General features: G+C 39.7%; 4 protein-coding genes across 9 annotated transcripts; 3 read left to right on the forward strand and 1 right to left on the reverse strand.

Annotated features, from left to right (window-relative positions):
- Positions 1 to 4387: 4387 nt before the first annotated feature.
- Positions 4388 to 10503, reverse strand: LOC146621369 (gluconokinase-like). Its single transcript, XM_085368374.1, has 5 exons — positions 10466 to 10503; positions 10004 to 10034; positions 9770 to 9856; positions 5566 to 5609; positions 4388 to 4806 (listed from the first exon to the last, which is right to left on the reverse strand). The coding sequence occupies exons 1-5, from the start codon at positions 10501 to 10503 to the stop codon at positions 4437 to 4439; spliced, it is 570 nt and encodes a 189-aa protein (XP_085224500.1). The 3' UTR covers positions 4388 to 4436.
- Positions 10504 to 12918: 2415 nt separating this feature from the next.
- frmd3 (FERM domain containing 3) lies at positions 12919 to 75048 on the forward strand. Of its 4 annotated transcripts, XM_085368379.1 has the most exons (17): positions 12919 to 13023; positions 32361 to 32465; positions 34047 to 34089; positions 38766 to 38847; positions 48376 to 48473; positions 51382 to 51505; positions 53302 to 53389; positions 55297 to 55385; positions 56832 to 56895; positions 57289 to 57324; positions 59493 to 59501; positions 61317 to 61405; positions 62976 to 63050; positions 65357 to 65425; positions 65583 to 65707; positions 73983 to 74217; positions 74568 to 75048. In XM_085368379.1, exons 1-17 carry the CDS (start codon positions 12919 to 12921, stop codon positions 75046 to 75048), a joined length of 1917 nt encoding a protein of 638 aa, XP_085224505.1. The 4 variants fall into 4 exon arrangements, with proteins under 4 accessions (XP_085224505.1, XP_085224502.1, XP_085224503.1 ...); XM_085368376.1 differs by lacking the exon at positions 59493 to 59501 and having other exon boundaries at positions 57211 to 57324; XM_085368377.1 differs by lacking the exon at positions 59493 to 59501.
- An 11533-nt stretch (positions 75049 to 86581) lies between these two features.
- Positions 86582 to 90967, forward strand: LOC146621371 (F-box/LRR-repeat protein 4-like). Its single transcript, XM_085366999.1, has 9 exons — positions 86582 to 86614; positions 86970 to 87124; positions 87815 to 87892; positions 88652 to 88718; positions 88865 to 88984; positions 89089 to 89216; positions 89428 to 89544; positions 89707 to 89814; positions 90871 to 90967. The coding sequence occupies exons 1-9, from the start codon at positions 86582 to 86584 to the stop codon at positions 90965 to 90967; spliced, it is 903 nt and encodes a 300-aa protein (XP_085223125.1).
- A 2131-nt stretch (positions 90968 to 93098) lies between these two features.
- Positions 93099 to 117056, forward strand: rasef (RAS and EF-hand domain containing). 3 transcript variants are annotated; one of them, XM_085368380.1, is made up of 18 exons: positions 93099 to 93403; positions 95860 to 96189; positions 103543 to 103689; positions 104972 to 105062; positions 106322 to 106417; positions 107302 to 107379; positions 107483 to 107598; positions 109690 to 109758; positions 109899 to 109965; positions 110329 to 110417; positions 113337 to 113637; positions 114633 to 114755; positions 115144 to 115294; positions 115520 to 115601; positions 115720 to 115834; positions 116221 to 116328; positions 116492 to 116568; positions 116954 to 117056. In XM_085368380.1, the coding sequence occupies exons 1-18, from the start codon at positions 93099 to 93101 to the stop codon at positions 117054 to 117056; spliced, it is 2448 nt and encodes an 815-aa protein (XP_085224506.1). The 3 variants fall into 3 exon arrangements, with proteins under 3 accessions (XP_085224506.1, XP_085224507.1, XP_085224508.1); XM_085368381.1 differs by having other exon boundaries at positions 110332 to 110417; XM_085368382.1 differs by lacking the exon at positions 93099 to 93403 and having other exon boundaries at positions 95870 to 96189; positions 115150 to 115294.
- Positions 117057 to 132300: the final 15244 nt, after the last annotated feature.

The following is a 132300-nucleotide window of genomic DNA, read 5'->3' on the forward strand; positions in this document are numbered from 1 at the left end:
AAAAAAAAAAAAAAGTTCATTTCATATTTGATGGTATCATCCTTCCCAAAAAAGTTGGGTCAGGGCCATGTTTACCACTGCGTAACATCCCCCTCTTCTTTAATCAGTCTGTAAAAATCTGGGAACCGAGGAAACCAGCTGCTGGACTTCTGGGAGAGAAATGTTGTGTTTCTTTGTTGTATTTTTCACAATCCTCCAAATCTTTCCAGTTGGTGAAACATCTGAAAGGCAGGCCAGTTCAGTACCCAGACTCTTCTACTGAGTCGTGCTGTTGTAATAGATACAGTCTGCATTAGCACTGTGTTGCTGAAATAGAAAAGCTGTCATCTGGATGGAGCATACGTGTCTCTAGAACCTCTACATACCTTTCAGTGTTGATGGTGAATTTTTAGATTTGCAAACTTCCAATTCCTACACACCGATGCACTCAAGTATCATCAGTCATTATTGAACTGAACGGCGATAACAAGCCAGATAGTTTTAGACAGTTTTCAGCGTCCGTATTTTCCAGAATTTCAAATAAAGTTTTTGTCACCACAGAAGAAATTTCCACGTTGTCCATTTTAAACGAGCTTTGAGAAAATGGCATGGATCTGGATCACTGTTTACATGCGGTTTCTTTGTTGCATTTAACCTGCATGGTGAACTGCGTTCACAGACAATAATTACTGGAAGTTTTCCTGATCACATGCAGGGATTTCCAACACAGAATCATGTCTGTTTTTAATGCAGTCCAGATTTTTTAGAATTTTTTTTTGGATAATATTATGACAAAATATTCAAAATCTTCACATTTTTGCATTGTGGGAAAGTATCAGAATTATTCCACAAATTGTAAACTCACTTTTTTGGTGAATCACAGGCCACTTTTACTTCTGACAAACTCTGCCTCTCGAAGATGCTCTTTTTATACTCCATCACGTTACTGACCTGTTGTAGATGAACAAAATCAGGTGTAAAATGGGCATTCAATGTTTTGTATTTCTTTACTAAAATGTACTTTTCTGGTCTTCCGTTGCCCCGTCCCAACTCTTTTAAGATGTGTTGCTGCCATCAAATTCAAAATGAGCTCATATTTTTCCAGAAATAGTGTGCGTTTATGAGATTTGCGTATTATTACATTATCTACATTTTACACAACAGCCCAACTTTTTTGGAACCAGGGTTGTTATAGACTGTAGACATAAAACAATGCAAGTTTGCAGAAATATTCACATTATATTGTTATTATTATCAGAATCGGAATACTTTATTGATCCCTAGGGGAAGTTATTTAATCTCTCTGCTGCCACACTTTAAAGCTCAGGCCTCTTCATGTTGCCACCTGGACAGTCTAATGAAAGCTTTTAGCACCCTGAGACAGTCAGATGTCCTGGATGCACGCAGAAAATTTGCACTCTCATTCTCAGCCAACAGACTGAGCCAGGAGTGCAATATGTTCCGTGATGTTCCCACTCTGTCTAGCTGCTACTGCGGCTTCTGCACCACAGGCTCTAAAGACCGTAAATAATTACAAAGTTTGTCTTCGAACGTAGACTCAGTTTCAAAAGACGTTCAAAGAAAGAAGATGACTTCATGCAAAGTCCAAACCTGCTTGGATGTCAGTGTTTATCTTGAGGTTAGACACGTACAGAAAGTGAGGTTTGCACAGCCAAGAGAAAATCACATCAGCCATGAAATACCTGATGTGATGCTCTCCCTTAAGCTTGAGCTCTATGCTGCAGTATTTTTGCACCATAAGGAGCAGGCTCATTTATCTCCTTGTGGATTTCACGAGCAAACAACAGACTGAGCAACATCCTTTAGACGACTCGTGGCTCTGTTGTAAACAGAACTATTAAATGCTGTTATTTACTTTGAATTCAATTCTGTTGTTTCTCATTTATGTAAATACGTGCTATTTGTTGCTGAATTTATGAGGCTTTGTATAAGATGCGTTTCCTCCACGCCTCTGTGTTCAAATATAATGTTCTGCAGTTCTGCAGTAGGGTCAAACAGCAGCATTAGTTTAGCAGGATTTTCTGTGGCTACAAATTGTTCTTTTTGGGTAATAATGTATTAAGAATAAGTATGATTAAGTATTTAATCCACAAAATTGTAGAAATAACACTCCTCAAAGCTTTTCTTTCTAATATCTAAACTTGCACTACCCCACTAGAAACACTAGGTGGCATTTAGAGTCTTTTAGTATGGCTTGTATGAAAATCAATTTGAATCTGAGATGTAGCAAAGTAGGTCAAAGTTAACTCATTGTTATTCTCATGTTATTGCCTACAGTATTAAAATGTAAGCCAGAAATCCACATCTGCATGCTCACCTCTGCAAGATATACAAACTGGGTCAAATGTGTTATTCCACTTACTGAAACTGTACAGACCCGTGCACTGAACAACATTAAAAGATGTTCTTAAACTGAGAGCGTTCCTCTGCTTTCCATTCCTGCCTTTTGGGGGCTTACAGCTACCTGACACACGGGACACGTACTCTGTCATCAGATGGATGCGCTCTGCTTGACAACCTGCATGTGTTTGTCTGTTGCCGCCAGACTGGGGGGGGGGGGTTAATCTCCAGCAAAGTGTGTGTGCGGCTGAATGTGTGAGATATGAGAGTAGCCGGGAGGGGGGGTTTCTGGATTAGAAGCTCCAAAAATATTCGGGTTGAGGTTTGTAGATGAGTCACAACACTAGAACAGCTCCACAAGTGCAGGTGTGAGAGAGTGTGTCTGAGTGTTTGGTCTGAACCTCACAGAGGGGAGCAGTGAAGTGTTCAGGTTAAATCTCTTTAATGATTCGACTTTGTCGGTGTGAAGATTTCAATCTCAGAAGAAACTTGTTATCCTGAAAATGATAAAGAAACATTCTCAGCAGAGAAGACACTGTGCAGAGTTTTCTAGGGCTCTAAAACAAACAAAGATGCTTATGTGACCTGACTATCTTTGGGTTTGTTGAGGACAATCATCAGGACAAATAAAGAGCTTCCATGTGTTTATTCCAACTATTAAAAAGATCAGCATCACATCATTTATGATCAAACACTCGAAACGTCCAGAAGTCCAGGGTATGTGGAGAAGTAACAAAAAATGTCCAGACTGAAAAAGAAGGCAAAATTAGTAATGAAATACGTGTGTGTTTGTTTTTTTTAGTTAAAGGATTCAACTAAAGGAGATTCGTCACATGTTATCACTATGAAAAGAAGAGAAACACAGAAAAACCTAAAAGCTGGTCACTTAACAAAAAACAATTAGCACCATCTTCCACTCCACACAAATCTATCTGGCCTTAATTAAGCACTCTGGTCTTAGCAGTACAGCAGGGCGGTACCTAAGGCAGGACACACCCCCACAGGCAGAAATCACAGCAGGCTGTAAAAACCTTTTATCTTCACCATGGCATATTCTTAAAAGATACCATCCTTAAATACGCACAAACCGGTTCAGTTTCAAAGCTTACACACATACACACAATGCATTTATTAGAATGGCACCTAAATATTTAAATGTTTGCAACCAGCTAGAACTCTCGAAAATCACACATACTGTGTATTCCACTCTTCACTAAATAACTAGTGAGCTCGTCAAGCCTGCCACACTCTGTGGTTTTACATCAACACTGAAACAGTGATTTATTTCTCATCCTCACTACAAACCAGACATTAATTAGCTATTCAAAAGGGACTAGAACAACAGTAAAGGCCACACACTCTGTGTTGTTCTACTTAGGCAAACTGCTGGTGCTAAAATGTCACATGACAGTGTGATTACACTGATGTTCATCATCTTAGTCTGTCATGTTGACATGTTAATCATTTCTATCACAGCTTTGTAGGTATTTAGTTTTCAAGTATCTAAAAATATTAATTTTGTCCTAATAAAGGCATTAATCATACTTTTTATTACTCCCGAGGCCTTTAAATCTATTACAAAATTTACAGAGATGTTATATTTCTGTAAAATTATATAGATTTAAGTTTATATAAAAATGGGCTCCATGTTGTATTTAACTTATTCACCTTACATGCTAAAGATGCCCACAGGGACCCCAGAAGGAGACACCACACCAGCCTCGTGGAGTCACAACTTTCCAGTCTTTGTCCAAGCCTGGGTAACTAGGAGGGGAACATCAGGAAGTGCATCTGTGACAATATAATAATCGAACATGTGGATTCATCTACTGCTCAACTGTTTTCAAGATATTCAAGGGAAAGAGGGAAAAAAAGCAAACATCTGATGTCCACTGTCAAGCTCGTGTGCCAGTCCATCGAGTAGATGCTGGATGTTTTCAAATAAGTGGAAACTGTGACTTCCTGGTTGCTGTGGAGAGCCACACAGGGAATCACCAAAGTCATTCAAATGTAATCCTGCAGGATCCTGAATATTTGCTGGAATATCAATGTTACAGCTGCTAAGGATCCCATGTGGTCTGTTGTGGTGGTCAAGGCTACGCTGGTAGCCCTGACCTGTGGTCGATTAAGTGCCTTTCAACCTCCACAGCCATATCATCGATGCCCCTCTGGATGTCCAGTGTCAACACATTCTCCTCATCAGACGGAGCCTCTAAAGTATCAAACTGGGAACGCAGCATGTCGGCTTTCATATAGTGACCCCTCCGGGCCACCATCCTCTGGTAAATGAATTCATAGTCACCACGAAGGAAAAGAAAAAAGACATCAGGAGAAGCCGGAGGGAAGATTTCTTGGTCTGTCTCCGAAGGGGAAGTGAGGGCTTTGGAGCCATGGAGGAGGATCCGTCTGTACTGGTGCTTCAGTGCAGAGCACACCAGGAGAGCATCAGAGCCTGAACTCCTCTCTCTGTGACAGGAAGACATGAACATATGTACAAAGTTGCTGAGGGCAGGAATGAATAACTACTGAAGTTCAGACTGAAAAAAATAAGCTTAAAGTAAACTTTAGTCTCAACAACTAAAGAGAAAAAGATTGACGCAAGGACGAGCGGATGGAGAAAAATAAGTGCATCTGAGTGTGGAAGAGTTAAGCAGAAGGACTCTTTGATGTTGCCGCTGACGTTTTTAGAAAAAGACGACACACTTTTTGCTTCTCCCTCACCTCTTTTCCTCACGTAATCTGTCTTTACTCCCCAAACTGTTTTTCCTGGCTCTCTGGTTTTCATCTCAATTTTCACGACCATCGTTGACATTTTTTCTCTCTCGACAATTTCATGCCTGCACATTCTCACCTCGCTCCTCTGCTCTTCAGCTCTACCTCTAAACCCATCATCATCTCCTTTATGTCATAAAAAATACCTGTTTTCATGAAACGTGTGTGTGTGCAATTGGCTTACAGCAGATATTAGGGTAAATTGCCACAAAACACTGGCGGCCATCAGTTTTACCCCCTCAGTCACAAGATTTTTAGAAAACTTGACCTCTGACCTTGACTGTGAGGTCGAGGTCAAAATCCTGCCGCCTCGCCCTCCTTTTTGTAACCTTTGATGTGATGACAACACCCCCCACATCAACCTTTAAAAGGCTGATGGGTTAAAAAAAAGCCAATGTTGTGTCCTTTGAAATGATAGAACTTATGTATTTGTAGAGATTGGTTAGCGCTCACCTCTGAATGACTTCGTGTAGTTTGAGAAGCCACGGCAATCTGTCCTGCAGAGACAAAGAAATGCAAACACTAAACACAAAAACTGATTTTTGTTGTGCACAGCTTAGTTTAAGATTGTGTATTTAACTCCTTTAAATAGTTTTCCAGCTGGTGTGTATATATATATATATGGCTAAAAGAAAAGTCACCACATGGATTTAACTACACAAATAACTAAGAGCCTTCCCCTGGGTAATTACTGCGGTGAATATCGTGTTTCGGCTGGCAACAAATGATTTAACACAAACTAACGACGTGAGCAGCTCCTCATTTGTTAAAGAAACATTTTGAAAGACATTGTGGAAAAAAAGGGTCAAATTATTGACTTGTATCAAGCAAATTGTAAAATACTCGTGGCCTTAAGAAAACCATATATCAGTGACGCTAATTGGGGAAAAAAGAGCTCTGATATTCCTGGAGGCAAAACAAAAAGGTCATGTGGTCTGAGGAGTCCAGATCTACTCTGTAATGAGTGGAAAGAAAACGGTAAAGGGTAAGAAGAGAAGAGGATGAAGTGCTGCAGTCATTAACCCCACTCCCTACCACACGAGCCTGTTATGAAGTGGGGTTGCTACTAGAGATGGCACGATACCACTTTTTTATGTCCGATACCGATACCGATATCATAAATTTGGATATCTGCCGATACCGATATGAATCCGATATAGTGTTTTTTAATCAACAAAACTGTTTTTTAAATATCTTGCTGCATTTTGTATAAGTTCATACTCAAGTTTAAAACAACAACTACACTAAAGCTATTCTGTTATACCTGTATGCAAAAAAAAATATTTCATAGTTCAGCAATACTGATCAATCTAATAAACTTACAGTTTTTTACAGACGCTAGGACACATTTCCCAATACTTAGGTCACTTTTGCAAAACTCTTCACACAATCCTCCTAACTGACCGTCAGCTTGGCAAAGCAGTTCATTTCACATTCAAAATGCACTACAACTAACAAAACACTTCATTCAGGTCTCAAATAAACTCATTCTTCCAGAACACTAGCAAAGGTTGACAGCCGACAAACACACTTTGTCACCCACAAAACAATGACCTAAAAAACACTAACAACATGTAGCATTACACAGTGTTTTCTTGTGTAAAACAAGGACACATCTCTGTTTATAATTTCAATATATGTTACTGGAATGAATCAGACATCATGCAGAATTCGTTAATATTTGTTTATGTATTTTTATTTTTTTGCACTAAGTAATCCCAAAATACAAGAATTTGTATACACACCATCCACTGATACACATACAATAGTAATGCTAATCTACTCGGTCTTCTCCATTTGGCCACATCACATCTTATGTCATCTAGGGCAATGCACCTAGGAAAGAATCTTCTGGCATGCCAGAATTGAAGGAGTTGAAAAATTGAAGGAGTAACACCTGTGTAGATGTTCATCTACAATGAGAATAAGCTGTGGCTGGTTAAACTGCATTTTTAGATTTAAAATATGTTTCAATAAAATATTGCTGTTGGATTTTGCTGTCTTTTCAAGTTTTGCATTGTGTTATTGTTTTGGCCATAAGTTTAACAGTTTTGAAAACAGTATGTAAGCACATGCAAAATGTCCTGTACGTACAAAGATTTTTGGCAGTTGTTGTGTCTGAGTGAGAAGATGATTCATGAAATTTGAGAGATGTAGTCATTGAATGCATTTTGTGCCAAAACAATGATAACTGGTCCTCAGTTTAGCCCACATAGACTTCTGTTGTGCTCACTGTGTGAGGAGTTTTGCAAACGTGACCTAAGTATTGAGAAATGTGTCCTAGCGTCTGTAAAAAACTGTAAACCTGCACCATCCTCCCTATTCTGGTATTTTAAAGAGTACTTAGCGTAAATATTAAGCAACCTAACTAATAGGGTTCCAACTCCCAGCAACAAAAATAAATAAATAAAAAATAGGGAACCACCCCTCACACTCCACCTCATGATGCTTAATCGATGTAATCAACCTTAATTTGATGCAGTGTGAAAAAAAATGCACAGAAATCAATTATTTTTCAAGAAATATTAAATAGATTCAACATCTTTCTTCAACAAAATTGCAGACTGCACAGATGGTACCTTCCCAAAGGAAAAAGTACTATAGCTTACTAGGGTATATATATTATACTTAATAGTTACTATATACAGTAATGGACTTCTATTCATTTTGCATCAAATTAAAACTTTGGGTGTCAGATAATTATTTATTAAAAGCTCGACATTTTAAATGAGAATAAGAAAGAAAAGTATGTCTTTGTGCCCCCTTTTCCCTGTTAACGCCCTATCGGCCCCCCTGGCTAAACTTTGCTAGATCCGCCCCTGCACAGTTACAGCCGTCAGCTACGTAGAAAAAGATCCTGGAGTAGAAAGTAATATTAAATACATTCTAACAACAGCTGATCAAGCTTAAACGTGCTGCTGTTGTTCAGCCGCTGGTTTCCTCTTTCTGGTGCAAAGTGGGCCAAAAGCAAACTAGAGACACGGACTCCCGACAGAAAAGCCGATCAGCTGATCATTAAGCAGTTTCATGATTGAAGTAGCAGCAAGAAGAAGCAGTCGCTCCATATATCGCTTGTTAAGCTTAACGCAGGAATGCTTTACAAACATTCAGAGATGGACTTACACACTTGCTTTACTTCTCTCGGGATAACTTTGTCGGAGATGAAATGCCGGGTTGCTAGCGAAGCTCCAAATGCTATCCAGACCACCACAGGTCCCGCATGCCACAGCCGCTCTATCACGTGATGCATACTGCTCCGACGTGCTAACGTTCTGAGGTGAGTTACGGCGTGTGGCAAGTTTTGTGAGGTGCTTTCGTGATATTTAATGGATCGGATTACATTTTTTATTTTTCTCCGATATCCGATCCAGTAATTTAGGTCAGTATCGGACCGATACCGATACGTAATATCGGATCGGTCCATCTCTAGTTGCTACAGCTGGTCAGGTCTAAGGTTCAGCAACATTATGTGCCCAAAAATGAGGTCAGCTGACTACCTGAGCCTACTTAACGATCAGGTTTTTCCATTAATTAATATTTTCATCTCTATTGGCAGGGGCATATTCCAAGATGACAATAACAGGATTCATCGGGCTCAAATTATGAAAGTGACTATGGAAGCGTCAGACATCTTTTTAACTCTGTGACTGGACACCACAGGGTCCACCTTTAAAGCCCACTGAGAATCTTTGAATTATGCTGGAAAAGACTTGAAATCTTGTCTGTTTCCTTCAAAAAGACATTTGATGACCTTCCCTGTACTCTCATTTACAAGTTAGAATACTTTGGTATCCGTCAATGAAGATGTGATTTAATGACTATTACAATAACTTCTGGGTAACAGTTTTCAGCAGATTAAACCCAGAGAAGGTACTTCTCTCACTTTTGACAATCAAACATGTGGTTCAACCTATGCAAGCTCCTCAGGAACACAGAGGCTGCACAGATCTGACTCACTCCCTTGCATGCAGGTTTCTGAGCGCGCTCATGTCCTGTTTGGTCACGCCAACCTCAACCTGCCAACTCTAATAGTAGCATGAAAGACACATTTTGCCAGAGCCTGACAGTAATCCTGTATTTACATTTCTGCTCCACTCCTCGCACATCATTTATTCTCAAACTGCCAACTGTTGACAATTTTTAAAATATGCCAAAGGGTTGGACGGAGCACGTCCCTGGGTAATTCTCCTCGCTGTTCAAAGCAGACCTCTGAGTGGGAGGTTATCATCTGCCACCAAACACCGCTACCGGTGAACTGCTGCCAAATGCTGGCGGGGGCTCCTCTGCCTGTAAGCCTGTATACTCAACTTTGGCAGGAAGCCAGACAATTGTTTGGAGGGCTCCCTTTATTTAAAAAGTCAGCATGGATGGGGAGGAGATGAGCCCTGAACAAACAGATAATAAATGACTGAACTGAATTTCAGGACTGACGGTTGTTATGAAAAGTTCAGCATCGCTCCCTGCTGCTTTCACTGTCTGCACGACTGAAGCTCCCTCCGGCTACTTGTGGATTTTGTGCATTTCTGTAAGTCAAACAGAGTTATTTAGTCCTGACAGAAGAGAGACTGAACGCCATAAATGATTGACATGTAAGTGAAGCAGACAGAATGCACACTCACACTCAGACACACACACACACACACACACCTGGGCTGACCTGATCTGTAAGCGCTTCACCGCGAGACATCTTCTCGATGTTCTCCCGTGGGTGGAAGTCATCCCCTTCGTACAGGGGCCAACCCAGCTGATGGGTAAACACACATGGACAGAAGAGTATTAGGCACACAAGGAACCAAGAGGGAGGGGTGTGTGTGTGTGTGTGTGTGTGTGTGTGTGTGTGTGTGTGTGTGTGTGTGTAGGGAGGTTGTTGGTTAGAGTTGAGGCTACTTACCTTTTCAGATAGGAAGATCCCAAAGGTGCTTCTATATTTAAAATAAATAAATAAAGAGTATCAAGGACAAAACTGGTTTAGCAACATTTGAGAAATGTTGCAATAAAACAACTGTCAGCATCCTTTAATATCATAAAAATATGATATTATTATTAACTAATTTTGAAAATATTCACTTTTTTTGGACCTTCTCTTTTAGCTGTGAGAATTTTCTACTTCTTTTTTGTGCTGTTTTCACTGTCTTAAGACATTGTTTTTATGTCTTTATTTTGTGTGTTAACCACATTGAGTTTACATGTAATAAAACGTGTAATATAAATAAAATTGCCATTGTCTGTAAATATAATCTCTATTAAACAGGGTATCGTTATATACTGATGGTTATAATGGTACAGAAACAGCTCATTTACTTTTGTTTCACAAAACTTATGCATGAAATACATGAACATACTGTGTACATACTTTCCACAACCCGAGACTCCCATTATGATGTAGATCATCCTGGTTGTGGTTCTTCATGCACTATATTTAAAGCAGGCTTTTCCTGAAAAGGATTAAACAAGAAAAAGGAAATAAATATATCTGATTGTAAGATTTTAGAGCTTTAAAGTTTAAATCAATATTAATAAATTATTGTAAAAATACATCATTAGAAGTGAAAAGCACCCACTGAACATTTTACTTAAGTCAAATTAATAATGACAATCGTGAGAACTAACTGGCCATTTTATTAGGCACACGTGTTCAACTGCTTGTTTACACAAATATCTAATTAGCCAATAACACAGCAGCAACTAAGTACATCAGATGTGGTCAACCTGCCGAAGTTCAAACGGAGCATCACAAAGGGAGATGAAGGTGATTTGAATGATTTTGAATGTGGCATGCTAGTTGGTATCACGTGGGCTGGTCTGAGTTTTTCAGAAACTGCTGATCTGCTGGGATTTTCTCACACAGGCATCTCAAAGGTTTACAGAGACTGGTCTAAAAAAGAGAAAATATCTCATGAGCATCAGTTCTTTGGGATGGTACACAGTCAGAAATCTGGGTGTAAACAACATGAAATTCTTGATCTATCCTGTCTTATATCAGAGCTTTAGCTAGAGATGGAGTGGAAATGGTGTGGGGTATATTTCACTGGCACACTTTGGGCCCCTTGGTACCAACTGAGCTTCAAGTAAACACCACAGTCTACCAGAGAACTGTTGGTGACCACGTCCATCCCAATGACTGTTTTCTGGAGTCATTGGTCCATCCCTTTATAACCACAGTTTAACCATCTTCTGATGCATACTACAAAGCTCACAACAAGTCCTGCGTTGTAACAGCAGTACAGGCTGTTGCTGGTGGTGTAATGGTGTGGGGAATGGTTTTTTGGCACACTTTGGACCCCTTGAAACTGAATTGACCATCATTTAAACCCTTTATAACGACAGTGTTGCTATCATCTGATGGGTGCTTCCAGTAGGATGCCAAGCCACAAAGCTCAAATCATCTCACACTGGTTTCCTAAACATGACAATAAGTTCACAGTCGCCAGATCTGAATCCAGTAGAGCATCTTTGGGATCTGCACCTGATGCTATCATGTCAGTGTGGAGCAAAAACATCTGAGGAATGTTTCCAGCACTTTGTTGAATTCATGCCATGAAGAATTAAGGTAGTTTTGAAGGTGAAAGGTGGTCCAACGTGATACCTCATAAAGTGGCCGATGAGTGCATGCATAAATGTTTTCTACAGCTGATGATAGTTTCCTTAAGGACTAATCTGCTGGGTTGTTTTTTTTTTTTTTTTTTTGCTCTGTCCAGTTAACTGGACGTTTAAACTGTAACCGATGCCGCCGTTATAATGAACGGGTGGAGCTTCCGTAGCTATAAAAAGCGATCAGTTCTTAAACGCGGAAGTCCAGCTGAAGTGCAGCCTCCCACTAAAATTCAATTCAATCTTTACTGGCAGACTTTAGCACGTTTACAGTTGCTGTTCGTTAAAGAAAAACTAGCCTCGGTTTTACGTCACGAAAAAAAAATCAAGCCTTCCTGAAAAGCTGAAACAAACAGTAACAAAAATGTGAGACCTGCCTGCTAAACGTGACTCCGGCGCAGGAAAGAGGCGATAACATCCCGTGAACGAACGATTTGACCATGGCCTCTGGCTGTTTTGCTAAGGGACGTGATGACGCACTAAGCACGTCGCTTACGTTAACAATTAAAGGGACCGCGGTGTTGCGTTACAACGAAATTGACTCTGACGTCATTACCGATTAAATTAATTATTTAATCTCAGTTTGAGTGTCGTTACAATGAGGAAATATCAGTAACAATGCATATATATTATATGAGTTTTATTATTTATCGCTAACGCAAACATTTAAATACATATGGAAGGTAAAGATGCCGTTTTTGCAGCATCAGCAACCTCTGAAATAATACTTGTTATAATTGGTAAATAGTTATAATCAAAGGGTATCCACAGGGCAGGGCAATCTACGCTCGCCAGGTCTCCCGTGTCATTTGGACGTAATTGCAATGAGGAGCAATGAGAAGGGTCACAAGACACTTGTGAAGTGGGGTTGAGCCAGAGGGAGAGAGAGAGAGGAGGAGGAGGAGGAGTAGAGGGAAAACCATCCTCCGTCCTGTAGATCCATCAGTGGGCAGGCTGGAGACGGATGAAAGCTCTCCTCCCATCCTTCTCTGCTGCATCCATCCGCTCTCTTATCCATCCATCTAACCATCCACCACCCCATCCACCTATTCATCTCCAAGGGCGTCTCAAGGGGTGACAAGACCCGACTGAACGGCAATGTATACGCGGACGCGTGCGTGTGCGTGAGTCATCCGTGTGCGTGAGCCTCTGCGCGCGTCTGGTCTTGTCTGTGGAACCTCCGACATGAGGGGCTGAAACAGAACCGACAGAAGGATGAAAATGCTCCGGTTTCGCAGCCCCAGCCTCCGCTCCTTGGACCAGGAGATACTCTGTACGATCCGGTTACTGGACGACTCCGAGATCTCCTGCAGCATTCAGGTAGATTAAAGCCCTGCGCGTCTCATCTACCAGTCCATCTCGTAGTCTTTGATAATTGCGAATGTCACGTGGACGCAGTGGATCAATTTTACGCAGGCATGGAGAATTAAAACTAGGGGGCTGCAACAACCTCACGCTTATTATTATTATGATTATTATGATTATTATGATTATTATGATTATTATTATGATGATGATGATGATGATGATGATGATGATGATGATGATGATTATTATTATTATTATTATTATTATTATTATTATGACTCGTCGTTTAATAAGAGCTTTCTCCTTAATTTCCCTTCTGCTGTAAATTACTGGAAAGGTTGCTGCCTTGCTCAGACGATTCAGGCAGTGGAGAGAAAACAGCAAGCCCAGTAGCGATCCATGCATTTGCGTTGTGGTCACCGTGGCTAGATGTGACTGCCATAGAGTGAAGTCTCATGAACTTTGATTTATAGAAGATAAAACGATGGAGCGCCATGGGCGTGGTGGTGATGATGATAGTAGTGATAACATGGACGGAAACTGTTTGAGTTATTGATTGCAATTATGAGAGGCTGTGGCTGGCTGAGTGGAAGAGAGACGGAAACACTGATGTGCTTTACTTGTGTGGTCTCATTTCTGTTTGCCACAGAGATGATAATACATACCCTCTACCAGCAGCAGCAGCAAGTGTCTTTATCAGACAGTGAAGATAGTCACTGTAAAGCACTGAGTTCGTGATGCAGGTATTTATGCTGAGCTATCTCCATTGTGGAGAAACCGAGTCTATAACTATCACTTTCAATTGCTTTTTGCAGTTTGACCTAACATGAGCTGCTGAAAAGATCTGCAACTTACTTTCAGTTTTTTTTAATTTCTGTTAAAATAAATGTACCCACATATATACCAAGAAAAAAATAATTTTCATTACTTTAAAAATGGGCTTGTGAATAATATTAACAGGAAAAGATCAACTCTGTGCTTTAATATCTTTAATGTCACATAAAGGTGTGGCATAAGTCTTTCCAAAAGCATCCTTTGCTCTGCTATGTGTCATGTGTTTGTCAGAAGTCCTCTTATTTGAAAGAAGAAGAAGAAGACATTTTTTGCTACTCTCCTAGTGTAGTTGGTCCCACGTTTGTCCAAAAAGCAAAATATCGTTGGTTTGATTCTGAAAAGAGACACAAATCCCACCGGTGTATGTCAGAAAGGGCATGTGTTGTAAAAATAAAATAAAATAAAATCTGCCATACTGTCCAGTATGTGGTGATACTGTGTCTGATCAGTAATCTTTTTTTAATCTGAAATGAAAATTTCATCTTTAAGTGAAGACATTAGCTCAGGCAGACTGATAACCGAAGCACAAAATTAAAACCACAACAAAACTGAAATCCTGTCAAATCCAAATCAATGTGCTTTGTAAAACCCGATCCTTGGATCCAATCAATGAATCCTTTAACTATCCTCACCTGAGATCTAACGCTGGGACGTTTTAAGACTGCTTGAACAAAGGAAAGTATAGATTCCAGCTCAGCCCCTCCAGCCCTGAGCTGCAGCTGTTGCCAGAGAGATAAACATAAAATCCCGTCAGTCTTCCAGTTTATGATGCATTATTACACATAAAAATATATGAAATGCTGAACAGCAAATAAGTGCCAAGTCACAATATGACTGGATTCTATTGCACTGTGCTATGGTTTTTTTCACTTACATCTTCAGCACTGCACCAAATCCTCCACACAGCTGAAGCACCTTGTTGACAAGCCTGAGTTGTACGGGGCTGAGGGCGAAGTGAATGCTCAGAGCTCAGAGCGCCACCTCTTCTCGCCCTAAACCGCCTTCGGAGCGAGTTGTCCGCTGGTCTGCTGTTTAACCCGAAAGACTGAGAGCACTTGCTGCATGTCAGACTAGCTGTCTTGCTGGTTTCCTGCATGTACTCAATCAATGATTTAAAAAACATCTTCAGGTCCAGTGGAAGAGAAGGAGGAGAGCAGAGAGAGGAGAGACGAGATTGGCTCTGTTTTCTTTGTGTTTAGTGCTGATAATGCATGTACAGTTTCGTGCTTGCGTCTCTGAGAGCAGAAGAATGTGTTAAACTGTGTACATGAGTATTAAAGCTTTTACTTTTTTTTTTTCCAGGAGATGTGAAAGCGTGTGTGTGCTTTTATCCATGCGCGAGAGTATTTATGAACGATACGGAAATGGACGTTTATATTTCTAGCTGACTGCATTTTCCAGGGCTTTCTTTAATGGCTTTGTGTTCCGGTGCTGAGCTGCTCCTTCCTACATATTTCATGATGTTTCCTGTGCTCCTCATGCTACACTTCTGCTTCTCAACAACAACGCGTCTCCTCTTACCGCTGCTAGGAGACCTCCATCTCTTACTTTATCTGCTCTTTTTTTTTCCTCTTTGCATTTCTTATTTTGTCAGCTTTTCCCAATTGTCCTGCATATGTAGGTCAGAATAAAATGACAAACATATAATGAAAATAGGAAAATTGAAAGAACTGTGTGTTTGAATAGTTCCTAAAATGTACTTCTGAGCACAAACCACGACTGAATAGAGTGTAATGTCAGTCTGGGATGCCCTTGATTCCTTTAACTTTTCTCTAAGGCATCAGTTCAGTTGACTCTGGATTAAAGACACTGGTGCATTAGCTGCTCCCTTTGGGGACACAGTATTTGGCACTGCATAGATAATCCTGAAGACTTTAAAGTCTCGAAACACCCCACCCAGTATAATTACTTGTAAGGCAATATCCAGCGCAGTGCAGAAAACAAAGGGATGTTCAAGTGACTTGAACAATTCAAGTAACTTTGCAGTCGTTTTGCACTTTGCTAGGTACACCTATCCTATACCTTGTTGATGTCAGAGGAGAATGATGAGGCAGCTTTGAGCCGACAGGAAGGCAAAAGTAACTCAAATAACCATTTGTATGCAGAAGACCATTTCTGAACACACAACATCTCAAACCTTGAAGCAGGTGGGCTAAAGCTGCAGAAGACCACACTGGGTGCCGCTCCTGTCAGAATAAGAAAATTGAGGCTCACCAAAATTGGACAATAGAAGATTAGAAAAAGGTTGCATGATTGGATGAGTCTCAGATTATGCAGTGACATTTGGATGGTAGAGTCAGAATTGACCATAAACAGCATCCTGCTTTGTATCAAAGGTTCAGGTTGTTGTCGATGTATTGGTGTGGGGGATATTATCATCAATTAAGCATAATTTAAATGGTACTGCCTACCTGAGTGTTACTGCTACTTCATGATCACAGTGTAGCCACTTTCTCTGATTCTCATCATGGATGTGCAGCTGAAAAACAACTGCTGCTGCTGTTTGTTGCTGCCTGCTGCTAATTAAGACAGGTCTGAAGGCAAAAGGAGGTCCAACACACTAAAAGCAAAGTGCGACTAATAGAGTGACCGGTGAGTGTAGGTAGTAAACATGAATGATATAAAACAGGCTTAATATAAAGGACGCGATAAGGGATGATAAGTTTATTTTCTTTACAGTGAAAGTTATGAATAAATGGTCTTAAATTTAACCTCTTGCACTCTGGAGGTCTCCTTACATGTGGTGCATTTACTGTCTGCTTTAAATGTAACAAATATACGATTTCTGCTCATCACGTTTGGTGGAATTGCACTTTAGAATCTCCAAAAAGAGGCTCGATAACTAAGATAAATAAGAGGCGATACTGACTGATTTTTATAAGGCTGTTGTTTGAAGTTTTAATCAAGTAGAAGAAAAAAGTGTCAATATTTGCTAGAAGTTTTCAATCTCATTCTTCCCCGGTGATACAGATAACACTCGCATTGTATTTCTGTTGTTGGAAAGCTTGTAGGAGCCAATTAGGACTCAGTTCTATAAATAAGAACCAATTTTTATCCAGTCAAGAGAATGAAGCGCTACCAAACACTGAGGCAGTTTGAAGCTGGAGTTGCTCATGATTGTGTATGGTGCTGTTTATTACTGAAGTATGTTGGAGGTTAATTGGCAGTATAAAGAGAAAGCAAACTGACTGCTTAAGAAAGCTGGTGTCAGACTATAATTCGTCAGACACGGCTGATCAGTGTGTCATCCAGGTGCACCATCTCGTTTGTGGCTTCCTTAGTCTCTACAGAGCCCGAGGATTTTCACTTTGGCCTCGCAGTTGTGAAGCTGTTGCTGGTTACTGACTGATTTGGGAGATGGTTTTTCAGGTCGACAATAAAAATAGTCTGAACGATTAATTTATTTGAAAAAATGCGCCAACAGAATAAAGCGTTTGTTTTTCCGTCACATCTTTGTGTCCGTTAATGAAAATATCAGACTTTAACTCCAAGAGCTTGTGCTGAGCTTAAATTGATTAAATCAGATTTATGTAGGGAAAATGTGTTTGTTGCTGCTGTTATGCTGACCTTTACCTGACTATAGATCACCCTGATGCTTTTTTGTCATTGTTATTAGTTGATAAAAATATGGGGTTAGGTATGAATTCATCATTTATATTTTGGCTGCTCTCTTTAGGGGTCACCACAGCACATCATCTGCCTCCTGTTATCCCTTGCATACTCTTCTGTTAGAGCCTTTCCTCTCTAACTTTGTCTCAAAACACTCCATCTGAGCTGTCCTTCTGCTCTGCCTCCTCATTTTTGTTTTTTGTTAGTGCTATTGTCTCCACATCATACATCACAGCAGATCTCACAACCATCTTGCGATCCTTCCCTTTCACTTGTGCTACTATCCTTCTGTCACAAATCACCCCTGTCACTTTCTACTCACTCCACCTTGCCTGCACTCTCTTCTTCACCTCTCTCTCTCCATTGCTTTGAATTGTTCTTTTATTTTAAATGTATATTTATTTGTTGCCCTGGTTTCTAAATGCTGAATGCCAGAAACTGTTTGAGAAATCATCAGTTAAATGTAAACATTAGTGGATATGGTAAGGTGACTTTTATTTTTGTTTTTGCATTTCACAAACAGCAAAGAGCAAATGATTAAAAATTAAACTGGGTTTCAACTGTGTTGACATAATCAGGGCTGGACAAAACCTGAAAGTATACCAACCTAGTAAAACAATAGGTTAATTTAAAGCTCTAGTCATTTACAAACATGTGAAAAAGAAAGTTTTCACTGGACTCTGTCCAGTGGGGGAAAAAGTTCACAATTTTTATTTCCATTGGAATTAAAAAGGCTCGTAGCAGCCAGGTATACTCATGCAAGTGTAAACATCTCTATGGAGCACAATTTTTGGCAGTTTGCTGGTCTGGATCATTCAGTTTGGTGTTAAGACCATGCCATGATCGCCCCAGAAATTTCACCCCAACGTCTGACCTTACAATGCTCAGATAAATAATAAAAAAAAAACCAAGAGCTACATTTTAGAGTTCACAGGCCTCAGCATGATAAATGTCAAAGTTCATGATGCACAATTAAAAATGGACTGAAAAGGCGTGACTTTTTTAAGAGCCACAGAGCCACATTTGGAGAACATCAAACACAACAAATCAAGTATAAACACCTCATACCGAGCGCAACGGGACAACATTTTAGGCTTATTTTGTGCCACAGGACCGGGCACCTTGCAGGCTCTGAGTCGACCATGACTTTCTATGTATACCAAGTCCATTTGTTGGGCAGCTGGAGCTTGGCAGAAACTGGGTCATACAACAGGGCAATGATCCCGAGCACAGCAGCAAATCTACAACAGAAAGTCTGAAAAAGAAATGAATCAAAGTGTTGCAATGGCCCGGTCAAAGTGCAGACATCAAGCTGATTGAGTGGTGGGATGTTAAGAAAGCTGTGCATAAATGAAAGCCCACAAAGCTCAATGAACTGCAGCAAAGTTGTAATGAAAAGTGGGCCAAAAATCCTCCACAACAACGCGAGAGACTGATAAAGACACTGAGACACACCGTTGCTGCCAAAGGTGTTTCTGCAGGCTGTTGAATCAGGGGAAACACTTCGTTTTTTGTGTATGACTGTTATATGATTACGAGGAACACAGGACACATAACATCACTGTCATTTTTTCAATTTTCTTCACTGTAGTGCACAAATTTGTTAAAAAGGCTCATTTACAGCCTAAAACAAATCGTGTACTGTGTGGCATTCAAAGAAACCTGAAATCTAACTGTTGGGAGAACCTGCAACAGCAAATATGAAGTTGGAAAGACAAATTAAAGGGGACAAAAGCTTTTTAAAACCATGTTTAGAATAGAATAGAATTCAACTTTATTGTCATTGTCATGTCACAAGTACAAGGCTACGAAATGCATTTTGCATCCATCCAGAAAGTTCTTTAGCCATAATATAAATATATAGATATATTACAGAAATGGGTCTGTTATAAGTATGAGGGTACAAAATATGGGTCTATTATGGGTATGTTACAATGTACGCGGTATGAAGGTATGTTATGAATATGCTATAACTATAAGTATGTACAGGCTATGAACAGGATATAAATATGAAAACTATACAGAAATATGAAATATAAAACGATACAGTTTTGCCTCGTAGTCTTTAAACCTTTCAACTTTTTGTTTGTTTTTTCATCAGATTTGATCCAGTTTTAATGACCAGATTGATAATAAGTTCCCAGATAAGTGGCCATTTAGGAGACATTTTAAGATTGCTGCTGAGTGAGGAGACTTGCTTCTGAGAAAGACTTTTTATAATACATATAAATCTGACTCAGCAATATTGAGAGGTATATACGACGAGCACTTCTGTTCTAGTTATAGTAATATGGATTGGGATGCGGTTGTGTGTGTATCAGGAAGAACGACTGGATTTCTCTCTCTTAGCCTATGGTCTATGACTGGGAAAATATTGTCATACAGGACAGTGACAGCCTCCAGAAGAGTGTAATCATGTTTAGGAGAACATATTGACAGCAGTGTATAAGGCAGGCAGAGAGCGAGTGGGGATATGTGGCATGTGCCTGCAGCCTACATCCTGGAGGTTGGAGGTGAATGAGTCCAACCTGCTGCTCTCATGTTCAGTGGCAATGTTAAGTCCAACCAGCCGAAGGGGAGACGTCAAGATCAATACACGGTGGCGTCCTCTGATTTCCTTTCACTCGTTTTCCTCCCATCCTCTCTTCTGTCCTTCTCCTCTTTCTCTCTATCATCTCCCCCGGCATCTTAACTTTCCGCTCCTCCAACTCCCGCTCCCTCTTTCACCCCACTTATCCTCTGCTCCATTTTCAGCTTCGCATTTACCGCTCCGACCACCTTTTCTCACTTTCTATTTTTGCCTGCCTCTCATCAATATCTTCTTTCTGTCTCCTCGCCCCCCCCCCCCCCCATCTCCTCCACTCTCTTCTTTCTCTCCGTCCCTCTCCTCTGTGACAGATCATGTATAATTAAGGGAGATCACTGTGCTTCATGAGGCCAACATCAGTCAGCTGTCAGCGCTACACCATGCGGGTGTGTGCAAACGTGGATGTGTGTGTGCATTTGGAGGGACCATGAAAGATTTAAAAGTTGCCACCGAGCCAAAGTTCTGCAATTATGGACATTAATTTGCTACAGATAAGAGAAAGACTGATATGGCAGTGCAAAAGCATGATTACAGGGAACTTTTTGAAGTTTGTAATAAATGCGTTGTTTCTATTATAGTATAGGTCATCAATACGTCCCCAACACAGTCTATTTAAAGGAGCATATCAGCTATGGCATTGTTTTTCACTGTGTTTCCATTCCAGCTGGTCAAGGAGAGGTGTCTGTAGACATCTGTCTGTATGTGTTCAAATAAAGCTGAGGCAGTGCTCTTGTTTTGGCTAATAGGCATTCTTTGAAGAAGCTTATAAATAGCATCAGTTTTCTATTCTTATCCTTCCTGCCGGTGCCTCTTTGATGCTTTCCCGAAGATGAGTGAAGAGAAATAATCTTTTTTTTCTTTTTGCAGCTGAAAGACAGCAGTAAGAGATGAGACAGCAGGGGATAGAGAGGGAGGGACACATCAAAAGAACGGGGTGGATAGGAAACAAAAATGAGATGATAAACAAGAAAAAATATAGGATGACATGGTTGGGTGGAAACACGAGCCGTGAAAATGGCATCGAAAAATCAACAGGGTGTTGGAAGGAACGGGAAAGGAAATGAGCTGTGGAAAAAAAAAGATTAAGAAGATTAAAACATGAAACAGACTTGAAATGAGACTGGCAGAGCGAGCGGATTTTGGAAAAGGAAGACGGGGCAGAGAAAAGAGCGAGGGGTAAACCGGAACACGCGGCGGTATATAAACAGAAAAGAATTCACAAAAGGTGGAAAAATTGGGATTTTAAAATGGAAAAAGAGACAAAAAATAAGTAGGAGTGGAAAAAGTAGGTCACACAAAGCAGGCTGATGTTCAGTGTCGTGGTCTCGTTGGCTGTCACCACACTGGGAGTGAAAACCACTGCAAACACACTTAAACATTTTAATGCAACAGTTGTTTTTATTACCACACATGAACTCCAGACAATATTGGTCATTAGACTTTCTCACAGCAGGACATGGTCCCCTTCAGACGTGCTCTCACTACTGGAAATACTCTGTGGTTTCAATGGTGGTTAATGAATAATGTGTGCTGGAGGCAAGACACATGACATGACTTGCACTCCTCTCACGTGAGCTCAATCGCCCGTGAGTTTGTGCAAAAGAGATAGCAGGTTAATGACCATTCACGGTCAGACGTTTGCACTCCTACATACAGATCCAGTGGTGAATGTGTAGAGGAGTTAGAATTTTGACACAGAGACAAAATTTCCAATATCTAATCCGAGACATCATTTTGTGGTTCTTCCTATATAGTGGTGTGAAAAAGATACAGTGCTGTGACCGTTTTGATGATGCTCTGCAGTCCCAAAGCCTTTAAATGGCTGTGTAACTGTTTCCAGACTGATAGATGTGCATAACTTTGTTTCTCATCTGTTTTGAGTTTTTGAGTAGTAGATTGTGGCATAATGTGTTGCTATTTGAGATCTTTTAGCCTACTTCTCTTTTGAAGATGGTTTCTACTGGCTGTAGTTAATAGATGACCGTAGCTCAACAGGCAGAGCAGGTCATTCACTAATTTGAAGTGGTTGCTCCAGTCTGCATCCCTAAGTATCCTTGGGCAAGATACCGAATTCCAAGTTGTTCTCTGATGCATATGTTGGTGTATGAATGTGTGTTAAAGTTAGACAGAAAGCTCTTAGGTGTAGAAAACAAAGTGCTGGTGTGAATGTGTGAATGAAGCATGATGTTTAAAGCACTTTGAGTGCTCCAGTAGAGCAAAGAAAAAAACAACAACCCCTAAATGCTACATAATAACCTGTCCATGTAACTCTTATTTCAGTCATCAGGCCTGGGTGTGGCTCATGAAATTGAGCTCCGGTTTCCAAAAAATTTGATTAATCACGGTTAATTTGGGATTTAATGATAGGGAGTAATTACTTTGTAACACAGAGAGTTATCTTTCTTTTTCTTCATCTTTTTAAAAACGTATCTATGTATAGGAGATATGCAATACAAAAAGCATGCATAAGGAAAAGGACAGTGTTCTTATCTTCTGCTGCAATCACATCTGGTTTATTGAAGCTCTGTCTTAATAGATTCCCCCCTCACTTTTAAAAACATCTGGCAGATGTGGTTAAAGATGCTGACCATACTCTCAAACTGAGAGTTAGGATTTAGATTGATGGTTGCTCCTGTCTCCGTTTCTGTTGTCAATATTGTCCTTTTAAAGCAAGTTCACAGAAAGAACTTTCAAGCAGCTACATTCAATTTATTCGATTGCATGAAGATAATCATGTTATTATTAATGCTTCTTTCAGTGAGGCTGTGTACATAAACCCAACAACCGACATTTGTGCTTGTGTTTTCATGGTTTGTTGGTAACAGAATGAGCTTTCTGCCACATTTCTCTGAATATGCAAAGGCTGACAGAAGCAGACGACAGACTTCTGCATTTCCGAAACATCTTAAAAAGCATCGTTTCAACTGTTTCTGAATTTAGAAAAGGACTATAAATAGAAAAAAGAAAAACAGAGACATAGAGAACAAAACAGTCTGTGTGTTTTTTGTGACGGCATCAATGGCCTCATCGTGTGAATGTGCAAACATGGTGTATCAGCTCTTTTCCCTGGAGGAAATGCACACCCTTACGTATTGTACCATAAACAGAGGAGGATACGTATGATGGACTAATTTGTGCTTCAAACATGCAAATGAGCAAACAGTCAGTTTACAATAACTCACAGGTTTTCACACGCGGCTCCTCTTTTCTGTTCTCGTGGATTTCTCGATCGTTTGGCACAAATGTAAACATTCTGCGGTGCAGAGATAAGACAGCTGCGTCGGTGCTTCCTTTGTATTCATACCAGCAGTGTTGCATCTCCAGTCATGCCATTATCGTCACACCTCTTTTCTCCCGCAATCTGATGACAATCCATTACACAAGGAGCTGCTCTTGCTCCATATAGTGATCTTTTTTTTATTCTTATCACAAAGCGTAACAGACCGCGCCCCCAGCCGTGAGCTCGAGGTGTGCATCTAACATGTTTAAGATCACGTAGGGTAATTTGTGCATGCTTTTGAGCTCATGTACAATGTGTTCATGGGAATCTCTGGAGCACGGCACTGTAGGTGATCATAGGGTAATTATGTTTCCCTCCTGTCACACTGAGGCAAGGTCACAGTCATCATGAGCACTGCTCCAAATTGTACAAGTGTAAATATATTTAAAAATAATGATTTTGAGAGGAGGCACATTAACATTATATCGCAGGAAAACGGCATCTGTGTTCAGGCCCGTCCAATAACGTCGCTGCACCACCTCAGCTGAATTCTGCTTATACACTTTGTCTACAAGATGTGCTAATTCATGCAGTTTTGTAATGAAAAACTTAAACACCCTTGTCACTGCAGTGTGAGCTCAGTTTAATTATTTAGTTCACAGTAGTTTAATGCTTCTTTTGCAATCATAGTAACCAGCATGAACCAGGGGAAGCGCTCCTCATGTGTCTTTGAAAAGTGTTCTACAGAGGTTTGGCAGTCAGGGAAAAACATAATATTGTAATCATCACATCAAAACTATATAGATTTTTGCAAGTCCCTCATTTTTTAGTTTTCCATGTATACTTGTGACCCTGTGTGGATTACAAAAACAATCCAAAATAGATCAAAACCTGTGAGCCCAAAATTACTGTGACATCCATGATGAGCATCTGTAAACGTCTGACTATGAGTGCACAATGAGCTTAAAAGAAAAGCTGGTCTGTAGCTCCAGGCAAGAGTCCATCACTGTTGTGGGTCACTGGTTGAAGAGGTGAAATCAGCACCCTCTCTAATGCAGCGTTTGAGATCAATACTGAAGCTGTGTGAGTTTCATTCTGACACACGGCATGCTGCCTTTTCTCTTTACACTGCATCTTTCTGTGCCGCCTTTCAGTAAAAAAAAGCAAAACAAAGACAGCATAGGTCTCCTAATCAGAGATTTATGGGTAAATGGTGTGATGATAGGAGGCTAGAGAGATAATGATGCTGAGGTCAGACCAAAGATTTCTCTACTTATAAAGTGGATGTTGCATAACCCAGCTCCAGACAGGAAGTGTTTGATCCTCTGCTGCTTTCTTCCAATTATAGAAACTGCATTTCCCCAGTGGATAACTTATGCATTTTCACGCTGTCTATGGAGCTTACTTCAAAAATCTGTTTTAGACTCTGCCGACTATCTCCGTCTATCTTCTGGCGGTCTACAATCAAAATGGTCAAAGTAGCCATGAAGAATAAAAAATTGAATAGATCTCTGCAAATCAAATTAGTCATTTGGTGGAAAGGTAATGATGTATGGAGTACCATGAAATAGTCTTTGAGTGTTAACATTGTGTATTCAATTAAAAAAAGCAACAAATCAATGCTGAACATGCCATATATTCAGTTCAGTCACACAGTGGGGAAGGGACGAAAAAGGCAAAGTGTCGTGTTGCAAAATAACGAGGAGAGTTTAAACTCTGTTTTTATCTCCTAGTTGCGTGTGTTCCTTTCCCCACATCCCATGTCCCACACATTGATTTGTCTCTGCAGTATCCTCATCAAGCCTCTGGATTGATCCATTCATTAGCTGGGGGGGGGGGGGGGGGGGTTGGGTGGTAAACACAAACTGGCTTTAGAAATATTGGCACTGTGAATAATAGGACACATGCACAAAAGGAGGAATTAGGAGGAATTGGTCCACTTGTGACTTAAATTTCAATTTCCCTGAAGAGCAGCAGCAATGACAACAAAGAGAGAAAAGCCACAAATTAATGTATCATTTGTTTGAATGGCAGTTACTTGGCTTTTAAACTGGTTGGCGTGGAGGTAAAGAGGGCAAACCATTATTTTTCAATCCCCCACCACCCACCCAGAGGATGCAGATAGGAGTGAGAGTAGATTTCTTCACGGGGGCATCACAGGAATTTAACACTGATCTTCACATAGTGTTTCAACTCAGCCAATTAGGTATGCCGTGTCATGAAGCAATTGCGTCTCAGTTGATAAGGAGGAGTCATAATTGAGCTGGCATGCATGTTAATTAAACAACAAGCGCTGTTTAACTAGGCCAATGTACCCAGGGTCCTAGTGCAGAACTGGTAGTGGTCACAAAGTCATGATCAGAACAAATAAGATATCTGTGATGAACTTCAGCTACACTACATACTGTACAGTCAGAGTATCATCAGGGGTGGGGGAGTACCTTAATCACTATTGTCAGTACATACTGGTAATGTGACTTGCCACACATGCTTACCTCAAAAACTGACATGATGACGCTCCTTAAAGGAAGTTGGTCTCAGGTTTTTTTTTCTGGCACGTTGTACTTGAAACCCCCCACAAAGTTCACAAAATGTTCAAAAAGTTGTTTAAACGCTGCTTAAAGAGTCAGTCCCTAGACTGCTAGAGATCCTCATCACATGCTGCTATGACAATGCAAAGAACCTTATCCAGCGTAATTACACAGAGAGGAAGTGAGGTATAGACTTCTAAAAGTCAAGTCAATAAAAAGCTGGACTAAACTTGCATTACTGAAGCCCTGATTAAGGGGTAGAGCAGGCTATTTCTCCTGAGGAGAATCAGAATCTCGTCCGCCCCCATGTCTGAAATCCAATTTGTTCTGTGCATCTGTGAAAATGGCATCTCCCCGTCCTTACCTTTCATAGTAATTTTAACAATTTAGGGACAGATGGCGATAAAATCTAAACGTGTAAGTCAGGCTGCAGCTGTGGCCACACAGAGGCTTAAAAGTGAGACAATTACTGGAGTGAAAGACCACCAATGACTGTTTCTGGTGATTTCTCAAGGACAGAGTCCACCAAGGCTGTTGGTGAGTCGCGTTTACACAGGAAGCAACTATCAGCACATCCCTTAACACATCCCAGCCTGATTCTTCTCGGCTTCACTACAGCACCAGACACTTTAACACCCACTCGCACAATGTACACTTTCAGATTTTCAGTTTAAAAATTTCACGATTGTTTATTTTATTTTAATTCACTTAATGTACATAATTCAGTTACTTACTGCATATAATGTGGTCTGTTGGTGAGTTACGTCCTAACAGGAAGCAACTCATCAGTAATAGTCAATGATGTTCAATCGATGACAGGCAAACTGACAGCTGGCAACACAAAGTGGGTGATCCTGAGTTAACATTTTCTCAACTTTGAGGTGAGGAAATGCAGGTGAATGATGCCATTAATTGGCATATGACAGGTTGACAGGTACATTAGAAGGTTCCCTAGGCAACCTGAACCTGGAATATTGCAGAATGATGCGTGATGACATCAGCAACGTGATGGCCAGAGACAACAATTAATATACGACAATAAAAATGCAGATGATTGCGATATGACAGGGTGGTAAACACATCAGAAGGTTACCTAGAAAATTTGCATCACTTTGCCACTGATGGCTGATCAGACGTTCCAGGCTCTGGTTGTCATCCTGCCCTCTCATTGGTAGTTTCTTCAAGTACTTTGAGGATGAGTAAAGTTTGAGTCTGGACCCACGCATTTTATGCCGCCATTGCTTATTTCGCCTCTTGTCACAAAAAGGCGAGGATGGATGAGTGTCATTAACTTTCTTTAGTTGTTGGTCTCCACATTGCTGCTACTTGTTCCTTGTGTAGACACTTAAAAATGTTCATGCTGACTAGGCAAAATCATTCAAACATTCGAAAACTACAGTACTCAAATACTCAAATTAAAATAGAAGATTTGGGGGAAAACCCTGAAAACTACGTGTTTCCACACAACTTTTCAATTGGGCATTAATCCATGTGTTCCAAGTTCATTTCCCAAAATGTAATTAGCTTTGTAAATGAATAATAGACAGACACAATAAAACATCTGTGTCTTAATGGGTTTTTTTTGTTTTGTTTTGTTTATTTGGCCAGAATTTGGACTGGACTGGCTGTAAGGAGGTTAACCATGGTAGTGGATGGACACACACACTCGAGCACACATGTCAAAGTGCACTTTGCTTGTGCTAAACTGACTTCGCTCCACACTGAGGTTCTATTTGCAGAGTGTGTATGCATCTCTGTCTTTGAGCGGGGCTGAGAGAAGAGCACTTTGCCATCATTAGGTGAGATCATGTAGAGACAGGATGACTGGGTTAATCTTTAATGCCCAGCCTTTGGATATATAAAATATGTATTCAGGCCTTGTTGGACATGACATAGACTCTTTACATCTCTCTTCCTCTCTGCTTCACCAGTCAGTCTCTCTTTTTTATTCACTCGTTCTTTTAGCTCTATGTTAGCTGCTCTCAGCCTCTCAGTATGTTTGGCCCTGTTTCACTCTGTCTGGTTTGTTTCTCTTTATTCTCGCTTGGCGTCAGTCCAACACTCTTTGCTCCACGAGCGTCTGCCCGAGAACTAGACGGAGAAAAGGTGTCGTTTGATGATCTGGCTGGAATCAGCTCACAGCGTGGCTGTTTTTATTCCGTTTCGTCTATTTTTCTCCTCCCTCCATGGATCTCTCTCTGTTTTCTCTTCAGATTTAACATCTTCGTAGCACTGTTGTCAGGGATCAGCCAAAAAAATCCTAAAGAGATGTAGACAGATACACATCAAAATGCATGGATGCTGATGGAGAAGTGCAGCTTAAAGAGACAGAGAGTGATTTTTTTCTAGGTTATTTACATACAACCCACAGGTGAACATGGACACACTGAGAATCGCAGCTTGGACACATTTGACTAATGTTACTGGTGATATACTGGTAAACCTGGACCAGCCAGTAGGGACATGCAGCAAACAGGATTACTGACAGCCAATTGATGTTGTGGTGATATAACACAGGCCACAGGGGAAATCCACCTAAGACTGCTGTTGAAGATTTTTAATACAGTTTTGGCATCTTGTATTCAACCAAACACCCCTGCAAAGTCCTCCACGTCACATATTATATAAAAAATGGTTTAATTAAACTGGACAGGTTTCACCAAGGAAAAGGTGAACATATTTAATGATGGTGTGAAAATAGTTGCATAGTGGTGTCAGCAGCTCCGCTTATCTTTACGAGGATTTACAGTGAGTTACGGCTCATCATTGAACTGTCACAACTTTATTGTCTGAGTGCTGTTGTAGTGTTGTTACATGCTTGCAACAGGCCTCTTTATTGACTCAAAAATCTATAAAACAAAAATCTGCTGTATGCTCAGCACTAATCCACTTAGAATCAGACACAGTTAGCAACTAGCTGGCAAACAAATTTGAGCATTTTGTATCTCAGGACCTGGATTTATTCAAAGGATGTCAGATGTCCAGAACCACAATCCAATTTCCTTGCTGGTTGTGTCACAGATTGATCAAAATTTAATCTTAAGAGGTGGTGATGTGACTGTGATGACCGCAGCCCTGTCAGATGGATTCAAAAACCCTGATCATTTTACAGCTATAGCTAATAGCTATAGCAATTACTTCATTCATTATTGTGTTTAAGTCTTTCTTTTTTAATCTTACCTTTAGCAGTTTAACCATACTTTACAATTTCGCCTGGTTCATTAGCAGTTTCTCTGCTAATCACATGTTTAGTAAAATAATTTAAAGGTTTTATTTATCATTTCAGGTAACAAAGCTGTTTATCCACTATATTTAGTTTGTAATTTCAACTCATAAATAACACTATTAGCTAAGAAACATGGACTTTAAGAAGTTAAAATACATCCTGTGCTTTTAGCAAACTGTTTTAGGCATAGCATTAGCTAATAATTATGTTTGTAGTTGTGTACCTGGTTTTAGAGTCATTTGTGTATTTTAATCATGTATGCATTAACTGTTACCATTGAGGTAACAGTTAACTCCTCTGCCTGAAGCTGTTTAGGACCACTGAACAGGTTGAATATTAATAGGTTGAGCTCATCTTTACATGTATTCTCTGGCTAATGCAAAAGTACACTGACCAAAATAAGGCTACTTCAGAGGCAGCTCATGTTTCAAACCACCTGCAGATACCTGTGCAGGTATCAGACATTAACACAGTCGTCTTAATGTTAAGACACAGACGATTTATATTTTTGAACCTCTTTTTCTTAAATAGCAGTAATTTGGTACTCCCAGCACTGATAAACAATCTAGCTGATTCTCCTTTACTGTTGGTTGCACTGACCTGGAAATTCTGGCTGTTACAACAGTGTATCTTTGTGAATTGACTAAGGCTGTGTTTAATGTTTGCTTTGCTTTATTTGGTGCGTAACAAATACAGCCACGGTGTCCTGGACACATATAACTGTTGGTTTTTGAGTGGCTGCTGTGACATTTACAGCAAACATCTTATTTTCAGAGGCTGTTCTGTCAACACCTTGAGTCTAGTGGTACATATAACAGTGTGTTTGCTGAGTTGTTTACTGAGACATGCAGCATGACTCACTAAGAAATGTATTTAAAAGGTTGTCTTGGCAAAAACATTACAGTATTTACAGAATTCAACATATGAACAGGAATTAATATTTGTGTAAAACTGAGGATAAGTGAATGCAACGCCAGCAAATGAACTGATTTCACAGTTTGTGGCATGCTGCAGTGATGATAATGATGCTTTGATGTACTTAAAATAAAGGCTGTAGATGCTGTGTAACTTCTAGGCATATAGTATTAGTACAAAATATTTGCATGGGCTTTGTGCCTGGAAAGAAATTAATTTTTAATTGAGAAATGGTTTTGGGTTTTTTTGGGTTTTTTTTTGTCTACCTACAAGCAGAAAACACATATAATATAAAAAAAAAAGACACAATTGCCTTTAAGATTTACATTAGATCAGGAAGATTAAAGGCACAACCTTAGATTTCAGTAAAAAAAAGAAAAGATATTTATTTGTAACATTAGTGCACAAAGCAATTAGAAACTCCAAGCAGCTACATTACTGCACCGAAACTGATGAAATAGTTGAGAGCTGATGGAGCAACCAGATGGAAAATGGTCCATGCTACTTTTCTTTGCAGACTTTGCACTGTAGCTCCAACAATGTGGGAAAAAGAATAATGAGGAAAATCAGAGCAGGAAAAATTTCCTAAATAGTGCAAAAAAAAGAAAGCTCTGCTTTCTTAAAGATTAAAATCCGGTCAAATATATGGGACATCTGAGGCTCAGGGCCGTTAGTCTGACAAACAATCAGCCGTGCAAATGTGCTGAAAATGTGCTTCTGTTAAAGCCATTTAACAAAGTCAGCTGATGTCAGCCACTACACTGCATTTCACTTGCAAATCTCTGAAAATAGAAATAAAGAGCAAAGCTAACGACCTTACCTTGGCTGCTGATGAGGTGCTGTTCATACTGACCACTGCTGATGAAGCAGCCACTGGACAGAAAAGAGCACCATAAGGATATAGGATGCTCTTATAACCTTTGAAACAGATCATTCTCAATCCAGATGAACTTTATTTTTATCATCCTTTATTTATCCAGATAAAAGCCTCATCGAGATTAAAAACTATTTTTCAAGCGAGACCTGGTCAAGCCAGAGGGAGCGGGACTTTGTTAGTGCAGCTGAATAAATTTTAGAAGTAACTGACACACAGTCGTGCTTTTTAACGTGTGAGTGTGCTGCTTACTCAGTGCACAAAATGTAGCCGTCCTTAGCACATCCATCTGTGCAATCACGTGAAATATGTTAATGCATTTTTGCTTTTGTGCAATTTTTTTGCTATATTCAATAAGACTGTATAATATGTCCCTTAACTAAGAGTCTAATTCATTTAGAATTAAATGGAATTTCAATGTTTTTCACCTAAAATTCCAGCATAATTAAATTCACCTGGTAATAAAAATAATTCTAGGTAGTGCATAACTAGGAATGTTAAAGGAAGTGAGACACAAATTAGACTGAAAGTTATATTAGGAAGTGCTATAAAAATCCAAATTCCCAACTAAAGTTTCCTGATTAGGCGATGTGCTGACAGGCAGTTTTATTGATGAGATTTGGTCAGCTGTGGGTCTGACTGTATGTGATGACGCTGATGCTTCCCGGGTGATGAGTAAATTCCAGTCTCAAGGGCAAAGACATGATATCTGAGTGAATCAATCAGTTCTGCTAAACCAAGCACAGAATCCACCTCCTTCAGCAGGTTATAGAGCAGTTATAGGACACACACACACACACACACACACACACACACACACACACACACACACACACACACACACACACTCAGAGCTGGGATCTTTGATGCACATAATATTAGCTTTAGTCAAGAGGTTAAAGGTAAAAATTAAATGTGTACTTGTTTTGATATGTATTTCCTTAAATGAGCTAAAAAGCATAATTTTTTTTAAAACTGCTCATCCAACTGTCCCAGCTGACATTTGGTGTCAGGTGTGGTGTAATCTAGACGGTTTGGGCAAGTACAATATAATAACAACAAAAACACTGTCTATAAAATAGGCAGACAAAAAGCAAATCTTTAGACTTTAGATATATCCAAAGTTATAGAGAATGCTAAGACGTAGGCAGGTCAGTACACTCAGCAGGAAAATCATACTGAGCATCTGAATGAGTAGATACTGACTAAGCAGCTGGCATTAAATGCAGGGTGCTTATTGATTACACAGTGTTAGGTCCTGCAAATAGACTGTATTTATTGGCACATTAGGAGGCCGTGTCCAGAACACCATCATAACAGATATGTCAGCAGCAAGGGACCAAAAGGGTGCTGACATATTTCTTTCCATTAACATGTTTCACCGTGATGAAATTATGAGAGCATCAGAGGAGTATTACCCATGAGGGTTCATTGTGGGCACAATGCAGTCATGCAGCATCTATCAGACTGAGCTCAGAGGTTTATGGTTTTTATCAGCATAACTCAAAAGACGGGTCACGTGTCCTAAACCGATGCGCTTTATTTCTTTGCAGAGAGACACCAGAGGCCAGTTCCTGTTGGACCATGTGTGCAATCACTACAACCTGCTTGAGAAAGACTACTTTGGTATTCGATATGTAGATCCCGAGAAACAAAGGGTAACTATGATACACACACACACACACACCTGTCCGTGCACACTGCACACACCATAACCATGGTATCTGTTATCATTTTCATTACCAATTGAGACTAGTTTGTACAAAGGATCAGGAAAAGCCTGTCATTTATTCCCAGAGCCCAGATCTTTTGTTTGTCCAAGTGAAGCCAAACTGAGGTGGGGACATTAACTAGATGTGGATTTATCAAACCAAACATGCATTTTCCTTGTAAAACCTAAAATAAAAGTTGGAAACACTAATGGTAAAGCATAAAGGTGTTACCAGAGTTTTCTTCTTTACCAGAGGAGTGATCACAGGACCTACACAGCCGGTCAGAGCAACGCTTATATTTAGAGAAATGTATGTTTATGAAAAGTGCTTTCAAACCGCATTTTTCACTTTTTACTGAAGACTTCAGTCTATAAGTATGTGGTTAGTTTTCCAACAGCCACATCTTAGTAAAGTGGGGATTTATGATTCTGCTGAAAATCTGCTTCATAACCACAAAGCCCTCTGAAACACTATGCCTACCCTACCCCTACTGTTCAGCACCACTGATTGCTCATGTGCATTTCTGGCTACTTTTTTGTAATAGTTTTTGAATCTATCAGTGAGAGAATAACATTTATCATCTCAGTATTAAGGATAACAATATATATCAATATAACGACTCACAAATGTCAGCAGATACCTGGACGGAGAGTGCTATCGTAACTGACGTAGGAGAATGTGAAAGGAAGTGGAAAAACCAGACCCTGGGGGCACAAGCACAAGCATAAATGCCGGCAACGACGTCTGCCACGTCGTAAGGTTTAAAAATATACCAGCAGAAGTCTAAATCAGGCCTAAGGTGCAGCATCTTTTTCTCTGTAATCTTTGAGGAGTCTCCTTCCTCTAAATCTGGCTGCTCTTTTACCCCGGCTAACAAATTCTTCTCCTCAATTTAGAAATTCCACTTATACACAGCACTCAGCTCATTACGGCAGAATCACACCTACTAACAGGAAACAGTGGCAGTGAGTCAGCACAGGCAAAGTATGAATGTTGAATATCAGTCTGGAAGCAGCTGATACATTACATTACAAGTTCAAGTGCCAAATAATAACAAGATCAGTCTCCATATTTCAAACAGCCCACACAAAGAACAGACCAGACGCTTGATCGTAGCAGAAGCTCAGCTAGACTGTTTTTTTTTCTTAATGCAAAGCAAGGAAGGAAAAATAAGGGAAAATGTGTTTTAAGACAAACTGAACATGCAGTGTCATGCAGTCCAGAAACTGTAACATAATACTTTGAATTGTATGCTTTTGACAGTAAGATGGATCAAAAAGGTCAAATTTGGTTCTATTCAGGAATATAAGATCATCATGTCTCCCTAAATCTCTAAATCAGTCTCTTAAAGTAATAATGTAGTAATAATCTTTTTTATGACAGTTTAAAATACCAGAGATCTACCAATGATACAAATGAGATTTTCTAAGATAATTTTTGAATTAGCTCTCAATCCAGTCCTGTAGTTTCTTTAGTATAAATTTGATTATTTTAGGGTAACATTTTTGGTCTTTCTCTCTTTTTCAGCACTGGCTGGAGCCCAATAAACCCGTAGTGAGGCAGATGAAGTGTGAGTGCCCTTTCTGTTTCCATTTCTGTGTCAGCATGTGTGTATACAGATGCAAAGCATCATGCATGTGTCTGTGTATTTGCGAGTGTGAGTGTGTTTTCTTATGCCGTGCATTTGTCTCAGAGGGTCACTCTGGTGTGAGGGGTCAAGCATGGCAAACAAGCCGACACCACCACAGGGACTCTAACAAGGCCATAACATCGTACGCGCAACATTGTTAAAGTGACGGGATAGGAGTACAAAAAAATCAGTTTGTTATTAATTAAAAACAGATACATTTTATTTGTTTATGTAATAATAATTAAAAAAAAACATTTAGATCATCTAGGTTTAAGAGTTTTATCACCCACCCACCTGTGACAGAGTCAGGCAATGTTGGACATGAGTTTTTCCTCTGAAGTCCCGCAGGGAGACCAATGGAGACACAATGAAGACAGACAAAGTGACAAGAGAACTGTTTCTCAGAAACACAAAAAACTGCCAGAGGGACAAGTGGCCTAAAAAGGAAAAAAGTCACACGTTGCAAAGACGTTGCAGTGGAAGACAAGCTTATGAGAGTACAAAAACAAGTAAACAGCCTGCCTGCCTTATGTGCAGGCCTCATTCAAAGCTTCATAACAATCACCACAAACCGGAAAGATATTTTTACTTTCCATCTCCAGAAAAGGATGCAGATTTTATCTGATTACTTTATTTGTCTGTTTTGTTGTCCCATTTTTGACTATTCTGTTTGTTTAACAAGTCCTTAGGATAATGCGATGTAAGACAAAATTCATTTTCTGGATGTATCCATGTAAGGTTTACCGAAATGAAATATGCAGTGACATAGGTACACGTATACAACACCTCATTAATACAAATATCTAATGAACCAATCACATAGCAGCATTTAGGCATGTAGGCATGCTCAAGACAAGTTGCTGAAGTTAAAATCGAGCTCTAGCCTATTACACATAGAGACACTGAACCATCAACACTCACATTCACACCGATGGGCAATTTAGAATCACCAATTAACCAAACCCCACTAGCAGCAGTTCTCCGGGCAAAAATTCTTTGTTAATGTCAGATGCGACTAATTTGAGGTGATAGGAAGGGAACTCAAATAACCGCTAGTGAAACAATCTAAGCAGAAGAGCATCTCTGAGCACACAACATGTTTATCTTAGAAGCACATGGGCTACAGCAGCAGAAGATGCCTTTCCTTGACCCTTCCTATCTTCTGGAAACAGGACACTGAAGCTAAACTAAACTAAAACGACAAACTCAAAGAGAACTGGGGTTGTACCTGGTGTGGTCTGCTGCTGCTCTAGCACTGAATACTACTTCTGTCAGCTAAGATTAGGAAACTGGGGCTACAATTTGAACGAGCTCACCAAAATTGGGCAGTAGAAGATTGAAAAAATGTTGCCTGATCTGAAGGGTTTTAATTTCTGCTGCAACAACACTGACATGGTAGGGTAGAATCTGGAATAATAATATCTTTCATCATTGTGAGTTTTAAATCCAGTAGTGCAATATGGATGAAAGTTAATAAAATTGCATGAAAAATTAAGCATGTTTTGAAAACAGAAGGGTCCATCACAGTACCCAATAAAGTGCATGGGTGTGTTTCACCCTCAAAGAGAAAACAGATTCACTTAAGGAAACGAGAAGCGATGGAGACACAAACACACCAGATTTTTTTTATTTATTTATTTTTACCAGGAAACTGCAGCTCTAGTTGTGTCTGGGCTTCAGTTTAGCTCAATGTTTGTTCCATTTGATTAGGTTTCATGGCTAACCTTTCTATTTGGCTTTAGGGAAAGGTCAAGTTTTCACATTTTCAAGGTCACCAGAGTGGCATTTAATGTGTCCCTGGAGGCCACTTTTACGTTGTAATAAGAGTTACACAAACAGCCCGAGGGGTTGTTTTCAAGCTGAGCACAGCCTCCTTTCCCCTCTTGATGTTTGCCTCTGATAGATTTGGCCAATGTTTTTTCAGTATAACTATAATAACCTTGAGAATGTGACACATATAATCATACAATCTAAGTACCCTAAAAGAGGACACAATACAAAGGTGAATAAGAGAGTGGTACTTGTTTTCACCTTTGTTTTCCTTCGTTTCCACTTACTCTTTCACATCTTTACGTTTCTATCTTGTGTTGAAAGATTGCAGCGGCTTTCCTCCGACCCTCCTTTTCTTTCTGTGTCTCAGTCTGAAGTTCACTAACCCTTTTAATGACTGTCCTGTTCTTTCTGTCCTGTTATAAATTAATAAAAGAGCTATTAGCGAAGTATTCTGCTCCATCGGAACATGTGTGAGATGACAGAAGGGGGAGGCTGAGGATATCAGTGAAAACTGGAAGGGAGAGAGAGGGAACAAGGGGGGAAAAGTACTAAAAAGAGACAGTGATAGATAACGTAACTAAAGAAAGAAGAAAAATAGAGCGAAAAGAGGAGATTGGAGAGACGGTTTGAGATGAGAGAAGCTGACAGAGTGAAAGAAAGAAAACGAGATTAGAGGGGAGTTGTTGAATAGATCTGAGTTGCACTGACACATCAGTTCCCTGTGGCAGGATTTACTCCCAAATTAGGTTTCAATGTGTGCGTGCACTTGTGTTTTATTTCGTCTTTGTGCATCCCAGCTTACGTACGTTGGCAAACATCACATTTGCACGGCCATGTCTTTCGCGCACAATTCACTTTCTCTACAATGTTTTCCAAAAAAACCTCTTCGTCCCTTAAGCTTGAGAAATAATTATAAGCAGCTCAAGTTCTTTGGGAGCGGGTGGGAGGATTGGCTCTTTCAAATTGCTCAGCATGTATTATGTAGATGTGTGCTGTTTTTCATAGCTGGATAATACCGCAGAGGATCCTGCCATTAAAGGGAGAGTGGTGAGGGCACTCTGGATGATTTCTATCCCATGTGAAATGATACTTTCTTCCTCCTTGATGTTGACTTCAGAATGCCTATCAGATACTTTTGCATCTTTGTTTTAAGCGTCTCTTTGCCTCATCCTCTTTGAAATCTCTCCATGTGCACTCAAAATAACTCACATGTGCACGTGTGTAAACTTCGCCTGTGAGAACAGCAAAGACAAAACAACTCCTTCATTTTTCTAAGATTTGTAGCGTATGAAGCACAGGTGATTCAGCTGTTATGTTGGATTTATTTCTCGTGGTTTAAATGTCTTTCTGTAAACCATCCCTGCTGTTTTATAGCTGTTAATTATATAATAACATATATATTTTTTTTTCATCTGCTGACTTTTTAGTCTATAATCACCCAAAGAAGGTCAAAGTTTCCATTTCTTTTTTTTCATTCCCTTTTCCCAAGTTTCATTAATAGCCTTCAACACTTTGTCACTAGCAAAGGCCTGAACCCGGAGGCACATTTATGGATATGAACTTAAAAAACCCCAAACTTTCAAATATTAGCTTTCAACATTCATGTGTCAGAGAAGGCAAATTCGAGGCTACAGACCCTCTATAATGGATATGGACCCCGTGGCGTCTGTAACCATAATATTAGATTTTCTGACATAGTTCACAGGCTACAATTTTTTCCACTCTCAAAATTGGCAAAGAGTACCCTCAAAGCAAGCAAATGTAGAAAACCACAAAATTGGATTGATTGTGTCCATCAGAAAATTCAAATTGCAAAGCTGCCACACAGGAAGTGACATCAAATCTCCGCAATGCTTTGATCTACGCTTTGAACCAAACATGGAGTGAAAATTTTATATCGAGCAAACAAAATTCTGGCATTTGATCACTAGATCCTCAGACCAAAGCTATCAGTTAACTGTTTAACTGTAAGTAAGCGCCAAAGACACCAAATGGGAGTTGAGATGGGTAAAGGGTCCTTTAAGATGTTTTATTTCTTTAATAACCAAAATAAAATAAATTCAGACTTCAAAAAAAATCTTATCTGTGCTATTTTCACTTCAGGAAGTGTAAATTATTTATAATGCATTATATACAATTACTGTATATAATTAAATCTGTTGCTGTGTATGATGGTTTCCTCTCAGTGTTTCGGTGTTTTGGTGTTTGTATATCTTGTAAATGTTCTAACTTCACAGGGTAAACATTGAATATGTTTATAAGCAGATGAGCTGTGTGAGACTTCAGGAGGGAGTTGAAGCTATCGCTGTCATTTGATCCAAACCCTTCAGCCTGTTATTGAGTATATGTGTGTGTGTCTGTGACCGCTTATGTAACCTTGTGTATGTATGTTACGGTGCATATTTAAATACTATTCAAAGCACAAATCCTCTCCTAGAGATATGAAATGCTTTAGGACTCAGATCAAAGGAGAAGAAACAGACCCCAGTTCAAGTGAAGCACATGCCCATGTGTGTGTGTGTGTGTGAGAGTAATTACTGTAATTATGAGGTGACTAATCAGTATTGGAGACATGCTGTGGTTTCTGTTTTTGTCCCCAGCTTCTTCTTCTACATAATCTTCATGGCTCCTCTGTCCTCTCTTCCCCTCATTTATCTTTCCTCTTCTTTCCTCTTCTTATCTGTTTCTTAAAATCTTCTACTTTCCTTCTGATTCCCTTTATCATATCTGTCAAGCTTATCTCCTCTTTTTTCCTCCACGTTCTAACAGCCTTTTAACTTTCCTTACAGTTTCTGGTCTCTCTTAGTTTTTCCATCTCAACATCGTGTCTTTCTTGTCTCCAGCAGCTCAGCAGCCGTACACGATGTGCTTCCGGGTCAAGTTTTACCCGCATGAGCCAATGAAAATCAAGGAAGAACTCACCAGGTAAACAAGCACTGGCAATGGCGTATGAGTGACAGAGAAAGAAGGCAGGCTGAGAGAAAATGTAAAGTATTTCAGAGGATTTTCATGGACAAATATCTCTAGAGAGAGGAATTGAAAGAATTGAAAATATCCAGTGAGTTGAAGTCAATATGAAACAAAGCCTCTGAAAAATGTATTTGCCATGCAGAATTAAGGAAAGTCCAACTTGGTACTAGCAAGCTATACCTAATAAAAATATGTTAGTGACAGATGAAGACATTTGGCTAATTTTGTCTGACTGATTTGTCTAAAAACAGACTATTATATGACTTATAAAACTATTTCAGTATGCGTTATTAAATGTTCTCAAGTGATTGATTACTTAAAGTTGGGCATTGACTGAACACAGTGCAAACACACCGGTGTTATACACTGAGCCAGACGTGAAGGCTCTCAAAACTGTAGATGAGCCCATGAAGATACTATATAAGTAAACAAACTAAATAAAAGATTTGGAGAGAGTCTGCTCCACCACCAGCGCCACCTCTGCCAAAACAGAGCCAAACACACAAAGCTTCTCTCAGGCGCGGTGATAATTAGAGACACTCACCCAGCAGGGACTTGTGTTCTCTGCCCTACGTCTTACCAACTCTGCTTCTCTTTATCAGTCCTAATTTTCTCTTCAATTCCTCCATCCATTCACTTCCATCCTTTTTCCTCTCTGCCTTCGCTTGTTTTTTTTGTCTTTCCGCCCCCAGTGTCTCCTCCCTTCCTGCTGTCGATCGTTCTTCTTCCTCACTGTCATCTCCCCCTCCACCCTCAGGTGTCTCTTCACACCTTTCAAGTCACGTTTCCGCGTCTTTCTGTCCTATCCGGTTGTTCAGTGATGACGCGACGAATCCTACTTCCGGGTCTAAAGTAGTCTGCGTTTAATATGGCATTTGTGTTGTTAACATGTTTAATGTTATGTATTTTCTTCTATTTGATCTCAAAAAGCTCCTAAAACAGTCAGCGATCACTGTTGACCTCCCTCGGCTTTTATTACCGCTAATCATTTATTTAAGCTCAGTTTTTAAAACCTTAGGATGTAACTACAGCCCAGCCCATGCAGCAGTATATGAATGACTAACCTCGTATTGTGGATGGATTATCTCAGTTGTTCTCCTGGCTGAAGTTTGGTCTGTTTACAGCATCCTGCCATGCGATTACATTTGTTCCTGACCACCGAGAACACTCACGTTAACTTTTATCAAGTGGAAAAAAAGTTAGCTTGTTTATCTTATGCTAACATAGCTGTGTCGCTAGCGGTCACGTAGCACATCATTATATACCAGCTAGTCAAACTTCAGTAACCCTACAAACGTCACTGCTGTTTAGCTTTCTGTCTTCATTTATGTTGGAAGTGATAACAGAGCTGTACGTTTTAATTTGTTTCCAAAACCCCGCAGTCAGGACATGCTATATTGTATTTAGATAGAAGCTAGCGAGCTAACTCCCTGCTAACTTCTAACTCCGTTAAATGTCATAAATTCCGTTTTCATGGATGCCTGGATGTTAAACTCAATTGTTACACCTGGTAGAGCAGAACGCTGATCATTTTATTAAAGATGAAAGAATTTAGACAGTTTTTCAACTCTCAGTAATGCCATAGTGATCGTTTGATATATGGACCTGCAGCGGAGTTTAGACCCAGACACGGCTAGTGACGTCAGACTGAACAACCGGATATTTTTGTCTTGAGATATTTCTGGAACCTATCCCTCTTTTCTTGCCTAATTTCAACTTAGCTGAATTCTGCTTCAGTTTTTCTCCAGATGTATTATTTATTAGCTTTTCCTCCCTCTGAAAGAGCTGCGTGTCCATTTCTGTTCATTCACGTGTCCTAAAGAAACAAACAACCTCTTCTTAGAGTCCTAAGGAAAGGCATCACACTGGCACACTACTTATAAGTTTGAAGTGGAAGATGAAGTTGAGATGAGTCGGAAAAGTTCAGAAGGAAATGCAGTCAGTAATAAAATCCTGTCGAGTTCTCAATATGGAGTTATGTCTGGGAGCAATTTTTTTCCCATCATCAAAATCCCCAAACTTTTAATGGTAAAATGTGCCTGCTCCAGTTTGCAAGATGTAATTTTAACTCTTGTATATGAAGCACTACTGAAGATAGATGAAAAAGTTAACCCACTGTTCTATAGATCTGTAATTATTAGAGATGGACCGATCCGATATTACGTATCGGTATCGGTCCGATACTGACCTAAATTACTGGATCGGATATCGGAGAAAAATAAAAAATGTAATCCGATCCATTAAATATCACGAAAGCACCTCACAAAACTTGCAACACGCCGTAACTCACCTCAGAACGTTAGCACGTCGGAGCAGTATGCATCACGTGATAGAGCGGCTGTGGCATGCGGGACCTGTGGTGGTCTGGATAGCATTTGGAGCTTCGCTAGCAACCCGGCATTTCATCTCCGACAAAGTTATCCCCGAGAGAAGTAAAGCAAGTGTGTAAGTCCATCTCTGAATGTTTGTAAAGCATTCCTGCGTTAAGCTTAACAAGCGATATATGGAGCGACTGCTTCTTCTTGCTGCTACTTCAATCATGAAACTGCTTAATGATCAGCTGATCGGCTTTTCTGTCGGGAGTCCGTGTCTCTAGTTTGCTTTTGGCCCACTTCGCACCAGAAAGAGGAAACCAGCGGCTGAACAACAGCAGCACGTTTAAGCTTGATCAGCTGTTGTTAGAATGTATTTAATATTACTTTCTACTCCAGGATCTTTTTCTACGTAGCTGACGGCTGTAACTGTGCAGGGGCGGATCTAGCAAAGTTTAGCCAAGGGGGCCGACAGGGCATTAACAGGGAAAAGGGGGCACAAAGACATACTTTTCTTTCTTATTCTCATTTAAAATGTCTAGCTTTTAATAAATAATTATCTGACACCCAAAGTTTTAATTTGATGCAAAATGAATAGAAGTCCATTACTGTATATAGTAACTATTACAGTTTTTTCTGAATGCTTAAACCCTAACTGTGATTCCTGTAGCACAATCTCTAAAACTATTCAGACTTATAGCAAAACCACTCACTGAGTTTGCAAAACTAAAAGCACAAAAACTGCTTTGCACTCAGTTTGCAATTTTGTAACACACACTTTGCAAAACTGTAGGCACAATTCACTGCACAACACTCAATTACCAAATTTCCAACACACTCCTAGCAAAAGTATACACATGTATGGCTATCATTAACACTAATCTGCCAACTGTCTGGCACACTTTCACATGTCAAAACTTTTTTAGATAATTAGTTCACTTTGCAATCAGCCTAAGCACTATAATACAGGTAAGCTGTGTGTGCGGAGTACAATGGAGGGAGCAGAAAGAGTGAGAAGTAGAGGAGGCCGAGGAAGAGGACGTGGAGGTGAAGAAGTAGGATGAAGAGGACGACAAGGACAAGGAGGAGCAAGAGGAAGACGAGGAGGAGGGAGAGGAAGATGAGGAGGGGGGAGAGGAAGGGTAGGAAGAGTAAGAAATAGAATTGCTGATGACATCAGAGCTACAATAGTGGACCATGTAATCAACCGTGGAATGACCCTGAGGGTAGCTGGCCAACGGGTCCAGCCTAACTCGAGCCGCTACACTGTAGCAAGTACCATAAGGACATCTTGAAATGAGAATCGGTTAGTACAGTCACTTCGCACAAAGATTTGTAGCACTGCCATATGCCAATGAGAAACACACCAATACCATTGATGTAAAAATACTGAAATTGTTACTTTACAGAATTGCTAGATGACCAGATGCTGGGGGCAGAGGAAGCATGTTCACTGCAGACCAAGTAACCCATATAGTCATTATGGCGATTGCAAATAATCCTATACTTGGAAATAAACACTTGTGTTTGTTTTGATGTACTTGAAGTTTGGATCCCTCTATGCTTATGGATCTATGACAGAAGTATGAGCTCAAACTGACATAGCCTACCTTGTGCACAGAGAAAGCAAAAGCCAGATGTGTTTTGTATTCATACCATCAGTGTGCAGTTGGCGCATTGTGTGCTTAGTAGATGATGGCCTGTGTGTACTGTTTGATACGGAAACACCATTTTTACGAAGGTGTGAAGAGTTAATCTAGCTGTGTTTGCTTTTGCAAGAGAACTACAATGTTTTGATTATTGGGTGACAGGTTTTCTTATTTGTGTGAAGAGTTTTGCAAAATTAGCCAATAGTTACAAAAAATGTGCTTAAGCAATCAGAAAAAACTGTAAGTATAATATATATACCCTAGTAAGCTATAGTACTTTTTCCTTTGGGAAGGTATCATCTGTGCAGTCTGCAATTTTGTTGAAGAAAGATGTTGAATCTATTTAATATTTCTTGAAAAATAATTGATTTCTGTGCATTTTTTTTCACACTGCATCAAATTAAGGTTGATTACGTCGATTAAGCATCATGAGGTGGAGTGTGAGGGGTGGTTCCCCATTTTTTTATTTATTTATTTTTGTTGCTGGGAGTTGGAACCCTATTAGTTAGGTTGCTAAATATTTACGCTAGGTACTCTTTAAAATACCAGAATAGGGAGGATGGTGCAGGTTTACAGTTTTTTACAGACGCTAGGACACATTTCTCAATACTTAGGTCACGTTTGCAAAACTCCTCACACAGTGAGCACAACAGAAGTCTATGTGGGCTAAACTGAGGACCAGTTATCATTGTTTTGGCACAAAATGCATTCAATGACTACATCTCTCAAATTTCATGAATCATCTTCTCACTCAGACACAACAACTGCCAAAAATCTTTGTACGTACAGGACATTTTGCATGTGCTTACATACTGTTTTCAAAACTGTTACAGTTTTTTCTGATTGCTTAAGCACATTTTTTGTAACTATTGGCTAATTTTGCAAAACTCTTCACACAAATAAGAAAACCTGTCACCCAATCATCAAAACATTGTAGTTCTCTTGCAAAAGCAAACACAGCTAGATTAACTCTTCACACCTTCGTAAAAATGGTGTTTCCGTATCAAACAGTACACACAGGCCATCATCTACTAAGCACACAATGCGCCAACTGCACACTGATGGTATGAATACAAAACACATCTGGCTTTTGCTTTCTCTGTGCACAAGGTAGGCTATGTCAGTTTGAGCTCATACTTCTGTCATAGATCCATAAGCATAGAGGGATCCAAACTTCAAGTACATCAAAACAAACACAAGTGTTTATTTCCAAGTATAGGATTATTTGCAATCGCCATAATGACTATATGGGTTACTTGGTCTGCAGTGAACATGCTTCCTCTGCCCCCAGCATCTGGTCATCTAGCAATTCTGTAAAGTAACAATTTCAGTATTTTTACATCAATGGTATTGGTGTGTTTCTCATTGGCATATGGCAGTGCTACAAATCTTTGTGCGAAGTGACTGTACTAACCGATTCTCATTTCAAGATGTCCTTATGGTGCTTGCTACAGTGTAGCGGCTCGAGTTAGGCTGGACCCGTTGGGGGTCATTCCACGGTTGATTACATGGTCCACTATTGTAGCTCTGATGTCATCAGCAATTCTATTTCTTACTCTTCCTACCCTTCCTCTCCCCCCTCCTCATCTTCCTCTCCCCCCTCCTCGTCTTCCTCTTGCTCCTCCTTGTCCTTGTCGTCCTCTTCATCCTACTTCTTCACCTCCACGTCCTCTTCCTCGGCCTCCTCTACTTCTCACTCTTTCTGCTCCCTCCATTGTACTCCGCACACACAGCTTACCTGTATTATAGTGCTTAGGCTGATTGCAAAGTGAACTAATTATCTAAAAAAGTTTTGACATGTGAAAGTGTGCCAGACAGTTGGCAAGTTAGTGTTAATGATAGCCATACATGTGTATACTTTTGCTAGGAGTGTGTTGGAAATTTGGTAATTGAGTGTTGTGCAGTGAATTGTGCCTACAGTTTTGCAAAGTGTGTGTTACAAAATTGCAAACTGAGTGCAAAGCAGTTTTTGTGCTTTTAGTTTTGCAAACTCAGTGAGTGGTTTTGCTATAAGTCTGAATAGTTTTAGAGATAGTGCTACAGGAATCACAGTTAGGGTTTAAGCATTCAGAAAAAACTGTAAACTTATGGCCAAAACAATAACACAATGCAAAACTTGAAAAGACAGCAAAATCCAACAGCAATATTTTATTGAAACATATTTTAAATCTAAAAATGCAGTTTAACCAGCCACAGCTTATTCTCATTGTAGATGAACATCTACACAGGTGTTACTCCTTCAATTTTTCAACTCCTTCAATTCTGGCATGCCAGAAGATTCTTTCCTAGGTGTATTGCCCTAGATGACATAAGATGTGATGTGGCCAAATGGAGAAGACCGAGTAGATTAGCATTACTATTGTATGTGTATCAGTGGATGGTGTGTATACAAATTCTTGTATTTTGGGATTACTTAGTGCAAAAAAATAAAAATACATAAACAAATATTAACGAATTCTGCATGATGTCTGATTCATTCCAGTAACATATATTGAAATTATAAACAGAGATGTGTCCTTGTTTTACACAAGAAAACACTGTGTAATGCTACATGTTGTTAGTGTTTTTTAGGTCATTGTTTTGTGGGTGACAAAGTGTGTTTGTCGGCTGTCAACCTTTGCTAGTGTTCTGGAAGAATGAGTTTATTTGAGACCTGAATGAAGTCTTTTGTTAGTTGTAGTGCATTTTGAATGTGAAATGAACTGCTTTGCCAAGCTGACGGTCAGTTAGGAGGATTGTGTGAAGAGTTTTGCAAAAGTGACCTAAGTATTGGGAAATGTGTCCTAGCGTCTGTAAAAAACTGTAAGTTTATTAGATTGATCAGTATTGCTGAACTATGAAATATTTTTTTTTGCATACAGGTATAACAGAATAGCTTTAGTGTAGTTGTTGTTTTAAACTTGAGTATGAACTTATACAAAATGCAGCAAGATATTTAAAAAACAGTTTTGTTGATTAAAAAACACTATATCGGATTCATATCGGTATCGGCAGATATCCAAATTTATGATATCGGTATCGGTATCGGACATAAAAAAGTGGTATCGTGCCATCTCTAGTAATTATTGATTATGGTATTAGGTGTTTGGTACCTCACATTACAGATATTAATTGCTAACAGGTGTAATTTTTAGCACGGCAGAAAAGTGCATAGGGACTTCTTTTTTTTTTGTTTTTAATTAAATATGCAGTTCAGAGTTCACCAAATGCTGACTGTGTGTCTCTGTTCATTTTCATACACAAATATTTCACAGTGCTGGAATTACAGTTTTTTCTGAATGCTTAAACCCTAACTGTGATTCCTGTAGCACAATCTCTAAAACTATTCAGACTTATAGCAAAACCACTCACTGAGTTTGCAAAACTAAAAGCACAAAAACTGCTTTGCACTCAGTTTGCAATTTTGTAACACACACTTTGCAAAACTGTAGGCACAATTCACTGCACAACACTCAATTACCAAATTTCCAACACACTCCTAGCAAAAGTATACACATGTATGGCTATCATTAACACTAATCTGCCAACTGTCTGGCACACTTTCACATGTGAAAACTTTTTTAGATAATTAGTTCACTTTGCAATCAGCCTAAGCACTATAATACAGGTAAGCTGTGTGTGCGGAGTACAATGGAGGGAGCAGAAAGAGTGAGAAGTAGAGGAGGCCGAGGAAGAGGACGTGGAGGTGAAGAAATAGGATGAAGAGGACGACAAGGACAAGGAGGAGCAAGAGGAAGACGAGGAGGGGGGAGAGGAAGATGAGGAGGGGGGAGAGGAAGGGTAGGAAGAGTAAGAAATAGAATTGCTGATGACATCAGAGCTACAATAGTGGACCATGTAATCAACCGTGGAATGACCCTGAGGGTAGCTGGCCAACGGGTCCAGCCTAAACTGAGCCGCTACACTGTAGCAAGTACCATAAGGACATCTTGAAATGAGAATCGGTTAGTACAGTCACTTTGCACAAAGATTTGTAGCACTGCCATATGCCAATGAGAAACACACCAATACCATTGATGTAAAAATACTGAAATTGTTACTTTACAGAATTGCTAGATGACCAGATGCTGGGGGCAGAGGAAGCATGTTCACTGCAGACCAAGTAACCCATATAGTCATTATGGCGATTGCAAATAATCTTATACTTGGAAATAAACACTTGTGTTTGTTTTGATGTGTTTGAATAAACACCAGTACTTGAAGTTTGGATCCCTCTATGCTTATGGATCTATGACAGAAGTATGAGCTCAAACTGACATAGCCTACCTTGTGCACAGAGAAAGCAAAAGCCAGATGTGTTTTATATTCATACCATCAGTGTGCAGTTGGCGCATTGTGTGCTTAGTAGATGATGGCTTGTGTGTACTGTTTGATACGGAAACACCATTTTTACGAAGGTGTGAAGAGTTAATCTAGCTGTGTTTGCTTTTGCAAGAGAACTACAATGTTTTGATGATTGGGTGACAGGTTTTCTTATTTGTGTGAAGAGTTTTGCAAAATTAGCCAATAGTTACAAAAAATGTGCTTAAGCAATCAGAAAAAACTGTAATCGTTATCTAAGGATTTTACAGAGTCAGGCTGACTATATTACTTATCTAGCCAATATAACACACATGAGTAATTTTAACATTATTTGTGTAAAAGAATGCACTCACATGAAGAAGTTTGACATATTTTGTCAATTATTTATACTATATTGACATTATTCATTCATACTTGCAAACTGAAGTATATAAAGGTGCTCTTTTTGTAGAATTTAAATTTATCTCGGACATTTATCTTCATGCAGAATAACGACATAATTTCTGTGTTTAAGTGTGCACCAAATCTTAATCTGGATTTTTCTATGCTTAAGTCATTTAAGAAACCTGAAAAGCAAATCTGTGTACGCAGACATTCTGACTCAATGTCCTAAAATAAGAGGAAGCACAAAGAAAGAAAAATTATCTAAATGTAGATCATGGTGTTTATTTATAGAGTCAGCAGCACTCTGACTCTATAAATAAAACTATTTAGCTACAGCAGCAGGGTTTTCGCTCCATTCAATCTTTTATGCTTTGCCTCTCCTGTGTCTTTCCCTCAATGAAAAACAAGTTTGATGAGTCAGTTGACTCAGTGGTGACGTCCCAACTGGAAACTCATCTGTTCCCCACTTTTTTTTTGTCTTCACGCTAACACGAGACAAGTCTGCATGTCAGTAGCACTGAAGGTGTTTCCATAGTAGCTAAAGTACCACATTCTGCTGGTGAAGATGTATGTTGCCATAGTTATACTTTCCTTAACTACCATGGCAACAGTTTCAGATTGTTATTTTCTCATTGGGTGGTGAATTTTCATCCAAACTATTTGGAAATAGAAATTGTGAAAGCGGGGTATTGGTTCCCCTTCATAATGTGAGCAGTGGCTTTATATAGTATATTGTAATTAAACGTCTTTTATTTATTTGATTTATTTTAAATAAAAATCTGTATTTATGCTATAAGAATTTATTTCTGTAACTTTATGCATGCATGTGCATCCAGGTATCTCCTGTACCTTCAGTTGAAGAGAGACATCTATCATGGTCGTCTACTGTGTCCTTTTGCTGAAGCTGCATATCTGGGAGCCTGCATCATACAGGGTGAGGACTTACTCATAGTGGATGTATTAGAGATGTAGCCAATATTTCACAATTACATCCTTGGTGACATGTTGGAGTTTTAAATGAAAATCACACATATACATTTACACAATTTAATTTGTAAATTATAAGGGCTGCTATTACTGAAATGACTGAGCTGCTTGGGTTGTGGCTGTAATAAGAATAAGAATAAGGATAATATTTTCTAGCCTTTTCCAGAATGCACATTTGCAAAGTGCTTCATAATTTGAATAGAATGAACACATCAAATTAAGTTAAGAAACTGTAATTACAAATTTGAGTTACGGTGCCTGAGCTGTTGACTCTTGACAATGAAATCTGTAGTCTGTAGCCTCAAATCAAAAGTAATCAGCTGAAGTCCGAAAGCACAAGCTGTAAAATAACTACTAACAAATCACTGTTTGTGCCTGCAAATGCATTTATTTCCTTATTTAATCCATATTATTTAAATATTAAATAAATTAAATTAAATCAAAATTTGAATATAGTCCCAAATCACAACAACACTAAGATAATACCAAGAAAATAGAGAAAACCTCAACGATGATATGACCCAATATAAGCAAGGGCTTTGGCAACAGTGGGAAGGAAAAACTCCCTTTTAGCAGGAATAAACCTCAGTGAGAGTAGGCCATCTGACATTATCCGTGGGGGTGAGGTGGAGGAGATACTGTTTATTGATTGTAAATATCCAACTACCCACCAACACCACACTATCTAATGCTAGTTTGTCTATCTGATGTTTTTATCATCAGTGCTTTTTAATGTCATTTATAGAAAATCACTGACAAACACAATTTTAACATGTAAAATCAGATATATCAACTGTAGTCCACATGTTTGCAGGTTTATCATTTTCTTCATTAAGCTTGAATAAACAAGCTCATTGCAAAGAACAAACATTTAGGAAATTTAAAAATGATGCCAACTAAAAGTAAAATACCTCTTTTAGGTTACTGAAATAACTTTATAAGTCAAAGTGATGTTTTAAGTTTGTTTAATTCAAGATTTCTATTCTGAAATACCCATGTGCTTTTTTTTTTATTTACATTTTGCTGATTTATAAATACTTGTCTTATTCAAGCATTTAAAAAGTTCAGCTAACTGTCATTACTATGTATAGTTACGCAGTCTGTTAATCTAGCGTTACAGAATTATAGTTTTAAATTTGAGCATCCTCTTGCACTGTGTTGGGTAAAATTCAACACTCAGTTAATTTAATGTGCTTAACTGTGTATTTGAACCAAACAATGATCTTACCTAATTATATCAAATGTAACTGAACTTACATCCAACCTCTGTGTAACCACAGTCTAACCCCTGTTTGACTAAGTTTGTCCTCATTAACCGGCTGCATTTCACAGCATCACACTGTCATTATCCTACTTTTTTTTTTAAAAAGTAGATGTATGTGGACTACTGGGAAAAGGAATAGAAGAGATTTTTTTCTACAGTCAATTAAACGTAACCGTTTAATGCTGAATCACAGCGCAGAGCCACTTGCTTTAATATGGATTAAGAAAAGAATTAGCTGGGCTTTATCATATAAATGAACCCTTGTGGCTCATACACAAATCCTTGAACTGTGCTAACACCCTCTGATTGGCTCATATCCCCAGAGAAGAGAGTGTGACTGGTTCACTTATCTCAAAACAGAGCATGTCTGCAGTGTATCATTGGCTGCTCTGATTAACTACGACAGGTCTCTGTCCTACTTTGTCAGGGTGTTGATTATAGAGCTGGGGAATAGTTTGAGGATTATTGTTTAATTAAACTCCAGGCAAGTTTTTGATTAAACCTTTATAAAGATACTTAATTAAGATATCATTAAAAAAATAAATTAGTGGATTCAATGAGCACAACAATGATCTGTTATTTGAGTCAATTGCTCATAAGTATCTTATTCTGTGGAAATAAAAAAAATTAATACGGGAAAGATCTGTCTTTGGGCCTTTGTCTTAATTTGAGCAACCAGGAAATTTGCTGATGATACAAAGCTGTTTAATATTACAGCGGGCATTTTGTACTTGGTGCTATATGAGCTTTCTATTTTTCTGTGGGGGAAAACTGGAAGTTTTTTTAACCCTAACTGTTAATATGGTCGTAGCCAGAGCAATCGTGGCTCAAGAGTTGGCAGTTCGTCTTGTAATCGGAAGGTTGCTGGTTCGGACAGTCTCGGTCATTGTGTTCTTGGGCAAGACACTTCACCCGTTGCCTACTGGTGGTCAAAGGGCCCGGTGCTGCCAGTGTCCTGCAGCCTCGCCTCTGTCAGTGCGCCCCAGGGCAGCTGTGGCTACAATGTAGCTTGCCATCACCAGTGTGTGAATGGGTGAATGACTGAATGTAGTGTAAAGCGCTTTGGGGTCCTTAGGGACTGAGTAAAGCGCTATACAAATACAGGCCATTTACCATAGCCGTTAGTCCAGCCACCCGCTGCACTCATGGTGTCACAGCTATTCTAACACTTTACACACAAATACAAAACAGGCATGTGACCATGCCTAATAATAGCTTGCAGTCTATAACTGTTCTGACCCAGCCATTTGCAATCCTACAATATAAATATAGAAGCAGTTGCATGTAAATGGAATAAGTACTATAAAATTAAAGTTACAAATTATAAGCTTGCTTAATATGCAACGTTCAAGTTGAGTAAAGCTTATTTGCAAAATAAAACATCTTTCTTTATTTAATTTTGCTTTACAATGCAGTTTTTATGTTAACCTGAGCAACATGACTACTAATTGTAGCTTCATACTATATATGCAGTCAAGGTGTGTTAAATTAGTTCTTTCAATAAGTTAACAAACAATGTATACCCATTTCCTGATGTATTTGCCCTATTTTCAGATAATATTTTTACTGAAATCACCCTTTCTCTTTATAGCTGAGCTTGGGGACTATGACCCAGAGGAGCACCCATCAGACTACATCAGAGACTTCAAGCTGTTCCCTAAACAATCCCTCAAACTGGAGAGGAAGATAATGGAAATTCACAAGAATGAGCTCAGGTGAAAGACTAATATATATATTTTTTGTCTCGTGGTTTTGCTGTTTGTCTGGAGAAGGCTTTTTTGGTCTATTGTGGGCTTTTTGGGGGTATTGTTATCACCTCGCCAGGCAGACAGGCAGTGTGTACAGCCAAGTTTGTGAATGTGATAACTCGATGATAAGGCAATGTAGGATTTTTGAATTAATTGAGCTTTGGCGCAGCTACTTTTTTGAAGATCTTGAGAACACAATAACAAGGTGATGAAGGAGTTGCACATTTATACCATAGGTGCATCTACTAGGAGGCTGAGGGATAGCACTAGCGGCCGCCAGTACTTTTTTTATTGTTGTACCGTTTGATGTTGGTGGCAGGTGCTATGCTCACTCCTGTGATCTGTGTTTTAAAACAGGCTGCTGAGACAACTGTCTACACAGCAGACAATAAAATGCTGCCTTTCTTTCTGGTTAGACACAGAATTGTGTGATACCCAGAGATTTAAGCTTCATTGCACTGGAGAAGGTATTCTCAGTCGAGATTTGTTTGAAAGTAAATAAAAACATCCATTAGCTTAGAGGAATGAGCATGAATTATTTATTTCATGCTCCGTTTAGACACCTTGCTTGTTACTACTACAGAATTTAAATTTTGATGAAAATCACTCATCCCTGATAAATTTGATCGTCTTGTGTTCTTTTGCATATGAACAAAAGCTAGGCATTCTGGGTACCACAACTGTATCTTTGAACCCTTATTCGCCTCTTTTCAACCATGTGATTACCTTTCCTGAAGGGAAAATGGTTCTGCAATAAAGAATAGTTTGAGTAAAGAGTCATTAAAAAAGCATGTACTCAGTAGATTGACTATGTACTCTACAGGTACAGAATAAGTTTCTACATTACATGCAGTACTGTATACATAAATCCCCTCTCCTGGGTTGTTTGTGTGTTGCTGCAGCGATTAATAATGTCGTGACCGTCACACTTAACAGTGATTATAAAACATCAAAGACAAATCCTTCATTTCCCACAGCACAGAGGCAGATGATGCCAAGTGCCCTCTGTCTGGCCCGATGGGTACGACTGACAGGATTAACAGCATGTTGATCAGTACTGAGCTGTACAGAGACTTCAGGTGATTTTTGAATGGGAAGCACTCTGTCTGCAAGCTACATTTCCACAGGCATTCTGTAATGGTTTTTATGCTTTCCTTTATCTGCACAGACAGATCCAATATATGCGTGTGCAATTTTAAAGTTGATTTATATGTCTGGAGTCTTGAAGTGAACCAGTGTACCACACTCATTTTCCTAATTTGCAGCACTTAGACTAATGAGCAAGTAAAGCATTAATGCCCCGCCCCCCCCACAACCCCTTTGCCTGGTTTGTTATGACTGTTTCCTTTTATAATAATAAGAGATAAGTGTACTCACTTTAATTGGTTAAAAATTCTGTAATACTTTTATTTAAACTGATATTGTCTAAATACTGTAGACTTAGTACGACAAGCAACCTTGTCCTTGTAAAAGAAACTAGCCTAGCAGTGGAGGGTTAGTGCTGTTCTTTCTGGAGAAAAAATAGCAATCCTTAGAATAAAAAGTCAACGCAAATTTGTTCACAACCAAACTCCCTAGATATTGACCTTTAAATCTCAAAACTCTAATAAGATAATTGCATGTATTGATTTTCTATCTGGTTGTATCCGACATTTAAGTGAAATCCAATTGAAAGTAATCCAACATAGGAACACCTTAATAACATATTCTTCAGTCTGTCAGTGTATAAAGTTGGGTCTCTCCTTTCCTCTATTTTCTATCAGGGGCCAGTGTGCTGAACTAGCAGAGCTGAACATGCTCCAAAGGGCTCACAGTCTTGAAACATATGGAGTCGACCCTCACCCATGCAAGGTAACGTAACTGGAGAATATATACAGTACACAGTAGCTTTACACATAATGGGTTACGCACTGATTTCCACACAGATGGCTTCATGTGGGTGTTATACTTTCCATGCACACAAGCATGTGCGTATCCACTTGTGTTCGTGTGATTTCGTCATCATAGGGTGTTGCGTGTTCCATAGACTGTATATAAAAGATGGATGTAGCCACCGTGTCATATGTTGATTAGTGAGCTCCCGTTCTAAAGCTTTGAGGTGAGTATTTTTGCCATCTAAAAAGCTAGTGCTGGATATGACTGTGAAACCACACATTCATTGACTAATAATTTCAGATGTACAGCTCAACAGCCAGTGAGTATAGTTTTCCCATTTTAATAATGACCATAAGTTTTTAGAAAAGAAAGTAATATTTTATTAAGTACAAGCTTAAACTAAGGGTTGAGCTCATAAAGTCACGAGAAAAGGGTTTGCTGAGCTGACAGAGCAAGAGAGCCAAGGGCTGTTTTCCCAAAGACTTGTATACACCCAGAAGTGTTTTTGCACCAACATGAGGCGCCCCCTGCTGGCCATTAAAAACTATGCACGTTTTAAGGCAATTATGCATTGGATGAACTTTTCAGATGCAAAAGCTACATTCATCTCTTTTGCACACAGTCTATGGTTGGGCCTGTGCAATTTGTTGTGACCTTATAGACAGATGGTACATACTGTATTTTATGGACAATCACACCAGCTGTGCAGCTGGCAAAATTAACCAGCCCAGGACACAGATTAAGTAAGTGTCCAGATGAAAATATGGAGGTTTTGCAAGAAAATAATATTTTGCCGACAGCTGTCACCAATTAATAGCTCTCCACACTGGTAACCCACTGCTACTACTACTACACGAAAACACCGTTGCACACACGTGTTGCACCGACGCAAGCTAGCAATTCCGTAAACGTCTCTATTGCTCAAAAAAGAAACAGCTCCATCCAGTGGCGTGTCGCATTATAGCACCTGTCTACCTGGCCTCACATACTTGCTCCAAGCAGATTAGGAAATAATTTAAGGCCAAGAGCTTATGTGCAATTTACGCTATCACATCCAAGCCAGCTAGTTAATGTTCCCTCCTTGAAAACTAAATAAACTAGGTCCATAAAGAAGCCACTGTTCTGAGGACACAGTGACTTCACTGACTGATCAGAGACCACCATGGTTAGTCAGTGTCATTGATTTGTCTTTCAGCTTTAAATTGCTAAAACTAAACTGTACTATCAGATATGTTACACTTGCTATTCTGCTTCATTCTCCTGTTACTTGTTTCTTTGTTTCTTGTGCTATCCCAATAGATTGAACAGACTGCATCTGATAAAGAAAAACAATATTTTACAACTTGCTCATGGCTCGCTCTCATCCTTTCTGTTCATCTTCTGCCAAGCTGAAGTGTGAAATAGGGACATCCTCTTGTGAACAGACAAATCAAAGGATACAAAGCAGATTAACAAGATATTTAAATTCTGTCTAGTGGGAAGGATCCACTTTATCTGTTCCACTCTTGTCTGGCAGGCTTTTTTTAAATTAGTTTGCTGGAAATAGCTGTTACTGCAAGTACTGTACTATCATGCACATGCAGATCTATGGAGATAAAGTAAGTAAGCACTAAGATGTGGGAAGCACACAGGGGAAAGGGAGGGATTTACACAGATATATAAAGATGAATACAAATTTAGAGATTTACTGATGATTAATGATGTGGAAGTTATTATTTTGATTTTTCCTCACTACATCAGATTTAGTCCATCAGTCGGTATTTTAACTGCCTTGTTCTTGATTAATTAAAAAGTTTAATGACAAACATGGGATTTTGTGCATCAACCAATGAGGTCATAGATAGTCCACTTGCCTTACATGCTGTGATATGTGTTTTTTTCAGGACTTTACAGGCTCTACTGCCTTTCTTGGGTTCACAGCCACAGGTTTTGTGGTCTTCCAGGGAAACAAGAGGATTCACCTCCTCAAATGGTAAAAACATCAACCTGTAAAAAGCTTCTTTTGGCTGCTCCCTTAATCACAGGTTGTCAGCACAGCAGAAGGCTCCACATATTTGATTTGTTAGATTCTTACACCAGACGCCCTTCCCTTCACAGCATTTAACGGATTACCGTCTCCAGTCTCGAACTGGGAGTCTTTTGTATGCTGGGAAAAAAGCAAACCACTACAATGTGTAGCCACAATTGTCAATCATTAAACATAAATATTAAATGTCTAATCACTAACAAAGTTAACTGCAGAAAACTCTATATTTATGCTTTATCGCTGAAGTATTGCTAAACTTATAATTTTTATTAGAAGCAAATTAAAATAATCATCTCTAACTTTTCCTTGCAGGCAGAACCGTTTGTTTATTTAAACATGACATCTATAAGATTATCTTGCTACAGAGTGTTAAAATACACTTTCCTATAGCCATGCTTTCCTTAAGCAGCAGTTGTAGTACCTCCATATTCATAGTTTTAAACAAAAGTTCATAAGAATAAGGAGAAAAATGTAGTTTATCTATCAAAAGTAATAAGAATTGATAGTGTTATTTTAAACTATGCACCATTGGTAATTAAACTGATAAAAACACACAATATTTTTTGAAATGAGCTATGTGTGTAAAATTTTTTTTAAAAAGAATATGAACGCAGCCCAACAAATGGCAGTGCAATGAACTTTGCACTTTAATTTGCAAAGTCATCGCGTTTAAAATAGTTGCAGCTTTATAGGAACTCTGCTATCTTTTGCCAATGAATGGCATCACGTTGGCAATTACCTGCAATCTGTTTGTGATACTACAGCGAATAACTGTGATAAATGGCGATAGATGGCGATTTAATGGCAAAATGACGTAGGCGCTTAGCAACCTTAGTTTTATATAGAAATATAAAAAGAATACAACCAGCTGACAACCAGCTGAGTCAAGTCCTCTGTTGCTAAGAGATGCGTTGTAAGCAAGTTCTGCTCATCAGTGCAGACTTACGCAGATTGATTGCAATGTGTTGCCAATCTGTTCGGCTGCAGTTATTTGCAAATCCTACCAAACTTTCTGAGAGTGAGTGTAATCACTTCAGACTGTGATGCTGTTTGTTGGTCTTAAGGAGGTTGCCTACCTAAAGGTACTATTCTAAGTTGCTCTACTTGTACCTGGTTAACAGTTATAGGCCAACCATAGTACAAATATACATTTGCTCCTTTAATCAAAGTTTCTTTTAACCCAATATTTCTTTTAACTGGCATTTTTTCTCTATGACATCAGCAACTGGAACTTGTGTTGCTTGGGTGGCTTCTTGTGAAGACATCTTTACAATGACACAATCAATGACAGCAGAACTTTAAATGTACTTAAAGCTTTAAGTTTAGCATTTAGCCTATATTTAACTCTCATCTGCAGATATTTCAAAGTCTTAACTCTGTGTTTGTTTGCAGGGCTGACGTTAGCAAGCTGAAGTTTGAAGGAAAAACCTTTTACGTCATTGGCATTCAGAAAGAGGTGAGCGAGGTGTCTCTAAAAGGTTAAAAATGATGACTCAAGTGAGATGTGCAGTTTCCTCCATGTCCTGGTGATGAATTGTGCATTTTTGCACCAAAGTAATCAACATCCTGCTGACTTGTTAGATATAAACTTCTAACATGTGTTCATTACTTATTACAAAGGCAAATGTTGCACAGTCAGACTGCAGAATTTGAGATCAGTTGTGTGTTAGTGACTGTTTGCCAACCCTGAGCAAAACGGACGTCCTTCATTCTCTTTCCTCCTTCTCCCTCCCCTTTCCCCCTATCCTCATCTGTGTAATGGTTTTGTCAGATAAATGTGCTAAGTGACTGTACTGTTTGTTATCCTGTCCACCATCACACACACTGTATATGTGTGTCGCTGTTTCAGATCTCCTTAACAGGCAGGATTCACTGTAACAGGATGGTGGGTGTGTTACAACCTCCTAATTCACATTATGTGCTGACTGTGGCCCAAATATTAGACTCCTTCACTGCACCGCATCCCTAACAAAGATAAACTACAATATACAGTGGGGCAAAAAAGTATTTAGTCAGCCACCGATTGTGCAAGTTCCCCCACTTAAAATGATGACAGAGGTCAGTAATTTGCACCAGAGGTACACTTCAACTGTGAGAGACAGAATGTGAAAAAAAAATCCATGAATCCACATGGTAGGATTTGTAAAGAATTTATTCGTAAATTAGGGTGGAAAATAAGTATTTGGTCACCTCCAACAAGGAAAATCTCCGGCTCTCACAGACCTGTAACGTCTTCTGTAAGAAGCGTTTCTGTCCCCCACTCGTTACCTGTATGAATGGCACCTGTTTGAACTCATCATCTGTATAAAAGACACCTGTCCACAGCCTCAAACAGTCAGACTCCAAACTCCGCCATGGCCAAGACCAAAGAGCTTTCGAAGGACACCAGGAAAAGTATTGTAGACCTGCACCAGACTGGGAAGAGTGAATCTACAATAGGCAAGCAGCTTGGTGTGAAAAAATCAACTGTGGGAGCAATCATCAGGAAATGGAAGACATACAAGACCGCTGATAATCTCCCTCGATCTGGGGCTCCACGCAAGATCTCATCCCGTGGGGTCAAAATGATCATGAGAACGGTGAGCAAAGATCCCAGAACCACACGGGGGGACCTGGTGAATGACCTGCAGAGAGCTGGGACCAAAGTAACAAAGGTCACCATCAGTAACACACTACAACGGCAGGGAATCAAATCCCGCAGTGCCAGACGTGTTCCGCTGCTGAAGCCAGTGCATGTCCAGGCCCGTCTGAAGTTTGCCAGAGAGCACATGGATGATACAGCAGAGGATTGGGAGAATGTCATGTGGTCAGATGAAACCAAAGTAGAACTTTTTGGTATAAACTCAACTGGTCGTGTTTGGAGGAAGAAGAATACTGAGTTGCATCCCAAGAACACCATACCTACTGTGAAGCATGGGGGTGGAAACATCATGCTATGGGGCTGTTTTTCTGCCAAGGGGACAGGACGACTGATCCGTGTTAAGGACAGAATGAATGGGGCCATGTATCGTGAGATTTTGAGCCAAAACCTCCTTCCATCAGTGAGAACTTTGAAGATGAAACGAGGCTGGGTCTTCCAACATGACAATGATCCAAAACACACCGCCCGGGCAACAAAGGAGTGGCTCCGTAAGAAGCATTTGAAAGTCCTGGAGTGGCCTAGCCAGTCTCCAGACCTCAACCCCATAGAAAATCTGTGGCGGGAGTTGAAAGTCCGTGTTGCTCGGCGACAGCCCCAAAACATCACTGCTCTCGAGAAGATCTGCATGGAGGAATGGGCCAAAATACCAGCTACTGTGTGTGCAAACCTGGTAAAGACCTATAGTAAACGTTTGACCTCTGTTATTGCCAACAAAGGTTATGTTACAAAGTATTGAGTTGTATTTTTGTTATTGACCAAATACTTATTTTCCACCCTGATTTACGAATAAATTCTTTACAAATCCTACCATGTGGATTCATGGATTTTTTTTTCACATTCTGTCTCTCACAGTTGAAGTGTACCTCTGGTGCAAATTACTGACCTCTGTCATCATTTTAAGTGGGGGAACTTGCACAATCGGTGGCTGACTAAATACTTTTTTGCCCCACTGTATGACATGGTGTCTCCAAACTGAAACAGAAAGCAAGTACTAACTTTCAAACAGTGGATGTCTTGCATTTGGGACACATGCTTCATCTGGTTGCTTGATGTTTATCAACCAACAGAGCTGTGGTAGATTCTGAGCAGCAGTTTCAGTGCCTCGTCTATCTGCATACTTTATTTTTTCAGGATTTACAACCGATGTGCTCTTTACCTTCAGTCTGCCTGAAGCAGCTCAAAAACACCTGCAAATCCTTGCAGCTAAAGCCATTTTGCTCTTAAATCTACCAATCAGCCAATCGATGAGTGTCAAAGCTGTTGTCTTCATTACAGAAGCTCAGTTCCGCTCTTTCATCGCTGCTTAACTTGTCAGTCTGTCTGCCTTGTCTGTCTGTTCGGCTCCTCGTGAAAGGCTGAAGATGCACTATTATCTCTGTGTTTCTGTCTCTTCTCTCTGTGTGTAAACATAGTCATCTCTGGTGAGTAAATACAAGTAAAAACAGTAGCGCAAATCGTTGTTGTATTTAAGTCCTCAATTTGACACCTTTACCCGCAGCCCTGCCCTCGCCTCACTTTATGATTGGAAGAACCTTTTATCCATGTTTTATTTCTTTTTTCATGATATTGTCATTAAGTGTTGTTTGTTTGGTGTGTTATATAAAAGTTCTCTCTGCTCTCATTTCATATGATCGCAGTTCTTCTGTGGCTTCCGTCCCCGTCTTGTTCACCATGTAATCAAATTCACCCTCTGACTTCCAGTGAACTATAGATTAACATGCAATGTTTCGCTGCTTAATCTATAACTCTATCCATGCCTCATTCATCTCATTCAATTTTTTCATAACCGTTTCATCCTTTTGATTGTGTGGGTGTGTGTGTACTTTATTTATGTGAGGATTTGTGTGTTGATGCTTGTTTCCTGAATTTTCCACCATGTGGCAGGTCACTCCTCACTCTTCCCTCTCCTCTGATTACCCAAACCTACCTGTCCCACTTTGAGCTGATTGCAGGTTATATAGATGAAACACTTTTATGAGATCAAAGTCACAAATTCTTGGTCAGCTTCTTTTTGGCTGACTCAACAGTTAACTCCTAACACACAAGCATGGCTTACCCTGTGCATGGACCTCAGTTTCATAATCAGCTGTGATATGTAAAGAACAAAAAAGACTTACTTCAGTTTTCAAGGTTAGCTCAACTACTGTACATCAAATCCCATTTGATTCAATTTGTTTGGATGAGCAGTTCTAGAAAAACCTTTTTTCCCCAAACAAGCGTGTTTTTGAACAACCCATCTGCCACTCGATCAGGTGTCACAACGCACCGGTGAACGCACAGCAACGACCGCATAGGTTCTGCTGATGTAGGACGCCGCCCTGCTGTGCGTTCATGCATGTCTGAAAAGCATGTTGCAGAGAAGTGGTTGCAGCTGTAAAAGGCTGTATTTGAACCACGATCGTGATCTTTTAATAAACCTAATTGGTCCTTTACTGTAGGCACACAGAGTAAATAGCATCATCTTTATTGTAGTTAAATACATTTCTGACATCTGAGTTGATTTTTACGTTTTAGAATGTACAATTTCGGTCTCTTCCCCTCAGTGGATGATTTTTTTCAATTAACTCTTTTTTTTCCCCCAAAAAAATCCAAGTCAACGCTTTTGCACGTCAGCCAAAGTGGGACCAAAGGCAGATTAACACGCAGTCCTGGCGCCTTCACACACCTGTGAACACACACATGGCAACTGAAGCACATGTGTGTAAATCACACCTGCATACCTAATATAACTGATATGTGACAGTTTGGGGGCTGCGCAACATAGCTGATGAAGTGGGCACAGACTGGACCCTTTCACTGCTGTCAACTTAACAGTGAAGTGTTTTTTATTTTAACAGACACTTATAGCGGTATAATATCATATTCTGTTACAGTATCTCATTCTCATGTTATTGATTTCATTGCTTCGTCTCTGCCTCTATCCTCTTTGCTGAACAGTATTGATCTGGCGTCCCACGTTCCCAGACTTGCAGAGCCAGAGACTAGATGTTTCCGGGAATAAATCTCTCCTCTTAGTCCATAAAAACCCATGTTCTGCCTTTTAATGCTGAGCACTGTGACCGAATGACTTTATCTTGCCAAGCTTACAGCTTAGGGTCTGTGGGTCAGCATTTTGCACAGCTCCCTCACATTACGTTCAGCTCTTTTCTTGTCCTTATTCACAGTTTTTTCTTTTCCAGTAAGCTCATTTCTCATCCTCACTGTCACTCTTTCTGTCTTTGTCCTTTTCTGTGTAGAAGAAGCTGGTGTTGACATTTCACACCTCGACCCCTGCAGCGTGTAAGCACTTATGGAAGTGCGGGGTGGAGAACCAGGCCTTTTACAAGTACGTCTGCACACACACAAACACGCACACAAATTCATTTTTATTTTTATTGAGTTCTTCCTGTAACTGCTGAGACTGTGCAGGATCAGCTTACACCAAAACCCCGAATCCAGTAGGAACGTTTTGAGCTCTTATATCGAGCCAAGATTTTGCTTCACTTCAAAACCGACTTAATTTTAGCACATTATCTCCTTAATTTACTCCCAGTACTGCAAGGACATGTCGTCGTCCTTCACTGGGGAGCAGCTGATTGCTCCAAGGCCATTGATCTCATCTGCAAAGACTATTGACCCCACTGGCACGGAGGGAAGGGAAACAAGGTTCATGACAAGACAAGATGCTAACATCTATGTTCATTAATGTAATCGAGAATCAAATATAGTGGGCAAGCACAACAGATCTGCTCCTTTTTGTCAATCCCAGTTCAGTGAGAATATGAGGAGAGCAGACTGATGAATATAAAACAACCGAGATGGAAAAACACAAGAGGATGTCACATCTGCAATGTAAAATTTGCACAAAATAACAACCCAGGATCTTCAAGAGATCCTGAACCGTTCATCTTTTCCTATCAGCTTCACACTTATTCATCATTCCTCAACCAAGATGGCTATTCTTCATTTAAGGTTGTTCCTGAGCTTGATATTAGCAGTTGGATCTTTTGCTCATGTCTGAGAAGATGAGCCGTGTGAAAAGAAAAGGAAGAGGCACCAAACAGCAAAGTGCGTGTGGGCGTGGAGGGGGATAAGAAGGCTCAGCGGCTCTGAACAGCTGGTCTCATTTGATGGAGAGAGGTCAGGCTGGAGGAGATGAGATTTTCCAAAGGTTTGACGCAAGAACTGGAGGCTGCTTTGTGACGGATTTCTCTACGGTGGCCTTCCTCCTCCACACTGTCAGTCAATCTGAAGGTCTCCCGCTCTCTCTTAACTGCAGGCATTCTTCACTTTTCACATGCTTTTCTCTCTGCCTTGCTTTATTTTATCAAGAGGCACCATACATGCAGACAATCTTACAAAAGGAAGACATCGTTATGAATTTGTAAAATAGCCCTTGCCCCATACAACCCTGAATACTGACTTCCTAATGACAGCAGCTCATGTGTCTCTAAAAGGCGGACTGAGATGGAGTGGATGTCAGCTCGGATGTCAGACAAGCATCAGAGCCGCTAAATCAAATCAGAGTGAATTGAGTTTGTGAACGGCAGCCAAGCAGAGCTTTTCCAGCATATGGTGTCTCGTGCACGAAGGAGAGCAGACATGTGTGTGTCTGTGCTCTAGCTCCTTCTCTGCTGCACTGGAGTCTGGTTTCACATGATAAATTATATAGAATGAAACATGAAGGTTTGACCTCCAGCCATGAGCTTTTAAAAAGACACACCGTGCTGTAAGCTTGTTGAGAGGCTACTCTGTGTTCTGCGAGAAAAAAAATTAGTGAAACATTATTGTGATGAGAGTTTGAGCCTTTAAAAATCTGTTATTCTGCTACGACAGGTGTTAGTCAGGGTTCAGTGTGCAAGGCTGCTGTACACGTAATGTGTCTCTTTTTGTTTCTTCCTTTCTTTGTCTGACAGGTGTGCAAAGTCAAGTCAGATAAAAACAGTTTCCAGCAGTAATATCTTCTTCAAAGGCAGCAGGTTCAGATACAGGTGAGGTGTATTATATGATTAAAGAAATCATAAGGAATATGTGCAAAGAGAATTGGGAACAACAGAGATGAGGGGGGTATGGTACATTTCAAGCACTGAAATGTAAAGAGTTAATTTTGTGTAAAAGTGTACAGAGTGTTTCGGTCCTGCACATTGTCACCTTACTCTTTACTAACAGCAGCATCATCTTACCCCATGCATTTGTTGCCAAAGTGACAAAAATGGATGGAAAATTAGATCATCAAGACACCAAATAACCAAGATGGGAGTTCTCGTCATTGCACATCAGCACCTACATCCTGGTTTCTATGATTTACTGACTCTAATATCACCGGAAAGCTTCTATATACTCTGTTATTGAAGCTAAGTGAGCCCTGATTCTCCTCTCAGACAAAGCTCTTTACCAGGCTTACACTTCAGCCTGCCCCATTTCATCAGCTCGCTGAAGCATTTTGGCTTAAGGGCTCAGCGATGAGTAATAGCATATGGTGGAATTTGTTCTGAAAAATGGGAATTGGTCATTTGTGCAAAACAGGACTGAGATTTGTATCCCATAAATGAAGGCAGTTTATGCAAAGCCGAGCAGATCGGGTCTTCACATAATGTGTGTTGATCCAGCTGATTCCAGTATTTCCACCAGTGCTGATGCCACTGTCGCTTGAGATATGAAGTGCGTATGTTTTATATCACCCCCTAATTTATGACTTAAACATCAGTCTAAACAACAATAGATTAATGGGTAAGATGAAGAAGCCTGCTGGCTTTAAACAGTGCAGTTACAGTCTGACTAATGAAGCTGCCGACTGATGGCAGGAAACTGTCTGCTCAACAGGAACAACACTGAATGTAAGCCGAGTAGCATCAAATCTGATTTTCTCCTTTTCTTGTATGACATGAAGCAATCGGTGTAACTCAGACATACTGTCCGTGAAATTATAGTAGCACATTAAAAAACAAAAAATGCTCATGGGAAACTCTGCATTCATATGAAAAACTGCAAAGACCCTTGCTGCATTAATAGAAATTAAGAGTATAAGTAGCAGCCAAGTGCTGCTATTCAAATGCACTTCATTAACTGAATGATTACTTCAAGTAAAACTCATTCGAGACATTCTCAGGAGGGGACATCCCAGAAAATTCACCCCAAGGTCAGGTCGTGCAGTGCTCAGAGAAACTCAGACTCTATAGAACTCAGTTAGCATGTTAAATGCTAAAGTTCGCAACAGTACATTTAGATAACAACTGAACAAGTGTGGCTAGGTGGATTCTTAGGAGAAAGTCTCTTCTTTCTAACAACAAGGCAGCACAGCTTAGGTGTTCAAAATTATATCTGTCCAAAAAATAAGACTTTTGGAACAATGTGCTTTGGACAGTCAAAGTCAAAGTGGACCGAATTTCAGCACAAACTGTGATGCATGGTAGTATACTCATATGGAAACGATATATATAAATCTTATAAAGTTTGTATCTGTCTTGTGTGAAACTTGTATGAAAAGCATACAAGAGTGAAAACAGATATAAGATCCCTTGAAAAATTCTAGAAATTAAACTTGTATGTTTTGGATACTTAATAAAACAATATATGAAAGTAATGAGAAAGTGGCCACTTTCATGAGTAAATCATATAAGCCTTATATGATTCACTATATGAAGTAGGCCACATCTTATGCAAGTGTTTTATAAGTTTTTACTATTTCTTTTCCATATGGGTAGGGTTGATGATATGGGCTTAATTTGTAGCCACAGGACCTCTACATTTGCAGCCGTTGAGCCGACCATAAACTCCTTTGCACACTAAAGATTTCTAGATTCAAATGTGAGGCTGTCTATCAAACAACTTGGATCAATATGACAATGATCCCAAGCAACTGCAACAGACTGTTTGAAAAAGGAATGATTCGAGGCGTTGCAATGGTCCAGTCAAAGTCTGGACCTCAAACCGACTGCAATGCTGTGATGGGACCTTAAGAGAGCTGCGCATAAACAAATACCTGTGATGTGAGAGACTTATAGAACAGACATATAGAAAATTATTACTTCATATTATTGTTGCAAAAGGTGGTTCTACAAGCTACTGCTTATTTTTTCAGATGATAGCATAGAGTGAACTTATTCATATTACTGTCACAAAGGGCCTCGGGAGGTTTGTATAGTTCTACAAATATGCATGTAAATGAAAAGGAGTACATTTTTTACAGACCTGCCTATAGGGAGACTAATGACCTGCCATCGTAACATTTTATTTTCAATTACAGTATTTTTATAAACACAAACCAACCTTTAACTTATGTGTTTTTCTGTGTTAGTGGCAGAGTAGCCAAGGAAGTGATAGAAGCCAGCTCCAAAATTCAGAGAGAGCCACCAGAAGTGCGCAGGTAAGGACATCTGAGAAATTACCTGAAGTCACACTATTTCATATAAAACATAAAATAAGGACAATTTCATCTATTGTTCTGCAGATATGAATACCAGAGTGCACATGGTGGTGTTATGTAAGGGTGTTAAAAAATGTATGACGTTCATGTTTTTCAGAGCTCAGTTTGGTCAGAGTCGAAGTTTTAACTCTCTGAGCCATAAAAATCTCATCATGAACATGGAACCTTTGGTACCTGCACTGCCCTCCACCAACGAATACGAAGAGACGGCCGTAGACAGTGGTAGGAGGATACTGCTTACTACAGACCCAAATACACACAACAGACATGCACTCATGCCCCTCTAAGAGACATTTGTGAAGTCACATGGGATCTTCCTTGTGTAGGAAGAAATCCATGCACAAAACTCAGAGAGAGAGAGCTTTAATTGAGCAGCTGATGCTCCCATCTCGCCATCAATCCTGTCTCCCTGGTGACCAATTGCGACATACTAAAAATACCCTCTCATGATCCCCCCTAAGGATCCCACTATAATTCTGACTGTCAGTTTTTCCATGTGTCTGCACCTTTGTGTGTTTTTGCAGACTAAGATTCCATTTTTCCTACTCAGACATAAAAGGCTGATGGGGTGTAGATGTCACCCTGCCGGGCAGGCTGCACATACACAGAAGTTTTTAAATGAAAACTGATACCATAGATGCATCTACAAATAATCTTAGTAACCTCCACCTCAAGGTCAGAGGTCAAGTTTTCTTAAAATCTTATGAATGCGATAACTCGAGAAGAAAGTGACCTAGGATTTTCAAATGGATAAAATAGGTGCATCGGCTAAATATCTAGGATGAGTTTGAATCGCGGTGACCTTGACCTAAAAGTCAAAGGTCAGAGTTCAAGTTTTTGAAAATCTCCTTTGATCTCAATCTCATTTCTCACAGCATTTTCTTTGTGTACTTCACACATTACAATAACCTGTTTTCATGTTTTCAAACCACGGATAGTGCCTGAGTCCTGTCTTCACTTAGCTGCTGTTGATTAGAGGATTAAAACTCTTGGTCAAAACACTGTTGTGGATGAAGAACGATTTGATGCTCATTTTACCCTCAGTTAAAATTATATCCATCCAGCCAGGCACGTCTCTTCCATCGCCTCAGAGCTTCTCCTCTCCTTCAGTCAGTATTTTTCACCTCTCCTGTCCTCACCTTTAATCCACCTGAACCACATTCGTTAGGTTCTCAAACATGTACAGTGCAGTCATGCTGTTGCACCATCACTGTCTACAAATTATTTATAGACTTCATCGCTTTCTCTCATGCCTTTTTTTGACAGATTTTAAGGTTACTCTGTCGTTTTATCCACCTCTATTCTTCTTTGTTGCTTGTCTCTGTTTTTCACTCATCTCCCTTCATCCCATTTACAGGAAAATCAATTCTTTCTTGGCTCGGGGTCAAAGACCTGCAGTAGAAACCATCTCGGCTGTCTCAGCTGGTTTGGGCGGGACAGTAGGCCAAATAAAGGGCCTTGTACAGGATACAGGCTGAGTAAATAACATAAGATTAAATTTGAAAATGCCTTGTTTTCTTCTGCAGTTCCTGCCTTTCCCTCTGGTAATAAGATATTAAGTGATATAGTTGTAAATTATTTTAAAACATTAGAGGTTTAACAGTAAATATAATAAACTGAAGAGTTTACAAGAAAAAAGACATTTTAAAAAGAGATGAAGACATAGATTGTTCAAATTAAGATTTTTAAATATTCATGTATTGTCAGACTCACAATATGCATGAAAAATGTAGAAAGAGAATTTGAGAGAGCACTTCTTAACACAGGCGTCTTAATGCGAAGCAGGTACGCACATGAGCCCGTGCTATAGTCCTCCTCCCACAAGTTTCCAACATTGCATATGGGAGTTTATAGAAGCTTTTTTTCCTCACTGACAAAAAAAAGATGCTGAGTAGAGCTAAGTTTAAATGTCAATTTATTATTGAAAATGAATTACATTCAAATTTCAACTTCACCATTTGCATGCGAGTTTTCGATGGTATCATATTTGCTGCATCTGGCTTTTTTTTTTTTTTTTTTGAATTTATTGCTTTAAATATTTGTTTTGCCATTTATTTAGGTTTTTTGTGCTAATGTTGTGGAGCTATAAAAAACTCATCAAAATTAATTCAATTCAATTCCATTAAATTTTATTTCAAAAGCACCAAATCACAACAACAATTGCCTCATGGTGCTTTATGTTGAAAGTCAAGACTCTACAATAATACAAAGAAAACATGTGACAGGAAGCCAGTATAGGAAATATGCTCTGTCTTGCACCTGGCATTAAGGAGTTAATAAGTAAAATTTTTTAGATAATAACCTGAAATGTGACTAATCGATGGCAGGAAAAAAAAAGGAGAAAGAAAACAAGCTTCCATGGGAGTCAGATGAGAGTTATGTGATTTGAGAGTTTAATTACGTTGCATGTTTTCACCCAACCGATGTGATTGGACGACACATCACTGTTTCATGAGCTGATTCTGCTAAGGTGGCTGACGCAAGGACTTTAAGATAAAGTGTCCAGTCTATATTCAGAGCACTAATCTCAGCCTTTACAGGGGAAACAGGAAGCTGACCCAAGGTCATAGCTGACCTTGTTCTGTTTGTACAGTTTGCTCCCTACTTATCTACCACAATCCAAACGCATACACTCTGGCTATGTTTTCTCTAGGAACATCATTAATGGATGTTTTATAGCCATCAGGCTTCATATTTCCGCCTCACAATCCATGTTTTTGCAGCAGTTAATGCAGCATGTGATCCAACAAAATCTTTCATTTTCAGTCTCACAGCGAGGCGAGTATTGTAGTGAATAAAGTTGGATTGTACCCAGTTTGCTGTAGAATTGGAATTAGGTTTATTTTATTGGTGGAAAGACTCAGATAAAGACAGGGTTGCAGAGAGGAAAAGAAAATGATCCCCCATCCCGTCCTGAGTCAGGCCTGTCCCCCTGTAATCAGTTAGATTAGCTGCCCCTTTGCCACCAGGACCACCTGGTTATATTTAGAAATTGCAGCTTTGGGCCTGATCCTCCTCTAATGCCCCCTCCACTCTTTGTTACCATCGCTGACATTCACAGGAGGGCCCACCATGTCTGTGCATAAGCGAGAGAGAGAGAATGTCTCTGGTGCATTGGTGTGTCTCTCACCATCTCTATAAGTGTTTGTGTATAGGCGTGCGTGTGTTGGAGCTCAGCTGGCAGCCCAGTCAGTCAGGGTCTTTGTGCAGACAGCTGGTCCGGCTTTTGTCATCAAACTGAATGATGGAGCTTCTAGGGCACAGAAACAGCAGTGATGTTGGAGGCAGCCTCGTGCAGGGTAGTTTGGAACTGGGCGACGGTCCCGGTGTCGACAACACCCAGAATTACGGGAGCAAAATAGGGGGACTCGAACTCGACATGACACCAGAGAGGCTGCGGGAAGAAGGGATGAAGCAGAGAGAGGTTGGAGCTCTTGAAGTATTCCACCCAGGAGAGGCTGAAGATGAGCAAGACTCATCGATAGTAGTGGCTGAGGCCTTGAGGTGCCAGGTGAAGATAACAACCAGGCGAAGCCTCCACCTACGTATAGCCAATCACACAAGACGGGATGTCTATGTGCGACTGGTGGGCAATGGGGGTCGCATCGCTGGATTCAGTACTGGACCTCAGAGAAATATACTGGAAGAGAGTAAGCCAAGTGGAAAAGGTCACTGTGTGAAGTTTCTTTTAGCTCCTAATAAATGTATCCTTTGACATTTTTTCCCACAGTCTAACCAGGAGGTAAACGCCTTTTAAATTTGTGAGCCTGGTAGCTCAGCAGTTAGTTGCCAGGTCTGTTGTGGCAACCGCCTGATGCAAACTGTGAATGTAAGCTGCCAAACATGGGACTCTCAAGAGGCTGCTTTAATAGAAGTGTGCATGTGTGCATAGTTTAAGTATTACTCATGTTATGCGGACTTGATTTTGTCCCCATAACATTAAACATCTGGGTACCCAGAAGTAAATCATGAAATAGGGTTAGAATTAGGTCAGGTTGAAGTTAGGGTTATTGTTGAAGATCTAGTGGTACGATTAAATCTTCAGCTGCTCTTCACACCACTAGAAATACTAAATGTGGCTCGTGTGAAAAGTGTGCTGGATGGAGCGCGTGGGAGGCAGCATATATGACACCCACTCGTTAGCTGTAAATTTACAGATCATTACCTGCTCTCTTCTTACATCCGCGCAATGTGATGTCACAGGGGCTCTGTGCATCCTGAGGACCTGACTGGTTAAAGACTGGACATTTGCATCTGACATTTACTTCTGCTGGATCATATCTGCTAAAGTTTAGCACCCTGCTCTGCATATTTACAACCTTAAATGAAATGATGATTAAGCAGATGGGTCAAGATAAGGCACTTTAAATATTTGATTAGTAGATTTGGGAATAAGTTTAAATGAATTAAATGATTAAGTTAAATTAGTAAATAGTGAAGGATTAACAAAAGCACAAGTACTGATTTTTTTTTAATGATAATGCTTAATAGTTTTAGTTTTACTCCACCTATCTTTATCCCACTGGCTAAAATATCCTTTGAGCTTCATCAGTGATCCTATAAACAATTGACATGCAGATGAAAGACAAAGCAATTCCCTCATTTACAGACACAGTGAGAAAGAATTATTGCTAACTTATTATATTTCAGCATTTTTGATGCCAAAAGATGTATTCTCATCATGAAAGACTGCAATCAGTTATGCACTTATGTGCGTTTAGCTGACTTAACAAAGTTATATCACTTTCACAAATCGGCGATGATTTTGGTTGAAAAGTAGATTTTATAATTCGACTGATGAAGCTGTAATCCTTCAAACAGCTCAAAAATTGAGCTTAAAAGTTTAAAAAAAAAGAGCTGAGCACACAGTTAATGGAGTTGATAGCTGATTTATTTCTGAACAATCATAGAGACAAATTTACTTTTGAAGTGTTTGAGTGCTAAAGATGAGGTTACATGACAAAGATGAATCGGTCTCTCGGCACTTGCATAACAAGGGAAACCGCTGCTCTGAGTACTAGTGTGTGTGTGTGCGTGTTTGCATAGGCACGAGGATGATGTGCATCACCTCATCTATGGAGAGGCTTTCATGTGAGCTAACAGGACAGACTGGATCATAAATGGGAAATAGCAGCAGCAGCTGCAGCAGCAGTGATGTGTTTAGTTAAGTCAGACAGAACTCAGGATTTCTTCTTTGTAAATTTACAAAATAATTTTTACTCCTAATCTCAGGCTTAGCTGGTCATGATGTGAACTCGACAGTCTCTGCTGCATAGATTTCTAATACGTTACAGTGCAAACAGGATACAGGTACCATTTTAATGTTAGTCAGCTTTCAGTGTGTCATAAAATCAAACATCCAACTGTAATGGACACACTGCCACACTTATGAAGGATAGATTTAATAATAAGCAATGCACCTGAGGCAGTCATATGCTGCCGTGTGGCTATCAAGATTAGGACCCAATATGCAGGACTTGGAAGCAACACTGAACTCAAAATACAGCTTTACTGCTGGACTCACAGGAATCAAACTAACAAAAGAACCTAAGCTGAGCAGATACCAGGAATTTACTAACTAGAAAACTGTACTGGAGACACATAACACATGGGATGCAAAAAAAGAGTAAGGGATGATGCAACAAAGAAAAATGACGAGGGAGGGGAAGCAAACGCAACACAAGTCACAGAAAACAATAACTATCACAATAAAACAGGAAGGTATGACTGAAAGAGAACGGAGGGTTAGCTTTACATAGAGTGGGACTCTGTTCTGATTCATAATTTTACATATAATGTTGTATGTACCGTGTGCCAAGCAGTTCTGCCTTGGTTGCTTTTGAGTCCTTTCTTTTTGTCCTCCCCACTTAGCTACTTAGCTACTTTTTAAAAACACGATTTACAACCTGAAGAGGTGATAAAGCGATAGATCTTTCAGCCCAATTCTACTTTTTCTGCATAATCCATCATACATGTAATGTAATCAAATGAAAAAGTCTCTTTTTAAAACTTGTTTTATTAGTTTTAACCTTTTAACTTTATGCATCAAGCAAAAATTGAATTATATGTAACAGTCTCAGACTGGAAGAAATTTGTTTAACATTTAAACTTATTTTCTGCACATTCCAGCACATAAAATAAAATCTTTTTTTGTGTTTACACTCGGTCTTTCAAATAGATGCAAGTAAAACACAGCAGAAAATAAATAAAATCAAAGACTATCGGTCCTGTTGCTCTATTTTCACCTGTAAAGCAGGAGTGAGGTAGGCGGAGGTTTACCCTGGTGTGCCACAGCGGTCAGTTGAAGAATCCGCGAGTTTCTCTGTGAATTTCCCATTACGTAGTAGCGCACTCGGTGCTTGCTTGGAAGTTTAGGGGTTTTTGTTTGCTGTAAAAATAAGTTTTCTTCCCACGCACAATGGACATTAATATTTTCATCACTTTTTACGGAATCAAACTTAAAGTAAGGTCAGTACTTCCACACTTTAAACGCTGCACGCTCATACTCTCTCCCGCACTCATATGATCCATTGTTGATCTGCACACACCTGTTGCCACGAACGTCGCACTCGCTTACGTCACTGTCATGAGACATTCTCGCAAAAAAATCACGGTTTTAGTAACGCGCGTTCTTACGGGAAAGTAACGGTAATCTAATTACCGTTTTTGCAATAGTGACCCCTTACTTTACTCGTTATTTGAAAAGGGTAATCGGATTACAGTAACGCGCCCATCTCTGGTAATGACAACACATTTGTGGAAAGGGAATAATCAAAAATCAAGTCCAGTGCAGAATTTCAGTAAAGGAACAAACTGCAATAATTACAACTGAGTTTTGTTTTCTTTTGCTGCAAGCATCATCGTCGTCGTCGTCGCCATCACTGTGTTGTTTTTCTTCTGCTGCAGCTTCCATGTTTTTATTCCTCCCCCCTTTTTTCCCTCCCTGAGTTCACACACTTGTTGGCTTTTTGCCTGCTGTGTTTCCATGGTAGCAGTCACCACTCACTCTTCAGCACTCCTTTGCCCTTTCTTTCTTTTTTTATTTTATTTTTTTTATCAATTTATAATTGAATCGGGAGCACGGTAACTCATTAGTCACTCTGACACTGAGTTTCTGTATCTGATATTATACCACTTTCAATCAATGGATCATAAAAACATTGCAGATGTAATGTTTGTCATGTATTCTCATCAGGTTTTGACCCTTCTTTCTCAGTTTGTGAGGCTACATGTTTTCAGCTGTGTTTGTAATGAACATGAGTCTGTGTTCCTGTCTAGCTATCTTTGTGAGGACCGGAATCTGCATTCTACTATACTTGTAAGAACCGACAGTCACTTGTGAGGACACACTCACCGGTCCTCAAAAGTTTGAAGGCCTTTTTGAGGCCTAAATGTGGTTTTAGTGTCAGGGTTACAATTAGGTTATGGTTAGGTTTAGGGTAAGGGTTAGGCATTCATTTTTAATGGTTAGGGTTAGGGTAAGGGGCTAGGGAAACCATTATGTCAATGAAGGTCCTCACTAAGATAGCTGAATGGGCTTGTGTGTGTGTGTGTGTGTGTGTGTGTGTGTGTGTGTGGCTTATTTTTAACACTCACTTACACACACGCGCGCACACCTACACACACACACATTATATATTTCCATTTATCAACAAATGTGTGTGTATTTAGGCATTAATCTCTCGCACCTCATCAATCTCAAAGAGTAATATGTAACTGCACACCAGAGTATTATTTTGCTAGCTGAAATTTGTACACACCAACAGAATCAGGAGGTCTTCATCGCTGCATCAACTGTTGCTCACACTCACAGAGGTGTTGTCAGCTGCTCACATCACTGCACCAAACGCAGTGACTTATATCTATGCTATGCACTTGCAGCGTAGCATTATTATGGTTTCACCAAATTGTGTGTTGATGCCACAGTTGGGTATTTATTTATTACTCGGTTGCTGTTTTTCCAAGTCTGAAGCTTTATCCTTACGTGAGCGAATAACGCCATCTTGTGGTCAATGTAGTCAACAGCAACACACACAAAAAAGGCAAAGCTGAGAGGTCTCCATTCCCAGCTGCATACAAAGTAATATTGATTTTTGCAGGCCGATTACATCCTGCACAGTGTGCTAATACTAAGAAAAAGTCAAGCAAGTGGTGATAAAGGCAGAGCTCTCGATATATGTTTAGACTAAAACTATTATATTCTTTATTCAAATAATCTGCTTTTAAAACATCAAGCTTTGCAAAGTGTGAAATTGTTCATATTTACATTAAAGAGAGATCACATTGGAGAGCAAAATAATCTTCTGTCTTTTAGTTACAAACTCTAAATGTGCTTTTTGTAGCTCCGCTGTGAACTGTGCAAGACACAACGCTGAAAATGCACTTTTTAAAAAAGTATCGAAGTCTGCTCATCATCTGTTCTGTAAATAAAAGGTGAAATAATTATGAATGTTTATTAAAAACAAAGATATTTTGACTTCTGTTTCCCCCTCACCAGGTGTTGCTGCTGTGAAGGACTCGGTCCCCTTGTCTCCCCTCAAATCTTCAGCTGGGTCTGCAGATGCAGAGCAGCAAAGTACTGAAGCAGGAAACTCTGCTTCGGGCAATGACTTGCAGCCTCGTGTTTCCATGGAAACCTCAAATCTCCGACCTCAGACGCCCAAAGCTGAACATGAATTGGAGGAAGACGATGAGGCCAGCGGCACACTGACCATTTCTGAGCTTACTTACAGGTCAATAAATCTTTATAATAAACTGTCAAAAGCAGCTTTTTTTAATTATAAAAGCCTCAACAGCTGCTTTCGGCTGAATGATCATTTTCTGGCTCATGTGTTCGGTGTAAACAGTAAAGATGGTTGTGTTTTTGATGGATGCAGTTGCCGGTTTTTGGAAAGAAAACTCCAAATTCAACCCATTTTCTCTAGCAAAGGACAAATTTTAGAGTTTTTAACATTTTAGGAGCAAAAGGTATCTCTCAGGCATAAGTGAGATTCAGGACATTCAGCAGACACTGAATCTGAACATTAGTAACATTCATTGGGTGAACTCAGGCTCAGGTTTGCTTATTCTCTCTCTTCTCCAGTCCCTGTGCCAGCATGCTTCCCACCCCAGTGGACGACAGCCAGGGAGGAGTCGACTTGCTCTTCTCCTCTCCAGTTCAAAGCCCCGCCAGGTTGCTTAGGGAGCTCCATGCTGATCCTGACATCCAGGCCCAGCTGGAGGCCGAGAGGGAGCGAGACAGGGCCTATGAGCGCACCCGCCTGGCCGCGAGAAGTCGAATGAGCGGAGTCCTGACCAGCAGTCTGCGCCTGCTGTCATCCAATGACAGAGTCAATGCTTGCGTGTTGAGCGTGGCCCGCTTTGTCGCTGTGGTAATGGGGGTCCTGCTCGTCACCGTGCCCACACTGCTGCTGCTGCTGGAGTCAGATATTGACGTGTCCTTCCTCCATGAGATCCGGCAGACACCGGAGTTTGAGCAGTTTCACTACGAGTATTACTGCCCGCTCCGACGCTGGATCCTGTGTAAGATCAGCATGGCCATGGAGAACCTGTGGTCAGACTGAGAAGGGAAAAGACATTCAGAAAAAGAGCAGAGAGAAGAGGCACTGTGAGGAAAACAAATACGTCCAAGTGTATGTCTTAACATGTGATTTAATCTTATATTTAATCTAGTATTCAGCCAAAACACCAGTCTGCCAAAGAGATGAAATGAGACTGTAGTTTATTGGCTCACAAAATTCTTGTTGGATGTTTCATTCAAAAAATCAATTACATTTCTGTCAGGATCCCTAAAATGAGTTAAAAACACTGGGACAAGAGCATTTGTTTCACCTGCGTAATTTGCTGCTTGGAAGAGAGAAATACGATTTTAATAGTAGCATTTAGTCACTTGTTAAGATAAACACTTCAGATAGTGATGAAGTGAAAAGATAGAGGACAGTAATGCTCAAGGAGGAACTTGTGGAAAGGGATGTAATGGACATAGAAAAAGTCCCAAAAAGAAGAAATTTGAATGGCTGTTCACTCCTGATGCTGATAAGTTGATGCGGAGACTCTCCACAAACCTTTCTGATTGGTTCCTGTCCTTGGAGCACCTGATTGGTAACAGAGCCTGTCAGTCATGACGGAGTGGGTGGACGCAGAAAGCTATGATTGATTAGTCACTGAACAACAACATCCACAGTCAGAGGTACATTATATAAATATATACATATATATTTAAAAAAAACAAAACAAGAGATATTGATAATAATGCCAATTAAAAAAACTTGTTTTTAACATTTTGTACATTTTTATGTGATCAGATCTTTCAGGAATTTTTCAGTCAGAGGATCTACTTTGAGCTTATTTTCAAATTAATAGTTTACAAAAGATTACAAAAAAAAAGCGAATTTGCTGAGATTTATCAGGGTGTGAGTGTTGAGAAACTATTTTTTAGGACTACCACCAACAGTTGTTGGCTTGGTAGCACCCTGGCTTTTTCCTACAGAGGCTATAGCACAAATCTTTTACACAGATCACTGATTACAACTGTTTCAGATTACGTGATGTCATTTTGGAAAGATGAGGAAGGCCGGAGAAAAACTCTCAGCTTTTTTTCTTTGATAAAATGTGTTTCGATGAAAGTGTAAATGTCATCTGAACTAAATGTTAGCTCATTAGTTTACGGTCGCTCATGCATCTTCAAACAGTGTGGACAGAGTCTGCAGTAAACGTATGAAAAAAGGAAGAAAAGGTTACATGGAAGTTTATGAGGGAAAATGATCGTGGAATTGAGGTTCGTTTTTGATTAGTCAGCAATGTGCTACTTCACAGGGAGCTGTGCATAAGTTTCAGGAGAAACTAAAGATGGGTTGGTGTGGCTGACTCAAAAGAGTGTGCTCCAACGACACTGTGGGACAAGTGATGCGTGTAATGGCCTGAAACCGCTCATGAAGGTATTGTATTGGCGCGGTTGCAGTTGCAGTTATTAATCTTGCAGAATAAGATCAGCAGTTTGGTCACAGACACAGTCATTGGAGTACATTTCTAAAAGCTTCTGTGGTTGCATCATGTTGAGTATTTATCTTTGGATGTGACCAAAGACAGAGGTATCATGTTGCACTGTAGACACAGTGAATCATGGGATTCTGGTTTGAGGAGATTTAAGGTTCTGTTCATGGATATATACTTCTGATTTGGCTTAAGTATTTACCCCGACCAGTCACCAAATAAACTAAAACCTCTTTCCTAGCACTGTATAGGCCCCACAGGTACTGGCAAAATCCTCTGAGAGTGAGCATTAACGATCCTCTGTTTCCTGGGAATGCTTGATCAGATTGGGACCTAAGGATATTGGATGACAGGTCAGCACTGCTTTATTTGCTTTACTTGATAGATATCAAAGTATATTAACACGAAGGCCTACAGTTTCATAGCGAAACAGTCCCTATTCACTTCAGGTGTGAGTGTTTGCATAGACTCATCATCAATGTCATGATAATCTGTGGATTTTAATGATTTCTTTGAGCAGTTTTTTCAGGGTGGAATGATTTTACAACATACATCTTTAATGATTATAAAAACACAAACTTTGTGCATGAGTTTCAATTTATTTTGGATTTTCTCTAATTCACAAAGGGATAGTTTAAGTATAAGTCAAAAGTATGCAGGCTTAAATATATAGATGTACTCTGACTAATATTTTGTTGAAAATCTCTTGTTGCACCTTGACCTCATGCTTTTGGTAGCCATCAACATGTCTGTTGTAATTCTAGCTGGACATCTGACCATTCTTGGCAGAACTGGTAGAGTTTATTTATTATTTATTCAAGCGACACCCTGTGTCCACCCTGTGTCGATTAGGCAAAGTCCAAAATACATTCAAAATAGTGCAGCCGGTCTGCTGTACATTGATTCCATGCTGGGAAAAGAACAGTTCAAGGAAATCATTAAAAGCCCAAAGTTGCCATGACCTTCATGACGAGTGCATGTAAACATCTGACCACAACTGTAACTTGTTGTTGATTGGTGTGTAAATTTAGGATCAACTCAAGTCATTGGAAGTGACATCCTGCTATATGTATACACAGGAAAACTGATCTGGATCAGAGTGTAGGATTTTAGAAATTATTCACATTTGTCTGCCATGAAAGTATAAAAGGTGAGGTCAAATATAAAGCAAGCCAAGGTTTCTGTGTGTGTGCTGTCTGTATAGATGATCTCAAAAGTGTCACTAAGTAAAAGTTTACTTTTTGGACCTTACAGCCATCAACTTGTTGGTTGAACCTGTGACGATGGCTGTCTGTTACGACATAGTGACTCTGAATGAAAGTGATGCTAAATGGCTTCAGATCAAATGAAAACAGATGTAGTTGTGTCCGAAATGTAGTTTGATTTGGATCAACTTCTCAGGAAAGGGCATTTATGCAGTTTATGTTAAAAAATTAAAAAGTCATTAATAAAAAAAACATGCATATACACACCATGTAATTTATCCATAACCTTTATCTCATATGTCTTGCTATTTAGAATAACCAAGCACTGTAGGTGAAGTTAGACATTAATATGTTGGCTGACTGTCTGTGTTGTTGTAGCATAATTTCACATAACTAATGTATGCATCCATGTCAGTTTCATTAAAATACTACACAAAACTCCTTCTCTGAGAGCCTGTACGTGCAGTTTGGCCTTCATAGATAAACTTCAATGCTCATTGCACTACTATCAAAACTGGGAATGGCTACACAGTATAATTTCGAGCCAGTCTCGAGGGTCTATTACAAAATCATCACTTAAAGTTGATTTTTCCACTCCTTGTAGTCTTTGTAAGTGAGCTGCTACAGAGGCTTCTGCATTGCACAGCCCTCACATTCTCTTCTATTTATTCTGCCTCATGTTATCAGCTGTGTTGTCGTGTAACTGTGGACTTTATGCATTAACAAGCTTTATGCATATATAGCAGATATGCAGTAACAACAGGAACAAGTTTATTTGAGGACAAAGCATTTATTTTCCTACTACAGCACATGCACTGAGTTTCAAAGGTGAAACTGAGCAAAGGGCCAAATGACTCTGATGAAGATGTTTGCATCTAACGCTGCAGATTCTGAGATTTTTTTTTTTTTAAATGCCTTCACTTGAGTGAACAAAGCTGATCTGTATGCACTGCTAAATGATCACCATAATCTCTGTCTTCATAGCGTGTATGCACAGGCATCAAAGTGCTCAAGAGATTCACCACAGATTAAAAGACTCTTCACGGCTCTAAAGATGCAGGCCTTGGTTCTTTATTTCTGTGCTCCACCTTCCTGCAGTTAAACCAGGGAATCTATCTTTTTTGGTTCCTTTTGCTGACCTCTCAGTGCAAGTTGCATGCCCTTCATCTGTAAATACTGTGTTTATAGCTGTGGCAAAAGAAAAAGATTTCCTTTCTTTCTTTCCTCTGTGTGTCTTGTCTGTGTAAAGCAATCCACTGTAGATTACAGGCTTGGCTGTCTCAACCATCATAGACAAATGCATGTTCTCTGTGTTTTTACCAAGAGGAGAAACTGATGATCTTTTTGAAACCAAAAACCACTTTGCAGTGATCTTTGGACTTAATTTTAGTCACTCACTTCTCAACATAGACTACAGGTGGTTGCTAACTGTGTTAACTTAAGTAATATTCTCATCAGATGAAGAGTAGCTCCTCTAGTTAGCTACATTGTGCTTTTGCTGTGTGCTTGTACATCATTAAAGCCAGACCTCATTGTTAACAGAGCATGCTAGCATATTAGCCACTGATGCCATTAGCAAGGCTAGATTTCATTCACTTTCACTTCACAGAAATGAATTTAATCTCACTAATTGTAAAGTATTAATTCCAACTTGCTCAGATCTTTAGTTTGTAACTAGAAAATTAGAATCAACCACTGACTCATTGCAAACAACAGAAAGGCCTTTGGGGTCTATTTGATACTGTAGCACTATGTTAGTCTGTAGCTCATTTATACATTAACACCCTTTAAGAAAAGGGGAATTGAACCACTTTCAGCTCTTTTTTTTTAGCTACAGAACTTGGGTTTCTGCTATTGACAAACAGCATACAGGATGGACTGGGAGAACAACTTTTGTTGCCTAATTATAAAGAAAACTGTGATAAAGAAAAAAATAGTAAAGTAAAAAAAAATCACATACAATTTGATGTCACGTCTAAGTGCAAATTCAGAAGATACCGGCATGAGTCAAGTATTTACAAACCTTAAATTTAACTGCCTGTCTACATATCTGGAAAGTTAACAGCAAGAACGCTGAACTAACACTTGGAAATCAGATTGTTTAAAACTACTATACACAACCGAATACACTAATACATGTTTTAATTCATTTATTTAAGATTTTAAATATTTGAACTCAGGTCTACTATATGCAAAACTACTGGACATCACATGGTAGAGCAAAATAAACTGTATATTGTTTCAGTGTTGTGTGGGCATGTACAGTAGTAGCAGAATCTCTTGCACGGTCCCTGTATTGTTTTGATTGTTATTGTTAAATCTGATTGTTTTGTTGTTTTATCAGTTAGTCAAGTCATTTTGTTGTTTCTTTTTTGTCATTTTGTCACTTTTAATAATAAACTCTGGGAGATTTGATTTAGGAAGAGTCAGAAAAAAAGGGGAAAACCATCCCTCGAGTAACGACCCCCCCTCTCTACTGGGACAACCAAGCCTTATGAACTTTGTGAAGTGAACATTTTGAATGTTTGTATGTTATAACAGAAAACATGGTTTGTTTTATATGTTAATACTGCCACAATAAAGCTCCCTGATGAACATACATTGAAATGTTGTTATTACTGTGCGAGTTATTCCTGCTAATATCCTAATAAATCATGTTCCCAATTTGTCAGAGATTTGCCTCCCTCCTGTGGTAAAAAGGAGTTGCTGCAGCTTGTGTTGAGATCTCTATGGTGATATTTGTGTGAGCAACACAAGACTTCCATGGGTGTGTTCAGAGCTTTACTGCAGCCTGAGCTTCATGTGTTTTAGATGCTACTTATGTTTTCCATGGCTGGAACTATCAAAATACAAGCCGGGAAAGAGTTCTGGGTAAGAGTGATTATTCTCTTAAACTGGTTCAAACTAAAGCTGTTGTTTTTGTGGCAAAAATAGCCAAACCATGTAATTCTTAGAGTGGATGTTGGAGAGCAACACTTGTTTCTTGTTTCTTCTATCTTCATCTAAAGTTCTCCAGGCTTTTTGAGTTTTTTTTATTTGGTTTGGGGTTTTTTGACATTGGCCGCTTTTTCAGTAAACCAGGGTTGTGTGATAATGCAGTCTGATAGTATAATTTGCACCAACAAGGTATTTCCCAACAAGCTATTAGCCGAAAACCTGGCATATTTTTGATTGATGCACGGTGTCTCTGCCCAAAAAAACAAACCAAAAAAAAACAACCAGGAAACTGGACAAGCAGAGGACAAAAGAAGAAACTGCAGGCTTAAAAAACTAGCTGCAGTAAATGAACAGTATCTGAAAGTTGTGTCTGTAAGAAATAGGAAAAAGCAAAAGATCTGAGAGATGTATTTTTCCCTTAGTTGATCCAGCTGCTGTTCACCAAAGCCTGATTGGAAACAGTCTCAGTGAAAGGTTGGATGATGTGAAGACTCCAGCGACACTTGAAGTATTAGGGAACAACTTTATTAGGTGACCAATGCGCTTCGGCTTGTGGCCTTCATCAGGGTCATTGCAAAATATCAAACAGTTTGCGTTTAAATAAAAAAAAGGAAACAGAAAAACTCCAAGTGGACCAATCACACATTCACAAACAAGTGGAGGGTTGGTTATCAAGAAGCCATTTGTAAAAAGAGTAAACGGGCAAAAGGCTGAGGTACACCAAATGACACTAGAACTGGACTGAAAATCAGTGGAACAAGTCTAATGGAGAAACAAATCTAAATTTTTGGTAGCACAATGCTGTAGTTAGCACTTTCACCTCAGAGCAAGAATATCCTGGGTTTGAATTCTCCAGCCTTTCTTTGTGAAGTCTACGTATCGTCTCCAGGTGCTCCGGCCTGCCCCTGGCTGTTAGATTAAATGATGATTCCACACTGACCACAAGTATAAATGTGGATTTTATCTCTCTCTTGATAGATTGGAAACCTGTCCAGGGTGTATCCTTCCTCTGCCCCATGAAAGCTGGCATAGACGCCCACCCAGCTGCTACCCTGAACTAGATAGGTAGAAGGAAATGGATGGAATCCAGATTTGACATTCATGGTTGAAACTGTTGTCAGTATGTATGACGGAGGTCAGAAAACATGCACAACAGTGAGTATCTACAGCCATCAGTAAAACATGGTGGAGGCTATTTAATGGTTTAGGAGTGCATTTCAAGCAGTTGTATTAACAATGTCTTCTTAACTGATGAAACTGTGAATGCCGAAAAGTGCCATCAAATTTTGATACACTTTGTAAAACTTTCTGAAAAGCATTTGATTGGAAACAACTTCATTCTTCAACATGACCCCCATTGAACATGATCTCCCATTGTCCTAGCAAAATATAAAGAAATGAGGGGTGACTTTTTCAGCGTATTGTATGTTGATGTGTTCAATATGTTCTGCATAGTGTGTGCATTAAACATTTGTTTTGCTTCTAATAAACAGGACTGTTCTGCCATTAATGTAAATAACTTGATCGTTTACAGAGAACATATTAAGGTGTACACAGGAAGGCGAAATACTAAAGCATGCAATAATGGATGCAACTGGAGAAGAGACGTCTTTTCAAATGCCAGATCTAAATACTACAACAAAAGGTGCTGTGTCTGAACTCCTGGAGGATGTTGGGAACTGTAGGCAGAGTATCAACCAGGAGCTGAGCCTTCATCTTCTCAGTGACTCTCTCTTCAGCGAGCAGCAGAAGCTCAGGCATGTGTTGGACTGGGCTAACAGATATCTCTGCAGTGGTTCAGTGATTTGCCATCAACTCTGCAGAGCTGACAGTTTGATAAACAATATGAAAAACAAAGGAAGCAAGAAAATCTCACCCAAACATTCATCTGGATCTAAATATCATCATCCAGTTTCCTTTGATGCCGGTGCTCGTGAGGTATATGGGGGAGGATCAAGTATGAAAACAACTTGTCAGTCCAGATCTTTAAATGATCTAACCAGCTCCTGTAGCTATAAGTTTTCATATGACCTCCACAGTCCAGTCTCCTTTTCCCCAGGGACACAGGAGGAAAATTGGCCTGATACTGAAACTGAAAATATAAAAAGCACAGAGCAACAACATGCCACCAATAAACACATTTCTAGCCAAGACTACCGCAGAACAAACAGATTTCACATGTCTAATCAAAGGGACCACACATTCACATCTGATGCTGCAACACACTTGATCAAAGAGTCCACATCATCTGGGAGGAATGCCATTTGTAAAAAGAGCTCCGCGTACAGTGAAGTGAATATCTTAAAACCGCTAGATGAAAGCAACAATTTCAGTGGCATGACTTCTAAAAGAGCTGGAGCTAAAAGAGAGGTGTCAGAAAGTCAAAAGGTACGGAGCAAAGAGGACAAGTGGATGGAAGAAAATGAGAAGGAGAAAATACAAGATGACAGGAATGAGGGAAATTATAGAAAAGAACAGGAATCCAGTTCAGATCACACACATAGTCAAATAAGCCTCGCTGAGCCAGAGATGATACCTGAGCAGACGGCAAAAACAGCTAATTCCCATGTTATCCATCCCTTGAAATCGTCATTAAACTTGAGTGTGTATGAGCAGTACCAGCTATGTGTGGCTCAGCTAAATCACCTCAGAATAAGCCAGCATTTCAAGCCTGAGTCACCTGTGAAAGAGGGGACGACATCTGGAGAAATGGGCGATTATGTTAAAGCTCCAGCTTGTCCGGGGTCTTGCTTTGAACTGAACTCTTACATCACAAATCCTGAGATTAAAAAACAGGTTAACAACACAGGAAGCAAAAGAGCCACCGCAGCAGAAAGCGCAGAGGAGAGGAGCTCACATGGCACCAAGAAAACTCCTAGCGAATATAGAAGTGCAAAATCTTGCAGCAATTTGACTGTGAAGCAAACACCTACAGCTTTTATGAAGGAAACTGCAGAAGAGAGAGCCTTGAATGATGAGAACAAGCCAGGTGATGTGTACTGTGTGGAGAAGGATGCTGCTCCTGTTTCTAACCCAGGTATGGAAATCGTTATATATGTTGTATGCAATCAGTCGACGTGTGTTGATGGTCCGGGGGTGTTTGGACCCTGAGTTTAGAGTTTATGGACCTTGTATTTTGGCCTTTAGTTTGTTTATTATTTTCCTTTTAATCTTCTTTTATTTTCTCAGTATTTTGAGTCTTTAGTTCTTTGTTCCAGTTACAGCTTGAACTTTAATGAATCATTTCTTTAGTGTTTTCCTCTGTTTTCCATCTGTCTTTCCTGCATGTCAAGCTTACTACTGAGTTTTCTTGTTTTATTTATCCTTACTAATTTAGTGTTTTACTTTGGTAGTTAACTTTGGTTTCCATTCATATGGAGTCCTCTTGTCATGATGTTTGAGTCTTGTTACTCAGTTCCTATAACCCTTTAAAAGACAAGATATAGTTGGAAAATTTGGATTTTCCAGTGAATCCACATCAAAATTACAGAATTTAAAAAGAATATTAAAAAATTGTATTAGTTCAATATTTCAAGCTATAGTCAATTAGATGAAAAATCTAATAAATAACAGTCCAGTTAGCACAGTGGTGTGGTGGCAAGAAGGTCCTGGGTTTGAATCCACCAGCTAACTGGAGCATTTCTGTGTGGAGTCTCTCCTGGCATGTTCTCTCCTTGTTCTCTGGCTTTCGCCCACGGCCCAATTATGTGCAGGTTAGGCTAATTACTGACTCTAAACTGGCCCTAGATGTGAACATGAGTGTGAATGACTGTCTCTGGCAACCTGTCCAGAGTGTACCTCATCATCCCTCACCCTATGACAGCTGGAAAGGGCTCCAGTCAAACCAAGACCATCCAAATCCATCCATCTGTAGAAGAAGACAGATGGATGGGTGTTTCTTTAAAATGCTATAGTTTAAATTGTTTCAAAAGATTAAAAATGTGGCATTGCTAATTATTACTATCAAGGTGTCAAGATGCTTTCACTTTGTCATGAAATGAACCCTTAGGTTATGAGATAAACAGGACAGAAAAAAAGATGATCAAGTTTTACATTTGGACATTAACGTTTGGCTTTTCATTCCTTTTTTGTTTCTTATCAAAAACTAAATTTCCTCACTTCTATCACTGGAAGAACAAATCAGCCTGTCATGGAGTTATTTATAACTCATAAGTGCTCTACAGCAAGGTGCCAAGGGCTTTTTACAAATAAATACTGTAATTCAAGGAATGCTGAGATGAAAAGGTTTAAGCAGTTTGCTAATATGTATTTCCCCCCTCTTGTGTCTGTGGTTAGGTTTGCTTCAAAACAGGATTAGACATCATCCAGACAGTACAGACCATCAGAGGATTCTCAAAGATCCAAAAAATAGAGCTGGAGATAGAGCTCGCTGGATCCTCACTGATAATTCACTGGGAGAAAGATTTCCAAGGTTAGCTAATTTAGTGTGTGGAGAGTTGTTTATAACCTTTGAACAAGTTTATACTAGAAAAACTTGTTAAGTTTCCCCAGACGTCTACGCTCTCCTGATGTACACTTTTCTCTTCTTATCTAAGGGCATATGAACCAAATTTTAATTTTAATAGCCAAATAATTTTGTCTAGTGTGTGATGATGAGAAGTTGAATTTCACCCTTTGTCTCCTGCAGACATCAACAAGCAATCAAGTACACAAAGAAACTGAATCTGATCCCGCGACCTGTACAGACACACACTCTTCATCATGATGACTCTGGACTTACATCGTGTGAGTGTAAGCTTGACATCAAAATTACAGACAAAACTGCAAAAAGATGATAAAGTGCTATAAAAAACAGAAGATCAAAGGAAAGCTCAGTCACCAACATCTCACATGACAAATTTGCTCCAACTGTTGAAACTTATGTATAATTCATTTCACTCTTTATCAGACATTCTGGTTAACAAGCCAATATAATGTTTACTTATGCGTTTCACTTTTTAACCAAGTAAATGCTCAGAATTAGCGCTGTTTTTACATCAGAATATAATGTGTAACTTTGTCTGTGAAGGTTCTCAGTCATCCAGGTCATCGTAGTCAAAGGAGCTTGGAAAGAAAAGCGTCTGGACTTAAAGAAGTCCAGACGCTTTTCTTTCCAAGCTCCTTTGACAATGTGTAACTTTCATTCACACTTACAGACTCTGCCACGGATGTCACTATGGACAATACCTTTGAATACCAGGTAGGAAATCTTTACTACATGCGCACATAGTTTTAGCCTTTTTTTTAAACAGTTTTTTAAACCCAAGTCTATCTGGTGTTTTAATGTAATAATCTTAACATTGGTTGTAACATTTCACAGTGTCTTGTTAAAACAATCCCTCTACTTTCTGTTTTGCATGTTGTGGTGTCGTTACACCTGCTAGTCAGCAGGCGTCCCTGTAAGAGACCGCTGGTTGTGTTTGCCTGATGAGGTGTGGCTGTTCATCCTGTCTCTGCTGCCTCATAGGGATTTATCCATAGTGGTGCAGGTCTGCCACCGCCTGCATGCACTGGCATCTGATCACTCACTGTGTGAGTGAACCTGTAGTTTGGTAAACACTTCAGCTAGATTTTAGTATCATTCTGCTAAAATTCAGATCGAACACAGGACAGATGTCAGAGGGATTTTCTAAACTTTTCCAAGTAGCAGCACATGGTACGTTCTCATGATGTAAGAGCTTCCAGCTGGTGTGTGCTCTACTGCTCCCTGAACAAACATACACATGATTACACTGACCTGCACAGTCATGCATAGAAACTACAGTTCAGAGTTTTGAATGAACAAAAAAGCTGCTTACATTAAACAAAAGTTTATGTTTTACTCCTCCTTCAAGGGAAAAATCTAAGGCTTGAAAACTCGGCTTTAACTGACCAGTGGTTGCTGTGTGTGGGCAGACGTTGTCCTCGAAGTTTGTTTCTGTATAGCTGCAGTGGCCTCTCTGTCTGCTCCAGTGGGCTGCAGATGTTTTTCTCACTGTGTAGGAATTCGCTTAAGGTAAAAAAAAAAAAAAAATCCAATAACAAGAAAAGTAATACAAAAATATGATTCAATAGAGTAAATAACTAAATGATAATCATGCAGAGGTGGCATGAAGGATTGGAAGTTCTGCTGAAAGGCTGTGAAAATAACTTAGAGTTGTGTCTGACTGTTATGTAAAAAAAATCACATTCATTATCTATTTTTTGTGCTGCCACTTTTTTATTAAACCCAAACTCTGAATGCATCTTCCATCACTGGTCACAAGTCTCATAGATGTAAAGTGTGTAAAATGTGATATTTTGCGGCTTACATCAGTACTTTGTGACAGCAGTGCAAATATCGTGAATATAAAGTCATGCGATCATTTCAGGAACTCAAGGTCACAAGTTGTACTGGTCCTGGTCTCCATGGTGATCAAATTTTGTCAGTGATTAGTCAGTGCTGTGATCACATGACTAGTGTGGATGTAAGCTGGAGTGGAGCAACAGACACAGGAGTGAAGGCTCTGACGGATTACAGAAAAGGGTCAGTAAACACACACATATGTTTGTTTTCACGGCTTACTGAGTAACCATGACCTAATTATTACCATAACCTAAATACAAAATTTTAAGCATGCCTTCAAATTCATGAAATCCGGGATTTAGTCCCCACATTGACTGTTGGTCCCCATGAATACAGTGAGAGGCCAATTTATGGTCCTCATGAAGACATTTAAACAAGTACACACACACAGGAGGATGTTACAGTGACCCTAACAACTCCCACTAACTGCCTTGACCTAACCTCTAAACCTCTAACAAAGTAAAAACCTTCACTCCAAAAAATGTCATCATTTTAAATGATGAAGGGATGATTTTTGTGCTGATCACAGGTTGTGTATAATTGACTTCTTGTCATTTTTATCTTAGTGAAGTGAAAAATATGTTTTACATGTTGAATTGTTTACTGTGCTCAGAGTAAGAAGGGCATGTTGTATGGTGAAAATATTATATCTTCATATTTGTGGGTCTGTCCATCTATGCACCCATCCACAACTGGTAGATGTTCGCACTTCCATGAGTTTGGTTTTGCCTGAGTTTTATTACTGTTAAGTTTCCCTTCCCACTGATGCCAAGTGTTTGTTGAAATCAGTCCATCCAGTTTCTTAACCTCTGTTATAATACCAGATAAAGAATCTGACATGGGCGGATAACTTTGTTTCTTCTTCTATAGCCTAAAATCTGTTGTCCTGAATGGCTGTCAAGTCACTGATGCCCCACTGAAAGAACTTGTCCTGAAACACAAAGACAGGTCAGAATCCTTCCCTATTAACACATTTACTGCTAATGGTGGTGTAACTCATGCTACACTGTAGGCTTAGGTGGGGGTTAGAAAGTGTCCCATAATGCACGTGCATGTTTGTCTCTGGATAAACTGTCTTTGTAAATATCGTGCATGAAGGGTTTTTTGGGGGGATGTCTTCAAGTGGTTGTCAGATGAGTTTTAGTTTAGTCAAGTTGAAATATGAATTACACTTCAGACATGAAATACAGTCTCTCTGTCAGACAGAGAATTTCAGGGCACTGTTAAATTTGCACTTCTTCTTCTATTGAGATATTGCAGGAATTAAATGTCTTTGCACTGACAGAAAGGGGATTTTCATCGGTCCAGCCCACTTAAGATCACAGTGGGCTGTTGTGGCCACTGGTATAAAAGGCCTTGAAACCTCTGACTTAACTGAATTAATAACTGGAGGAGTTGTGAGAATTGCATCAAAGAGAAAAATTATAATGTTATTCTGATAACGGCTTGTAGTGGCTGACACCTCACATTCTCAAGTCTAAGCCTCGAAAGACGCTGCTCTTATGTTTCAGATAATCCTTAGTTAATCCTCGCAATCCTTATTTTAAACTTAGTTTGAATTCCTGGACACCGAATGGTTTTATTATTTGAAATAAATACCACTTCGTCTCGTGAAGAATGAGATGTGATTATCAGAAGGACATTAAATAACCACCACATCAAGATTGTCATGTTGTTGTTTTTGGTGTTTACAACATTGTCTTTTAGCCTGCGCAGGTTGGAGGTGTTTGGCTGTCAGTTCCTTACTTCATCCTGGCTACAGACAGTATATGAGGTGCTAAATTTTGATATAACAGTTAAAAACACATACTATTAATATAAAAAAAAAACTATGATGCTCTGCAGAGCTTCATTTACTAAACATGATTTAGCATGTGAAAAAGTAAGTCCTTGTACATTTCTGCATGTCTTCATATCCAGATGTGCTCCGGCCTTCAGCATCTAAACATCGGACGAGTGCCAAAAATCACCGTAAACAGCCTCACTGGGTTGACAGCACGGCTCAAAAGCCTCATTTCACTGAATCTCACAGGACTACAGGTGGATAGTTTTCTGTGACTCAATCTGAATCTACACATTGAATGTTTATGGAGTTGCAGCTCTGTCTTTAATAGTGCTCTAAACGTAGTCCCTGCCGCTAACAGGTCACTCATGCCATAGTTGATACTTTGCTCCAGAACTGCATTGAACTTCAGAGTCTGTCCTTCAGTTCCTGTCCTGGAGTCACTGACCTGACACTGCATAGCATCAGCAAATATTCACCTTGTATCAGGTATCCACACATATGCAAAGGGAAGCAAAGTGCACATAATTAATAAGAACCAAGCGTTGCCAGCGGTGTTCTTATCAATAGAAACCGGCCAGAGGAACTGTATAAAAATATGTTTTACTTTAGAAAATAAAAAGTTAAATTCATATTTTCATACTTGACATAACAATTAACATCTATGATATCCATGTGGGTTTTTGTTTGTGTGAGTTAGAGCTGTTGATGTGAGTGGCTGTAAAGCAGTAACAGATGCAGGTGTTCAGTCTTTGGCTCTGGGCTGCACAAGACTTCAGCAGCTGGATCTCAGCTCCACCAGCACCGGAAACAGAGGGTACAAAGCACGTCTCACCACATGTGATCAATGTGCTAGTGTCAGTGACGAACAAGTGAACCCTCACCTGTGTGTGTGTGTGTGTGTGTGTGTGTGTGTGTGTGTGTGTGTGTGTGTGTGTGTGTGTGTGTGTGTGTGTTGTGCATGCATGATGTGACCCAGGGTTTCTCTGCTAGCAAATTACTGCAACAGACATCTTCATACCATCAAACTCAGTTTCTGCCACATCACCGTAAAGAAAATACTGAAGCTTTGCCAACATTGCAAGAGGTAAAAACACACATTCAAAGATGTTTCTTTATTCTCTGCACAAAATGCAGAGTCACTGTGTACTGCCATTAATTCCACTGAGCAGAATGAACACAAGGACGTATCAATACAGTGTTTCAGAAGGTTGCAGTAGCTGCTCTTCACACGCTTTCAAACTCAATTTCTATTCATTTCTCTACATATTTAAATGTCAAAGGTTTTCCACTGTTGCAGTTCTAAATGTAGCACACACGAACACATTAGGTTCACCCCCCATGACCTTTTACAGGATAAAATTATAATTAGCTCATATATAAATGATGTTTATCAATGATGGGCAGTGTGTGTAGAATAAGGCTGTAACACAATCAAATGTGTAAAAAAAAGTACTTTCTGGATGGACTGTAGTTTATCTAGTAGCATCTGGTGAAGCTGTGTCACACGAAAAGGAGAATCGGGGATGTAGCGGGGAGACTGGGACAACTTAAATAGTGAACCTTTTATAAAATGTCCTAATAATATGTGCAGAAGGATATCAGCTGAGCCATCAAATATTGAGGACAGGCACTGAGGTCAGCTGATGTCACAGGACTGTGGGCTCCATTTAATGGGTCTGCCTGAGTTGACACTCTGCTCATTATGTTGTATCTGTCTCCTAAATTCAATTGAACAATCTTTTAGAAGTTCATACGAGTGTAAAACCATATATGAGTGCCACACTAAACAAATTACATGCTGAGACATGATTATGCAGTGTGAAACTCTGTGATGTTTTCGTAGCATATGACAGTTACGAAAGTTGCAAAAAAAAAGACTTTCCTTCCATCTTATCATGAGCACACTGTAACTGACCATGAAAATAAAGCATGTCAGCACTGCAGTAATTAATGCAATGATGATCTAATTGGTGGAAATTATTCGAAAATATGAAAGTCAGCTGCTAGTGATCTAATAAGTGAGTGACATGGCAGAATAAAGGAGCAATCTATACCCAAATCAAATGTCTTTCTGTAGTTACAAAATATGAAAAATGCATGCTGGCACCTATGATCTGGTTCCATGTTTGTCTCCTTTTAGGCTGAAGGTGCTTCATCTCTATGGCTGTGCACATCTACCCACTGAACACGAGATCAAAGAAGTGAACAGCACCGTTAATGTTTCCCCTTTGTCCTGACCCTGACAGTTATATCTCCACGAAATATTTATTGAACAAATCAAAGAGGGAAATGTTGATTTAGCCAAGTATGTAGCATTATTAGTTTTATTTTTCTATGCTATTACATGAGCAACAGGCTAAATGAGGTCTGCCATGGTCTGAGGGACTATTTTCAAGGATGACTAAAAAGCATTTAATACCGGTATATGTGCTTGACTGCATGCGTTTAAAGATTGTTATCAGATGTGCAGAAATCTGAAGGGTGTATCGTCTAAGCATTAAATATTTTCTGTCATTATATAACTTTGCGGGAATTTTTTAAAAGGCTGCTTGTTTTTCTACTTTTAACTCAGGTTAATGTTGTTAGGTAAAAACCCATCTCATCGTATTTTACAACTTAAAATTTAAAAAAACAAACAAAAAACTGCTTTTGTTTGTATGTGCCGCTGACTTTGTAGTGGTGTAGTGGGTTACTGCTACTTAGAGCAAAACTGTGAGCTTGTTTTTTTCATCTGAATTGAGTCAAATAAACTAAAAATAAACTAAAAACAGAAGCTAAGAATACTAAGATTTAATAAACTGTTTATAAAACATGAAATGGGGGCAATGGGTTTAATAATATGTCTGATTATATTTTACATTAAAATGTAAAGATTACAGTCTGGCTACAAAGGCATGATATTGTACATGGAATTAGCAAAAATAAAAGATGCAGGAGTACTTTCAAATTTCTATAATTTGCATTCCTGTGTAGCATTGCTGGTATCATCATAGCAGTGTGTTTTGCACTAGTATGACTCCAGGTTTAAAGAGCCTTCCAATAAAAGCTCCAATGAGTACTAATAATCAAAGATAGGAAACATAATTCATATGCTGTGAATGGCCAACTATGTTACAAAGTCAAAGGAGGAACCACATCAGCAGTGGCACTTTAATAAGACAATACCGAGGGTTTACTTTTAACTTGTTTGAGGGCAAAACACAAAAAAGTGCTGTTTTTATGCAGTTGCTGGTTTTGCAGATTTTGGCCACACTGTTAGGATTCTTGCTTGATGCTGTTTGGTTTAACAGCATTTGCAACACCACATTTTATGGTCCTAAAATAGTTTATTATCAGTATTATCAGTCGCGTCTCTTCTTTCTGAGAAGACTGAGAAAGGCCCGGCTTCCACCACCGATCCTGACCACCTTCTATAGAGGAACTATTGAGAGCATCCTGAGCGGCTGCATCACTGTCTGGTTTGGGAGCTGTGCCATATCAGACCGCAAGACCCTACAGCGGATAGTGGGAACAGCAGAGAAGATCATCGGGGTCTCTCTACCCTCTATTGAGGACATCTACACCACACGCTGCATTCGCAAAGCCACCAGCATTGTGGCTGATCGGACACACCCCTCTCACACACTCTTTACACTCCTGCCATCTGGAAAAAGGTACCGAAGCATTCGGGCACGCACATCCAGACTGTGCAACAGCTTTTTTCCACAAGCCATCCGTCTCCTCAGCAAAAAGGGACTGACTGATAAACACGCACACACACACATACACTAACATTATCACTCAGCTTAACTCAAATACCTCAAAACATTGAGACTGGACTGACTAACCAACACAAAGCACAAACACACTGACCTACACCACCAAACCATCGCACACACCAACCTGTAAATGCTCTTTTGCACAATATTATTACTAGATATATTATATATTATTATTTTTTTTGCACTAACTTGTCTTGTAGCACCTTGGTTCCTGGAGGAACGTTGTTTCGCCTCACTGTGTATTTTTAAACTGTATATGGTTGAAGTGACAATAAAGTTGAACTTGAACTTGAACTTGAACTATTGCATGCCTATAAAAAAGAAAGAGAGACGGGAGGGGGAGGATATAAAAGAAACATATCAGAAGGAGTGAGTCTATTCCTGGAGCTGCACTCCGTCTCCTTCCAACAATGGGGTTTAACCTTACGACTGGCTATCAACTATCAAATGGAAATCCAGCTCTGAATTTAATTTCACTTTACCTAACAGCTAAACTCCTGTAGGCTCTGCCTGTTTTTCTAGTACTTTTTTTCGCTCTTTTTATTATCTGCAAATACTCGCTTTCAAATCTAAAAGCCAGATTGCTGCAGAAATTAAAAACAAAACTATGGCAGCAGCAAAGAAAAAGAGTGAGGAGGAACAAAAGCGCCTGAGCTCTCTCTTTCATGCCTACGATGTGGATAATTCTGGGCGGATTGAAAAAAATGAATTCAACACCATTTGCCAAGAACTCCACGTCTCGTCCCAGGAAGCAGAAGGCATTTTCAATCGCCTGGATGTCGACAAGGATGGCACGGTGACCTTAGAGGAGTTCCTTAGTGGCTTCAAAGAACAGCACCAGGAGGAAGAAGATGATGCTGAAGAAGACACAGACTCCTCAGCTTGGGATAAAAAAGAGCAGGTCCTGTCCAGGTGAGAGGTGAAAAGGCCTGAGTGCTCTGAGTGTAGCTAACAGCAACTTGTCATAGCAAAATGTGTAAAATATGCCTGCATGGGGCGGTCTTCTTTAATGGTAGAGTAGGATTTATGAAAGGTTTGAATCCAACTATTCTTGTGGGTACAGATCGTGTAGTTTAGGATAACAGAAACTGATACTTTGACCTGACAGGAAGCTGAATATGAAGATAAATTAGATGACAATTTATTTATGAAAATGTGGACCAAGCATTGCTGACATGTCCTTAAACAGGAAGCATAACCAATAATCTGGTTCATTAACCTGATTTTTACTGAAGAACAAAGTGTGATGTACTAATCTAGATTTTTTGTGTGTTAAACAAAATTTAACAATATCACAGCTGTCACATTTTGTAAGATATGCGATTGAGGTATCTGGTTTGCAGAGCAGTCTGTAAAATCAGGTCAGTGGGCATCCAGCTGGAGGATTGCTGCTTAACCTGCCATAGGCAGTAAAAACTGAACAATGTGCTTGGTGACTTCATTGTATTCCACGTACTGCACGCAAATTTTAGCTTTTTTGTCAATGGATCCTAATGTTTTTCACACAAGGAAACCATCCTTAGATAACAAGAGTAGGTTGGGCTGTGTTACCATGGCAGAGCAGGAAAATCAGGCAAATGTGCCAGTGTGCCAAAAAGTGATGAAGATGATGAACAAATAAAGTAATTTTGATGTAGAAACAGCATTTCAATCACAAGGTAGAAGGTGCAATTACTTTTTAGCAATCTGAAAGCTACATGTGAGGTTTCTTTAACCTGTTGTAAATGATTACTTTATAAGACAAGGACGTCAGGCTCATTATGATACCTGTTAGTGTAACATTAGAGTATTTTAGTATGTTTTTGTTCATTTTTGTGTATTTTCCCATATAAACTGCAGTGGAAATGGGAAATTGCAGCAATGAGAATACTTACAAAGACTAGAGAGAACATATTTCTTCCATGTTGGTGTGTGTTCATTAATTCCATGTTAAATCCAGAATTTAATTTAAAATCCTTCCCATCTCATGCAAAATCTTAAAATATTAGGAGCCATCTCATCTTAAAGACCTCATAGTACCATATCAACCAGGTAGAGCACTTCGCTCTCAGACTGCTGGTTTACCTGTGGATCCTTGGATATTTCAAAGTAGAAGCAGGGAGGCAGGGTGTTGAGCTTCCAGGCCCCTCTTCTGTGGAACCAGCTCCCAGTTTGGATTCGGGAGACAGACACCCTCTCTGCTTTTAAGATTCGGCTTAAAACATTCCTATTTGATAAAGCACATAGTTATGGTTAGATCAGGTGACCCTGCATCCCCCTTTAGTTATATTGCAGTAGGCTTAGGCTGTTGGGGGCTTCCCATGATGCACTGAGTGTTTCTTGCTCACTCACTTTTTTCACTCTCTACATGTTTAGTCGTTACAAATCACTGCCTCTCTTCCACAGAATGTTTTTTGTCCTGTCTTCCTCCCCTCACCCAGGCAGATAGCCGCCCCTCCCTGAGCCTGGTTCTGCAGGAGGTCTCCTCCTATTAAACAGGAGTTTTTCCTTGCCACTGCCATCAAGTGTTTGCTCATAGGTGATCATGAGCAAACACTTGATGTTGAGGTTTTCTCTGTTTTCTCCATGTTTTTGTAGGGTCCTTATCTCACAATATAAAGTGCCTTGAGGCAACTGTTTTAGTGATTTGAAACCATATAAATAAAACTGATTTGAATTTGAAAGGTCCTCAGTATGATATAAACGTAAAGTCTACTATCAAACAGTTAATATTATTGTGTTGAAACAGATAAATAAATTAATATTTATGTATACATGGTTTTTTTTTTAATATTCGCCTCTATTTAATGTGATTAATAGTCAAATAATAATTTGGGCCTGGAAAAAATGGAAATCTAGACTACGTGTGTGTCAGTCTGTTCTTCGCTCAGTTACAGAAACTTCAGTTTATTCAGCTAGAACGATAATAGGCTTTCGCCACAGAGCCACTTTCATTTGGCCTGAAGCCCAGAGGTCTATTGTTAGGAAGAGAGAGGGGAGTGATCACACTGGCAGGTAGCGATGGCAGGCGCGTTACCTGAGGCAGTGAGACACAGCAGCTTTTTCCGTCCAGCTGGCCATTGGCTACAACAATCTGTAACATCTCGCGTGAAGGCTACGCGGGAGCAAATGCTTTTATTTTAATGATAGTTTGGATTGTTTAAAATGGATTTCTTTGATCAAAACTTTTGTAAGGGCACACCAGCTGTGGTAATGTTTGGATAGGAGCGGATTAACTCTGGAAGTTTGGAGTTTGGACTACTTTTGTTTTTTCCTGGTGTCCGGAAAGTAAAACGCTGGCGTTCCTGTAAGGTTTCAAGGTTTCGTCGTCTCGGTGGTAATTGTAATTTACCGAAACGCCTTCTTTTTTTCTTTTTTTTTTACCCCAGCCAGCCACAGCCCCCTATCAAGGGAATGAGCGCAGAGGAACAGGACCGGCTGCGGTCCCTCTTTCACACCTACGATGTGGACAACTCCGGGCAGATCGAACGAAACGAGTTTCTCACAATCTGCGCAGAGCTACAGGTGTCAGCAGCCGAGGCTGACCGAATATTTGACCAGCTGGACGTCGACAAGGACGGCACTGTCACCCTGCAAGAGTTCATCAGCGGATTTCACGACCGCTACGAGGCGGACATGGAGTCAGAAGGAGGCGACCCGTCTGCTGCTTGGGAAGACTTTGAGAGCAGACTGAACGAGCAGGCCAAGTTCATCCCCAGGTGAGAGTGCACAGCTGTTCTCTGGCCGGTAAGGGCGATGGGTACAGACGGGCGGATGTGTTTAAAATATGGAAATGTTCAGGAGATATGAGTGCGTTCAACAGTGAGCGCAGTGTGCGTAAATGTGATAGTGACAATTAATCTTCACAGGGAAAATAGCACCTCTGAAGTAAAGCACACATCTAATTTAAAAAGGTGAACTCTGGGAAAGATCCAGAGCACATTTCAAAGTTTGCTGCTACAAAACGACGAATCCATTTCCATCCATGACTAAAATCATTATTAATAATATGAAAATGAGAGTGCGCCTGTGTGAAAATCTCTGGATGTTCACGTTTTTATTTTTTTGTTTTTTCCAGAATGCATGTAAGCTAAAGACAGGCATTAATGGTGACCCCCCTCACACACACAGGTGTATGGGAAGGCGCAAGCTGTGCAAATCACTCATGCTCTAACATAAAAGCAGACAAAGGGAGCAAACTCCAAACCATGTTTAACAATTGTGCCATTAATCCATAAATCAAAGTAATTCCTAACAAAAATTCAAAGTTAAAATGCTCTGTTATGATTGTTTAATTTATCTTCAGTTATAGTTTGTCTTGGCAGCCGGGGGTCAGTCCGCCAGGGCCTCCGCTCCTGGCCGCCACCCGGCACACAATGCACCAGACCCCTATGGCGCCTCCTGCGGGTGGTGGGCCTGCGGTAGCCTGGGTTAGTTGTAACATATCCTGGGGTGAAATGTAACACAATGAAATAAGGGTACTGACAAAACATTAACATGTAATCTTTTTTATTCAACACACGAATGCACTTAAAGCCATTTATGTAGCTATGTGTGTGTGTGTGTGTGTGTGTGTGTGTGTGTGTGTGTGTGTGACAGAATGCAGAAATCTAGCTTTTGAACATATTCCAACCCCCCAAAAAAGACAAATTATGGAATTTTCTGCAACTGAATATTTCATTAATTTTGGTTGGTCTTCCTTGATTTTGGCCTCATTGGCTCAGTGGGCATTATAACCTACAACTCTTGCACCAACTTTTGAACATAACAATGAAGCTGAAAAAATGTAGTTGTGCACCAGCATCACAATTCCATTACTTTTTATCATGGCTTACCTTGGTGTGGTTTGCAAAGTGCCTCAGAAAGATGAGGAAATCTGTTTCTTGCACCCATCCTGATTTATTTCCACTACCAGTACTTCCTACTGGTCCATCTCTGACACAGTGGTCTGCATAATGTATGTGTGGGAACTCAAACAGTGGAGGAATTGTGTTGCCAATGGCATTAACCGCATATACAAAGGCGACCAGTGAACCTCTCTGCTGATGTCGTTGCCCCAACTTGTTTAATATAAGTTAAAGTAATGGTGTGGTAAGTTGTAACATCTGCATTATTGTTACAACTGACCCAGACTCCTATAGCCATGAACTAGCTAACATTACAGCCAACGGCTAAAACATTAGCACTAAAGACTTACACAGAATATATCCCCATAGACATACAAATAACATAATTTAAGTTTGATGAGTTTAACTGCAAAGCAGATAATGCTATTAGAATTTGAAATAAAGTAGAAAAACTTACTTTTTGGCATACAAATTACTTTTTTTCGTGTTAAATTGTCTGTGTTTGACAAAATGTGCTGATTTTTCACATGTGATAGCAGAACTGAATTGGGCATGCACAGGATGAATCACATCATTTGAAACTTAGCCCTGATTGGAGAAATTGGAAGTGTTACAACTGACCCACGTTACAACTATCCCCGGTCTCCCCTACAGCACTCTGCAAAGTCATTTCTCTTTTCTTTATATTTTGTTAGGAAAATGGAAAATGATTGGAAACATACATGGAAATATAGTATATAAGGGAAAAACAGAGTTGGTAGCATTCTTATGAGTTGATATGAGTTGAAGCACCCAGTGCTTCCTGCAGAAGTTCTCTGATGACTCTGCAATAGTCGGCCTCATCACTGATGGGGACGACAAGGAGTACAGAGGACTGACTCAAGACTTTGTGGACTGGTGCCAGCTGAACTACCTCCAGATCAACGCCAGTAAAACCAAGGAACTGGTGGTAGACTTCCGCAGGCACAAGCATTCTCCACTGCAACCACTGAACATCCAAGGTATGGACATTGAGGCTGTGGACAGCTACAGGTACCTTGGTGTTCATCTGAACAATAGACTGGACTGGACTCATAACTCAGACGCCCTCTACAGGAAAGGGCAGAGCAGGCTGTACCTGCTGCGGAGACTCAGGTCGTTTGGGGTGGAGGGCCCACTCCTGAAGAAATTCTATGACTCTGTTGTGGCTCTGCTTTCTTTAAATAACTTTCGTGAGTGCATGAGTGAGGTCAAGAAATGGCTGTTGGCAAATACTCTTATTCTCAATGAAAAAAAGACTGAAATCATGATTTTTGGCAGTAATGCCCTTCGCGCCAAACTTCAAGATGCCTTTGGCTTTCTTACTAGTTCTTTCTCTGATACTGTCAGGAATCTGGGTGTCTTGTTTGACAGCTCCTTTAAACTTGATAAACAGGTGTCTGCTGTTGTCAGATCTAGTTTTTATCAGCTTCGTCTCATCTCCAGGGCCAGACACTATATCCCGTATAATGACTTAGAAAAGCTCATTCATGCTTTTGTAACGTCAAGACTAGATTACTGTAACTCACTCTATTCTGGTCTCCATGTTACCCTTCTACATAGATTACAGACAGTTCAGAATGCTGCGGCACGTATTCTAACTAAAACCAAGAAGTTTGACCATATTACTCTGGTTCTTGCTGAGCTGCATTGGCTGCCTATCAAATACCGTATTCAATTTAAAATTTTGCTGCTTACGTTTAAAATTATCAATAATACTGCACCAACCTATCTTAAGGAACTTTTAAACCCTTATGTCCCTGCCAGGGCTTTAAGGTCATCCTCGCAGTTATTGTTAGTTCAGCCCAGATCTCGGTTGAAATCTAGAGGCGATCGATCGTTTGCCTTTGCTGCACCTGAGTTATGGAACAGCCTCCCGATTGGCATTCGGGAGTCTGATTCTATTTTTTCTTTTAAAGCACGCCTTAAAACTTATCTTTTTGAACTTGCCTTCTCTACCCGTTAAATGCTGACTGTTAATTGTGACCTATTGCATTAACTTTTTACTATTCCTTCATTCTTGGTGTTCTCTATCATGCGGCACTGGGTCTGCTATAATCTATGTGCTGCAGTCCATTTTATTAGTGGCTTTCTACTGTGAACATTGTCTGCTGTTCTTATTATATTTGATATTAATGCTCTTAACTGTATTATTTTATTGTTTTTTTGTAAAGCACTTTGGTATGCCTAAGGCTTTTAATGTGCTCTATAAATAAAGGTTGTTGTTGTTGTTTATGGCGTGGTCTGCTGGGGCGGCAGCATCTCTGCTGGGGACAGGAAGAGACTGAACAGGGTGATCCGAAGGGCCAGCTCTGTTCTAGGATGCCCTCTGGACCCAGTGGAGGTGGTGAGTGACAGGAGAACGGCGGCTAAGCTGTCATCCCTGATGGACAACATCTCCCACCCCATGCAGCAGACTGTGACAGCACTGAGCAGCTCCTTCAGTGGGAGACTGCGGCACCCACGGTGTGGGACGGAGAGATTTCGCAGGTCTTTCCTCCCCACTGCTGTCAGACTCCATAATAAAGACTTTAACTGATCAAGCACACACATCCATACATATGCAATAATGCTAAGTGCAATAATCCTTTCTGTCATCGTTGTATTTTTACTCAGTTGTATATAGTATTTGTATTTGTATTCTATTTTTATCTTATTGTATATTTATTTTATTTTATTCTACTGTATATAGTATTTTATTTTATTCTATTCTGTACAGCTGTGTACTGTATTTATTCTTATTGTATTCTAATTTTTGCCTCATAACTCTTGCACTGTCCACTCCTGCTGTGACAAAACAAATTTCCCACGTGTGGGACTAATAAAGCTTATCTTATCTTATCTTATCTTATATTTCCTTTATTCTTTAACACCGTCTCATTCTCTAATGTTCAGCAATAGTTCCAGGCTTCTTGAAGGACATATGAAGCTCTTCTTTGGATGTTGGCTGCCTTTTGTTCGATTATCTGTCTAGATGATCCCACACTGCTTGAATAATATTGAGATTCGGGCTCTGAGGAGGCCGGTCCATCACTGACTGTGTTCCACTGTGTTTTTTCTATCTGAATATGCTTTTACTGCTCTGGAAGTGTGTTTGGGAGCATTGTCATGCTGAAACATGAAGCCACTCCCCCAAACCATGACGGAGCCTTCTCTGTGTTTTACAGATGACTGTAGACTCTGACTGTTGTACTTCTCTCCTGATCTCCATCGTGCACACTGACTATGATTGAAACCAAACATTTAAAATTTGGATTCATAAGACATGGTGCAACTGATTCAGTCCAGTTCAGCTTTTTCTCTCCGTTTCTCTTTATGTTTTGCATTTTTGTAGATTCAGCTAAGGAAATGAGAATAAATGATGTGTTTTTGTAACAAGCTGCTAGTAACAAAGTGCCTAAAATACAGTTTAAAACTGATTATTTCCTAAGTGGTTTGTTATGTGTATGTGGCTCATCCTGTGAGTTAGGTGCATTTTTTTATGCTTGAATTATTCATAAATCAGTATTAAGTGATAAAAACAGTTCTCTGAAAATGATCACATCCAATGACTGGGCTCGATAATGCTTACTCGCTTTACACACACTGTAGACCTATCCACGTGCATGTGGCCACTGGCCTTACATGGGACTTTTGCTCATGCTGTTGTGTTGCGGCATCAGGACATTGATTGTCACGGTGGTGCCGTCGGATAAATGCACTCTTTCATCTTCAAGCATTTATAGTCACTGTTACATCAGTCAGCTGAGGGAGGATAGTTTGGAAAACCCAGTACACGCTTCACTTCAGACAGATGTCTGTTTTCAGGAGTTGAAAAGATATTTTGTGTGAGAACAAGAAGACAAGTCAAGAGCAAAAAATCAATTTCTTCCTTCTTTATGCTTGAGACTGATCTAATGAGTTATGAACTTTGTTCAGTCTCTCAGCTGATGGAGACCGAGCCTGGAAAGATGGTTTGACCTATAAAAGGCTTTCACTGCTCGGTTTTCAAGAATTTTCTTCTAGGGGGGTCAAATGTCTCTACTCTGCATTTGTTGACATGATCAACTGTTTACAAAAATTGCGTTTGAACACAAATTTCATATATAAATACAAAATTTTACAGGGTTTAATTTGGGTCTCTTCATTTGATTTCATTCTTTCGGCTTTTGCGTTTCTGAGTTCGGGTTTAACACACACCAGGAAAGCTATTTTGTTTTCAGGGTAAATAAACGACAGGTTGTGTCACTGGGAAGCAAAGTGACATACATGAAAAGAAGCATTCATTAAAAATCAGTCTTTAAAATTAGAAGAGTTATTCCAACATCAGATATTACTTAAACTGACACACAAATCGTTTTGTTTTCTACTTGCTAAATAATCTTTAAAGGCTCAACAAAAATGTAGATTTGCTAAATATCTCAATTATGTTAATTGCTGTTAGGGTGGAGCGGTAGATAGAACAAACTTTATAGCAAACTTTCTACCAAGCTGATGAAATACTTTCTTCAGCCACTTTTAACCCTGTTATTGTAATCCAGTGTTACCTACAAGAAATAATCTGTTGTCTGCCATTTATCTAATTAATAATAAAAAGGTACATTTTTTTGTGTGTCCACACCGCCATTGTTATTAAGAATATAAAACAAATACTCAAAAAATATTCAATAAATAATTAAACCTCTTGTGAATTTGTTGGATAATGTCTGTTTTTAGAGCATATTCAGCTGAGTCCGAACAAAGACAGAATTGTTTGTTATTTTATCTGTGTGTACCCTACAGCGGATTTTAAATAGACATTCAAGACGTGAGTGAAGTGCATTTTCAGCTTTAAATATAACCCTATAATGACCTTTGTATCATATTTGACGCATGAGTTTCTGAGACGTCGTTCTCATCAACATCATCAGCACTTGCCATAATTTCAAAATGTTATGGACAAAACTCCTTTTTTTTGTCTAAAATTAACACTGTTGTTAACATAAAGTTGCCAAACACACCCAATGTATGAAATGCCATACAAACAATATATAATTCATATATCATAAAAATATATCATACACAACATGATATAGCAAAAAAATGTTTGTGGATTTTGTTATAAGTTTGTTATAAGTTCTAAAAAATCAGAATTTTCTGGCTATTTTTTGATTAGTTGGGTCTTACAGGGTTAAGGGGATTTAAAAAAAACTTTTACGAACTGTTTAGGAATTATAGACATTTTTTATACTACAACCAAGCCCAGATGAAAATCCATTGAAGTCAGTGACTGAGGTCTAAAGCTCATGGACATCACCAAATGCTGTGTTTCGTCCCTTGAGATGCTCCGCCGGGTTTTTACTGCAGACACCTTCAGCTGCTGCTTGTTTCTGGGTCTCTCTGCCTTTATTGTCTTATTTCATGACTGAAAGCGGCTCTACTAGGTTGTGATCAGGTGACTGACTTGGCCATTGAAGATTATGTCATTTCTTTAGCTTGAGCAACTCTCGGGTTGCTTTTGCAGTCTGCTTTGGGTCATTATCCATTTGCACTGTGAATTTACACTGTGCCTGATCAGTATTAGCAGAGAGTACAGCCCTGTATACTTCACAACTCATCCTGCTACTTCTATCAGGAGTCACATCATCAATAAACACTTGTGACCCAGTTCCAGTCACAGCCATACAAACCTTTCTCTTCCCATCATTTCGATACAAATTAACCTTAGTTTCATCTGTCCAAAACATGTTTCCATCACTGTATTTTATTGTGTTTTCTGGCTAAGGCTAATTTGGCCTTCATCTTCTTGAATCTAACCAGTGGTTTGCATTTTGTTGTAAACCCATGAAGATGTCTCTTGATTGTAGACTTTGACAATGATATGTCTTCCTCTTCAAGAGTTTATTCTTAACTTGGTTAGATGTTGTAAAGTTTTTTTTCTTAATCATCAAAATAATTCTGTCATCATGCACAGTGGTCAATTGCTTTTGAAGCTCTGAAAATGGGACACTGTGTATAAAAATGTTTATATTGTCTAAACAGTTACTGCCATCCTTTTGCAAAACCATTGAATTAAAGCAGGAAGGCTTCACTTCAATCGCATCTTGATTTTATTTTTTTTAATAAACAAAACTACAAAAATATTAATGAATCAAACCGTACAAACCAAAATTCTTTAATGTAACCCTCAATTTCTGCTAGCAAAAATTTGTTTGCAGCGAGCTAATTTATCTCCTGATTTTTCTCCAGGCGTGAGCAAGCAGCAACACTGTATCAGAACATCAGTCTGACTGAGCCCAGACTGATTCCTCAATTTGAGAAAGTCATCCTCAACTTCACCAAAGAGATCAAACAGCAGAACTCAGAGATGGAGAACTTGGCACTTGCCATCAAACGGTGAGCATCATGCACACACACATATATGATCAGTCATTACCTGTGAACGATTAGCAGATGACCTGCTCTACATACTGAACTACAGCCACCCTAATGAGCATGTGGCAAAGATGTAGACAGGACGAGTATGAACCACAGGAGAGAGACTTGAGCAACCAGATCATAAGTAAAACATATAACTACCAGTGCATCAATGTAGACTGAACCTCTTAGTTTGACCTGTTGATGTCAGACATGACATCATCAGTACTTTAAAAATCAGGAAACTCTGGTTGGGCCTTTCCCTACACCTGACGTACACGAAGGCTGAGAACAGTCGATGTAAGTATGCACAAAGGAGTTAATTCTGCAGCCTAAAAAATACAAAGCAACCTGTGACAGAGTCTTTGCTTTAATGTGCTGAATGTTTGATTTTGATGGCAACATAAAGCTTACACAAACAAACCCAGGGTAGTAGGTGCAGCAATATTACTTTGACAATAGCAAATCATAGCAAATAAACATAGGTAGAGAATAATGTGCTTAATGTGGAAAAAGTCAATACTTCTGAGACAAGTGGAGAGTATTCCAACTGCTCATCCACGTTGTCACAGTGGCTGTTATCGCAAAGTGGAAGAATAAAAGAACTACAGCAACTTGTTCCTAAATTAGCAAAACATTTAATATTATGAGCGGGATTACTGAGTTGTGAGGGACATAAGTCTCTAATGCGCAGCTGACTCAGTAATTACCGCGTTATAAACCTCCTTTGGCATTTAACATCAGCACAAACACTGTTCTCAGGGAGCTTCGTGTCATTGGTTTCCAAGGTCAAGAGCTAAATGCAAGCACAATGTCAGGTATTGGATGGATCGGTGCAAAGCATGCCAATGCTTATAGGAGCAGTGGAAGTAAAAGTCAAGCTCACGTTTCCCTGTCTGGCAGTCTGATGGACAAGTTTGAGTCTGGCCAGTGCCAGGAGAACCCGAGTTGTGTGCCAGCAGTGAAGTTTGGGGGAGTAGGGATAACAGGAAAGAAGAGTGTGAGTCAGGCCCTCTCGTCTAACATCAGTATCTGGCTTCAAAAATGTTCTTATGTATGATTGGACAAAAGTAGCATGACTGTTTGACACTGATAGTCAAGCTTGTTTTCTAAGAAATTACAAATGTTTTGTGTCAATCCAAATGTCAGGCGAACAATAAATACTGTCACAAATCAGAAAGTTAAGTTAGCGTCAGCTGCCTGGATCACATGGATAGAAATATCTGGAGTCTAGTGAGGTGATCTTATTACTGTGTTACAGAGCGCAGGACCAAGCATCAATGCAGCTCAGTGAAATGGAGGAAGAAATGGACCAACGCATTCAAGCTACCGAGAGAAAAACACGTGAGCAGGTGGGACCAATACCTAGCCCACACGACACACATATGAGACCCTCCACTGCAGACCCGTGACTTTGTGTTTTTACACTGTTTGCTTTTTTTCGGCTAGTTGCTATGATGCGTTTCTTTCCCTGGAGTTTGTGTAGGCAAAGTGATAAGCAGGGCGCGTTTGTTCAGCTCTTCCCTCATGTCAAACAAACATACGCAGCTGTGTAGCAGCTTACTGATCCCAATTCAGACACGCCTGCTGCTCTCACAACTCTGTGGATATAAAACAGCAGATAACTCGAGGTGCTGGGGCATGTTTTATCCTCTATTCTAAAATGATAAGGCTGTATGTGTTGGTGGTGATAAGGATGGTGGTGTGTGGATGAAGATGATAATCTATAAAGAGCCAGGTCAGCTACATCAGCATGTGGCTGACCTGAACTTTGAATTGTTTAACCTGCTTTTTATTGACTGATGAAGTTAAATCTCTATGAATTCTGTCTGTTTGTCAAACGTATCCACATCCACAGCTAGAGTAGGCAAATTTGTTATTACAGCAGCTTTTTAATGCCTAAATTTAGGTCTGTTTATGTCTTAATATATCGTCTATGAATTAAAAGCCCCCAGATTTGGAGCCTCATGAAAGCGGCAGATATTTCCCAAAATCCAGCAGAACACATAATCGGTGTTTTGTGGAAAATGATAAGCTTTGATAACAGCATTTAGCTTTCCATAACATGAAATAAAATGCAATAAAAGGAAGAAAAGCTGACAAAGACTGGCAGAAACATAAAGCATCACTTGTTATATCAGGAAACAAACCATTGAATTTATTTAAACATGTTGATTTTATCTGTGGTCCTGACGTTTCTTTAAAAGCTGTGAATATAAACTCTGTTTTATCACTGTGCCTAAAGTTATGTAAGTGTTCTCCATTGACTCAGCTAACTCGGGCTCTACTGTTTGTTTTGTCTAAGAAAAGCACACAAAATTAGAGGGCGGTCACCTGTATCCTCTCACACCATGATATTCACACTGTCATATCCTGGCACCTGTAACGGAGGAATTTATTTTGGAAATTGTACATTAAAAAAAAGTTTTTGATTCCTCAGACCCTTCATCAAGGGGTTTAAAATCCACTTTAAAATGGCTTTATGCAGAGTAAGAAGCAAAAGCCAATCACACACATACACAAACACACAAATCATACAGTAAACTGCCTTTCTGATGCAACTGATTGATATATTTTCTGTTTGGGGGGGTTTGTATTTGTGCTTTTGCAGGAGAAGAAGCGAGCAGAGGCTTCGCTGAGTGAATTACGAAGAAGTTATGAAACTGAAGTGTGTGAGCTGCAGTGTAAGATCCAGAGGATGCAGATGGTACATTTTTAACTTGTCTGACTGAGTTCTGGTTTTTTACAACACAATTGCTGTAGTGGTGGTTTTAAACATATTTATATGATACTGACACGATAAGGATTTTACGCTCGAAACAAATTTAGATCCAAAATGCTGACTTTAACTCATTTTAATTATATTAGTACATTATTAGTAAATATATTAGTACAATGTAAAATGTTAACTTTAATGGAATCGGGTTTAAAATTGATTGGTATACCATTCAATTTATACCACATTTTTCTTAATGATTAATTAATTGAGTAAATAAACCTTTGATTTTATATATCTCGTGTTTATTGAGGATGAAGAATAATTTTCTGGGTCCATTTCAGAACTTAACATCTTTGAAAGCAGGAAGCAGCTTCACAGAGTCCATTAAATCTCAGCTGGACCTCTTTAACTGAAACTTCACAGTAAATATTTGGATAAGAAAAATCTACTATTGCTTCTCAATCTGACTGAGGTCCTTCTTACTGAAGATTTCAAGTCAGCTGTTTACAAGGGAAGTGATTTCATACAATCTTGAAGAGCAGATCAAGCATGCAGAGAAGCAAGTTATTGTGTTGGGTTGGTCTTAATGAAGACATCTGTGTATGTGTCCAAGCATTTGCATCAGGTCTGAGAACATGCACGGAAAAAAGCATCCCGAAAGTCATCAGGTTAAAATGTTTAAATAGTACAAATTTAGCCGTTTTATGAAACTTTTTTTCCCCACTCCTCTGAAACTGATTTGTAAGAGCTGTTTATTTTTATTTTTTTGAACCAATTAGAATCGACATTTCTGGATGCATGTACAAGTAAAAGTAGCCCACAAGAGTGAGTAGGTCGAATAATCTTTATCCTATACATTTCAACTTTACCAGATAGAGGAGAAGTACAAGAACATCACAGTGAAAGACGAGAGCCCGGCCTTGAAGAAGAAGATCAATGAGCTAACACTGGTGAGAGTGAATGTATTTGAACTCATTTATACAGTCATTATGCTTCCTGCTTACAACACACAGCTGTAATCTTCTGTTTTGCTGCTTGTCTGTGCGTCTGCAGGAGAACCAGCGGTTAAAGCAGGAGCTGCTGAGGTCTCAGACCAAAGTCGCCTGCCTGCAGAGTGAGATGGACTCGCTGAAGACCGAGCTAACCGATCAAAGCATCAACTCCGAGCGGTAAATCGGTTTGGCTGCTTTCGTTAAATAATTTAAACCCTCGGTACAGATTTTGACGTGTGGTCCGTGGAGTTAAAGTTGAGCACCACATCTAATTAGCCACATGTTATTTATTCTTTTTACTTTTTTACATCGATGATTAAAAAAGAAACAAAAAAAAGAAAAAAAAGATTTGTACTTCACATCATTTAGCTCTCTCTAAACACATACAGTTTCACTGCACACCATGAAAGTCTAAACCTCCATTATTGATGAAAAGAAGTTGCAGAACAGGTTTGTATTTCCACCTTTTTCTTTCCTTGTTTAAAGATTAATGAGAACTTGAGAAAAATAAATATTTACACTTGTAAAACCACTGAATACACTTCATACCAGCTAAATGTACTGACTCTAGAAGAATCCAGAATACCTTATCACACGACCCCACCCCTGAGCCGAGTAACAGAGACAGACGACAGAGGCACAACCTCTCCTGGTTGTCTGTCTGCATGTTGGCTCCTGAGAATTTTATTGTGTTGTCACAGCTGAAACAGGATATCCTGGAGTGCCTTCACACGTACAATAACATCTTTGGGAGCGTTACCTAGTAACAGACGCAACAGAGACAAAGGGAGGAGAAAACCCCGCCTGCTTCTGACTCATTGGGTTGACACTTTTGTTCCTCCATCTCTGAGGAGTCTCGCGTGTCTTTCAGTAACTTTGCACAACTGTGACAGACGTGTAAAAAAGGAGAAGACTGTATAAAAATATCAGCCATTATTTAATGGGGAAACTATGATGATTTTATTGAAAATATATAATAGAATTGCGCTGGAGAGATTATATCTCTCGGCTGGCCTGGGAACGCCTTGGTATTCCCCCGGATAAGCTGGAGGAGGTGGCTGGGGAGAGGGAGGTCTGGGCCTCTTTGCTTAGGCTGCTGCCCCCGCGACCCGGCCCCGGACAAAGCGGATGAAGATGGATGGATGGATATATAATAGATTCAAGATTGATGTTTTTACCTACTATGTTTTTACATATCACAATAAGAAAAAACTTCCCAATAAACCATTTAGCAGGGGAAAAAGAAAAAGCAGAACAGAGGAGGGATCCCTCTTCCAGATGTTTATATTTTACATTACCTACCTTCAGACAGCAGATTGTAAATAAAAGAAAACCATAGTGCTAAAGCCAGTTTTCTGTATCAGGCTGTATGCAATTTTTGTTTACTATTGGAATCACCTCACTTCTGAAGCAGCCTCCAGTGGCCACTAGAGATACGGCATATAACCCATGTTGGTTATATTTTGCAGCAGCTGCTGTTTGACTGAAGATCCTAAATTTATTTTAAAGTATTGCATCTTTAGTTTACTTTGGTTGCTTCCCCTTCTGGTTTAACAATATAAGAATTAGTCAAAATTAAGACTTTGTAGAATTTATCATTTGAAAGTGTCATGTAATTAATATCCATAGTATCCTTATTTTCTCATTATATTGTTTTATGTACTTTAATCATGAAGGTTTGTAAAGCAAGGCCACTTTTGACTCATAAACTAAGTGCTCAGCCAGACTGAAAAACAGGAAGTTTTAGTGCACAGGCATATTAATAGATAAGACACAGAAAAGAGGAACTTTATAACCAATGTTTGAAACTGTGTGACGTGTAAAGTACCAAAATAACACCTATATGAGGCACAGTTTATGATTCTAATGTTCGAGATCCTGCAACTGGCGTTTGGGCTGTGCAGGGGGTCTCTCTCTTTCGGAAGATGATTGAATAAGAAGAAATATAAATGTTTTAACACACTATGAGTCGGTGTTCTCTCTCTAATAAAAGTAATCTGTACATTTAAGGAGTTTGTGTTGTTTAAGCTTTGTGTAGAAACTGAGGCCCTAAACAGCGATGAACATACAAAAATATGTAACACTTTAGATATGTTTTTTTTTTTAAATTGATAGATAAATATATGCTTGTGTTCAGATTTAGTAACATTTGGCTCCACAATGTAGTGGTTTACACATTCACCTTAAAAGAAGGAAGAAGGCTTTCTGGTGTAAAGCTTTTCTTTAGATTCACTAACTGTGTCTCTGTCTGTCTCTGTTTTCCTTCAGAGACGAGGAGCTCATGAAACACTTCTCTGATGAACGAGACATCCTGGAGAATCAGATTGAGATTCTACAGTAAGCCAGATAATAACACACACACACACACACCTGCTGAAACAGATTTTACAAGGTTGCCTACATTTAAAATGTCTTTTCTCTGTGTGTGTGTGTGTGTGTGTGTGTGTGTGTGTGTGTGTGTGTGTGTGTGTGTGCAGGACAGCCAACAGGAAGCTCCATGACAGCAATGATGGCCTGAGAGCAGCTCTGGAGAGGATAACGAGGGTAAATCTTAACACTTAACAAAGTTACTTCATTCACAAAATAAATAAAGACATTTTAAATGTCTTCAGTTAGCACATTTTCGTATCTTAGTTTGATTTGATCCACTCATTTGATTGGACTGCAGCCTATTTTTAAAAAGTAATTAGTCTTTAAATAAATTTATCCTAAAAGCTCATATGTGCAAAATGTTATTTCATTAATTTAACTTATCAGTAATTTGAAAAATAAAATTTCTGGGAATTATTTCATCATTTAGGCTCTAAGGGGTCATTAAAAACTATGCACTGCCTTACAACATAACATCATTCACATCTAAGATTATAACAATACATTTTATAGTTTATTTTTGTTTCTTGTGTGTAGCAGTCTAACGGAGGATCACCAGGAGAATTTAAGGAAAGAAGCAGAAGTAAAAGCATCTGCTACACATCACCATATGCATTATTAGACAGGTACGGTCTACAAACAACACAGATGACAAAGAAGAGCATCTGTGCATTAAATGTACATTAATCATCTGTATATTCTCTGCACTGGCACACTAGAGCTGGTCTTACACCAAAAATGGAATTATTTTGTTTTCCTAAAAAACAATATATATATATATATATATATATATATATATATATATATATATATATATATATATATATATATATATATATATATATATATATATATATATATATATTTAAACTGTTTTATTTTTATTTTTCAAATAAATGTTGAAGTTACTGTAGAGTTTACTTGGCTCCGACAGAAGTTATCGGTGCATTCAGATGTTTTTGGAACTGACAAGGTTTCTTTTCCCAGAACATGTGACATTTTTATTTGTCTAGTAGATTTTGCTGCAAGTTATTTATTTAAGCCGCTGTGAGAAGCTGAACCATGAGATTCTGCAGTTATCCGGCATAAAGGTTTTGTTTTTGTACCATAAAGCAGCAAATTCAAGCCCAGTTTTGCACTAATAAGAACTTTTTGCATCTTAAAACGAGACAACAAAAGTATTTTCTTTTGACCAGTGAATACAATGTATGTGAGGATTAGTTTTGCCTCTCTGAAAAGTTAATTAAAAAACGATTCAGGTATGTAATTATCAGTGTTGGGTAAGTTACTTTAAAATAGTAACTTAGTTACATTACTAGTTACTTCTCTCAAAAGTAACTCAGTTACTTCAAGTTACTCGTTACTTTCAAAGTAACTAGTTACTAGGGAAAGTAACTTTGGTTTTACTCAGAATTCTCTTGTTAATGTGTTGCTTCCATAACTTTGCCAGTCTTCTAGCTTGCTTACTTGCCACAAGTGCACTGTGCCACCTACCAATAGAAAGGAAAAGATAATGTGCATATCTCCATGAGAGAAATCCCACGCCTGGACCGTCATTGACTGCTGCCATGATTCTAGCCTACGTCACAGCGTCATGTGCGCCTTTTACATCCAACACAAAAACTGGAGTCGTGGTGCTTTCGATTGTACTCAGAACTCGGAAATTCTGCCTTCTGAATAGGAAGATGTAGGTAACACCAGACTGCAGATGAGCTGCATACAGGGCTGGACTGGGACAAAAAAATCGTCCTGGGCATTTTGACTAGAGACTGGCCGCCATTATAGGAAAAATCATAAAGCCTTTGAATGAAAACAAACGCTGTTGTGACAGTGATGTACACTGTTTTGATGGTATATATGCATCAATCTATCAATCGTTTGTTGTAAGATTCAGATAATTATTTTTTAAAAGCGAGACATTTTAAATGAGAATAAGAAAGAAAAGTATTTCTTTGTGCCCCCCTTTCCCTGTTAATGCCCTACCTGGCCCCCCTGGCAACACTTTGCTAGATCCGCACCTGCACAGTTACCAGCTGTCAGCTACCTAAAAAAGGATCCTGGTGTTATTTGTCTCTCAGAAACAGTTGATAACTTCCCTTCAACTCATTCATGTCACCTAAAAGGTAAACCTGTTTCTCCATCACCTGTTCAGCTCTGATGATTCAGTAAGGACATCTCCTGGTTTCATCTTCATGTTTCCCTCTCACCACATATCCAAACCGACATCCTGACCAGCAGCTTTTTTGCAGCTGTGGCTCCAGCAAACATCAGCTGATACTAGAAATTAATATTAAATAAATTCTAACAACAGCTGATCAAGCTTAAACGTGCTGCTGTTGTTTAGCGCGACATCCGCTGGTTTCCTCTTTCGGTGCAAAGTGAGCGATAAACAAACAAGAGAGAAAAGACGATCAGCTGATCATTGATCAGTTTTCATGATTGAAGTAGAAACAGGAGAGGGAGGGGGAGAGAATGAAAGAAGAAGAGGCAGCTGTGCAGCATAAACACAGAATAACTCCAGCTTTGTGCCTTTTTCATTGTAGCTGAATTACGGGACAAACTGTTCCTTTTCACCTCAATAAGAAACGCGTAATATTTTCTCTGAATACCAGACGGGACGGTTGGCAACTCTAATAACTTATGAACAAAATAAAGTTCAACATCATTAGCTTCATAGCACCCACCCAGCTGTATAGAAACTCCGTCATGCTAGCTAGCACGCAGTACGGAAAAAGTCAGAATAACGAAAATAAACTCCACCTAAACTTGGTTCATATCTGACCCAGAGAGACTGCAGGTCATAACTTCTTACCTGAAGTTCAGTTCACACTTGGACCGGCGGCCGCCTCGGGTCTCTTTTCCTTCTGCGCCCCCCTTCCTTCATCCACCTGCTGGCCTCCACCACTTGCTAATGTTACTGAATCTGTGGAAGCTCCGCGATAGCCACCACACGAAGTAACGAGTAACGACCCTATCTAAATCCCAGTAACGAGTAACGCGTTCCTGGTTTTGGCATAATAACTAGTTACCGTGCTCGTTACCACAATAATAACGTAGTTACTGTAACGCGTTACTTAATAACGCGTTAGTCCCAACACTGGTAATTATTACAGTTTTAGCTTGTGGTTCTGCCTTTTGGCACTTTTACAGGCATTTAGGCAGAAGCAATATGAAAACAACATATATTGCACACAAGATCATGTACTTTATACAAAAACTACACATGCACATAACATTTTAAAATATTGTTTACAGGTTTTATATATAACTTAAAAATTGATCTATCATATGTTTTTAGTACTTTACTTTATTACTATTCATTAAAAACAATGTAGACTGTGTAAATGTTATTACAAAAGAGCGTATTAACCCAAAATAAGTCCAGGACATAAAAAAAAAACCTCACATCTAGCTTCGCAGGTATTCCATCAAAAATCCTACAGGAAAACCAACAAAACTACTTTATGTGTGAAATGATCTATTACCTGAAGCACACACAGGAGGAGATTTTGTGTTTTTTTTTTTATTGCCTTTCTCGTCCTCAGGTACTCCCAGCGCATGGACGAGTACCCTCTGTTCAGCTGCCGGCCCAGCGGTGACACCCTTGCCCTGGCCATGTGTGACCCTGGCCTGAGGCGCAGGCACAGCAGCGAGTGTGAGGAGGACAGCCTACCTGAGATCTACGTGGACAGTGGCCTGTCGACGCTCAGAGGCTCACATGGAGGCTATGACTCAGAGCATGAGGTCAAAGGTCAAGAAGAAGAGGACGAGAATCACAGTCCGGAGAAAAAAAAGGAGGACGACGATAACAACGACAGTGTAATCGGAGAACTCTCTGACACTGAGGTAAGACCATAATCATGTCTAGCTTATAGCTACATATTTGTTTTACCAAGTCTAAGACTTAATAACATAATAACTAACAGACACAACAGATGTAATAACTTGAAGAAGAAAGGAAGTGGGCTTATTCAAGTCTGTGGAGACGTTTCACCTCCAATCTAAGAGGTTTCTTCAGGTATAAAAGCAAAAGATGGAGAGTCCCAGGTATTTAACCCTTAGTGGGGGTGTTCCCCTTTGGAGGTGGTTCTTGGTCTGCTATTGATCGCGTGCGTCATCACATGAGCCATGCTGTGAAAAAAGGCATTACCATCACCGGGGGTTAAGGGTGAAGCCACTGTGAGGCCTCGCCCGACCCTATCATGTGACCTATTGAGGTCACCTACAACAACAGTGGAAAGACTTGAATGGGCGTTGAAGTGCCTGGAAACCGTTGCCAACCTTTGTTGCACACATAGTGTTCATGGCGATGGCCTCTTTTGCTCCTCCTTTAAAACATCTGTCTTCCCTCCAAAGAGCTTCCTTTTACCTTTTAGTGTAGATCTACACCTGAGTCTGTTCCTGTTGAGGTGCCTCTTCAATGTTGTGTCATGCATTTGTGGAGTGGCTGTTGGGTTTCTGCTGCATAGATCTCCAAGTACTCCTGCACTTTGATGTTTAGCTTGTGTTTGGGAGTTTTGATCTTGGGATGGACCCGTTTTTGCACCGTCACGCTTGAATAAGTTTCTCTGACTAACCTGTTTGAAAAGGGATGACCAAGTTGTTCCATAGGGCTGTTACCTATGATACCTATGCATACACCATTTTAATTCCCTCTTTTTCAAGCTCTTGAGACCACCATGACCTGGATGACTGAGAACCTACATAGACGATAATAATTAATGATTAAATACAAACTGGTATTTAAACACATAGAGAGTGAAAATAGCTAACTCCAGGGGGGAAAAGCGTATTCTTGCCTTGAATGCTTAACTATCTGCTACTTTGTGTCTATATCACAGCCAGCAGAGACACAGGATGGGGAATCAGCATTCGGATCAGACAGCAGCTCAGTTTTGGACTGGAAGCCATCTGAACCACCAGCTCCAACAACGAGAAAGGCCCTCAGTGCCATCAATGTTCAGGTGAGAGAGAAAATTATGAGAGGAGTCATAAAAGAGGGTTCTTTTATTTTGTAAGAAAGGTCAGAAAAACAGGATTATTGGGGTTATTGTTGAAATTTAAGTTACAGTCAGATTTCTGGAAAAAAATTTGTAATTATTTAGAGACCTTACCAGACTTTGTGACCCTTCGTCTCTTCCTAACATTTTGACACTGTAGAAAAAAAAATGTATGAGAAGGTACATTTCGCTCTGTAGTAGCTATGGCTGTGGACTTATTATGTGTAAATCGTCGCTAGTAAGAGTTGAGGAAACTGCAAAATGATCATTGCTGATGATAAAGTGAATTCAACTTGAAGCAAATGTGCAGAAAAGTTTCCTGGAGAGCACTACCTTCCTGTCACCGCTACAGAAGGAGGACAAGGACAGCACTGACCTGGGCTACATGACGTCCGAGAAGGCTTACAGGATCGTGTTAGCTGGGGACGCTGCTGTGGGGAAATCCAGCTTCCTGCTTCGCCTCTGCAAGAATGAATTCAAAATGAACTCTAGTGCAACTCTGGGTGAGCTGGACACAAACTAAAAGCAAGCATTTTAATGTCATGTCCTCTTCTCTACAAGAAGCCTTGTAAATAAAAGCTTGGAGGAAGTTTCAGCTGACTGGTTAATGCTTAATTTTTGTAGACTGTGAAGTAAGATCATTAAAATAGTATAATGTAGTTATTCTGATCAGCTATTAAACACTTTCACTTGCTTCCTTCTTTACTGGCTCTTCTTTGTGTTTTCAGGAGTGGATTTCCAGATGAAAACACTAATCGTGGACGGAGAGCCCGTGCTGCTTCAGCTCTGGGATACGGCGGGGCAGGAGAGGTATGTGTTGGTGTGGATAGTACGTGTTGCTATTTCTTGACAATAAATAGCACTTCATTAGTGGAGTACATGAGGTTTGTAACTGTCTAGTTTGAGCCATCTCCTGTGCTATTTTCAGGTTTCGCAGTATTGCGAAGTCTTACTTCCGCCGGGCAGACGGTGTTTTGTTGCTGTACGACGTCACCTGCGAGAAGAGCTTCCTCAATATTAGAGAGTGGGTGGATATGATTGAGGTAAAGCAATACCGTCCACAGCTATACGGTTACCACCTGACACACTTTGAAGTGAGATGTCCAGGCATCAGAAACATGTATAATATAGTCATATGGTTAAGTGTGTCCACTGTGACGCTGGCAGCATTTGTGTTATCAAAAGATATTTAAAGGTCACACTGATGATTCTGCTTGTTTTTCTTCATTTTACATGCAGCCAATATGTAAGTGTTGGATAAGCATGCATTCAATATGATCTGGTGTTCTGTGTGTGTGTGTGTTGTATATTCAGCCAGTGGTGTTCAGAAGTTTGTGCTCAGTGTAAAACAAGTTCAGCACACCTTCCGTAACCTGTCACAAGAGATTTCAATATGATTATTATTATTGTTCATTGTTTTTCTTGGCAGGATGTGTCCCACGAGGACATTCCCATCATGCTTGTGGGTAATAAGTCTGATCTTAGACAAGATGGAATTGGCTGCGTTCCTGCCAGCTACGGGGAGAAACTTGCCATGGTAATTAAAAATAAAAATTTTTACCAAACATTTACATTTACAGTTACCTGTTACACATCCAACTTGGAGAGAAATTATTTAAACTGTAACCTGTAATTCGAGGAATGAATGGCAGTTAATAAAAATATTAAAACATTAAATGTTTTCTGTCTCTGACCAACAGACATACAACACTCTGTTCTGTGAAACTAGCGCCAAAGATGGATCCAACATCCTGGAGGCCGTGCTGCACCTGGCCAGGTGAGATTCACATACCTGATTATTCCAAAACAAAACAAAGCTGTGGGACTTCATGAATTAGACATTAAGAAGCTAACATTTTGTCATTAGTTTAGTGGGTGTTTCACTTCGTTATTGGAGGATGGATGTTGTATATACAGCTTATATCGCATCACTAACTAAGCATTGCCAGTGTTGATCAGTAACACATTAAGAACAACAAGTTTAAACGTCCACCAAGGGATACGTCATTGTATGATAACCATAAATACTGCTTGATCTTTTGTTTTACAAGTGAAACGCTTTCTGGCATTTAAAAGTAAAACTTTCTTTTTCTTTTTTCTTCCACATTCCCATCTTTCACCTGTTTACCCGTCTTACCTGTGTTTTTTTTTCCACTCCACAGACAGGTAACAAAGTTCGCCAACTATGAAGAAAAAAGCAGTCGTCAGTCGCTGCCGATTTTAGACGCTCCCAGAAATCAGCCAAAATTCTCCTGCTGCACCTGATCAAACTCGTCCACACTGGACTTAATGTGGACTGTGCACATGCAAAAAGACATGAAAAGCAGAGCAGGAACAAATGATCAATGTGAATAACCGCAGCTGGATTAAGAGGGTGAAGTAAAGAAGTGGAGAGACGGGACATTACAAACATTTATTTGCTAAATCTTTTAACCGCTGGATCTTGGCTTAAACCTCTCGCCATGTCAAAGTTTTTTTTCATTATGTTATAACAAATTTGCCTTTTTCTGTTTGGTGTCATTTACACTGTTTGACTAATTGCACGTTAAAGCAGGTGACACAGGAGAAGCGAAAGGTAGCTGTGAGAGTAAAGTAGACTTTTAATGTGAGGTTTAAATCTGAGGCCAGGTGAGTGAGTATGGTTGTGATATTTATGTTGTTAAATATTTGCACATGGCAGAAAATAGAAAGCTAGTTTGGTTTATGTTCATGACAAGAAAGTACAGATCCTGATATACAGTGTTGCAAAACAGTTCCTGATTTTTTTTTGTTTTTGTTTTTTTTTTTTTGGCATATTTGTCACACTTCAGTTCTTATATGATGATTTCATTTATTAAGGGGGGTAAAGCTGTTTAAATCCACCTGATAAAGTAATTCTTCTTAAATCTAGTCAATGTTAGTCACCCTCAGCACCTCAGCAGCAGAAATGGACAGTGAGTCTTTCACATCCCTGTGGAGGAATTTTAATTCACTCTTGTTTGCAGATTGGCTTTAATTCAGCCACATTGGAAGGTTTTTGAGCATGAATGGCTTGTTTAAGGTCTCAATCTGATTTAAGTCCAGACTTTGATTTGTTTTTAATCATTCAGTAGTGGACTGGCTGGTGTATTTGGGTCATTGTCCTGCTGCATCACCCAAATATGCTTGAGCTTCAGGGCAAGCTTTGTTAGTTGTATGCAGATGTGACAGGACTCAAACTCTCCAAGTTGTTAAACCTTTGGTTAATTTGAGACAAGCTTTTGTGTACTCTGCCATCGATGTCAGTTTTGCTCAGTTTCTTTCTCTTTGTTGCATATGAACACTGACCTTAACTGAGACAAGTGAGGCCTGCAGTTCTTGCTCTGGGTTCTTTTGTGACCTCCTGGATGAGTCATCGATGTGCTTTCGGAGTAATTTTTGCAGGCTGGCCACTCCTGGGAAGGATCATCACTGTTCCAAGTTTCCTCCATTCATGTATAATGGCTCTCACTGTGGTTCACTGGAGGCCCAAAGCCTTAGAAATGACTTCATAAGCCTTTCCAGACTGATCCATATCAATGACTTTGTCTCTCAGCCATTTCTTTTGATCATAGCACGATGTGTTGGGTTTTGAAATATTTTAGCCTTCTCCACTTTGTCAGACAGCTTCTGTGGTTAATCACAGAAACCGTTTACTATGATTTAACAACGGGAGCCAATTACTTTTCCACACTGGACCAAGTAGATTTTGATAGCTTTTTACCTTTAAGAAAAGATAAAAACATTTAAAAACCTCATTTTGTATTTAATCTGGTTATCTTCATCTACTATTAAAATTTATTTGATGATCTGAAACATTTAAATGTGACAAATATGCCAAAAAACTAAGACATCTAAAACTAAATGGGTTAATACTTTTTCATTGCACTGTAGCTTTGCTCACCACTGCAACAATCATGTAATTACATTTGCGCTCGGTTATTTTTCCTCTATGTACAGCTTGAAATGTTTGATGTTATTTATGTTTATGGTCATATCAGAATTTACCGCCATCACGTAGACACCAAGAATCACGGGAGAGCCTAAAGTGACAAAGGCTCGTTCTCTGTTCATCACGACAAACCCTGGTGCAATATCGCAACCTACCATGTTTATTATTATGATGCCACAGCAGTGTTACTTTTTCGTCTTTTCATTGAGGATAATTTTGTGTTGTAGAATTTATTATCTTAGGAAATGACCCGATAGTTTAGGTAAAACTTTAAATAACTAATTTATTACACAATGAGTAGGTAAACATGAAATACAGGGGGCAGAGAACAGAGTATGGCTTTAACTGTATAAAGTTGTAATCCTGGTGATTTGTTCCAACTCATTTTATGGATCTCTTTTATTAATATTAGAGAAAAAAACAGTTATATTATCTAACTGCTGAATAACTGTATCGGTGTCTGTAAGCTCGGAAATAAAATCACTGGTTGGAGCTGGAGAGGCAGTTTTTCTTCTTCAGTTATTTCACTGGTACAAAAATATGTAAAAAAGTAAATGTTACACATGTGAAGAACAGTTTCATTGTTATCGCCTGTTGCATATCATGCCTTGGAAAAAAGAAAAGCATTAAAATGAGCTTTAGAAATTTTCAGCTCTAGTAGTAGTAGTTTGAATACTGAACTCAGTCCAAGACATGGTATTAAGTAGATAATCAATTAAAAAGATTACAACAACAGACACACAGTGAAGAGGTCCAGTTTCATGAGAGGAGGAGACCTAAAAGTTTCAGCTGTGCAGGTCTGTCATTCACATGGCCACACCGTTCGAACTATAACTGAGTTATCCAGTTTAAAAGGATCCAGGATATCCAGGATAAAATAACTCCACTCAGAGTCACTGAACTGTGAACGGGGAAACTCTCCATAGAGACCTGGCTTAAATGGGTTTTTTAATACTGTAAAGTTGCATATTTTAACATAAGAGTCCGTGGCACTTTATACTTTACCTTAAGACCCTACAATGATCAAGGGAAACCCTTTGAGCGTGCATTTGGCGACAGTGAGAAGGAAAAACTCCCAACAGAAACCAACAATAACAGATAAACCAGACATGAAACTCTACAAACTCTGAAGAGAAATACAACAAGTTACAAATAGGTAACAAAAAAATGATCAAATCAAATTTAAGGTATTACTGCTACACTAAAAGTATCAGAACAATATCAGACAAAAGAGCCTGGTGATATTTGATTTGACTGTCCATCTGTCTGTCTCTTCCTCGCTGATACTCGTGCAATCTGCAGCCCCATTAACAGCACAAAGGAGGAGACAAATCAATAAATCAGATATTTTCTCCTTGATTGCTGCTCAAAAAAAAAAAGACCCTCCTGTTTAGCCATACTCCCCGAGCGTCTGGAAGTGTCTGTGAGCATGGCTGTTTGAATAACTGCAACATATGTCGAGGATTTCGCTCTGTGTGCGTGTTTAGAGCTGGCACGGGTCCCTGTCTCCACCTCCCATCTGTGTACATTGTCATGTGCTTGATGAGGCGAGACCATTCATTTGTCAAACAACATGTGGGGTGGCTGAGGTGGGGACGTGGTGTGTGGGGAGAAGCAGCTGAGAGCAGTGTGCGAGTGTGTGTGCGAGTGTGTGTGAGTGTTCACTGGTAGCAGGGGGATAATTAGATAAAGGAGAACGTGTAGCCGAAAGGTTAATGACAGTAATGAATATATTACCATAAAGGAGACAGAGCAGGTTCTCCTTTTCTCCTCTCCATCAGCAGGTTTAGAAAAGTGACAACAGCAGACTGAACCACGGCAAAAATCACTGATGATTTCAAGTTGATGGTTCACTAAGGAAGAACGATAAAACGGGAAAACTTCAGCGTCTCCTTAAAAAGTTTCAAAAGATAAATAATTCAAGATTAAACAGATTTTTAATCAATGGGACGCATTTTTGCTAGTTCAGGAACACTACACACTCTCTCACACACACTCAACACACAGAAAATGTTCCTTGAGCGTCCTCTGATCGAGGCAGGGACTGTCACCATCTGGAAAGGTCAAAGGTCATGCAATGGAACCAGTGGTCACTCTTATGACATCTGGGAAGGCAGACAGTCCGTACAAATCCACACCCATGTCAGATACGCACAAGTGCTTACACAGTCTAGTGCAGCCAGCACGTTTGTGTGTATTTGTGTGTGAAGATACTGTGTTAGCGTTAAAATAAAGGCACATATGTGGAAAATCATTAACTATTTTTATTGCATTTATTTTTTTAGTCATATCTTTCTCTCTGCACAATGATAACTGCATGTTTTTCTCTGTAAGTGCAGGCTGCCAGTCAACAACACTGTGCTGTACCAGATCTGCAGGCAAGAGGGCAGCAGCCTACTATGATACAAGCTTAGCTCATTGCATTGTGTAATATGTTGTAATACACTGTAGAATTACAAGAATTTATATAGCCTATTATTTGGGTGAAAGATTTTTTTTAATTGTTCTTTTTTGCAAATTAAGCTCTTAATTTGTGAATTATTTCAAAACTGTGCAGCTTTTTTGGTATTTTTTATGCTGTTTGCCAAGAAGGAAATTGTAAAACTGTAACTGTAAAACCACACCTGGGCTATGTTGGTGACTACTGAAGTCAATATGTCTAAGACTTGGAATCAGTGCTGCCGTCCAGTTTTCTAAAAGAACGCTTTAACTCACTTATGCATAAATGTGATATGTATTTATATAAATAGTAACTGCTGTAAGGGTCCAATAAATCCAGCAAACACTTATCCTAAGTGACAGGCCACTCATCTGTATGCTGAATGCTCAACCGCTACGATTTTATATAAAGTAGTAAATAAAGGGAAGGGAAACAGTTTTGTTTGTGGATAATGTGGATCTGGTCTAATAACTGAGGAGATGATGCACTTGTGCTTCTCTTGGTGAGCGTTCAGCTCTGTAGAAGGACGAGCAGGGATTAGTAGATTTTATAATGTGTGTTAATCAGATTAACTTGATTAGGTTAATCTGAGAATGTTTGTGTGTGACTGTATATCAGTGTGTATGACAACTTGGCTGCAATGTGGCAGGATTAAAGCTGGTGCATTGCTCAGCTGCAGACAGCATTTTAAAATGTCTTTGCTGATAGAGTCACATTACATGACCGGCGAACGGTGGGGATGCCAGACCGTATTCTTCAGTGTCTGAACAGCTTTTTTGTTGATGTCTTGTCAATGAGTTGTCATTGCAGTCAACGTCCACAGACGCCCTCTGTTATAAACCGAATCCTCCTCAGGGACCAGAACAGATCTGTACTTCTGTCTGAGGTGGCGATCCTGCAATTTTAAAAACTGCTAAAACTCAGATTCCACACGGTGTCCGTGAGCCAAAGAGTAAAACACAGATCGTGTTCATTTTACTTCCATCACCAGTGTCCCCTGATAGTCCACTGACGTCTCTATGTGTGCTCAACACAAAGCAGGCACCCACTGACATAATGACCTGCACAACAATACAGAGATCTCATTTAACTATATGGGCATATTGACCAACCTCGTCACACACAAGAGAAACCAATATCGACATGCTGCTCTCACAGCAGTGTTATCTTACTTTAGTCCAGCTGCCATATGGTTTAGTCAGCTGAACACAGCTTTATGTACGTATCACCTCTTGTGGATTGATGCAGCCCAAATGAGCATTAAAGCTGCACTGACTGAAAAGGCAAGATCAAATTTACAACAATAAAACTGCTAAAAGTTCAAATGGCAAAGGAAAACCCAAAGATCTGAGATCTAACCAAAGTACTAATTTACTAGTAAATTTAACAGCCAACGTAACCCTGTAAAACCATGAAAAAAAAGGCCATAAAAATTTTATTGACACTTCTGACAAATAAAACAATAAACCAAATAAATATAAATAAATATGAGTTTCAGTTTGGATTATTTTTGCTATATTCTGTATTTTTGTGCAATTTATTGCTTAAAAATGTATTGTGCAATTTATTTTTCAGAAAAAAAAATCACACTTTTGATGTAGAGGTCTCAAAAACCTACAAAAACCCATCCCACATCACATATGATACATTTGGCATTATGGGGTTATTAAAGCCAGACTTTAAAATGTGTGCATTAAGATCCTGTAGCCAATGCAGACTGGAGCTGCAGTGGCTACAGGCTGATTTCTGCAGAGAGTGCAGAGGCAAAGGGTGCGGGTAAAAAAAAATACTGATATACAGACTGGTTTTGTTTGATTCCAGTGATTAAAAAAAGTATTTGAATATTAAAATCAGTCCTGCAGGCAGCCAGAGGAATAAAACACTGTAGTTTGTTAGGGCTTATGGATCGCTACCCCCAGCTGCTGTGCACAGAGCAAGTTGTCAAAGCCCAAAAACATCATGTATGACAAGTCTAGAAATTATAAAACTGAGCACGTTTCTAAGATGATAAATTAAAACTTTTTGCTACTTGGCAAATAAATAAATAAATAAAAGTGCACAGAGAACTCTCTCTCTTTCTCTCTGAGCTTTCCCCCCAAGATTTTAAAACTTCTGTTTTGCCTGCAGGCTGTCTACCAATCAGAAGGTCAGGGGTTCGATCCCTGGCTCCTCCAGTCTGCATGTCGAAGTATCCCTGGGCAAGACAGTGAACCCCAAGTTGCCCCCAATGCATTCACTGGAGTGTAAGTGTGTGAATGTTTATTTAAACGTCTTAGGCAAAGGACACAGCTCGTGTTTGGATGCGTGAATGAATGAATGAGCTTGTAGTCAGAAAGTGCTCTGAGTGAAAGCAGTGGTGCATGATTTTTCTCTAGTAGGTTTTGTCATACAAGTGTTGGACTGCAATCATTGTTTTATCATTTTTCTAAAGGCAAACACAGGTATAGGATTACACTATTTCCAAATCACATTCAAGAGTTAAAGTATAAAAATGTATACAACTTTCTAGATTTTTCTTAGTGCAAACAAATAAAATGAAAAGGCTCACACAAACACAGAAAGACACACACATAATAAAACAGATACGCACACACACACACCACAGCACACTTATCAAGTGATTAACTGTCAAACTGCACAGCCAGAGTTCAGCAAAGGTCAGGATTGATTTACATAGACAGATGGAGAACCCTAGTGTGTCAGTGTGTGTGTCAGTGTGTGTGTCAGTCTGTGCACGCCGCCTGCCATCAATAAGTGTATTGGGCTCCACCACACGCACACGAATGTTCTAAAAGACACACACATGCGCACACACACATGTGCACACTCCCCTGTGGCGCTGCTCTGTGCAACTCCTTCATGTTACCATGGAGATGATGAGCTTGCTGTACATCATCATAATGGGGTCGTGGCACAGTTAAAGGTCAAAGGTTGTGGGTGGCATGGTGTGTTTGTGTATAAGGTATCAGTGTGATTGTCCCGGTGGTTAAATCTTGCAATGTGAGAACTTTTCATGGGAAGTCAGCCTAAAAATTAAAAAAAAAAAGTTTGGAGCCATTTACATGCGGGAGACATAATTTAATGCATGAAACTGAGTTAAAAAGACAGCTAGTAGAAAGCATTGCCTAAACATTTACACTGTGTGGCTTAAATTCCCTACATTTTTAACCCAGTCTGGAGTAAAATAAACTATCTTGTAAGATTCGGATAAATTTAAAGCTACGTGTTAACCTAACTGAAACAAAGTGATATGCATTATATATATATATATATGATATATATACAAATTTAGTATTCTCAGTATATATAATTAGAGCAACCTTTACGAGAACAGTTGGTATAGTTTGCCACACAACTAGGGTCCATTTAGGTCCAAGTAACATAGATTTTTTTCCATCAGGCGGTGGGTGAGAGTTAGGGTCTGTGCTGATGTCTGCATGCCTGCCAAGTTTTTATGACCCTACAGACTCATCCGTGGAGACTTAATATTACAGTGCACCTACTATGCATGCGCAGCAAGCACAGGGCTTCAAGCAGACTTCAAAGAAGTATAACAAAAACGACTCCTGGGCTGTCAAGCCTCCTGCTGTCTGGATCTAAATAAGACCTTACAACTCCAATAAGCCTGGCTTAGAAGTTAAAGGTGGGATATTTCAAGAGCTTTATTTAAAAAAAAAAAAAAAAAAAAGTTTAATTTCTCCACCCTTTTTTAAAAGCAAAATAATTTTTATAGTGCATGACTCCATGCGTGACTCTGCTGCATCTGCCAGAGAAACTATAAGAAACTGTTTAGCTGGAGACCTAAACTTCAAGGCTATGGTATCAGCAGGTGTCTGTGCCCAGAGGGTAAAGCTGGATTCTCTAAAATTCTCCAAAAGTCTCAAGTTCACAAGTAGTGGGTGACGTCACAGTGGCAACATCCATCATTTTCACGCAGGGTGGACCAAGAAGAAGCTATTTTTCTGCTTGTTTTTAGCCTGCACTAGGCTAAAAATGAATGTTAGCCTGCATTTAATCATTCCCTCCAGTCGTTGCTTGCCAAGAGCTTCAGCAGTTGTTGCATGTACCGTTTCTTGTATTGACACCTTCCACACTGAATCAGCAATAAAGTTCACATTAAAAGGCTATAGAAGGTGGTTATAGAAGGTGAAGGTGAAGTTTCATGACCTTCACTTAAAAGATTGTTGTTTGAATCCTATGCAGTACACATATTTTTACATTCAATGTATAGTAGAAAATGATTGTGGTTGGAGTTAAAATCCTGTGTTTATCACATTTTTGAAAGCTCCACTGTTTAGGTTGCTTGGCTTATGACTTCAGTCAGGGGGCTGTATTCAAAAATATTTGATCCAGGCAGAAAATCTATTTTATATTTAAATAAAGTCAGAGTCATGAAGTGACACAATCACATTTTGTTACTTTTTCACAAATCATCATGAGACCGAGCTGGCAGTAGTCGGTGTTTCTCTTCTTCAACATGAGCATCCGTTGCCTCTGCAGTAAATAAAGTGACGCTGACGTGATTCTCGTGTGTTTGTGTGTTTGTGGGTGTGTGTTTGTGTTTGTGCGGTGCTGAGCGGGAAAGAATAGAAAGGAAGAGAGAGAAAGAGAGATAAATGCTGCTGTCGTGCTGTGCGGTGCGCCCCGTCACTTTGATGAATCTCACAGTGAGCTGACGACACCTGCTGACAGCACACTCAAACCTGATTGGCTGGAAAGGCTCCAGGTCAGGAGGATGCTAATGGATATGATGTGGACAACAAATCGCACGCAGCAATGCAGACTCACACAAGGACACACATGAAGAAATAGGTCACGCACGCCCACATTAAGAATATCCAGCACACAAATGCAGTACGAGCACACAATCAGCCCTTGTCTGGCTTTGTGTACATCATTATCGGGGCAATTATAGCTAATGATACAGTTGCCGCTCTGACTTACCTGATAATTAATTAACTCATTCATTATTATATTACAATATGCAGCTATTTTAAAGAAAATCCCTCCTGCTAGGCCATTACAGCCTACAGTGAATCCAGGAAAAGTGTTAACATGAGCAACCGTATACAGAACACAGAGTAGGGCCACTTGATACACATGTCAAGCATGTAACATGAGCACTCTATAACAAAAGAGCCACTCTGCTCTCTGTTTTGATTTGTGCTTTCATCATAGAGGTCAGAAAGCCTCATGCTCTTCCACTTGACTCCCTGTATCTGAACTCCGCATATTTCTTTTTCAAAATGATTTGATTTCGTTCTGATTATGATTTCAGCGCTTGCTGCTGAGAGAGAAACGCAGACACACACACACACAGAAAGAAAAACAGGGTGAACGGAGTCCAGCATGAGTGAAACATCAGTGAGAGGAGCTGGAGAAAGTCATGGTGTGTGGGGGCGAGGGCGGGATGATGAAACGCAGGAGCAGTCTGACCTTTGAAGAGCCGGTGGAAAATGTAGGGACAACTTCAAAAAGAGCACCATGAAATATACAACACACCACCGCCTCTGTCGTCAGAAAACCTCGTACCTCCAGGTGTGCTGTTTTCCAGCTGGTTGTTTTCGGGCCTGGGCTCGCCTTTGATATTTACCTTCACAGGTCAGATAAGCAGCGTTACCTCAGAAGGCCCTGTGAAACACGAGCTGCTGAGATACAGACTTGTTTTTTTGTTTGTTTCTGTCACTGTATTCGGCCAACTTTGGCTCTGAGATGGCAGGAGTTGTTTTTTTCTGTCTGTTGACAGTGAATCAGATGCAGCTTTGTCTCCATCCCTCTTTAAATCATCTCTCCTTCCATCTCTGTCCACGCTTCACATCTTTCACTTGCCCTATGTGCCTTTCCCTCACTCGTGCTGTTCCCCCGTCCTCTGCTATGCAAGTGTGTGTGTGTCCTTTCTCTTGATCTGCCCATCTAGCCGTCTGTCTCTTTCTATCTTGCTTGCTTTCTCTCTATGTGTGTGTGTGTGTGTCTGGTTGATGCAGATGAGACAGTGATACATGATTTGCTGCGAGTCTTTCTGTCAGAGGACATCAGATCATCAGCAGCACACACACACACACACACACACACACTCACACTGTCACACACACTTGCAGGCAAGCACACATACATAGACATGGGGTGTCTGAGGAGATAAGGGAGTCTTTGAAGGTGGAAATTAGTTTTGGCGCCTGGCTGCTCCTGTCTTGCAGGTCATGTGACTAAATCCTCCAGTTACACCAACATAAACTGATAAGACAGCTACTCCGAGTGTGTGTTTGTATGTGTGAGCGTGTGTGACTGTGCACATTTACCTGAATGCATGAACCCATGTGTGTGTGTGTGTGTGTGTGTGTGTGTGTGTGTGTGTGTGTGTGTGTGTGTGTGTGTGTGTGTGTGTGTATGTTTATAGATTCCATTTATCCAGTGTGCATCTCTTGTGGCAGGCCGAGGTAATTGGTGGCAGATAAACAGCGCTTAACACACACACACACACACACACACACACACACACACACACACACAGATATACACATGCACAGTAATCAGAGGGGATTTACAATGTGTAGTTTGGAGCCTAATTGCTCTTCAGGTCCCAGTGAGAGTGCTGCCAAAGCCATTAGCCACTGCTGTTCTCTGAGTATTCAGTGCGTTGTCACTTGAATGTCTGTGTGTGTGTTTGGTCTCTAGAAAATGATCGTGCACACCACTTCAATGTATTTATGCATGCAAGCAAGTGTGTGTGTGCTTGTTCTTCTGTGTGTAGATCCTTATTTGCTTCTCATTGGTGCGCGCGTGCCCGTAGCTTTAGTGTTTTTCTCAGGGACTTGGCTCCCTTCCAAGCCCGAAGAGCTAATTGGAATTAGAATAACATTCCTCAAAGGCCGCTCGTTTAGTGCCAGAGCTGAGTGCTAACGACAGAGTAGTGGGTGAGAGCAAGGTGGGAGTGAGCGCCCTAACGATCTGCGCTAACAATGTTTTATTCTGATTTTTAATGAGGGGTAATCACTCAGCTGGATAAGAAGAGCAGCAAAAAAAAAAAAGGAGGGAGATGGAGGGGGTGGAGAGGAGAGAGGAAGAGAGGTGATGAGGAAACAGTAATTATCTCCTCTTCGAGCTCTGAATCACAGCCGTCTTGCTGTCTCTCCCAGGGAAATTAGAGATGCACACTAACTGCCTTTATTCAGAGTCACTGCTACCTGACAGCACCGTGATAACACACACACACACACACACATAAACATAAAAAAAAAGGCCTTTCAGAACAACAAAACTGCAGCCGTCACCTGATTCTGGTTCTGATGTCATTTAAATGGTTTGCACACTGCTGGATGTTTCCCTAATCAGTGAAAACTGACTACATAGGAATATTTCTACAAACAAACTCACGGAGATGGATGTTTAAATTGGAGTTTTGTGGATTAAAGGTGGGCCAGTCTGTTGATCTTAAAGAAAACCCCAACAATTTTAACTTGTAGCCTCAATATTGTATAAATGTGCCCTCCTATTAACTCCACTGCTTTTGTCTGTAGTATTTAGTCAGAAGGAAGAAACTATGTCCACACTAGCCCGGATAGATTTGAAATTAAGCGCAATCAAAACAACTGCTCTATAATGCCCTCCGCTAGCTTTGTTTAATTGGTCACATGACTGCATCACATGACTAAAATGCCTCATTGTTCTAGAAAGTCTGCGTTTTCGAGAGCATTGTACCTTGGCGAAAACGCTGTTTTCAAACGAAAACGCATTAGTGTGGACGTAGCCTAAAGTAATATTAGTCTTCACACCTTTCCTGTCAATGAGAGAAGGCCTGGTTCTTCTGGGGGGAAGGGTTATAGAGCTTACGATATAACCTACGTAACAGGACGACATTTTTGCATTTCTTTGTAAATTCACATCCACTCTGGTAGTTTCAGGAATTTCCCACCAGGAATTTGCTCATAAGTTGCTCATAATTTCCTTATGATAGGCAACGATTACTATTCTTTCACTGATAAATTAAAAAACTGTGGTAAAAAAAAAAGTAGCCATACATACACAGGAGGATAATCACAATAGCTTCTGCTTGCATCGAGCCAATGTGTGGTTACACGTTCTCAGGAAGTGTACGACAGGTTTCGGCATTTTGATTCAGGCTCATCTTCTAGTCATGACTCCTTCTGTGTCAAACAGTTTTCTAATGTAGACTGTTTTTGATATAGTATATATTTTTTTAACATTCACGACTGTAGCTAATGGCTGTGAGATGGAAAAGCAACACTGGTATCACACTCATCATACAACTTTACTTCCTGGATGGATGCCATCTTTGTTCGGCTTGTGGCAATTTTCTTTTAGCATACGATGGCGTTCCCCTAAACTCACTTCACTAAAGACTAGAGAGGAGCATGGAGCTGCTGTAGCACTTGTGTTAAGTGCAGCGTCCTTATCCACTTGGCTCATACTCAGACATCCAGATTTGGTTGATTATATACAGAATGATCGGCAGGGCCGGGTATGGAGCGAGAAGGATGAGTAATAAATGCTATCCTACAACACTCAGCGTCAGAGAAAAACAGCCTATGTGTATTAACACTCGACAGATCACTGATGTAACAAAGATGGAGCATCCAAATGCTTTCATAAATATTTAAGCATTAGATGTTTGCTTTTTTGTTTGCTTTTTTGTTTGCTTTTTTGCTCAAATTTGCTTTTCCTCTCATCACGCCTTTTCTTTAGGAAGTTCTACCAAACAGATAAACAACATAAAATGAGCTCTTGTAAACACATAAATCTTACCCCCGGGCTGTTTTCATAACAAAACATTCTCCCAGATGTTTAGTGACATATACCCTTCGGCATAGTCACATAAAACATATAAAATGAGCATTAATGGGAAGTTGATGCCGTATATTAAAATCTTACCGACAGAAGACAACATTTAAAGACTCCATCCCCATTAAATCAACTAAATGTCACCGCGTGTGGTCGTGAATTCAAATTGAAATCCCACAATACCTTGTTCCCAATCCACCTAGGCCTTTAAATTGGTTTATATAAGCTTTACACTGGTGATAATGTTCCTTTCTTCAGAAATCAGTAAACGAAAAAGAAGAAAAAGACCCCTGTTCACCCCCATAGGCACTGAAAAAAAAAGGCCCATAACATTAAAAGCTTAGAGGAAGAAATAGCTTGATGTAGACTTTTTCTGGGTCATTTATAATTGATAAAATACACATACTGTACAAAAGGGATGCGGTTTCTTTTTATATATATATTTTTGTGTATTTCCCACAACATGAACAATAAAGTCACCTGTTAGTTAACTGATATTGCATAGAGTGAATATTAAATTGCACTGTGTTTCCCCCGACGTTTCACAGTCATGGCACTTAGTTAATATGTATCATAGTTTAACAGAAATCTTTCCAATCTGGCCAATAAGATTGAATCAGACAAGCCAGTGAGCAGCTTTTGCATTAAAAATCCCACCAGGAAGCCATCAAGGCTAGCAGTTAACCCCCCCCCATCAATATATTGTAAACTTGCAAGATTTTTCACCCAGTCCGACTGAGCGTTAATCAATACAAACCACAGAGGGGGTTGGTGAGAGAGCAAAAGCGGGGCGAGGGAAAGGACTTGAAAGAAATCAGATTTGCAAAAGAATCAGGGATGCACTTAAATGGAAATGATGGCCGAGAGAGAGATGAAGCCAGAGAGAGAGAGATGGAGTGATATGGCATACAGCAGTAGTGGAGTGTGAAACAGATGCTGCTCAGTGGAGCGTAAGAGGCCAATGGAGCTTGTAGCTTCGAAAGGGCAGAGGCTGAATCGATTCAAGCACGCAAACACACACAACGATCTGCACTACATCTGCGTGTGTGTGTGTTTGTGCAAAGTGGGATTGTGGGGGTGAAGGAGAGTGAAAAATGGATGAAGAAAGGAGGGGTGGGTGTGTGGAGGGTACAGTGAGTGATAGCAGCAGGGGAGAGATAGAGGTGGAGATGGATCAGCAGAGAGATAGAGGCTGATTATCACTGAGCACTGACAGAGTAAAGGTCCTGTGGGTGTGTTACTAATACGCATACATCTACACACGCGCGCGCGCACCAACACACACACCCACACCAGGTCTTCAAGTAAACACATGAACTTACGCACTCAGCCACAAAGTGATGGAGATGAAGCAGCCAGTGTGTAATACAGTTAAACCCCCATTTCCACAGGCATCATTACTAAATGCCTGTACCCCCTCCTCTCAGCTCCGCCTCTTTCCTCCTGTTTTCCCCCTCCCTCCGACAGCCTTTCAGCTCCCCCAACCCAAATCATAATCAACTCTCAGTGTTCCTCTGTCTTCAGCATCCTACCTCTTTTCTCCTTCTTTACACGCACCCCTCTTCCTTCTCCCCTTTTCCCCCCACTCCTCTTCTGCTTACTTTATCATAGCTCCTCTCTACGTGAGGGGATTCTCTGGCCCCTCGGAGCAGAAAATGGAGGCTAGTCGAGGGAGACAGCAAGAGATAAAGAAAAGCAAATATGTTGCACTGACACACATGTAGACACAGAGACATACATGCCTCAGAAATGCTCCTGTTCAGTAGTACAAACATCCAGTTTCAGCCATATTCAGTTCAAATCAGTTTTCTGTATATAGTGCAAATTCACAATAAAGGTCACCTCAAAACGCTTTACGGTTAAGATCTTAAATGAATACAGAGAAAACACCAACAATTTGGCAAACCCCTGTGTGTAAGCACTCGGCGACAGTGGGAAGAAAAAAGTCCCTTTTAACAGGAAGAAACAAGCTCAAGGAGGGCAGGTCACATATTAGGAAAGAGACAAGAATACAGGTGAGAGACTCTCTTCTGTGACTCAGCTGAGAGGAGATGAAGGCAAGCAGGCAGCTCAGGGCTACTGTCACGTATGTCACAATCCACCCGTCCGTCAAGTAGCTGACACATGTACCTTTAACTAATCAGTTTTGATGAACATTATACGTTCTGCTTCTCTGTAATTTTTGGCCATTTTAACAAACTAATATGGATATAGCATTACGTGACTTGTTGGCTAGTGAAGTCTAATTATGAGGGCTCGAGCTGACCTTTGCTGAATTAGCCATTATGGTATTTTCAAACCAGGTGTGATGAGGAGGGGTGGAT

The sequence above is a fragment of the Diplotaxodon limnothrissa genome, linkage group LG12, assembly GCF_057381915.1.
Source record: "Diplotaxodon limnothrissa isolate DT_005_m linkage group LG12, D_limnothrissa_male_GT1.1, whole genome shotgun sequence".
Lineage (NCBI taxonomy): Eukaryota > Metazoa > Chordata > Actinopteri > Cichliformes > Cichlidae > Diplotaxodon > Diplotaxodon limnothrissa.

Coding starts and splice junctions, on each gene's coding strand:
- LOC146621369 (XM_085368374.1), bottom strand. CDS start 10,503: ATGATCTACATCATAATGGGAGTCTCGGGTTGTGGAAA. Junction 5,610..9,769: donor GTGAAGCGCTTACAGATCAG/GTCAGCCCAGGT, acceptor TTGTCTCTGCAG/GACAGATTGCCGTGGCTTCT. Junction 4,807..5,565: donor CTACACGAAGTCATTCAGAG/GTGAGCGCTAAC, acceptor TTCCTGTCACAG/AGAGAGGAGTTCAGGCTCTG.
- frmd3 (XM_085368376.1), top strand. CDS start 12,919: ATGAAAATGCTCCGGTTTCGCAGCCCCAGCCTCCGCTCCTTGGACCAG. Junction 13,024..32,360: donor AGATCTCCTGCAGCATTCAG/GTAGATTAAAGC, acceptor ATTTCTTTGCAG/AGAGACACCAGAGGCCAGTT. Junction 32,466..34,046: donor TAGATCCCGAGAAACAAAGG/GTAACTATGATA, acceptor TCTCTTTTTCAG/CACTGGCTGGAGCCCAATAA.
- rasef (XM_085368380.1), top strand. CDS start 93,099: ATGGCAGCAGCAAAGAAAAAGAGTGAGGAGGAACAAAAGCGCCTGAGC. Junction 109,759..109,898: donor AATCAGATTGAGATTCTACA/GTAAGCCAGATA, acceptor GTGTGTGTGCAG/GACAGCCAACAGGAAGCTCC. Junction 116,569..116,953: donor GCCGTGCTGCACCTGGCCAG/GTGAGATTCACA, acceptor TCCACTCCACAG/ACAGGTAACAAAGTTCGCCA.
- LOC146621371 (XM_085366999.1), top strand. CDS start 86,582: ATGTTTTTCTCACTGTGTAGGAATTCGCTTAAG. Junction 88,985..89,088: donor TGAATCTCACAGGACTACAG/GTGGATAGTTTT, acceptor TGCCGCTAACAG/GTCACTCATGCCATAGTTGA. Junction 89,815..90,870: donor CTTTGCCAACATTGCAAGAG/GTAAAAACACAC, acceptor GTCTCCTTTTAG/GCTGAAGGTGCTTCATCTCT.